The sequence below is a fragment of the Ascaphus truei genome, chromosome 1, assembly GCF_040206685.1.
Source record: "Ascaphus truei isolate aAscTru1 chromosome 1, aAscTru1.hap1, whole genome shotgun sequence".
Lineage (NCBI taxonomy): Eukaryota > Metazoa > Chordata > Amphibia > Anura > Ascaphidae > Ascaphus > Ascaphus truei.
The window spans coordinates 455,913,112-456,057,290 of NC_134483.1; the positions used below are offsets into that span (position 1 = coordinate 455,913,112).

Here is a 144,179-nt window from a genome sequence, read left to right on the forward strand (position 1 = left end):
GTGCAGAAGCCTTTTTACCATATAAAACCATTTAAAATTATTTTTACCATTTGATGGCAGATATACCGAGGACAGCCCCCTCTAGGGGTCTAGCGTGCGTGTCGCGCCATCACCTAGTTCCCCTCCAGCAGAGAATAGAGCCGCACCGGCCTAGCTCCCGCACTCCCTGCTATGGTTTACTCACAAGCTGCTCCCTCTGCGGAGATCCACCGGATGGTGCACCACTGCCAATAAGGAGTTCCCCCCACCACGCCCTGGGATATCAAGGGGGGTGGGGGGGGAGGGGGGAGGGAGAGGAAGCAGCAATGGCCTAATGTCTGGGCTCTCAACCTTATCCCAGCAGATCCTCGATCGCTTGGTAAATCAGTGTACGTGCTGCTCCCCTCGCTTCTACGTGGCCTCGCTTCCACCCCCCTCTCCACCCAAAATGCAGGACAGCTGCCGCCGTAGCCCACCTCCCTCCCGGGAAAAGGCTCCAGCCTGGGGCTAGTAGCAGAGCTCTGCACCCGGGACAGACACTGTAAAAACACGTTGAGGGGCGCGGCATGATCTCCACCTCCTCGCTGCCTGCCTGTATCCCCTACCCGCCACTTCATCTAGGGCTCAATGCTTTCTTAACGTGGCAGTAATTTGTTAACGCATCATAAGTGCTGTTTCCAGCCGTAACAAGCCCTTGCATTAACTATGATAGGTGTCGTTAGAGGGAACACCTCTATCCACAGAGCTCTGTTATAGTAACACAGGGAATTAACAATTTTATATATCCCCTCAAACAATATTTGGAGAGATACCTATTCACAAAAAAATGGGCACCCCTGAGATACCTGGGAAATATGCTAATAGTATATGCTAATGACTTGAGCAGAAAAATGACAAAAAAGACAGCACAGACCGCTCATAGTGAAATAAATTTTAGTTAAATAAAAATATTAATAACGGGTAAGTAATATGCGTACATCAGATAAGATGATTATTGACATATCATGTAACGAGACCTGGGTTACCGAACACCGATATACAGCTGGTCAGTAGCGAAGTCGCTGTCCAAGTACCCCCCGATGGTCTTCAAAGGCTTAGATCTCCTACAGGTAGGTGGCCCCACTCACGATGGCACTATCAATATTCCCAGGAATCAGCGTCTCATCAGATGGATCCTCCCGGAGTGTGGTTACACCACAGGTAAATGTCTCAGATGTTTGGTATTGAAAATGTCTCAAAATGTATGGTATTGAGAAGTCTCCCCTCACTGCTCGTTTCGGAGATCAAACACAGTCCATATGCAGTAATCCGCAAAGGGGGTGAAATATCAGCACTTAGAAAGACCAAAGTCAGAATACCAACACAGATCTCATAGCACTGCGATAACAAGCAATTCGAAATTCAGAGCACACACCGGTGGACTACTGCAATGAATTGTTACGACACTGTATAGACGCCGTTTGCTAGCGGTTCGGAACAGTGAAGTACAGTATACCAAGCCAAAAAGCAGAAGATCCACACAGTGCTAGAGCTGCAAATATAGAGGGATCAAAGGATGACAAATCGCAAGTATTTAAAATTGAAACATCCTACGCGTTTCGTAGCATAAAAGTCACTTCATCAGGGTTAATTAAAATAAACCTTCAGGGGCAATAAATACCTTCTGGTCTCTGGGGATTGGTAAGACATCAAAGGTGTATCAGGCCAATCCGAGTCGAACAGAGGAGAATACCACAGCCGAAAGCCTAAGGCTAAGGCCCCGCTGCCTCAGTCAGCACGCTCGAACTGCAGACAGGCGGCGCGCTGAGAGGCAATTGACCGCTACCTGCGATCTGTAGGGAGCGGGAGCTGGAGCGGAAGGGGACGTGGGTTGAGTGGAGGGTCCGTCCGTTCCCCCCCCCTCCTCCCTCCCCGAAAGGGGTGCAGGAACCCGGAGATACGAAACCCACGACACACACAGAGCTTCCCTCCCGCAGCTCCTTCCTTTCTCCCCTACACTAACACACACACACATGGGGAAATCGGAGCGGGGGGGGGGGGAAATCAGAGCGGGGGGGGGGGGATTGGAGCAGATATTATCATGACAGACCCCTATGAGCTTTATAGATTCAGCAGGTTTTGCACCACCAAAATTACAATGTGGCAACAAATGCTTCCGCATTTGATGCTAATTTTCTACACAATCAGCTGCAGAGTGAGATGTATGCAAATGTTTGGTTTAATTATCTGACAGTCCTGGAACCTGAATAAATCAACTCACACACACTTTTCCCCACAGCTCCTTCCCTGCTCCCCTCCCAAGCCGCCTCCCTTCCGTAGCTCCTTCCCTCCTTGGCTGACTGCCGCACCACGTGACGCGTCCGCGCTTCTGATCACCAGAAGCTTGCAGCATCGGCCGGCTGACGCGTCACAGCACGCAGTCAGCCACGTCAGAAGGAGCCAGCGGGTACCTCCAGACTGGAGGAAAGGGGCTGGTGTCCAGCTGCCGTGCGGCCGCACGCGCCACCGGACGCAGCGGGACCAAAGCCTTATGAACCATTTAATAAGATAATCAAACGTTAAATGCATAAAACAAAATCAAGCAACACAAGTAACATAGATAAAATGCAAAACTGTTGCAACTGTTAAGTTGTTTTATCCAAGATCACACCGCACTCCTGCCGCTACTCCAGTATCGAATGGCAAAATTCAGCGGCAGTATCAGCCGGTCAATACAACTCATTTAGAAGGCTTAAAGTTTATCTACTGCAATATGTATATATGACAAACTCTCTAGTGGGCGCATTCAGGGCCGCCAACAGAAATCGTAGGGCCCGGGACAAACATTTTAAGCAGGCCCCCCCCCCCGTGTCGGGGGTATTGCCCGCCGCTGCCTCCCCATCTCACACCTCACGAGCCCCCTCTCTTTCCCTCCCTCCCATGTATTTCTCTCGCTTCCGTCTCACCCCCTCTCACTCTCCCCCCTCGCATGTATTTCTCTCCCCTGCGTTTCACTCTTCTCCCTCACTCACCCGCTCTATCCTCTCCCTCCATCAATTACCCCATGCTCACTCATTCCCTCCACTCCCACAAGATATATACCAAAAACTTCCCACCCCCAAAAACATTAAAAAAAAATTCCCCCAAGTCCCCTGTCAAGGATTGGACTTCGGCTGAAGTGGATCCCAGTGGCAGGAACATCAGGGAGCGTAGAAGGGGTCACAAGCAGAGGTCGGCAACGAGGAGACTGGAACAGGATGATAGCAATGGCTAGCACAGCAGTAAACACAGGAACCTTGCAGGAACTAAGAACCACTATAAACAGGCAAAGAGGAACAGGAAAGGGAGGTTTATATAGGCAGGCTGGGAGGTGGAGCACAGGTGCAGAGGTGTCAGGTATCAGAGTCTGGAATGTTCCTTAGTTTAGCAGCAGCAATCCCGGTGGACAAGTATAGGTACTGCAGGCTAGAACAAGACATTGAGAGTGGTAGCAGTCCCGGTGGCCAAGCATGGGTACAGCAGGCTAGAGAATATGACATTACTCCCCCCTCCCAAGAGCGTACTCCGGACGATCCTTGCTAGGCTTGTCTGGATATTTCCGGTGGAAAGCTTTGACTAGTCGCGGAGCATGTACAAAATCTTTGGTTCCCAAGACCTCTCCTCTGGGCCATAGCCCCCCCAGTGAACCAGGTACTGTAGTTTCCCTCGGTGTAACCTGGAATCCAAAATTTTCTCCACAATGAATTCCTTTTCGTTATCCACAAGGACGGGTTCAGGGGGAGGAAGTCTCCGTCCAGGAAACGTATTCTCATGGAAAGGTTTCAGCAGAGAAAAATGAAACACTGTGTATTTTGATGGTCTCAGAAAGCTCTAATCTGAAGGACACTGGATTTATTAGTGCTGAGATGCGAAATGGCCCGATGTATATTTGGCCCAATTTAATGGTTGGAACCTTTAAACGTAGATTTCTTGTAGAAAGCCAGACTTTATCCCCGACTTGAAATTCTGGGGAGGGTCTGTGGTGTTGGTCTGCTGCTCTTTTGTACTTTACTTGAGTCTCACGAAGTGTCTCTTTGAGGGTCTCCTGGATGTCTCGAAGAATCTCCAGTTTCTCTGTAACTGCCGGAATGGGGCCCGAAGATGCAAAACGAGGAATAAAGGTTGGATGAAATCCATAATTTGAGAAAAAAGGACTCTTCTGAGTCGATGAATGATGTGAGTTGTTGTATGAAAACTCAGCTAATGGTAGGAAATCAATCCAGTCATCCTGGAGATGACAAACAAAACATCGTAAGTATTGTTCCAAAGTGTGATTGGTTCTTTCTGTCTGACCATTGGATTCTGGATGATAGCCAGACGATAAATTTAAATGAATTCCTAGAGAGGAACAGAAGGTCCTCCAAATTTTTTAAGTGAATTGTACCCCTCTATCGGATATGATCTCATCAGGAGCACCGTGAAGCCGAAACACCTCTTTCACAATCAATTTGGCTGTCTGGTCTGTAGAAGGAAGATTCTGTGCTGCAATGAAGTGAGCCATCTTTGTAAGTCGATCCACTACTACCAGGATCGTATTATGTCCACTTGATCGGGGCAGGTCAACAATAAAATCCATTGATATGGACCCCCAAGGACGAGTTGGAACTTGAAGAGGCTGCAGCAAACCCACAGGTGATGCTCGAGGGGTATTGGTCCTAGCACAAGTCTCACAGGAGAGGACATAGTCTTTAACATCTTGTGCTAATTTAGGCCACCAAAAAGAGTGAGACAACAGTTCCTGTGTCTTGTGGACACCTGGGTGACCAGCGGGTCGGGAGTCGTGCATTAATTGGAGCACCTCTAATCTTACCTCCTTAGGGACGAACAGACGATCCTTACAGTTCCAGAGACCATCACATAGAAATAGTTCTGCTTCCGGAGGAGGGTTTTTAAGAAAAGAGTCATTTGAGTAGGCTCCCTTTATTCGTGTGAGGAGATCAGCGGAGAATGTGACGCCCAGAAAATTTCTTTTTGGAAGAATAGTTTCTTCTTGCTCTTTGTCTGAACTAGGATTAGGCAATGACCGTGATAAGGCGTCGGCTTTCCCATTCTTGGAGCCAGGGCGGTATGAGATGTGGAACTGAAATCTTGCAAAGAAGAGAGCCCACCTGGCTTGTCGCGCAGACAGTCTCTTTGCGGATCGAATGAATTCTAAGTTCCTGTGATCCGTAAAGACCGTAATTGGGTGATTGGCCCCCTCCAGTAGATGTCTCCACTCAGAGAATGCAGCTTTTAAAGCCAAGAGTTCTTTGTTTCCGATGTCATAATTTCGTTCAGCTGTTGACATTTGGTATGAATAAAAGGCACATGGATGAAGGGTCCAATCTTTTGTGACAGAATGGCACCAACAGCGGAGTCGGATGCATCCACTTCCAAGATTAATGGTAATTCTGGATTTGGATGGATGAGGATAGGGGCAGATGTGAAGAGTGACTTCAATTGTTCGAATGCCGCATCCGTTTTAGGAGACCATTTGAAGGGGAATTCTTTCCGTGTGAGTCGGGTGATTGGGGCAATAATGCCAGAGATATTTTTAATAAAACGTCTATAGAAATTGGCAAAGCCCACAAATCTCTGAATGTCCTTTTCATTTCGAGGGATTGGCCATTCCACTACGGCTTGAATCTTGCCTGGGTCCATACTCAAACCCTCGGAAGAGATGATGTAACCGAGAAATTGCATGCTGGTATTTTCGAATTCGCATTTTTCTAACTTGATGTACAATTTGTATTTACGGAGACGCTCAAGGACAATTCGGACATGTCTGGTGATCCATGATGTTATCTGAGAAGACTCGGATGTCATCCAGGTATGCCACTATGAATTGGTCCAATAACTCTCGGAGGACATCATTGATTAAATGCTGGAAGGTAGCAGGGGCATTACAGAGTCCAAAAGGCATCACCAGATATTCATAGTGCCCATAACGGGTTCGGAAGGCTGTTTTCCATTCGTCACCGGGTCGAATGCGGACCAAATTATACGCTCCTCTGAGATCTAATTAGGTAAAGATTTTGGCTGACCGAATTCTTTCCAATAGTTCAGGAATCAGAGGTAATGGGTACCTGTTCTTCACCGTAATCTTATTTAGTTCCCGATAGTCAATGCAGGGGCGTAGAGAACCGTCTTTCTTTCCCACGAAGAAGAGTGCAGCGCCTGCTGGAGAAGTAGAGGGTCGGATAAAACCCTTTGACAGGTTCTCCTGTAGGTAGTCATTCAGGACCTTCAATTCCGGTTCTGAGAGGGAATAGATTCTTCCAAACGGAATGGCAGCACCCGGTAATAATTCAATGGGACAGTCATAAGAGCGATGTGGGGGAAGTGTATCCGCATTCTTCTTGTCACACACATCTAAAAACTCAGATTATGGAGCCGGCAGAAGATTTTCTTGAGACGAGGAAATCTTATGTATTCCTACACTCTCTGGTATAGGAGTTTTAGGTAGACAGGCTAGCTGACAGTGCTCCGAGGGAAACGTGAGGGTCTTTGTCTCCCAGTCAATTAGTGGGTTATGGATCATGAGCCATGGAATTCCCAGAATCACTGGAAACAAAGGTGATGGAATGAGACCAAATGAAATCTTCTCCTGGTGATTGGGCTCCATGATTAGTGTTAAGTTACTTGTTTCATGGGTAACAGGTCCAGAGCTCAAGGGAGAACCGTCAATGACTTCCACCCTTTCTGGCGATTCCTTGGCTACAAATGATACCGAATTGTTCTTGGCAAATTCTATGTCCATAAAATTCCCTGCCGCCACTGAGTCGACCATTACTGTGGTTGAAAAATGATGTGTTCCTTCCTCAATTATAATAGGAACCAGGAGGTGAGGGTGTAGCGAAGGAGGGTTATCTTTCCTCTGAGAAGCAGAGAGAACAGTTTTTGAAATAGCGTGCAGCTGATTTCTCCTAGGGCTCTGGAAAGAAGACCGCCTGGACTTGTTTGGGCAATCAGCAAGATAGTGCCCATCGTTTCCGCAATATAAACAGAGATCTTCTGTTCGGCGTCTATTCCTTTCCCCGGTTGAGATGGGTCCCCGCAGTGTATTTACTTGCATCGGCTCCTCCTCAGTCTCCCTGGAACGTCTTGGGGTACTGACCTCTCTAAACCCGGGGTTGCTTGGCATGATCCCCTATCTCTCCAATCGTCTTTCCGTAAGCCTGCGATCAATTTGAATGCATAAACGGACAAAGTCCTGAAATCTCTCTGGGGACTCCACCCGGGCTAGTTCGTCTTTAACTTGCTCCGAGAGACCCTGCCGAAAATGATATTTCTGCGCGGCTTCATTCCACTCAGTATCGTTAACCCATCTGCTGAATTCAGCGGTGTACTCAGCTGCCGAGCGTCTTCCTTGATGAAGATTGTTCAGAGTTGCCTCAGTGGTTGCACTACGATTTGGGTCATCAAAAATAAGACTCATGGCTTCGATGAACTCCTCCAAGTCCCTTAGTAGTGGGCTATCCTGTTCTAACATAGGGGAGACCCAAGCAAGGGCCTCATCCTTGAGCAGGGTTATGATCAGTCCAACCTTGGCTTCGTTGGTATTATAGATGGTAGGCTGAAGCTTGAACACATGTCTGCATTGATTAAGGAAATCCCGAAATTGTTTTTTTCCTCCAAATTTTTCCAGAAGGGTTACACGGGGCGTGGTTTGCACAGTCACAGTCTTATGAACAGATGCGGTGATTAAGGCTGCACATAGTTCATGGTTTTCAGCTTCTGCGGTGGCAGCTCGTTCCTCTGAGCGGAGGGCACATCCTTCTGCGCGGACGACACATTCTTCCCAGCGGGCATCACGTTCTACCCGGAGGGTCTCCTGTTCTTCCACGTGACCAAGACATTTGATAAGGTGTCCTTGTTGTTCTTGGAAACCAACCATGATACGTTGTAAGTCCTGGAGTGTCCGAGCCTGGGCCAGGTCTGTTCCGGCGGAATGCATGGTAGGGCCTGTTTATTCTGTCAAGGATTGGACTTCGGCTGAAGTGGATCCCAGTGGCAGGAACAGCAGGGAGCGTAGAAGGGGTCACAAGCAGAGGTCGGCAAGGAGGAGACTGGAACAGGATGATAGCAATAGGTAGCACAGCAGTAAACACAGGAACCTTGCAGAAGCTAAGAACCAGTATAAACAGGCAAGGGAGGAACAGGAAAGGGAGGTTTATATAGGCAGGCTGAGAGGTAGAGCACAGGTGCAGAGGTGTCAGGTATCAGGGTCTGGAATGTTCCTTAGTTTAGCAGCAGCAATCCCGGTGGACAAGTATAGATACTGCAGGCTAGAACAAGACATTGAGAGTGGTAGCAGTCCCGGTGGCCAAGCATGGGTACAGCAAGCTAGAGAATATGACACCCCCCCAATACATATAAAAATTCCCCCAATACTTATAAAAATTCCCCTAATACATATAAAAATTCCCCCAAGCCCCCAATACATATATATCTTACTGGGAATATACTTGAAAACGAGAGGTAACTCTCAATGTATTACTTCCTGGTAAAATATTTTATAAATAAATAAATTATATATATATATATATATATATATATATATATATATATATATAATCAAAAAATAAATAAATGATACCGTTCTGTGGCTAACGAAATGCTTTTATTTGTGCGAGCTTTCGAGATACACTGATCTCTTCTTCCGGCGATGTTACAATGAATGAAGCAAGCAAAAGGTATACTTAAAAACAGTGTCTCTTGGAATGTTATCTGTGCTTGTCCTTCCCCCGGTGTGGATGTGTTTTATGGCTAGAGGTGTCAAAAGTTTCCTGAAAGCAAGTGATGTAAGAGTGTGTGTGTGTATCTGTGTGAATATAAATGAATGGAGAGCCCACAGTATATACAGTGCTTTACAAAAGGTGTGTGTGGAGTGGGAGTGGATATAAATGGTGTGGGTAGGTGTGGAAATGTGAGAGATTGTAGCACAACTAAAAGTGTGTGTGGATACTATGTGGTCCCTATTGGTATATAGGGATGGAAAAACAAGGAGTATTAGTATGTGTAAAAGACAGCTGTGTGTGCATACATATAGCACAGCATGTACAGACATGGCCTTTCGCGCTCATGGGAAGAGAGTTCACTTGTGTCAGTAATGACTCATAAAATTTCGATCTCTGTTTAGGCCACCGCTAAGTGTCCCGAACAGTTGCATAAATTTGTATTCATGCAACCGTCTCTCTTTCGGTGTTTTAAGATTACCTTTGAGTATGGCAACCCTCAAATCGTTCATCTTATGGCCAGAGTCAGAGAAATGTTCGCCGACAGGACTGTCTCTTGTTCCGCGTGTGATGCTGTGGCGATGCAGGTTCATTCTCTTGTTTAGCCCCTGCCCTGTCTCACTTATGTAGTAGCAGCCCCCTGGGCATTTCATGCACATGATGAGGTACACGACATTTCTGGAGGAACAGGTGAACCTTCCTCTGATTTTGTATTCCCGATTCCTGTGTGGTATTTGTATTGTGTTCGCTGTGTAGAGCATTGCGCAGGTTTTGCACCTTGCTTCCTGGCATGGTTTCGTCCCGCATTCAGTTGTACTGCTGAATACTTTACTCCTCACCATAATATTCTTGAGATTATGGGGTTGTCTGTATGATAATAAGGGTGCTTCAGGGAAGACCTGTTGCAGTCTTGTATCTTCCTGGAGGATGGGTTGTAGTTTCCTGGCGATCTTGCGTAGGGCTCCTAGGTGTGGGTTATATGTGACCATCAAAGGTACCCTGTCGCTTGTCTCCTTCTGTTTGTATTCAAGGAGATCACTTCTTGGTATTCTGGTGGCTTTGTGAATTTGCTGGTCTACAATTCTGTGGTTGTACCCACGGTTTATAAAATCTGATCTCAAGGCTTTAATCCGCTGGTCTCTGTCTGCTGTGTCGGAGCATATCCGGTTGTATTGTATGGCTTGACTGTAGATGGTTGCATGTTTGGTGTGTGTCGGGTGGAAGCTGTTGTCCCTCAAATAGCTGGCTCTGTCTGTAGGTTTGCGGTATACAGAAGTCTGTAGTTGGGTGTTCTTTATAGTAATGGTGGTGTCTAGGAAATGTACTTCATCCGGGGAATGGGTGAGTTTGAGGTTGATGGTCGGGTGGAACGTATTGAAGTTGTCATAGAACTGTAGGAGGTCCTGTTCGCCAGAGGTCCAAATCAGGAGGATGTCATCGATGTAGCGAAGGTATGTAAGGGGTTTCAAGTGACAGGTGGAAAGAAAGTCACTTTCCAGTTTTGCACAGAACAGATTTGCATACTGTGGCGCCATCCGAGTACCCATAGCGGTCCCGGTTGTCTGGAGGTATGTGTCATTTCCCAATGTGAAGTAGTTATGGGTCAGAATAAATTCCAAGCATTTAGTCACTGTCTCTGTGTGTGGCTCCTGCGGTCCCAGAAAGTATTTGCAGGCTGAAATCCCATCCTCGTGGGGGATGTTTGTATAAAGTGACTCTACATCCATAGTTGCTAGTAGTGTTCCTGTTGGGAGGGGGGCAATGGCATTCAGTTTGTTTAGCAGGTTGGTGGTATCCTGGATATAGCTGGGTGTGTTCCTGACAAGTGGTTTTAGAATGCCCTCCACCCAGCCAGAAATATTCTCGGTAAGTGTGCCAGATCCAGAGATAATAGGGCGCCCAGGGTTACCCTCTTTGTGAATTTTAGGGAGCATGTAGAATGTGCCAGGTTTTGGGTTAGCTGGTATCAGGTCCAGAATTTGTTCTCTTGTGCGGATTGGGAGTGTTTTAATGATCCTGTTGAGTTCTCTCATGTATTTTTATTAGTTGGATCCTCCTGCAGTTGGGTGTAATACATTGAATCAGAGAGTTGCCTGTGTGCTTCCCGCAGGTAGTCTGTGGTGTTCATTATGACCACTGCTCCTCCCTTGTCCGCAGGTTTGATTGTTATGTTGTGGTTGGCCTATAGCGTTTCTATGGCTCTCCTCTCCATCAGTGTCAGATTATATGTTTGTTTCCTTACTTTGTCCAGGATGGTGGTTTTGGCGCTGTGTCTGAAGCTTTCAATGTACCGGTCCATTGTGGGGTTGCGCCCAGTTTGTGGGATTCAGTTGGATTTTTGCTTCTCCCTGCTGATGTGCAGAGGCTCTCCTTCTGCAGTGTTGGCATAATCTTGTATATATATATATATATATATATATATATATATATATATATATATATATATACACACACACACATACATACCAGTACACACATACACATATATATATACATACACACACACACACACATACATACCAGTACACACATACACATATACACACACACACACACACACACACACACACACACACACACACACACACACACACACACACACACACACACACACACACACACACACACACACACACACACACACACACACACACACATCACATCACAAAAATAAACAATCCTCCCCAATACATATAAAAATTCCCCCAAGCCCCCCAATACATATACAAATTTCCCCAAGCCTCCCAATACATATAAAAATTCCCCCAAGCCCCCCAATACATATAAAAATTCCCCCAAGCCCCCCAATACATATAAAAATTCCCCCAATACATATAAAACTTCCCCCAAGCCCCAAATACATATAAAAATTCCCCCAAGTCCCCCAATACATATAACAATACCCATAAACCCCCCAATACATATAAAAAAAGACTCCCACCCCCCAATACATATTAAAAAAAGACTTACCTTGTGTATGATCAGGCCGGGTCCAGTGGATGCCGGTAGGTGTGCGGGGGAAGGTGGATGCTGGTAGGGGTGGTGGGGGGGGGAAGGTGGAGGCTGGTAGGGGTGGTGGGGGGGGGAAGGTGGATGCTGGTAGGGGTGGGGGGGAGAAGGTGGATGCTGGTAGGGGTGGTGGGGGGAAGATGGATGCTGGTAGGGGTGGGGGGGGAAGGTGGATGCTGATAGGGGTGTTGGGGGGAAGGTGGATGCTGGTAGGGGTGATGGGGGGGGGAAGGTGGATGCCGGTAGGGAAAGGGGAGCGAGGAGCTGGCTAGATGAAGCTGGTGAGGGCCGCATGCGCTAGGCCCAAAACGCTGCACGTAGGAGTGGAGACAGAGAGTGAGGGCGGGCGCGGAGGATGGTCTGCCGGTCTGGATGATGCCGGTAGGTGTGGAGGCCCGAGGGGAAGTGGAAGGTGGATGCCAGTGGGGTAGGGGGGGGGTGGATGCCAGTGGTGGTGAGGCCCTGGCTGGAGAGGGTGCGTGGAGGACAGTGCTTATGCTGGTAGGGGGGAAGGGAAGGTGAGGTAGATGCCGGTAGGGGTGAGGGGAAGGTGGATGCCGATTGGCGGTGGGGGAGGGTGTGGATGCAGGTGGGGAGGGGGTGGATGCAAGTGGGGGGGGAGGTGTATGCCGGTAGGGAAAGGGGAGCGAGGAGCTGGCTGGATGAGGCTGGGGAGGGTCGCGTGCGCTAGGCCCAAAACGTTGCGCGTAGGAGTGGAGATAGAGTGAGGGCTGGCGCGAAGGATGGTCTGCTGGTCTGGATGATGCCGGTAGGTGTGGCAGCCTGGGGGGAAGTGGAAGGTGAATGCCGGTGGGGGTGAGACCCTGGCTGGGGAGGGTGTGCAAGGACAGTGCTTATGCCGGTAGGGGTGAGGGGAAGGTGGATGCCGGTAGGGGTGAGGGGAAGGTGGATGCCGGTAGGGGTGAGGGAAAGGTGGATGCCGGTAAGGGGGCCCGTAGGCGGTCTGAACGGGACTACACACACTACACAGACAGACAAAAATAAATCACAGACACACACATACTGTACAGAGACACACACACTCACAGTACAGATAAGTGAGAATGTTCTTAACGTTTATGTTGTATGTGAATAAGCAGCTGCACAGCTGGGAACATTCAAACTCACTTCTCCTGCCTGTGCAGTTGCTTATATTAACTTGTAAGTCCGTCCCACTCCCCGCCCGTGAGGAGGGCCCTGATTGGATCCCCTTTCCTCATTTTTATTTACACTTTTTTTTTCTGACACACGGTGGGCCCGGCGGCGGCCGGGCCCCCCTGACTCAACGGGCCCAGGACGCCCGTACCCTCTGTCCCTCCCTCTTGGCGGCCCTGGGTGCATTAATAGATACTACACTGATTGAACAATACAGCTACTAGAACTCAGCGCTACAGTGTCAATGTAATGTTGAATTGGAGCACTGCATCTCCCAGCTTCAGTTTTAAAGGCTCATACTGAGAATTAGTCTACATACCATTGCATCATTGTACCCTTGGAGACTACATATCTCTCCACTTTGTTGTGACTGTGTAGTGACCTTGACCATTATAAGCAACATCTTCAATTCTTAAATCAGCCCATAGTGTGACTGCATGGAGCACCCAAATTGGGAGTACAGGAAAAAAGGCATTAGTATTAAATTGTGAAGTGAAATGTGTGTAAAGCACTAGTTATAGCATATATAGATGAACAGTGCTAAAGAACATTCAAAGTGCACATGAAATAACAAATCAAAGTCCATGAACCATAATTAAGTCCATGAGCTCCCTTGGGAAATCAGACAGTGGACTAAGCTGGAAAAACGACTCTTATGGCGCTTGACTAATATGGATAATGTCACAAAAATAAGTGTGTGAGTTCAAACCCAACGAAAAAAATAATAGCATTGTAACCCAATGCTATGAGACCCTTAGTTATTATTGAACATAGATATGAACCATTTCTATGTGGCTAATATGGTACTTTTCTATTGATGTGACCCTACAAGGAAATCCTATAAGGATCTGTTTGTTACATAATTACTTAAGCTTATTCGAATCGAAATGCTATAAATATAAAAAGGTAATATACATGGAGATGTACTTCAATCAATCGCCAAAATGAATGATTATTTTTTCTTGGTGATTTACACATTATAACTAAAATCCCCTAGACGTTATATATCTTTTAGATATACATTAACCCATAACATGTATGCAATCTGCTAATGCTATCTATACAAGTTTGGGTTTCTATTAATTAATAACTTTATGTTCGATTTTAATCTGATTAACAGCTGTGCATGTTTATATCCCCCTTCTGTCTTCTTGGAAATTGGGCTCTTTTTCGTCATTTGTTTTATTATAGATTTCCATCTGAAATGTATTTTTGCTATATGTCTACTCAGTATATATGTAATTGTTTTGTGGTTAATAGACATCTATTTAGTGCAATACAATGTACCGGTATATCAATTAAGTGCACTATTTAAACCTCCTTATCACCACCTTTTTACTATGACTAATCAGTGGACTACCTCTGAACAATTAATGGACTAATTACGGAGGAATTATTTTCAATGTATTTTATAGGGTTAAATTCGAAATGTATAAATATCTATCAGGCTCAAGCAACTCACAATTCCAACACCCCTGAGGAAGCGCCACTTAGTCGTTTAACACGACATGTTGCAGTCAAATTAATTTGCTAATTCAATATATATATATATATTAATATATGTAGCCCAGTTTCCCCCACTCCTGAGATCTGGGGGTAGGCGGTAATTATGCTACTGGTGCTGCCCTTTATCTGTTGGCTCACAGGAGCCTAAGCCTCCGCCGCTGGGAGCCTGGGGTGAATTACTCTTACCATATGGTGCAGCGCCTCCACCTGTGAGGGATCCCAGCAGAGTGGAAGCAGCCCCTCACAGGACACATAGCTTTGTAAAAATAGAAAGGCCTTTACTGAACATAGATATAACAGATAACCCTAAATACTAAACTCTATGACTAGAGATAGGGCCTTCACCCCACACTCGCAGGGCCTTCACCCCACACCATGTACCCAAAGTCCCAACAGTCCCACAACCCTTAGGCGTGATCAGCGCCGTACTAGATGAGGATATAGTTGGTGCACTTGGTGTATAATGGTACCTGCCGGGTGTGTCCACACCCGCGCGCGCTGACGTGAAGATAAGTGGATCCTCTGATCCTGCGACGATTCCGCCTCCGCGTGGGATGATGTCCGGAAAGATGATCCCACTGTGGAAACCGTCTCTGCAACTGGACAGGGTCTGGTCCCAGACCACAACCTTCAGGGCCCCGTAGCGTTCTGGCTGTGTCCCATAACTAACAAACAACTAAAGGGCCAGGGTCCCTATCTAAGGGCCTGTTCCTGTAGCAACCACACTAGAATGTGAGTAGGGCCTAGCTGTGGTCTAGGGGAGATCTCTGGCCTAGTGCAAAGGCTACATGCCTCCCTGCACATATACACCTCCCCTGTGTCCCAGCTTCTACTGACTTCTTGACTCAGTGCACAACAATTTATCTCTCTGCTCAGGGGAAGCTGACTCTTGCACTGGCTCCATGGCATCACCTGGGCTCCAGCCCCTGGAGCTGCTGGGAGTTGTAGTCCCTTGGGAGCCTTTCATTGGGGCCGCGTGCGCTATGTCTACCGCGCATGCGCGATGCTGTAATGGCCGCCACTAGCACTATCTGTGGCTGTACAATCTGTAATGGCCGCCGGGACTCCACACACTGACTGCGCATGTGCGAACCTCGCGCCAACCCCAACATGGCCACCGAACACCTTCTGCGTACGCGCGACACTCCGCACATGCGCAAACACTTTAAACATGGCGACGCCCTGCAAAGGGTGTCGCCGGCCAGCCCGTCGCCACCCGCAAGCACCCCTACCATAACGGAGGTAAAGGAGGGGGAAAGTGGGACTAGGGGAGCCAGAGGGGACCTGGCTACATATACATATGTAAGAGGGAAAGGAGTGGAGCATGTTACTGTATTTAAGGACCCTTTAAAACCATCTGCATTTTATAGCTAGTAAACCTCAACTTCTCCTTTGATAAATGGGGAGTTTTCATTAAATTGCTAAAGAAACACAAAGAAAAAAGGCAGAGGACAAATCACAGCACATTATAAGCCTCAGCAATTTATTTACTGAAATTAACAAACCAATGGTGTACTCTCAAGGTGATTTATACATATATTTATTACAGATTGTTGTGTTTAATGAGCAAGAAATGTATACTTTTCTTTTAGGGATCAAGTGGTAGTGCCCTAATTAGCAGCCCATTACTTTGATAGCTCTCGTGATTTGGCCATAATGTGAATATATTTTTACCGTCATATTAATTTCTATTTCTGATTTACATTTTGTGAAACACTTGGGGAAAATGTTAAGATTCTGTGACATTTTTGAAGGGTTTGTAGGGTCATCCAACACTTTCTTAAAAAAAACAATGTTTCTGTTCACACCACACAATGGGAGGCACCCAGGCAGAAACCTGTGTACCTACAGATGTATGAGCAGTTATTGCTCCCGCTGGCTCGTTGCAGCAGGATATACACAACACGCTGGTGGGAGCAGCCATCGTTGTTAAGGCATTAACCGTGCGTGAAAAAAGGGCGTGGCTTACACACGACTGCACCTGCCGACGCCCCCAGCAGGTGCAATAATGCCAGCTACATCTGTACAATAGTCGATGCAATGTACAAGGCACACATAACATAGTAACTTAATTGTAATACTTCCAGTGTTTGTGTTTAAATATGTGTAATAGTCCAAATGTTTGAAATACATTCAGTGTGCAAAATATGCAGGTAATAGATGTAAATATAGGGGTGAGGCACAAAGGATTTGTTTTTGTATAGGTAAATCATTATGAATTGCATGATTTTCACAGTACTCAATCATGAAAAAGGCTTAGCATTATGGAAAGTTGGGAGTACAAAGTTGCTTTTTTTTTTGTTCATGTTATGTTGCAATAGTAGCACATGGCATATTAAGAGTTATATGCAAGGAGCCATGTAAATCCGGAAGCTACGCCGGGGCCAAACATATTCTTCTAAATATGGTAAACTGACATGGTAATAATTTGAGATCTACTTCAGCACAGCATAGTTACCAAATGGAAAGCAGATCAAAGAGCAGCTTCCTTGAACATTTTAGAAATCCATGATAAATACAAGGTGTCTAGTCTTCATTAATGATGCTCTGTTGTGCTGATTTCCTCCAAGGCCAGAAGATTTCCCTATTCCTTATATAACCAACTTCCAGCATGGAACACCGTGTTTTTATTCAGGGATATGGAATGCCTCTACCTACTTGGGTTGTTAAATGTGTATGCTCATTAGAAAAAAAACCCATGGTAGAATGAAAAAGTGAGAAAGGAGCGGTGAGCTGACTTGATCTGATTCTGATCAATTTCAAAATCCCACACACACACGTGAGAATATTGAATGGTGAAAAAAAAACCATCTCAAAGTAGAAAAGTGACATGAAAGAATAGTTATCTACAATCTCTATTTTAATACTCCCATCTTTGTTTTTGAGATGCATTGGTGTAGTGCACTTGAGCTGTGGGATTTTTAAGAGAATTAAGGATATTGTGTTGAAAGTGAGATTCTGGATCATCATAACCATCAGCTGATTGAAGTGAAGTGAATGGGTTTACTGTGGACAGTGTAGCTAGTGCAGGGGTGGCCAACTCCAGTCATCAAGGACCACCAACAGGTCAAGTTTTTGGGATATCTATGCTTCTGTGCAGGTGGCTAAGTCATAGAGCCACTGATTAAGCCACCTGTGCTGAAGCAGGGTTATCCTCAAAAAACTGACCCTTGAGGACTGCAGTTGGCTACCCCTAAGCTAGTGCTTTGTGAATAAACCCACTGTATGTTGTATTATAGTATGTTAACTTTGATTTTCAGTCCATACACATTTTATTTTTAGTCTTCCAACATATTTAGAGTTCATTGCACGTCTGGCAAATGAAAAGGTAAAGCGCGATAGGTCATTTCAGCTGGACTGAGAATTTAATGTAAAAGCATATGAGCTGGTTGTACCCAGCAAAACAACACCAATAGTTAACGTATTTTTTGTTCTTCATCAAACTTGTATCCATCTTTCAAGAGTCATCATAAAGAGGATTGTTGTAGTTTCCCAAGGACCCATAATCTTGATCTTCTTGTAGTCTTCCATAAGATGCATGCCTACAGAACAGAATATTTAAGAAAAGAAAGTGAGAAACTTTGTTTATTACCACTACACTAGCCTCCCCCAGGACGTAACCGAGAAAATATATATAATGTATATATCTATACTCATAATGTATCTTTAACATTATCGTTAATACGTAATCATATAACATTGACTGTAACAAACAAACTGAAAGCTGCCTGATATCCCCAGTTCCCTTCCCCATGTGACACCAATTCCATGTGTTTTGTATTTTTCATTTTGATGCTGTGAATCTGGAGTTTGTTTTAATTTTTTTAGTTTTTTTTAAGGAAAAGAAAAAAGAAGGGGAAAGGCGGTGTCTACATTATTCTTCCCTTTTTATTTACTTCTTCCCTATAAGCCATTTCCATTTGAAAAATGTTAAATAATCCGTGATATAGGGTGAGAAACACATACAAACCCCCCCCACTAAAACGATGATCTTCGTACATGTAATTATATTATTATAGATCACATGATGTTTAATGATACCATGAATAAAAACACATTCAAATGTTTATTATCGTAGCGTCAATGCCAGGATTCACTGACGTTCACTTTCTACTGGCGAGAAAGGTAGGAAGATGGCAGAGATATTAACAGACGTATAGGACAGTTACCATAAAAAAAAAGAATCACAGCAGACAGACACAAGGTGCAGTCACACAGGGAGTATGCAGTGTTATAATACAGATATTTTACTTTATTTATGCTAGAGGACTTTTGCATTACCGGATTCTCTGGCCCTTATTTACTGTCGGTTAATATGTCATTTAAGGCTGCCGAGTCCTTATTGAAAAGACAGCATAATAAATCTCTCCATCCCGTCCTCCATTTTACTGTACTGCAGACACTCCTTCAATTGGTATGAGGAACAGAAGGAATATGTCCCTCATGTGAATTTCTCAAAGTTGGCAGCCCTGGTTCATAGCGCTGGCTCATAACTCTCTCATAGAGTTATTTAATCCTTTTTTTCTTTTGATGATGAACCCATTTCCATGTACTCTGGACTGTTGCTCACGTTGGAGATGTAATTACAAATGCAATATGTCGCTGCAGCATTTCCACATCAGATAGCCATCTACTTAGAAGCCAAAGAGATTCTCTGATGCCAGCCTAAATATTGACTGCACTGTGACTAGAATAGGCAGTCAGGAAGAGGTTTTGCTGGCTGTTCATAGTGTGCAGCTGTTTACCAGTGGCTGTATTTTTGGAGGTCAGAACCTACCATTTATTTAGTGCTGCTCGTGAGAAGGGGCAGGAGGAGGATAGAACATGTACACACAACTGATCTAGTAAGAATATTGTGAAGGCACTAAGTGCAGTGCTGCTTCTTGTGGATAAAGCAGACTATACCTGCTGCCATTTAACTGCAGCATTGTCATTGGCAGTAAGCAAATTGTGTAATGTTTACAGTTACGTTACGGGGAGTTACGTACTTGGCACATCATTTTAATGGGATGATAACAGTTTGCATCACATCAGTGCCCCTGTCCTTTCATTTATATATCTGCCATATCTGAGGTGAGGTTAAGATGATTAGAGAGCATCTTTCATTCCACGCAGGAGCAAATTGATGTGAGAGAACATTCTTGCACTGTGTAAACAAGCAAATATCAACTGCTTACTGCCTATGGGATCTATGATTCAAGGCAAGGCTGGTACAATTCTGGTGCAATAAAATGCATCAGATATATCAGAGAAGACATGTCATTTTATTTTTAATGGGATTTTTCCTTTCAACACATCTGTTCCCTAAGAGCCAGGGGGACAGATCATAATTGTCTCATAATTGTACAAGATTTGTCTGCATAACCAGAATGTGTTAAATAACTTTTATGCAAGAAATGAATACAAATATACAGTGTTTGTGTGTGTATATATTATTAATATATATTTTCCCTGCTTAAGACTGAGAGCTGTCTCCTGATTTTGTGGAACTAACGTGGTATCGTTAGCATATATAAATACCGGTATATATATCTATATATATAGATATATAATCACCACTATTATTAAGGTTATGGTGGGTAAATTTCCCAGAATCCCTTGCTGCAGTGGAAGCGCTGTATGCTGGGCGACAATGGGGAAAGACAGGGTTGCAGACCTGTCTGAGACATGCAAATGAACATACAGTAATATTTACAGTTGCTATATATATATATATATATATATATATATATATATATATATATATAAATCAGTTTGATATATCAAAATATCCCATGTTTATACAGTACTGATCATTTATATTTTTAAAGCGAGACGTAGATTTATTTGTAATACTGTACATAGCTTCAAAAATGGATGCATTCCTCTATTGTTAACATGTTTATTTGAACATTTATATCTAAGCACAAACACGAGAACAAATTCTTAAGACCAGCTTCGGTTATCTGTCAGGTTTCCAAACACATCTAATTATAGTGTGCATTCCTGTCACCAGTGACGACTAAAATAGTCGTAAGTGTAAGAGGATTAGTCTGTCCCTGTGTGATCTAATGTGAACCAACTATCAACTCCCAATTTAGCCCAGTCTTTACTAATGACCACGGCTCCCAGAGAAATGCAGGTGGCACTACTGTGCTCTAACATTGAGCCTGCACACTGTGGATGTGATTATTGTCTGTTGCTATGCCGCTCCCAAAAAAGAAGAGCTGAAATATAATTTTTTTAGAGTCTTCTCACTAAATGGCTTAAAAATATGTGGCAATAAGAGGGTACTTTATCTTAGATGTAATTCCATATTTAGTAAGACTTTTTTTTTTTAAAATCATGTAATACTGTACCTATTGTAAAACATGCATAGTTAGTGTTAACAGAAACTGTATTGCAATGAACATTCATGTAGGATTCACTAGGCAGTTATATAACAAACATACAGCATACAACCCGGCACTAAAGGATAACTTCTGGCTATAAACATGTACCCATATTTTAAAAAGTTGTCTACTGTGGCACACAGTCCGGTGTCTTAGACATTGACAAGAATAAAGAAACATAAAGAGAATGAGGTCTAATGTTTTTTGTGGATGGAGGTTAGACTGAGACACCGTTTTGCTTTAGGTACCCTAAGATGTCACTAAACCACAGCTACAGTGGAGGTAGCTAGTGTGGTGCTGAGGAATAAGGCAGAGAGCCTGTTGCTGTGCAATCTTTCCAGTACACAGCACAGAACCTATCCATGAAGTCTGAAAAAATCACTGCACACTTACCTGAATTTCCAGAAGGCCGCCCCTCCAAACACCACCAAGACAATTACAATGACAACTATTGTAATTACAGCAATGCTTCCTGCACAGGGGGACAGAAAGAAATGTTATCAAATCTAAATATTTAACCCAGACTTCGACTGAACCACTGATTGAGTCACCTGTGCTGAAGCAGGGATAGCCTTAAAACCTGACCTAGTTGTGGCCCTTGGGGACTGGTGTTACCATCCCTAAATGTGCAATTCCATATTGTTTATAAACTTTCACACATAGTTTGATAATGGGGAGAGCATTGATTCTCTGAAGTTTTTTAAATGATTCATTACACTGCAAAAATGTTGCATGGCCCAAAGCTGTTAATTGCATGTCCCTGATCTCTTCCTGCTTACCCGAACTGTGTTCCCCATGAACCAGGGGACAGATTAACTAAAAATGGCAGAGCAAAACAAAGCATGTCATACCAAGAATGGCACAAAGGCCATTTGAATGTCACCTCATGGGCCATTCTCAGATCTTCATAAAGGCACTAAAAAGGGAGGAAAGCAGGTGTATCTTTCATCTCTGACACTGCTATCCACTGGCTGTCCTACTTTCCAATAGCCCTTTAAATTTCAATGCAAAATGAACCCGAAAGTCGTGTACCTTTTTTTCCCTTTTAATTAGCAACGTTGAAAAAGTTAAACACTTAAAGCAGCAATCTCACCAAATGTAGGTATTTTTTTCTGCAGTATTTAAACCAGGGGGTCATTGGAGCTTAACCAGCTCGGGTAACTCCACGGTTCACAAGATACGTACAGTTTTGGGGTGCCGATTTCTTATTTTTTTTAAATATGGTGTTTGCAATCATCCAATAGGACGTCATATGCTGTGGCTTCTTACTGGCTTGAACTTTGGCAGTTATTTTGCTTCCCCGGAAAGGGAGGAGAATACAGGCACCAAGAACTGTAAGGATCTTGGAAACCTGGGGGTCCCCAAAACACGGTTTAGCCCCGGTCCAAATTCTCCGGGGGAAAAAACCTCACAAAAAAAGCAACACACACACACAGAAAAAAAAATTAAAAATGATATTGCTGCTTTAAAATATTATTTGATAAAGAAAATCAATATTGGTCTCAATATTTTCTCCTTTAAAACAATATGTTAAAAAAAACTTCACCATTGAGATACATTAGAAAAGTTGACCAATATGAGAGTTGTTCATACTGTATTTTTTTTTTTATTACTTAAGTTTTTATTGATAATTTTTCAAAGATAAGGGGAGGGGATACATAAAAGAAATAGGGGGGGGGGAGTACATTGATACATATAGTCTGGTAATATCACATTTTGGGGAGGGATTAGGAGGGGAGGGAAGGGGACAGCATTTCTACAGATATAATATAGTTAACATCAATCTATGAAATCATCTTGTTTTTCCTACACTATAGAATATTGCAGCTTTGTTCTGCAGTCTGTACTTTTATTGAAAGCCTTGCATTACATATATTTGTCAACATTTGTTAAGATCATAAATGGTCAATATATCTTTGGTCATATCAGGTTATTTTCCATTTACAGGTTTGTATGACTTTCGTCTTTTTATTTTATATAAAGCTAAACTATTAAACTTTGGTCAAAACATTGTTTCAATGTAACATTTCTTTATCTGCAACGCATTTCTTTCCTAGAACTTGGACAACAAATAAAAGGTAAGTTCAATGTATAGTTAGTAATTAACAACTCCTGCCACTAGGGTTACCAGGTGTCCGGTTTTGAACTGGACAGCCCAGTATTTTGCCCCTGCTTCCGGTATAAAAGGAGAGGTAATACTGTACTGAACATGTATGTGTCCGGTATTACCTCTCTCCGAACGTAAGGTGGCTGCGGGGGGCAGGCAGCCTGCCAGAGCAGTTGCCGCCGGCCCCGGCTCTCCCTCAGCTACAGGCTTCTCCCGCACTGTCTGTCGCACGCTGAGGTGTCTGATGCTGACATGCGCCAGGTCTCTCTGACATCAGTGCCGGAAGTCAGCTGAGCTCAGCTTCCGGTGCGCGCCGACGTGAGAGGGATGCCTGGCGCGCGTTAGCATCAGACACCTCGTCATGGGACAGACAGTGAGGGAGAAGCCTGCAGCTGGGGGAGAGCCGAGGGCGGCAGCAACTGCTCTGACCGGCTGCCAGCCCCCCCGCTGCCACCACCCCTCCGCAGCCACTGTCCCCCCCCCCGCAGCCAACAGCCCCGACCTGAGACCATCCCCAAGGTAAGCCTGAATTTTATATGTATTGGGGGGGTGGTTGTATATTTTTATATGTAATGGGGGTGGGTGTATATTTTTATATGTGTTGGGTAGGTGGGTGTATATTTTTATATGTATTGGGGGGCTGGGTGTATATTTGTATATGTTTTGGGGATGTGGGTGTATATTTGTATATGTATTGGGGATGTGGGTGTATATTTGTATATGTATTGGGGAGGTGGTGTATATTTATATATGTATTGGGGGTGGATGTATATTTTTATATGTATTGGGGGTGGATGTATATTTTTAAATGTATTGGGGGTGGGTGTATATTTTTTATATGTATTGGGGGAGGTGTATTTTTTTATATGTATGGGGGTGTATTTTTTTTATATGTGTTGGGGGTTATATTTTTTTTTATATGTGTTGGGGCGTTGTATTTTTTTATGTGTGTTGGGGGGTAGTCGCATCTTTCCCTATTGTGTCCTTTATTTTTGGAGAAGCCACCTGGCAACCCTACCTGCCACGCCACCGTCGACTGTCTCTCATTTCCTCCATCCCCCCCAGTACCTAGTCTTTATGTGTGTAGCGGGGTCCCCCCTGGCTACTATTCTACCCAATGGGCTGGCAGTAAACCCTGGTATTATCAGGTTGCCAGTAGTTGGTATGGGGTTTTCCCCTTCACCCTTGATACTGCACATGAGTGACAGCAGGGGATGGTTCATCCTATTGTAGCTGGGACAACGGGGTGCCCGCCCTTTGGCTGTACTTAAGGGCAGGACCCCCCTCTGAGGAAGGCAGGTTACACATTTGGGAGCCTGAGATTAGGACCTACCCATGTGCTCTTCCCTGCGGGGGAGAGTGAGTGTGGACCATACCTCTGCCTCCGCTAGAGAGGTGGGGAAGGGCTAGGACGGCTGCGGGTGCCCTTGGCTTATAGTGATGGTCCAAGAAACATCTTCAGTGAGAGCTGAGCTGACTGTCTGTATCCGGCAGAAGACTGTTGAGTAACTGTTACTGCAGAAGTGTAGTAATAAACCCTTTCCTGTTTTGCAATATACAGTTGTGTGAAAAAGAAAGTACACCCTCTTTGAATTCCATGGTTTTACATATCGGGACATAATAACAATCATCTGTTCCTTAGCAGGTCTTAAAATTAGGTAAATACAACCTCAGATGAACTACAACAAATGACATATTACACCGTGTCATGATTTATTTAACAAAAAATAAAACCAAGATGGAGAAGCTATGTGTGAAAAACTAAGTACACCCTTACTGCTTCCATAGGAATTAAGATACTAAGTAGCAGACAGGTGCTGCTAATCAAATGCCCTTGATTAATTGATCATCAGCAAGTGTGACCACCTCTATAAAAGCCAAAGTTTTAGCAGTTTGCTGGTATGGAGCATTCAGGTGTGTGTTAACACAATGCCAATGAGGAAATACATCAGCAATGATCTTAGAGAAGCAATTGTTGCTGCCCATCAATCTGGGAAGGGTTATAAGGTCATTTCCAAACAATTTAAAGTCCATCATTCTACAGTGAGAAAGATTATTCAAATGTGGAAAACATTCAAGAGAGTTGCCAATCTTCCCAGGAGTGTACGTCACAGCAAATTAACCCCAAGATCAGACCGTGCAATGCTCAGAGAAATTGCAAAAAAAAACAAGAGTTACATCTCAGACTCTACAGGCTTCACTTAGCATGTTAAATGTTAAAGTTCATGACAGTACAATTAGAAAAAGACTGAACAAGTATGGTTTGTTTGGAAGGGTTGCCAGGAGAAAGCCTCCTCTCTCTATAAAGAACATGGCAGCACGGCTCAGGTTTGCAAAGTTGCATCTGAACAAACCACAAGACTTCTGGAAAATGTCCTTTGGACAGACGAGACCAAAGTGGAGATGTTTGACCATAATGCACAGCGCCACGTTTGGCGATAACCAAACACAGCATATCAGCACAAACACCTCATACCAACTGTCAAACACGGTGGTGGAGATGTGATGATTTGGGCTTGTTTTGCAGCCACAAGACCTGGGAACCTTGCAGTGATTGAGTCAAACATGAACTCCTCTGTATACCTAAGTATTCTAGAGTCAAATGTGAGGCCATCTGTCCGACAGCTAAAGCTTGACCGAAACTGGATCATGCAACAGGACAATGATCCCAAGCACACCAGCAAATCTACAACTGAATGGCTGGTAGAGAAAAGAATCAAGGTGTTGCAATGGCTCAGTCAAAGTCCAGACCTCAACCCGATTGAAATGCTGTGGCTGGACCTTAAGAGAGCTGTGCATAAACAAATGCCCACAAACCTCAATGAACTGAAGCAACGTTGTAAAGAAGAGTGGGCCAAAATTCCTCCACAACGATGTGAGAGACTGATAAAGTCATACAGAAAACAATTACTTCAAGTTATTGCTGCTAAAGGTGGTTCTACAAGCTATTGAATCATAAGTGTACTTAGTTTTTCACACATGTTTTCTCCATTTTGGCTTTATTTTTGTTAAATAAATCATGACACGGTGTAATATGTCATTTGTTGTAGTTCATCTGAGGTTGTATTTACCTAATTTTAAGACCTGCTAAGGAACAGATGATTGTTATTATGTCCCGATATGTAAAACCATGGAATTCAAAGAGGGTGTACTTTCTTTTTCATACAACTGTATATTGCAAAACAGGAAAGGGTTGTTATTATGTCCTGATATGTAAAACCATAGAATTCAAAGAGGCTGTACTTTCTTTTTCACACAACTGTATATATACTGTACGTACATACAGTATATACAGGCATACCCCGGTTTAAGGACACTCACTTTAAGTACACTCAAGTCGCCTCATCAGTGATAGCTACGAGGAACAGTCATGAGTCACAGTGTGTCGGAGGGGCAGTGGTGTCACGGCCCTACGGAAGTTAAAGGGTGAAATATCTCAAATTGTTTTTCAACACATTTATATTTTTCCTTCTGACTACACACTTAAGGACATGTTTTCAACAGCACCATACCCCTGTGTCCGTACGCTTGCTTCGCGAGTACGGACATTTATTCTGCCTTACAGACCGCCGTAGTAGTGACACGCCGATTCCCCTCACCCAATAGGCAAACGGCAGCTCGCACATGCACCTGTCAGCACGTCCTGAACAGCAATACTGGCTCCCTACCTGTAGCGAAACATCGATAAGTGGAAAAAAGGTAGTGCTTTACTTTAAGTACATTTTCGCTTTATATACCTGCTCTGGACCTATTGCGTACTGTCCTGGAACTAGATTCCATATTCTCTGTCTCCCTTTACAGCTGATGGGATTCATTTCTCCCTAGTTTAGCTGCCTGTTATTTTCCCTGTCCCAGCAGCTAGCTGCATGTGAAAAGGCAACATTATTGTTACATGTTGTTTACACAGCCTGTGTTGGTTGCCTGCATCTCCTACTCTCCTAACTGAGAGTGGGCTATTCCTACCCCCCCTGTCCTTGCTGACAGTTAGTATCGTCTCACTTCCCTTCTAGTGTGACCCTTGCCCCTCACTTCCTTTTCACCCTGGACTCTGAGTGAGTAACTGCCTACTATTTACCCCAGCAAGGCCTTTTTGTTTTACACTGCCTCATCCTTGATACACTGCACTTCAGACAGAGAAGCACTCTCTACCTACACTACATCTACAAGTACCTTTCTTCCTTTGATTTTCCCTCAATAAAATTAAGAAAGACAAAGGACTTGTTTGTGCTTTGGAAGTGGGAAGGCATGAGTTAAGCTTACTGGAACTATTCATACATCATTCGTGACCCTGGTTTCAGGAAAGTAAAACAAAGACCATGTGTTGGGGAATCACACACACAGGAGCTGCTACTCAAAGACTTTATGCTAATACAGAATAGTCTCTGCACCCCAAGACAAGCAAGCAGCTTTACACTGCCAGACAGGGCAGCAGACTTTATACAGAAAACTGCACACAGCCTGCAGCCTTACAGACAAGCAAGCAGCTTTACACTGCCAGACAGGGCAGCAGACTTTATACAGCAAACTGTACACAGCCTGCAGCCTTACAGACAAGCAAGCAGCTTTACACTGCCAAACAGGGCAGCAGACTTTATACAGCAAACTGCACACAGCCTGCATCCTTACAAACAAGCAAGCAGATTTACACTGCTCACAGAGCCTGCAACTTCACACAAGGCAGCAGCGCTGCAGTCACACAGTGCATCTTACACAGAACTTTGATCGCCTTTTTCTATTTGAGTTCACCCTCTGCACAGTGAGGAGCTACCATCTCACCTACCCCCTGCGCACGTCCCCACGGCTAGCGCCATCAAGGGCCACGCTACCGGACACCCGCCAGGACACGGGTCAGAGCCACCGGACACCTGGAAGTACAGCCGCCCCTACGCTGAACGCTGCCGGACACCGCTCGGCATCATCTGAGACAGTCGCCCATCGCTGACGCAGGTAACAGACCGCACGCCACACGCACTGGCTCAAGGCCTACACACACCTACAGCATGGCAGAAGTCAGATCCTCCGACATCACGCAGGAGAGCGATCACTCAGACACAGAGACCGCTGCGCAACTGCAAAGGGCACAGGCAGACGCAAGGCCTAAACGGACAGTCACACTGACACAAAAGGCCCGCGAAAAGTACGAAACTGACATTGAAGCGCACCGCGCTAAATTAGAGTTGGCCTGGGAAACAACCACACATGGGATACGCAATGTCGCCGGCGCTGGCAATTATGTACAACAGCTCAAGCAGGCAATAACTCAATTAAAGATAGATCACGCACGCTACCAAGAGCTGTCAGAGGCATACGTCACTTACTTGACCAGGGCGAACTCCGGCGAAAGCCTGCGCGAAAGGGACTTACAGCATAATATTGACTTGACACGTGACAGCCGCGTGCGAACCTCTATCACGGAAGCCGAGAGTAAGAGAAAAGCCCTTTTGCTGGAAACTGCATCACAGCGCTCCAGCACATCCAGGCATTCATCAAGGTCAGCAAAATCAGTGCAATCCAACGCGTCCAGCGCAAGCGCTACCAAGGCGCGAGCCACCGCAGAGGCCGCACGTGCCAGGGCCGAATATGGTCGGAAAGAGGCAGCCGTAAAGGCAGAAAGAGCGCGCATAGAAGAGGAGGAGCAGAACGCCACCAATGCAACCGCTGCACGTAGAAAGGCCAAATTGGACGATGCTCTAGAAGCTCTAAGCAAAGAAGAGGACGCCGCTGCCGCCATAGCCCAAGCCGAAGTCTTAGAAGCAGCTGCGAGACAGGACGGCGAGGAGCAACCCCACAGACGGATAGCCTGAGAGGATCCAATCCAACGCACTGAAGACTACATAAGGAGCCTCTTCAGTGTAACTGTAAACACCAGCGCACCATCTCAACACGACGGGAGCGACTTCACAGACACCGAAGACTTGCTAGGTCCATGTGGAGAAGACGCTGTTCCTTTAAGGGTACACACTACCTGTGACCGCCACAGCCGCAACAGTAATCCATACACCAGCGCGCACACGGATGCACTACAACAGGCTCGCAATCCAGGTACACCCACACGGGAGAACACAGCCCCTCACACTGACCAGCAGTCATCACGCGTCCACGCCAAGGAAGAGGCGACCGCACGGACTCTCCCAGCGACTACCTCAGAACGTGACCAACATGCCGATGCCTCAGGCCTGACAGACATGGCCAAGTACATGATCCGGCGTGACCTGGTGCAAACAGGACTTACCAACTTTGACGACCGCCCCGAGAACTACCGTATGTGGAAGTTCGCGTTCAAGGACGCAATCAAGAGCCTGGGCGTCTCAGCTAGGGAAGAACTCAGGCTGCTAGCCAAATGGCTGGGAAAGGAATCCATGGAACACGCGAAGAGACTCGGGGCGGCAAATGCGAACCATCCCCAAGTAGGTCTTGACCTAGTATGGGAAAGGCTAGAAGAGTGCTACGGTAGCCCCGAAGCAACCGAAGATGCGCTCTTCAAAAGAGTCGACAGCTTTCCCAAGATCACAGCTAAAGACTACTCGAAGTTACTAGAACTCGGGGACCTGCTACACGAGCTGCAGTCTGTGAGAACAGACCATTCCTTGACAGGTCTCAACGTCCTAGACTCGGCTCGCGGAGTGAGACCCATCTTGGAGAAGCTACCTTACAACCTCCAAGAAAGATGGATTTCACAAGGCTCCAAATACAAAAGTTGCCTTCCCCCCATTCTCATTCTTCTTGAGCTTCATCCGCGAAGCGGCAATGACAAGGAACGATCCCAGTTGCATCTTGAGTACACAGACCACACACAGTGCAAGCATCCTGAGGAATGAGAGACCAGTGGCGAGATATGGTAACACTCAAACACCCATCTCGATCCACAGGACGGACGTGTCCCCCACGACCCAAACTACTCCCGATCAGTCGGTCGCCAGAGACGAGGAACCAAGGGACCCAAACAGCAAATGTCCCATACACAAGAAGCTACACCCACTTAACAGGTGCTTTGGGTTCAGGATGAAGTCCCTAGAGGAACGTAAGAAGTTACTCAGAGAATTCGGAGTTTGCTTCAGGTGCTGCAATTCAACGACTCACCTAGCCAGAGACTGTAAAGAAGACATCAAATGTGTAGTGTGCAAAAGTGACAAGCACGTAACATCGCTACATCCAGAGGCGCTGACACTCCACCAACTCAACAACCCATCCTCCCTAGCGGAGCATGGCGGGGAGGAAGGAGAAGGAGAGCCAACATCTGTCACGTCTCAGTGCACCAAGGTTTGCGGAAGAGGAAGTGACAAAATGTCCTGTTCCAAAATATCTTGTCCAGGGTAGGAAGGGAGCGACGATATCAGGGATACACCGAAAAAATAAAAAACATATAATAGTGCAATATATCAAGACCGCTTGGATAGCAGGAAAGCTTGGCTCTTTAGAAATGCCTACTTACAGCAGGTCAGATAACAAACAGCATTTTCTACACCACTGGTAGAGATGGGTCTTAATCTTCTAAACCAGGACAGGTTTTCAGCAGGGAGTATACTCAGATCCGCTCTCAGACAGGAGATAGTGTATGATGAATGTCATGCAAAACAAAGGCAGACCATTGTACAGATCGATATAAGATATGTATTGGAAAAAACAATAAAAACATAGGAATCGTACTCACAATAAGTACATTAGACATGTACACATAACGTTTTCTTTGAGGCAAGGAGGTGCCGGACCCGTGTGGTACAACTCAGCTGAAGAGCTGAAGAGCTGAAGAGCAGCTGAGTTGTACCACACGGGTCCGGCACCTCCTTGCCTCAAAGAAAACGTTATGTGTACATGTCTAATGTACTTATTGTGAGTACGATTCCTATGTTTTTATTGTTTTTTCCAATACATATTTTATATCGATCTGTACCATGGTCTGCCTTTGTTTTGCATGACATTCATCATACACTATCTCCTGTCTGAGAGCGGATCTGAGTATACTCCCTGCTGAAAACCTGTCCTGGTTTAGAAGATTAAGACCCATCTCTACCAGTGGTGTAGAAAATGCTGTTTGTTATCTGACCTGCTGTAAGTAGGCATTTCTAAAGAGCCAAGCTTTCCTGCTATCCAAGCGGTCTTGATATATTGCACTATTATATGTTTTTTATTTTTTCGGTGTATCCCTGATATCGTCGCTCCCTTCCTACCCTGGACAAGCTATCTCGTAAAGGAATCTATACATATTCCTGGAAGGTTGAGAAATTTATTAGAGATCACCTTTTTCACTTATTTAAAGTATACTGCACTTTATTCACTTATTTGGTGTGTTAGCGCCGTTCACAAATCACATTAAGTTAACCTGTTCCAAAATATGCCTTGTCGCAGTGCACCCCCAGGGACAACCTGAGAAGGCTATTCGGATGTATGCAATCCTCGACGATCAAAGTAGCAGATCATTGGCGAAGACGGAATTCTTCAACTTCTTCAACTCACAAGATAATGCCTTACCCTACACCCTCAGAACCTGTGCAGGGTCAACTGAGACAACAGGGAGAAGAGCAAGCGGTTACGTCATACGTTCAGTGGATAACAGAGTGAAGATAGCTCTCCCCACACTCATCGAGTGCAACCACATGGCCGCAAACAGGGACGAGATTCCCACACCAGACGTGGCACGCCATCACCCGCACCTCAGAGGAATAGCCAACTACATCCCGCTGGTAGAACAAGGCGCTAAGATCTTGCTGCTGCTCGGTAGGGACATCTTGAGGGTACATAAAGTCCGTAAACAGTGTAACGGACCCCAAAACGCACCATACGCCCAAAGACTTGACCTAGGATGGGTGGTAGTGGGCAACGTGTGCACTGACGAAGGGCACGGACAAGACTATGTTGACGCCCGCAGAACGGTGATAACAGAATGTGGACACACATCCCTCTCTGAACCAAGTCTTGGCCATCTCCAAGTGACAGGAGGGCCAAGTGAAGAGACAAGGTCAAACCCCTGAGATCAACAAAAACATCCTCACATCAGGGGGATGTGACAATGGCCTAGGATGCTTAGTGGTTCAGACAACCAAGGGTGATGAGTCGACTCCACCGAAGGAAGAAGGTGACTGACAAAGGGATCGTCCAAAAGACAATAAACAATCGGACGGTCCTCCCGCGAGCAATGGCACGGCTAAGACGTACAGTTGTTCCTTTCCGCAGAATACCAAGTGGCAAAGCAGCCAGCTGCCATGGCTGGCATAGCCGCAAAAGATTGCGCCCTGCAGGTAAAGCCACAGTGGCAAAAAGACTATCCTCTCACACGTCAAAAAAGGGACAGTCGCAGAGAAATTTCACAAAGGGATTTACAAGGACAAAAGAGACTGTTCTTCGTCATGTCCAGGGAGAAAACAACCTCCTGACGGCAGTTAACAAAGAGACACAAAGGAGTATCGTCAAAATACGTGGAGACGTTCTCGTGCAAGAGAAACGTTCCAATGACCTAGGGTGTACAGCGTTCCAGACAACAAGGGACGGTAACAAACAAGTACCATCGATGGAAGATGGAGAATTCCAGAAGTTAATGGATAAGGAGCTCTTCAAGGACAGATCGGGCAGTTAGGTGACCCCGCTACCATCCCACTCACCAAGAAGACGCCTCCTAAACAACAAAGAACATGCCATCTCTAGGCTCACTTCGCTCCGCTGCGACCTACAAAGGAAACCGGAGACCAAACATAACTTTGTGGCCTTCATCCAGAAGACATTCCTTAGCGGCCACGCAAAGCCTACACCTCCACTAAAGGAAGGTGAAGAATGCTGGTACCTCCAATCATCTGGGGTCTAACACCCTCAGGAACCCGATCAAATCCGGGTAGTGTTCAGCTCCAGCGCTCAGCACCAGGGAGTCTCCCTGAATGACGCCCTCTTCACTGGACCAGACCTGACAACCAGTCTTCCAGAAGTGTTGATCCGCTTCCGCAAGGAGCCAAAAGCCATCTCCTTCTGCCAAACGCCAGGTGATAGAGTGACAGGCTACCATGACTGGCATACCCACAAGGGGATGCGCTCTGTAGGTGAAACTACAGAGACAAAAGGACTGTTTTTCCATAAGTTTGAAAAGAAACAGGACCAGAGACTTTTGCAAAAGACATTGTGGTGCACCCAGCTAACCTGGACCGGTGCACCCGCTTGGCATCCTTTGCCGAAGAACCTTGGCCAAAGGACTTTAAGCTGGTAGTACCGGCCGGTATCCCATCGTTATGTGGACATGAACTTTGCATTGTTATGTTGTTGTATTGCACATATGTTCCACATATTCCAGGAATATAGTGGTATCTCCAGATACCAGACGGGGAGTGTCCTGGAACTAGATTCCATATTCTCTGTCTCCCTTTACAGTTTATGGGATTAATTTCTCCCTAGTTCAGCTGCCTGTTATTTTCCCTGTCCCAGCAGCTAGCTGCATGTGAAAAGGCAACATTATTGTTACATGTTGTTTACACAGCCTGTGTTGATTGCCTGCATCTCCTATTCTCCTAGCTGAGAGTGGGCTATTCCTACCCCCCCTGTCCTTGCTGACAGTTAGTATCGTCTCACTTCCCTTCTAGTGTGACCCTTGCTCCTCACTTCCTTTTCACCCTGGACTCTGAGTGAGTAACTGCCTACTATTTACCCCAGCAAGGCCTTTTTGTTTTACACTGCCTCATCCTTGATACACTGCACTTCAGACAGAGAAGCACTCTCTACCTACACTACATCTACAAGTACCTTTCTTCCTGTGATTTTCCCTCAATAAAATTAAGAAAGACAAAGGACTTGTTTGTGCTTTGGAAGAGGGAAGGCATGAGTTAAGCGTACTGGAACTATTCATACATCATTCGTGACCCTGGTTTCAGGAAACGTACGTTAATGTGGGGTATGCTGTATATGCATACCATATACATTTTAAATTATGGTGGGTGAAAAAGGCAACATGAAACCTCCACCGAATAGCATATAGCACATAAAAAGATCACTTGTGAGCACATTCACATGTCTTAGACAGGTCTGCAACCCTGCCTTTCACTGTTATCTCCTAGCATACAGTGCTCCCACTGCAATAAGGAATCCCTTGCTGCAGTGGAAGCACTGTATGCTGGGTGATAATGGTGAAAGGGTGATAATGGTGATATATATAAATAAATATATATATATATATATATATATATATATATATATATATATATATATATATATATATATACACATATACACACATACTTCCTCACTGTTACCATACTATACTTGAAGAAGAGACTTGTGAGGTTTTGAAAGCTCCATACATTATACTTTCATCCAAGAAATCTACAACCAATCTACACTTCTCCAGGACTAATATGGCAATAGGCAATATGGCCAGAAATGTGAGCTGTTTATTGCTAGAAATTAGATAGACATTCACACATAATAAAATGCTACTGCTATTATAAAGTTGCAATGAAAACAGGCCAAATATATTTTCTTAAAAAAACAACACCATAGTTGGCATTTTAAGTAATTCTTCCAATAAAGTACATCCCTTCCTTATTGGTCATAGTTTGATTTCCAGTGGGCTCATTTTTTTTATAGAAAACTGAAAAAAAAATAAACAAAATGTTGTTAAATGAATTCTGTTTGTCGCACATTAAATGTCAGCTCACTTTGCTCTTCTTCCTAAATAACTTCATACCCACTGTCGGTTTGTTCACTCATCTGAGAAGAAACCAAGCTGTTTATCACACTGGTCATAAAATGCTTTGAAGAAACCTTTGCATTTTTCCACATCTCCCAAACATTGTACAGTAGCTGCAGTCAAACTTTGGTAACCTAGAGTTGTACACTTATCAATAATACAAGCCCTGGTATTCGCAAGTCCAACTGACTTCAATGTCAACGGCCAAGCTTCCTCTCAAGATTACAAAGCCCCGCCAACCACTCCCCAGAATGTTTCCCAACTGAGTCACATCAGCACTCTCCCTGTTATTTAATCAATGAGTAACTGGTATGATAAGAGGAAGGAAGTAGTTGCACTCATATTGCACCATGCCTTGCATATAGTGAAACAAGTACAAGACTATATATGTTTGTTAGCACTGTTTATATGGAAGGTGCAACCCTTTGGCCTTCCAAGTATCACTAAAGGTTGATAAAAATAATGAACAGAATAATAAGAATAACAAAAATTATTACTAATAGCTTAACTTTATTCATAACATTTGCTGGGTGTATGCAATATAGCATTAACTAAATAATTAAGAATATTAATAAGTCCTAGAGAGTCCATGACTTAACCCTGTTTATTTCACAAATATGTTGGCGGAGATTAGCTCTCTGTAGGCGATCTGGCCGGAAGAAGCATGGAAGAGGAAGACTCTTCCATTCGCCACATCAGTGATAGCTACGAGGAACAGTCACGTGGTCACAGTGTGTCGGAGGGGCTGTGGTGTCACGGCCCTATGGAAGTTAAAGGATTCAATATCTCAAATTGTTTTTCAACACATTTATATTTTTCCTTCTGACTACAGTAATATTGCAAAAGCAGACTGATTTGTTCCCATTACCATGGTTTTTCATTTACTTTTGAGTCAACGTGTGCCCAAAAGAATGACATTTATTTTTATATATTAAGTCACACTTTATTGATACTATTTTTTGTTACTATTATTATAATTATTACCTAAACTTTTAGTATTACATCCCTCAGTGCGACTGTTTGGTGTCCTTATTTTTATATGGCTAGAACCTATGCATTTTTAGGCAAATGTTTGTTTTTATTTCATTGTATTTTTTATGTTTGTTTTTTAGGTTGCCTATTCATTGTCAGTGTGTCAATCCATGACCATATTGTGGGCATGGTTTACCACTGTGACAATCAATGGGTAGAGGGGATGGGGGTAGTTGCCCCGGGAGGGTGGTTAGGCCTCCTGGGTGGGTGGCTGAAAAAGGGGCTTAATCCCATAATTACTATAGCGGTTACTAACCGCTAAGTTGATTCAGGGGTTAATGGCCAGTAGTTTGTTTTTTTTATTATTATGTTGCTGCCCACGGAGGACGAGGAGGATGAGGATGGCCATAACCCTGGCAGGGGTAAGTAGAACTTTAATTTACTTTATGCTGGCTGGTTAATGTTTTATTTTTTATGGGCAAATGCACTTTTATCCAAATCTGGATAATTGGAATTTTGGCCATTAATGTACTGTATGTGTTGGGGGGTGGGGGGGGGGGTGTTGGAGGTAGAGCGGGTGGGTAATAGGGTTGTTGTAATTTAATGTTTTATTGGGGGTAGAGGGGGTGGGTGAAAGGGGTACTTGGCCAAGGGTGGGTGGTTAGGCCTTCCGGGCAGGTTGTGGGAGGTGTTAACCCCTTCATTACCATTGTGGCTACCAGGAGGAGCAGAGAGTGAGAGAAAAAGAAGTAATGCACAGAGAGGAACTTTTTGGAAAGGGACAGAGCATTCCAAAGGGCACAGGAGAAAGGAGAGAGGTTGACAGGGGATGGGTATGAGGTTAAAGGGGTTCACACCAGAAGGAGTAGAAGTTGTATGTGGGAGGTGAGGACGAAAGCATACAGAAATAAGGCAGGACCAGGATTGGGAGAGATATCCCCAGAGGTATGTAGGAGAAGCGTGGAAAGAAAGAGAACGTGTGAGGATGATTTGTAATGGTGTGTTTTAGTGCAGGAGGTATAGCTGTGTAGTGTCAGAGAGCGCAGGTAGGAAAGGAGTTCATGTGAACTGAGAAGTGGCGAAGGAAGAAGAGATGGAGATATATGAATAGAGTTAGAGGCTGGTAGAAACAAACATGTATTTTGAAAAGACGTGAGGTCAGAGCAAATATAAATAGTAGCTGCGGCATGGCAGCAATAGTTTAGAGCTGAGATGTGCCGTCTTGGATAGATAATATCCTCCTTTCTAGCGCAGTTCGAATTCAGGATCCAGGGCCAATAGGTGTTCTGTTGTCCACTTGTTCCACTCCTGTTGAACACCCTGTTAAACTCCCCACTGCTTGTCACATTAAAAAGGGCCACTTTAAAGATGGACTTCTTTACATGTAGGCTGCTCCCCAGCAGATGGCTGCTCCCCCAGTCTGTCTCTAGCTATATATAGTAAGTCTAACAAGTCACCTGAGTGAATTAAGTTCTACCCAGAAAGCTCAATTAGCACGTGAGGCACATAAAAACAAATGTTATTTTTGATCAGACAGTTCTCCTACCCAGGCACAGCAAAGGGTTAGTTGGAGACAGGGTTTAAAGATGTTTTTACCCAGGTGTTAGCAGTTGAAATTACTAAAGATATGGTAAATGCTAATGATATGAAAATGGAGGTGTTTCCTTTAACAACACCTACTGTATCCCCAGAGTGTTTGGGGAGGTAAATAAGCAACTTGGGACTATAGTAAAATAAGACCTCTCTCTCCCTCTCCATCTATCTGAATCTACATCTCTCTCTCTTCATCTCTCTCGTGCTCTCGTTTCAGGGTCTGGATGGGAGAAACGTCACATTTAGGTATGAGATACTTAAGGCGAGTCATGTTATTTCAAGCTAACGTGAGGCACTGCTAACTTAACATGGTGTTAAGACTGTTAATCAAACGGACGTTGTTCTTGCATCTAATTAACCTTGTGGATAGGCATTGACCTCAGGGAAAATAACATCTGATAATGATTTTGATAACGTCCCATTATTAGCACTGAGCTAACGGAGCTTTGTGGATCTGGGCTCAAGTGTTATGTTATATATTAAACAATTGGCAGTGCGTATCTTTTTCGGTCACTTAAATATGGCATACATAATCAGTGTTTTGGTGATTTACAGCTATCTAATCTACATGATTCCACCAGAGGGAGAGTGTAGCCAGACTGGTTTCCTTGGCTACTAAGCCTGCCCTCCCTGGCAGTAAGTCCTGGTAAGAGCAGGCCTGCCAGGAGTTATCATGGGTTTTTCCCACTCGCAGTAGCTACTTGAGTGACAGGGGAGGCTGTGGGACTAGGCCTGTGTGTGTCCAATCACTGAATTCATACCTGGTACCTACTTCCCTTGTACTTAAGGAGCTGCACTGCTAAATTTAGTCAGTGCCTCTACCTCATTGAGAGAGGCTGGTCTACCCTAACAACTGTGCAGGGCTCTGCCAAGTGTGTACTCCCCGCCCTAGGGGAGTGGATGGGTGACTATACACTTTACTTCACCAGGGAATAAGGGAAGAGCATGGACTGCTTCGGGTGCCCTTGGCTTGGAGTGGAGGTCCAGGGTACATACTGAGGGTGAAGCCCCAAGAAGTGAGCTGTGTATGCTGTAACATCTGCCAGTGCACTAAATAAAGTGATCCTATTGAAATATATCCTCTTGCCTGAGACTGCACACCAAAGATCTGTATCTCACAATTTCCACTGCAGTGAGCTCAATTACAAATACCACAGCGGGTACATTACATTGCAAATATGAACTGTGTTTATTTAATCCGACTGCATCGCCCTCTCTCTTATTTTACAATGTGCTTTTGAGGTTTATTATTACCGTAAAATACGTTGCCCCTGTGTTTGGCAAGATAGGAGAAAGGAAGAGGCACACAAATTGTAGTGGAATCAAATGATTTCAAATGTATTGATGCATCAGAGCTAACAATAGTAACGTTTCAGGACAAGCAGTCCCTTCCTCAGACCAAACGTGACGCCGTCAGTCACTGTGGGCAGACATCTTAAGGCGGTGTTTGGTCTGAGGAAGGGACTGCTTGTCCTGAAACGTTACTATTGTTAGCTCTGATGCATCATTACATTTGAAATCATTTGATTCCACTACAATTTGTGTGCCTCTTCCTTTCTCCTATCTTGCTATTACTTTGGATCCAGCTTTGGGATGCCAGGATCAACGGAAGGTGAGCACCAAATGTAAACTCCTTAAAAAAAAATTCTTTAAAACAGTGGTGTGCCACCTATAATCTCCTTTGTATTGCCCCTGTGTTTGGAACAGGAATCAGCATATTTATCAGCAGGGATATAATGCCATGTACGGAGTCGTTTTGTTCCTCATGGACAGTTAACAAATCAATTGAAAATTTACAGTAAATGTTTACATGCATTCTGAATAAATGTGCTCCCTTTTTCCATCAAATGTTGATGAATATCCAAATATTTGAGGAGAATCTGTGGCAGAATCAAACTATTTATCTAACTAACACAAACACCAACCCACAATATATATATATATATATATATATATATATATATATATATATATATATATATATATATGAACAACAAGAAAAGAAAGCGCCCGATCCTAGTGCAGCATGAAAAAATACAATTTAATAAAAATGAATAGAACCAACAAATGCAAACTCACAAACAAATGAAAAATAAAAGCATGTAATGAGTATACTCATTCGCCAACCGCCCACGATATGCCTCTGTTTGCGCGCCAATCTCTCCGTCTGTGTAGTCCCAGCTCTTCCGGACCGACATCCAACAGGGGATACAGGAATGAGACCGCCACAGTGTGACCCGGAAGTCCTCCACACTATCAGTGTATTCCGGATATGAGGTCTGTTGCTCGTGACCCCACAACACAAGGGCTGACCAGAAAAGTCTCTCTAATGTCCCACAAGTGGTCCGTGGTGAATGGGCAGTATAGAACGAGTATAAAAATATACCAGCAGTGTAGCAGCAGCTCGAAAACGCTCTTCCCTACGCGTTTCTTCACTCTACGGTGATTTTTTTTATAGTGAGTCAATCAGCCATTTTATTGATCTATTAGCCTTTGCTAATTCCTTATTGTGCATACAAACACAGTATATCCATTTTGTGTATTTTAGTGTGAGTATACACCTAAGGAGCGCAGTCTTTTTCTTTTTGTGTATATATATATATATATATATATATATATATATATGTGTGTGTGTGTTTCCCCCACCCTCTGGGAGATTTCACTACTACATGGTGTGGTGTGCATACCTGCTGGCTTACAATAGATCTAAATCTCCTGCAGTCTTGTGGAGGAAAACAGGACAGGCTTCTGGGGTAGGATCTGATTCTCTCGGTGTCAGGGCCTCCATCTTTTGCAGGCTCCAAGGATGTGGAGAAGATCTATTGTAAGCCAGCAGGTATGCACACCACACCATGTAGTAGTGAAATCTCCCAGAGGGTGGGGGAAACACCTATATATATATAGGGACAGAAGGGATACAAACCAAAGACCATTGCCAAAACTATTACATCTGCAATAAAAGCCCCACGAGAACACCTGCTACAATACAGACAGAAATAACCTACCACACGCATACCACTAGTGACCACATACAACCCTACCCTAGAGGGTATACGAAAAATAATCAAAGATCTGCAACCCATGCTGACAGAGGATGCGACATTAAAATAAATCTTTCCCAAACCTCCCATTCTTGCATTCCGGCAACCACCAAACTTCAAACAGAAATTAGTCAGCAGAAAACTTCACAACGATTTTAAAGACATGGATAATGGCAACAAACGCTGCAAACTCTGCAAACATATTTGCCACGATCCCACAGCCAGTCACAACCATAGAACATTCAATGTTAAAGGATCATACAGCTGCACATCCAGGAATATAGTGTATATGATTCAGTGCAACAAATGTGACCAAGGTTGCTACATTGGGGAAACCAGCCAAAAACTACAAGGAAGAATGAATATGCACAGACACTCTATACTCCATCACGAAGAAGGAAATACTGCTCACCTGTGGGACATCACTTCTCACAACCAGATCATTCCATAAATGATCTAAAAATCAAAATCCTCAATGGAATGTTTAAAAGCACACAAGAACGGAAAACATTTGAAAACTCTTTGACACCAAAACCAAAGGACTTAATGCGGACATGGGTTTTCTCACACCCTATCAAAATTGCTTGTAATTATCCTGCTTGCCTCTATTCTTATCCACACTTTCTCTTCCCCCCCCCCCCCAGTATCCCTCCCCCTCCCCACCTTTTCTTTGACACTGTCCCCTGGCTTCAAACACTTAACACCCTACCTTATCTACAGTAAATATCTGTTGTTGTTTTTTTTCCCCCTCTCTCCACACTGTTTTAGCCATTGAACCCTTTGTATATCAGTATTGCTTGACCTGAAGGAGAGGAAAACTCTCGAATGCTTGTCCCATGACATAAATTGTTAGTCCAATAAAAAAGGTATCACCGAATACTGAAGAACTCATTTATTCTGCAATATATATATATTGTGCGTTGGTGTTTGTGTTAGTTAGATAAATAGTTTGATTCTGCCACAGATTCTCCTCAAATATTTGGATATTCATCCACATTTGATGGAAAAAGGGAGCACATTTATTCAGAATGCATGTAAACATTTACTGTAAATTTGCAATTGATTTGTTAACTGTCCGTGAGGAACAAAACGACTCCGTACATGGCATTATATCCCTGCTGATAAATATGCTGATTCCTGTTCCAAACACAGGGGCAACTTATTTTACGGTAATAATAAACCTCAAAAGCACATTGTAAAATAAGAGAGAGGGAGATGCAGTCAGGGATTAAATAAACACAGTTCATATTTGCAATGTAATGTACCCGCTGTGGTATTTGTAATTGAGCTCACTGCAGTGGAAATTGTGAGATACAGATCTTTGGTGTGTGGTGTCAAATAGTCTGACATTAAACTTTAGCATTTTATGGTCTACAACAGAGTACAGTTTGCTTAGCATTCATTGTGTGTGCAGCTCTGCCTTGAAATCAATATACTACAAAAATGTCAGGTAATGATACCATGATGAACAACCATTTATCTCTAAATATCTCAGCCCATTAAATTCAACAAAGGTTGAATCAGGCGGACTTATGTCTTTTTTCCCAACATCTACTATGTTACTATTTACATCTGTATAGAGTTCAAAAGAAAAGGTATTTTCGTTTGTTTGCATCAGCGTCAAACGTAAGAAATGTGTAAATCATGTATCGTGTACTTTAGTGCGGATTTTGTCCGTGGCTAATGATGTTTAGAGTTACAGGAAATCAAGCCATTTGCACCTTTTTGTTATAATGTCCTGTCAATGTACTGTATGCAGTGCTGTTCATATCATTTTTATTGCAGGAACCATAAATTCCTGCCCCAAAGTGATTATAATTGAAATTTAGTGCCTGAGGCACAGGGTGACAAAATGACTATAACCCCAAAAATTACCCAAGGTCACAAGAAGATCTGAAACAATGAAGTTAACCTTGTTCAGCAAATAAAAATACCACTTGTGAGCACATTCACGTGTCTCAGGCAGGTCTGCAACCCTGCCCTTCCCCTATCTCTTAGCATACAATGCTTCCCCGCAGCTAGGGATTCTGGGAAATTACATGAAAATAACCACACAGTGTCACCTTTTCCTTCATGTCCATTTTAACATGGACCCCTATAAACCTATGCCTGCCGCATTACACAGCGTTTCAGCACAGCCTGAGCTAAAGAATTGCATAGCCAGTAACCCTTGTTCAGCACCCCCAGTGACATTACACTTATGTTTTTTCTCCATGGAAATGATAAAACATGTTTGGGGGAATGTATAAAGCAGGGGTGTGCAAACTGGGGGGCGCTAGATTTTTGGGATGAGTGGGGGCACGGCAGTTATAGAGGTCCCGCGCTCTCCTCCCAGGTATTTAAATTAAATGCCGGGGCACCGCGCGAGGCCTCTATAACACACTTACCTTCCCTTCCAGCGACGCATCATCATGGTAACCCGGCGTCAAATGAAGCCACTGGGTCACGTGACGTCACATTACCATGGCGACGTGACATCACATGACCCTGTGCGCCGTATAGTACAATGGCTATTTCTCACATATACAGCCCAATGACTACTAGAAAACTATGAGACGTGACTTCTGGGAGCCCACTCACATCAACGACTGGGTCACGTGGGCCCGGCTTGGGTGTCACGGGTCATATACAGTATCTGTTCAAGACCTTTGACCTTTAACCCTTTGCTGCGAGCGCTCTGGCAGGGGTAGCGCTTATCTATTATTTAATGGTTAAATAAAGAAGCTGCGACCTTCCACCTCCAGACCTTGTCTTGTCGTTATTTGTGTGTTACTTATGTGGGGTTCTGGGTACTCGGGGTAGAGGGGAGCTCCCTGGTTGTCTCCCAGGTCAAGATCTCATGATAAGATATGTACCTGTCAGCTGTTCTTTTAACCTCTCCGCTATGTCTCAAGCTGGTTCAGTTACGTCAAACAAAATTGTCTTCATTGCCTTCATACTTTGAAAAGTTCATTTCAAAGTAAAAATGCCCACCCCAGCCTCAAGCACACTAACAAAAAAAACAAGATCATCACACAGATTTCTGTACGGTTATTTCAGAACTGTAAAGAATGTGAGATTTGCATTAAGGTTCAGCAACTGTAATTATTTGCACGTGCCAATGCTGCTTCTTGATTCATTGTCCATTGCTTTTTATTTATTTGTAAAAGGAGGTTCGTTGCAACCATCAAATGGTCATTTGAACAAAGGTTTCTGTTTGGGTGATCAACATGTGTTTTGCAATGAATGCATACGGTAGTTCTGCAGGTTTTCTACAGTTCGTAAAACACAACGAAATTTGCGAATTTGTTTGGCAACATTTTTGCGTAAAAATGGCAGACCTCTTTAACTTTTTGCCAAGCATTAAAAGCCAATGTGCAGTGTTAGGCGAACATTATACTCCTTACTTTTGCGCGTGCGATGGACCGCATAGGTTCGCGCACGCCTGCAGCCCTAGCGATCTATGAACATGGCTGCAGGAGATTGGGGAGGCGATGGGGAAACTGGTTCGCCCTCATTGGCTGAACCGCTCGCGTGACACTGACGTCACAAGGCCGCGCTTGAAAATACAAAATGTTTTGTCTCTTCAAAACGCGGTCGCGCCATCGCACACTAAGGGCAGCAGCATAGGGATTAAGACATTTGTGTTTGGCGCAAGCGCCATCGCGCACTATATAATCGCGACCTTACATGGCCCTTTGTACACTGTATTTTTGCAAAATCCCTGCAACATTTGTGACATTTTGTGCAATACAAACTTTCTCTAACATTTCAGAAAAGCCAAGAAAAGTGTTGCAAAGCTACTTTGAAGACATTGGCACATGCCTACTCCTGTGTGCATTTATCTCTCACAAAAGAACGAATTTATCTTTAGCACTTGAACTACCTAAACTAGATACTGACCTGCCAGTTACTAGCTACTTCCCTCATCTTCTGTAAGCTTCCACACTGGATACATTGATGCCCAAAGCAGCTGATATATATTGATGCCAAGCAACTGCCTGAGGGAACTGCTTAAAAATACAAAAGCTATATTTTTAGTTTAGAGGACTCCCACATGCAGATCTGAATGTCAAAGTATGAAATGTTTCTCACACTGCACAATGTGGCTTTCCAAACAAAAGCATCTTTTTCCCATGGCAGCCTCTGCACTGCAGAATAAGGGCATGTTTCCAAGCTCTGTGTTTTATCTGTGCTACAGGCTTACTTTTCACAATTGCATCTGTATGTCTGTATGTCACGCATGCCAATACACATATAAAAGCATTACCGCCATTTCAATTTGTAGAGGAAAAATAATGCAAAACAAAATAGACTTGTATCCTGCGACAGTATAATCAAAGGTGTAAAATGTGAGCTTAGCAAGAGTAGCAGGGCAATAATATCTGCAAGGTTGGTTACTTTAATACTACAGTGGTTAAATTAAAATGCATTCCATACCATACAGCCTAGGTAGTATTAACATTGGCAACTATCCTAACTTTATGTAACAGTACTGAAAGATGACAGCTCTTACAAATTAAGCATGACCTTGCAGGAAGGGAAACAATGATAACATTCTCTAGGTGCAGTAAATATGTGTCAGTGTTGTGTAGGTAATAAATTCGACCCTATCAGCTATGTATATTTATTGCTAGGAACTCAAATTAATACGCAGGACATATAACAGGTTATATATAGACTGTTAATTAAATTGACATATATTGATGTGTGCACATTGGCATGTACATGAAAGAAAAACATCTACAAATGTAACTACATTTGATGATTTTAGTCGTATAATACAATTGCTATTTCTCACATATACAGTCCAATGGCCACTATAAAACAGTTTTTACTGAAATAGAAACAGGATTTATGTTGTCATTAGCCTGAGGTCATTAGGGAGAGGAGCGGCTCAGGGAGTAAAGACACTGACTGGCTCTGAGTTTGACCCCAGGGAACTTTGGGCAAGTCACTTTATCTCACTGTGCCTCAGGCACCAAAAACATAGATTGTAAGCTCCACGGGACAGGGACTGTGTCTGCAAAATGTCTCTGTAAAGCGGTGCATAAAACCAGCAGCACTATACAAGAACAAATTATTCTTATTATTAAGATTAAGATGAAAATGGTATAGCATGATATGGGAAAGCTACTATATGTAGTTGATATCTGCTGTACGAGTGAGATGGAATAGGCTCCTTATTGAATCAAAATATATTAATGCATGGATACTCTAAACTGTCTTGTATATTCAAGAAAGCATACTGAATACTTTCTTTCATGTTTACATTTACCCATCTGCTGGATTTTCATTTACTTTTTAACAACAACATGTACTTGCAGTATTTCTCTTTGTGGGAAAAATGGAAATTACTTTATAAGAAATTGCATGTTACAGTACAGGAAGGATTTTTCTGCACAGTGAAGTGACTGTATACCATCAACACAGTGTATTCATCTGTATATTTCCTTTACTGTAGCTTATTCTATACAGTATGGTTGAATTCCATTCAACAAAGAAAAGGATGAAATAAATATTCAACTTCATTTAATCCACTTGTCATACCACATAACTCACCTGGACTCAAAGATTTCCGTAGTTCTATGTTGTCTGTACTAGAGATATCACCCGTGGAAGATACTTTTGTGGAAAGTGATGGTTGACTTTTGCTTAAATCTGTCGCAATGGCTGGGGCAGTAGTTGATATAGGTTCCACTCCAGCAGATGTCTTCTCAGACAATGTTGTTTCCCGTGTGCTAAAGGATGAAGCAACATTCTCTGTACTGACAGAGGCTTTTATAGCTGTTGTTGTAGGTCCCCCAGTGGATGATGAATTTGTGTCAGTGTCATTTGCCTTTGTTGTATTGGGTGACACAGATGGATTTGTACTCACTGTTGTCTCTGTTTTGGGTGATACAGATGGATTTGTACTCACTGTTGACTCCATGTTGGGTGATACAGATGGATTTGTACTCACCGTTGTCTCTGTTTTGGGTGATACAGATGGATTTGCACTCACTGTTGACTCCATGTTGGGTGATACAGATGGATTTGTACTCACTGTTGACACCATGTTGGGTGATACAGATGGATTTGTACTCACTGTTGAGTCTGTGTTGGATGATGCAGATGGAATTGTACTCACTGAGTTTGCACTAGATGGTGCAGTAGACAAAGGAAGGTCTGTACTCATTGAGTTTGTAGAAGTGACTGAAACTTCAGTTGTTGTTGTTGTTGTCAGCAAGGTTGTAGAATCACTAGCTGAGGATGCTGATAACTCTATGATAGCAGGAGAGATAGTAGAAATGGTTGATAAAGCTTTGGTACTTTTGGTTGCTGACTCAGCAGACACCTCATTTGTAATGGTATTACCACCAGTAGACGCTACTATTGTAGTTTTTGTAGTGGAAACTGTGACAGTGGTTGGTGCTGCAAAGCTTTCAGCTGCTGTTTCTGAAGGAGACGTAGATGAGGCAATGGGAGTTGATTCTGCGAGGACTGCACATAGCCCTGATAAGTAAAGGAACAGTCAATAAGGAACATAAATGTAAACATATACATAAAAGAACAATGCAGGCAACATGAATTCTCGTACAATTGCAATCCATTTTAGCAGCTGGTCAAAAAGAGGCAGATTGATTTCCCTTTAATCACAAGTAGCTGGCACTTAGGCCCATAGTTACATAATAGAAGAGGTTCAAAAAACACATGCCTATCAACTCTTGTTAAGTTTAATCAGCTAAGATACTCTTCCTATATGTATAGCTATACTGTGGTGGGCAAACCAAAAAAAAACAAAAAACAAAGTAGAAAAATAAATTCCTTCCTAACTTCACTAATGGCAAACAAACTCCTCCCTGGATCAACATTGTTACTATGTTTGTTAACGTATTTGCCATACCCTGCATCCCTTTACTTTCTAAAAGGATGTCTATCCTTTTTTTTAAAGATATCTACTCCATCTGCCATCACAGTATCCATGAATAGTACATTTAACATTTTGACTGCTTTTACTGTAAAAAAAAAAAACTTTTTGTGTGCTGCTGGAAAATCTAATTTCCTCTAAACTCAAACGTTGACCCTGTGTCATTTGTACTGTCATTGGGATGAAAAGATTTCTTGAAAGTTCCTTGTATTGACCCTCAATATATTCATAAATAGTAATCATATGCCCCATAGATTACTCTTTTCTAATGTAAATAATCCTAATTTGGATAACTTTTCCTCATAAAACCGACCTATTCCCTTGATTAATTCAGTGGCTCTCCTCTGCAGTTTCAGAGTGTCTTTTTTTTTGAAGAAGAGGTGCCCAAAACTGTACTCCAAGGTGTGGTCTTACTAAGGATGTATACATTGGCAAAATGGCAAAATAATGCTGCCTGCCCTTTCCTTCTACAAATGTAGTACGCGTTATGAAAGCACGCTACCTAATGTTTGCAATCTGTAATGCAAATTTTAATGCAAAATGTATCATGGCTCCATTTGTTTACGAAAAAGTGTGCATTAAAAGGGGTGTGGCCCTCCCTCCCTGGCTTCCTAGGGAGGTTACCTTGGTGTGGTGTGTTTGTGGCTACTCCGTATGGGTTACCTTGGCTCATTTTACTGGAATTCAGGCGGCTGGGTGATGAGGTAGCAAGGTTGTACAAAAACTGTTATTTATTCGTGTCCCCAAACACAGAGACTATTCATCCGTATATTGACACGTTGCACTGTATTTTACATCAGACACACATGTATTCTGATTTTCAATCAGTGCCCTTGCTTAACATTTGAATGAAAGTACATATCTTGTTCCTTTACTGTGATAATACCAGGGCCCCCTCCTAATAGTTGTGCAACCTCTTTCCTAATTATTTAGGTAATACAGTGTACTAGGCCCATTGGGGATCCTAGCATGTCCTGTATACATAACCCAATACCTTTATCTGTTATGGTTACTGCCACTTCCACTTCAGCCTGAGAGGAATGTATATGCAGATCCGCAGTTAGAGCCGTCGGCCAGTATCCAGGACTCCTCGTTACCGAGACCCCTCTGGCTCATGCCATTTCATACTTAGCACTTATCTTGGACTCCCTTAGTCTTCTCTAGGGATCCTAATAAGGTTACTGTCCATGTTTACAACATAATAAAGTTCTGTATGGGGGGCCTGGTCTATTCTAGTACCTTAAGAACACGTGTCTACACTCCCTGAGGCTCCTCTCCTCATGTCCTCCTGGAACCTAATCTTCCAGAACCGTCTCTCCTCCTTAAATACTCCTGTGTGACGTCTGAATCGCCATATAAATCCAGGGTGGGCCTAGCCTACACTAACACTGCTAGCAACCCTTTAGAAAGGGGGTTACACAGGCTTTAAAATGAAAACTAACACAATATTTTTTTTACTGGTACATTAACGAAATGTGCTACAGTATGAATAATGAAACAAGATAGCTGGGGCGCTCCCTAAAGCAGTTAACACGTATTGCAATATCAGAAAAACCTTAAACAACACAAAAAATAATATAAATGGACCACAAATGACTATATCACGCAAGATAAAAAGAAACAAATATACTGGCCCTTTAAATTGTACTGCCGCTCGACCAACAGAGGATCATCCCAGGATCCTCAAGAGGCAATAGAGAAGATGTGATTGTGGACAGCACATGTACTCCCAGAAGAAATCCAGACAGGGGATTGTACCCAGAAGAAATAAAAATGTATGCACAAAAAAGCACAGTATGAACAAACTATTCAGTGCACATAAATGTGTGTAAATGGGAATGGGTAAGAGGATCTCTTAATACTAGGCAATAATCACACGGCCGTGTGTGTGAGTAAAATCACATCAACAGTTTCTTTAGGCTTCTACGATTGATCTCCTATTCAGTCAGCCCTCGTGACCCCACACTACAAGGGGGGATGGCAGGCATCTCTCCCATATTTCAAATAACGGGAATGTGCAGATCCACAAGTTAGATAAATGAACAGTTTATTGATAATAAAACAAATAGCATAGACTCACACATAAGAAATCACTATGCCGCTCCACACGCCGCCTTGAGTCCTCCGTTCGCGGTTTCTTTCCTTCAGGCGTGTCCGACGTCAGGATCGCTCGCAGGGGACTCTTCTTGGCTATGGAAGCCGACAGTGACCAAAAACGTACACCGGCACCCCCTTGTAGCGTGGGGTCACGAGGGCTGACTGAATAGGAGATCAATCGTAGAAGCCTAAAGAAACTGTTGATGTGATTTTACTCACACACACGGCCATGTGATTATTGCCTAGTATTAAGAGATCCTCTTACCCATTCCCATTTACACACATTTATGTGCACTGAATAGTTTGTTCATACTGTGCTTTTTTGTGCATTCATTATTATTTCTTCTGGGTACAATCCCGTCTGGATTTCTTCTGGGAGTACATGTGCTGTCCACAATCACATCTTCTCTACAGTATGAATAATGGCTGCTACATGTCTACCACTTTGTATGTATGATTATATCCAGTTAGCTTTTACAGGAAAAGGTTCCATTTATGACCACTCAATGCTGATTCTTTAAAGTCCTACTCATGTGTGAGGATTCTTGGGGTGTGCATGCTCATCTATGTACCCCGCGGGGAGGTTATAAACAACCGGGTTGTCCAGTTATACCCTTTCACAGACACATGTCCACGTGAGCAGGTGTTAATGTGACGAGGTCTGTAGTCCAACTTCTGCACCTATCTGTCAGCACCAAAATATTACACAGCTAAACCCAGGACAAGTCAGAGCTCCAATTATATTGTTTGTAAGACAGGGTGTTATTGAGGTTATTTTAATAAAAACTGTAAGTAAGTGTACAGTAGTTTCTACTGCTATTTGCTTTGTGCGATGTTACAGAGGGGGGTGGGGGAGAAGAATCTAGATAATCAAATAGTAAGGGGTGGAATGTAGAATTAGGAAGTTTCAGTAATTAAACTGTGATAATGTGTTTAATGAAAACTATTTAAAATGGCCTCTCACCCTTTCTTTAGTATTCTTGTAATATTCTCTACTATGTTTTATTGAAATGAGGACAATATAAATATACAATGCTGAGTATATGTTTAGAACCATATAACAAGAAAAAATACTTGAATATGAATGTAAACAATGACACCATATATTCTGTGTTTCCGTTACACTGGAACAATAACAAGAAGGACAATGTCTCCAAATATAGAAGCTACAACTGGTGTTTTCTGTATTCTTCATGCAAATAGATTTTGTGCAAGGCAGACTGATCATTTTCCTGTCAAATGTATATGATTCCTGAAATTAAATGTTTTCCCTGTGTATACAGGCTTAAAAAAAAAACCTGCATTCACTTCCTCTGACATTCAGGGAATGTGATTTGCTTTCTAACACTCCGAGGGGATTAACTCTCCTAAATAGGAAGCAATGTAATATAGCACTGCCATGTAATGCAGTAACAATGTACTGTATTGGACTAAAAGAAGACTGTGGGGGTCATTTGATGTTGTCCAAAACAATTTTGGGCCAATAATGTGCGAATTAACCCCTATAAGTTTGTGATTCTAAGATCACTGTTGACACTCCTTATGGCAATAAAAACTATACTGAATAAAAAGTAATTTAGGAGAGTAAAACAACATAAAAACTACAGTAAATATAACAAAATGTAAAACTACCTTTGACACCTGTAAAGGAAATGAAAAAAATATATATATTTTTCACAATAAAGCACCTCATAAAGTACTGGTTTTGTGTGTATATGAGTAGTTAGCGGTGTGAAGTGGTCCTTATTCAATATAATGTTAAAGCAGCAATTCTACTGGAGCTCATTAGTGGTTTCATTGCGTCTGCGGACCTTCCAAACTCACCAGATAAAAAATACATATATGTACCAGTTTTCTGACATAAAATATGGATAAACATGGCGCTAGACTACAAAACATCGCGCTTGTGACGGTGAAGGGGCAACCAGGCTCACTAATAAAGGTCAAGCCCTCGTGGTTGCCTAGAGTGTCAGCTCTTGGACCTGGCTGTCGTGTATGACTGCTACGTATTTTATGAAAATATGCGACAATAACAGAGATTGCTAGGCTATGAGTTTCAGGGTGGGTTTGATGGAGAAAGTCTTTAAAGATTGTGGCTATGTAGCGGGGTTCCCGAGTTCCATGATACCCCAAAGATGTACCCGGAAATCAGGTAAGATTCTCAGCTACATTGAGGCACAATGCGCCGGTCAAACGCCTACCCTGAAAAGTTCTTGCAGCTCACCGCCAGGAGTCCCTGCTTCAGCACAGACCAGAGAGATAAAAAGGGGCATAGGGATTTGTGTATCCCGGGTATAGTCAGGGATCCCTGGTTTAGTCCCCCACAGTCTATGCTCAAACCCACGGACCCGGTATAGGGGTTCGGGGTATCTCCAACTATGTATAAAGTTGCGAGCTTCGGTACAATTGAAGCAACCCTGAAAATTAACCTAAGCATTATTTGAAGCAACTTTTATTAAAACTTCTTATAGGAAGGTCTAGGAGCTCTGAAAATGAATCTGCGCATCTTTTCAGTAGATCCTAGGGGATGCGAGACTTTGAAGAATTTTGTATGATTTTTATGAACATGGTGTATAACAGTGTGTATGTATATGCTCTGTATATGAACTGGGGAATTTCCAAAACCGTGGTTCCGAGAGACCAGATGACCACCAAGCTTGGTGCCACTGTGTCTGGTCGGGTCCTGAGTCTCAGGATGATGAAAGTCTCAGAGATGCCAAGGTGTTAGGGCGGGCGGAGTACCGGAGTTACACTCAAGTACCCACGTCCCGACATGAATAAGGGTTATCCAGCAACTATTTGCCCAGACTCTGAGGAGCCTGGCACAACAGGGGGCTCAATATGCTAAGTGGCAGAGGTGGCAGGTTGGCACATGCCCCTTAGCAGAATTGAAATCAGTGCTTGCCCAGCTTCAGACTACCGGCAATTCTGTGATAGGCTGGTAGGAAAATTCCCATGCGCTGATTGGCTGTAGCGTTTTATGAATGGGACTCAAAATCCTATAAGTAACCTAGCAGCCAATCAGGTCGAGAGATTCTAAGCGCCAAGACAGTAGCGTCATATTTGAATTGACCAAAAGATACTCTGAGAGAAATAGACGCGAGCCGGCTTCAGAAATTTTCGAAGTCCCACTTTTCGCGGCCAAGTTTTCAGAATAGAACATAGCGGTCGCGGCTGGAACTACAAACCCAAATGAGTGCCAGGACGCGTGGTACTGTACTATCTCCCGGTGAAGGGATTTTGGCATCTCCGGAGCAGATACAGCACTGGCGTCTGGTAACGCATGCCGAGTTGAATTCCAGGACTTTTCGGGTACATTTCGGTCAACCAAAGACTTTGTTTTAAGGACTATCTGAGTTAGAAAGGGTTATTTTTTAGCCCAGATCCCCCAGTAATTGTGTTTCCCTCTGTATAATTGTAATTCACTGTGTGTATGTCTGTTTCAATGGAATACATGACAATTTGTTTTACTCCTTGGTTTTGCTCAATGAATGATCCCGGTTTAAAGGTGTAATTGCCTGGTCTCCCGTGACAGCGCTAGACTACAAACATGGCCACCGAGATCACCAATAAAAATGAAAATGTAATTTATGGGGGAATCTTACAAGGGCATTGCAGCTTTTCTATTAATCCCAGTGGCCATATTGTTTCACCAATTTGCCTGGTGGAACCATGGTCCACCCATCATTGACTCTGAACCGGAATGTTCCCGGACGTCAGAGGACCACTGATCAGCTCAGGAGAGATAATATAAAAATCAGCTTTACAAACTGAATAGGAAACATGTGCTCTGAATGTTGAGGTCAGTCTTTGCTGCTATACTGTGTGCTGGATTTGGAAAGTGCTTGTGCTCCATGGCGGACATTTTTAAACTGGGAATTATTTATCTTATGAAATCTTTTAAATTACTTTAAGGGGTCTATTCATGAAAGTGCAAGCAAATCTGTGTAAAATCACACAAAATTCCCAGCAATTTGAAATGATTTCAAAATGGAAGCTCTTGCAATATTTAGTAACATTCACCTATGCAAAAAGATTGTTGGCAAATGCATGTACTTTATGCCCTCAAATAAAATGCATGCCCCTGCTTATATACCACAACCCTAGTACACTTACTCAACTCGCGGTGAGATGTAGTGAAAAGATGAATATGCCAATATGGTAACTGATATATATATATATGCAAAAATATGCAACTAAAATATACATATATGATACTAATTTAAATATATCTCATCACAATTTGAATAATTCAACTAATGTCAGGGGCATTTGTGGGGTACATAAGGGGACATCTGCACAGGCGAAAATAGTTAAATGAATATAACACATGGGGGTATATTCTCTAAACTGTGAGATCGCTAGTCTGTGCGGTCTGACTCAGAAGCAGAGCGGACTTCAAAGGGACTTCCATGTCAGATGGCACGGATCGGCAATCTTGCAGCGTAGAGAATATACCTCAATGCGTTTCTGTGCCAGTTTCCACGGATATGGCATTCTCGCACATTAATGACTTGGCCCTTAAAAGTTAAAAAGTTCCATATCTTGATTGACACATGATTTTATATGGAAATTACATTATATTTTCTTTTGCAATGTACGCAGTTAATTAATTATGGGTAAAATAAGCAATATGAACTCAGCAAAGCACATTATACTGGATATATTCAACTGAAGCTCAAAATAAATGACACCGTATTGAGCATACCGTAGGCAGAGATCTAATGAAATGTAATTCTATTGTAGGAAAATGGCCACATTTAATAGAAAAATACATTTAATCTAAGGTTGGGCACTTTCACTCTGGTTTTGGTAGAAATATTTTTTTGTTGAGGTTTTGGACATGGTTTTAGTACAAAAATGTTTTTGTGTTTTGCTTCTGGTTTTGCCAAAACTTGTCTTGTTTGGTTTGGAATTTCTGCCAAATTATGCAAAAAAACTGCTGTTTATATGCTGCACTTAAAATTAATTTAAAATATATGGCGAGAAACAGCCCAAGATTTTACTCTACTGTAGAGATGGAAACTTGGCCTGGTTCTGGTTCTGAATAATTTTTGGATTTTGGTTCTAAAAATCTTGGGGGTTTTGGTTCTGTGCTTGGATTTGTGATGTAAGGTTCTGGTAGGATCTGTTTTCACACACCCATTGCATACAGTATGTGTAAACTCTTCCTTTCTGTCCATGTAAATTGTTGCTCAATTAATACTCACAAAATTAGACTAACATTTAAAAAAAAAATATGCATACAAAAAAATATAACAGATTCATTGTCTATAACTAAGCATCAACACATTCCCCTTGTAAGAAGCTTCATATGTTAATTGAACGCTATTTGGCAGAATTAATTTCCCATATTTAATGCCAGAGGAACCTGCACCACGGTTCAGTGTTAAGAAGACCAATTCTTCAAACAGTTTACTATTTGTGTTTATTAAGATCATGAGCACGTTATTTTTTTATTTGGTACGGTAGTTTTTATAGTGAACAATACGTAATGTGCATACAAGTCTGTGAAGCATTTCTCTATAAAATGTCAGAGATTAGACTACAAATCGTGCCAATTTAAGGAAGTGGTCAAAACTATCTATAGTTCACACAACGCTCCTAGCATAATTAATTCTAGCGCTTACAAATGTGTAACCTATATATCATGTGAACAGAGTCATGGCATGCTGGTGAGATGCAAGTGATCAGCTATCATGTATGTATGTATGTCTTTATTTATACAGGCATACCCTGCATTAACGTACGCATGTATGTAAAGCGAAAATGTTCTTAAAGTGAAGCACTACCTTTTTTCCACTTATCGATGCATGTACTGTACAGCAATCGTCATATACGTGCATAACTGATGTAAATAACGCATTTGTAACAGGCTCTATAGTCTCCCCGCTTGCGCAAAGCTTCGGTACAGGTAGGGAGCCGGTATTGCTGTTCAGGATATGCTGACAGGCAGGCGCATGTGCGAGCTGCCATTTACCTATTGGGCGATATGTCCTTACTCGCGAGTGTCCTTAGACCGTGGTATGCCTGTATAGCATCATTAATGTACATAGCGCTTCACAGCAGTAATACATGTGACAATCATATAAATAACAAATAATATAAATAACACATAAAGGTGAGAAGTGCTTCAGACATAAAAGTAACATTTAGGAAAATTAGTCCCTGCACCAAAGAGCTTAAAATCTAATTGGTAGATTGGAAGAACGTACAGAGACAGTAGGAGTGTGTCTGCAATTGGCCAAGGTTAATGTATGAGGTGTAAATTATCAACCATGGAGCTACCCATATGCTTCCTTAAGCAGGTGTGTTTTAAGATGGGTAAAGAGGTGCTAGTCAGATATTGAGGGGAAGGGCATTCCAGAGGTTTGGGACAGCCAGTGAGAAGGGTTTAAGGCGGGAGAAGGCTTCAGATACAAAAGGGGCTTGAGCAGAACACAAGAGTCGGGATGGTGTATAGCGAGAAATTAGGGGATCATGAGAAATCATGTCCAGTTTCTGAAGATACTATCTTTCTCAGTCTGCCTGTACATTGCTTTGTCGGCTTCCTATATACTGGTATAGTTGCAGATGAAGAAATGTACTGTTAGTGATATAAAAGCAGTACAGTAATGCTTTGTATGTTTAAAGATATAGGAGGGCCGTGTATTCACATTTCCTGCATGCAAAATTAGTATGAATCTGAGACCTACAGTATCATCACTTTTGTAATGTTACAATTTCGCAGCTTCATCTTGATCAGTTTTTTGCCCATACAATAGCCCCTAATAATCCTTCATCCATAAATCCCATAGTCTTACATATATGCACTGTATTTGAAATAACATGAAAGTACTCATCATCGTAACACCATCTTTACCATTTCTCTGATACATACAGTACCTAAAGCAGCAATACACATTTCATTTTTTTTATGATGGGTCTTCAGAGGGTCTCTGAAGCTGAGCTGTGTAAATTTCAGCTCCAGGGACCTCCTGCTTCCAGAGATACTTACCTCTAAGTGCTGCCGGTATCCTGTGCAGTTTAAATGTCCTGGTCACACTGGCCAATAGGAAGTCACAACGGACGACATCACAGCTTCCTATTGGCCCACGTGACGCGGGAAATTTAAACGCCGCCATTATATTAGGTACAGAATTTCTCTGGCTGCAGAGATACCGGCACCGCTACGGAGTTAAGTATCTCTGGAAGCAGGGGGTCCACAGAGCTAAAATTAGCACAGTTCAGCTCCGGTGACCCCTGCTTCAATCCTGTAATAAAATAATAATAATATGTTGAATTGTTCAAAGATAAACAAATGGCAAGGACTGCACACATTTAAAATAAGGCCATGTATAATCTTCTTTTACAACCTTGAAACTGAAATATAGAAGAAATGTGGAAGTATTATATATGTTTGGTTATCTTGGAATAAAGTATAATTTATTAAATATGTTTGAAAGACTGTGGCCATCTCACTTGGTTTAAACGCTAATTCCCCCCTCCCTCCCCCAGCTGATGTGCTGATGATTATGGCCCTCACCTCACAGTATTGCACTGCCGAAACGTCGGAACATATGGCACAATAAATATCTTTGATTAAGTCCGTGTGCCTGCATCCTATTTGCTCACTGGCTACTTTTGGGACCCCTGGATTTCCCTAGACACAGGGCACCGGCAGCTAAGTACCCCCCTCTTAGCTTATTTTTTTGAGTGCATGCATTATCACTCTTCATTAAACACACTGAGATTTTCAGTTAGGGTGTTTGCAACCATACGAACAGAAAAGAGAAAGCATGAGTCATTCAGCTCATAAGCCATGATAAAGATTAAAGCATCAGCCCACGTTACCCTATTTCATATATCAATATATTAGACCTGGGGTTTCCCCGCGAGCTAGATCCTGGTACTCTGAGCTCTGGCGACCGTCCTGGAACAGAATATGTGTCTGGGGGACATAAAATGGGCACCGGAGTCAGCCTCATTCCAGGAGATCAGGAAATGAATTGCAGATTTCTATTGGTGACCCTGTGGTCATCTTTTCTTTGCCTGGTGCACACACGATTGAAAGTCAGGGAAATCACTTAACTGGTAATGGGGTGCAGGCAGAAGGACAGGGATCACCTTCCAGTCCCGAAAATATAAAGAACAAAACATCTGCAGCACTCACCATCAAGATACAAAAAGGAAATTTATTCCCAATTTGTCCCTTGCTCTCTCATCCCCCTCCCTCACTTACGTGTCTGAGGTGGACGGGAAGAAGAAGCTGTTGGCTGGAGAAGACGATCACTTGGGCAGCAGGAGGCGTTTGATGGCTAAAGGCATGCGGCGGCAGCAGCAGGGAAGTATTCAGATTCATGTGAGCAGCAAGAGAAAAGCCGGGTAGTAGCGCCCCCTGCGGTCCGACCTGGAAGTCTTCAGTGACTTTACTGAAGACTTCTGGGTCGGACCGCAGCCGGCTTTTCTCCATAGTAGGAAATCAAAGTGAACAGGAAAGGGGTGGGGAAAGTGTTGCTAAGCAACAAGCAACAACAAGGGAGTGGCTATGTACATGGTAAGAGTAATACAGGTATAGGCAGAAGACTGAGCATAGGCAGATGTACTGTAGCATATAGAAATGGACAAATGCATAACATCCTAAGCATACAATGTTAAAGGTGGGAGACCTGTACAATAAGATCAATGACTTCTCAAAATAAAGATAGATAAACAAAATAGTTACTCTGTTAATATATGTGTGGACAGAAAATGGCCGCTCACAACATCAAAACAGAAACAACATATACAGTATATCTGTGGATGTAGCCGGGCTCCCCTCTCTCGCACGTGTTGTGGTATTATGGGAGGGTTGCAGCAGGGCAGGGAACGCTCCGGTATATCGGAGGTTCCGCGACTTCAGGGCGCCGCCATATTGATTACTGGCGCAGGCGCAGCAGGAGGTGGAGTTGGCTAGGGAGCAGAGGTTGCGCATGCGCGGACATAGCTGCCAAAGCCCGCGAAGGAGGAATAGTTCCTATAGGGTGGAGCGTAGGGGACTACGAGTCCCAGCAGTCACCGCAAGACCATGTGACGCCAGGGACCCCATGGGGTGGCTGGAATATCGGGAGGAAGAGAGATAGGGTCGGACGGGCGCGCACGTTGTTCAGAGCTAGCGGGAGGAGGAAGGAGACGGAGCTCCATGTGTAGGGAGGCACCCAGCCCCTACCTAGGCCTTATACCCCGGCCCAGTTAGGCCCTGAGTCCCCGTAGAGTGGAGCGGAGATAGTGATTGGCCCCAGACAGGTTCCAGTTTCCCTTACTGTGCCAGTTCAGAGACAAAGTAAAGAGACAGTACACATCTAGGTGAAAAAATAGGTGCAAAATTAGCGCTCATGCAAAACAAATGATACACAAATGGGCTCAGGCTCAGACCCCACTACCGTCGCTGCAGTCGTCTGGGCGGGATCGCCCCGGACGGCTATTGCTGGATCCAGTTGCATCTGATCCTTTGTGAAGATCCTTGGCAGGCCCGGGTACTGGAGTGCCCGGCAGGTAACCATCACCAAGTGCACCAACGATATCATATTCCATTCACAAGGGACCTAGTGGCTGCGCAGTTACACACATATATCTCACTTGAGTGTGGGGACATATTGTGTGGGGTTATTGGACATGGGGTGGGATCACCCGGTGTAGGGGGGAAGCGTCCTGCGAGACGCGGTAGTAGTGTCTCCTCTAGGGAGGGGCACCTGTTGATATTGCCACTGCTAATTGAGTAAAGTCATTCGGTTGTTTTATATGCTGTGTGTGTGTGGAGTGATATACAATTGTCCTGCGAGGAACCACTCCCCCTCTGGTGGGAGCCATAGCCGGTGGAGGCGCTGCACCAAGTATGAGGTATTACCTATTATTACGTTTGCCCCAGGCTCTCCGTGGCGGAGGCTCAGGCCCTGCGAGCCTACAGGTTATACAGCATATGGTAGTGGTCTGTGTTCACTAGGAAACAGGGCTACATGTATTATACAGTATATGTATGCATGTGTATTAATATATGCTGGACCCAACCTTGTTGCTATGGGGATCCATGCCTCACACAGGGCTATTTAAGGAGGAGAGACTAGGTTCCCGGAGGTTCAGAGTACCGGAGCCTCTGGGAATGTAGATAATGTTCATAAAGTAATAGCATAGACCGGCCCGCCCACCCCCCGTTTTGTTATGTTGTAGATAGGGGCAGTACACCTTAAGTTAGGAGCCCCTAAAGACAGGATGGAGGCTTGAACAGTTCAATGAAAGGAATACGGCACACCATTGAGGTCCCCAAGAGATCAAGAGAGAGGGCTCCCAGGTGCTTGCTGATCAGCTCTAACCACGGGTCAGTGCTAAAGTTCCTCATCAGGTATTGGGGCAAGTAATAGGAGACCCGTCAGGATTTCTTGTAGGGGCCCCCGAAAGACAAAAGGGGGACTGGGTTCCACACCTACTTAAAGAAACTAAGTCAGGGTACCTCCATATGAGTGTTAAGAGTGGGCACTGATGGAAGAAACGTATTCATGTATGTCTTTGTATGAAATACTGCATAAAGTGTAAAAAAATGTGAATGAGAGGTCCCTGTGCTTGGGGACACGAATAAATGAAAGTTGTACTATAACATTTCCGGCTCCCATTATATTACAACCTTACAACCTTATCGCCCAGCCGCCTGAATACCAGCACCCTGAGTCAAGGTAAACCACGCAGAGTAGCCATATATAGACCACACCGATGTGACCTCCCTAGGATGCCAGGCAGGGAGGGTTACATATATATATGTGCGTGTGTGTAATTTGTATGTATGTATGTATATATAAATATATATATAAATAAATATATAATATATATATATATATATATATAATATATATATATATATATATATATAATATATATATGTATGTTCCTGGAGGGAACTGCTTCTTTAAAAGATAAAGTAGAACTTTACTCTGAGATGGTGGTAAACTTTAAATGTGCTTTTTTGCAAAGATGCACTACAAAATAACTTTCCTTTTATGATCCATTGAAAAATAAAAACATGAATTGCATTGTGATTTAATTAAAACCTAGATTTTAATTACATTTTAATGAGCTGTGGTGTTTAATGCAGCACTGAGAATTAGGATGTGCATTGGTATTGTGTTATTGCCTTTTAATCAATTGGACCTACTCAGCAGTACCCTTGTTAATATTATAAGGGTTACGAGTATAATTTAGGTAGGACCGTCTTATCAAGTGTGTATCCCTGACTGCATTCACATCTCTTTGCTGTGTATTTCTGGTGGTAGTAAATTAGGCTGGAAGGTTTTACAGGTAATACAAAAAGGCTTTATTGAAATAGTTGCACACACTAAAACCAACAGGCGAGACGAAGCGCTGTTATAGCGTGAAACGCGTAGAGGAGGAGGTTGTGGTGTAGGCTGTTGGTTTTAGTGTGTGCAACTATTTCAATAAAGCCTTTTTGTATTATCCTCGGAGTTGAAGTGAAGCTTGACTGATTGCTGTGGCGCCGGATACATCCCTGTATACCTGCATATTTCCTCTTCCGGACGCACGCTTCGGGAACTGGAACCAAGGAGAGTTGAGATCCAGGACGGAAGAGCTGACAGGGGTAAGCATTGTGCCCCTGAGCCCCGACTTTAATTGTGGTCCCTGTATACTCTCCGATTGCTGTTCCCTTCTGTCATTACGATTACACCTTTTGGTGTCAATATATCCAGCGTCACGCCTGAGCGCACGACAGCATCAGACCTCTGGAAGGTTTTACAGTACATCACTAGTTCGCAGAAATGATCCCTACCATCAATTTATATGTATGAATTAATATTGATCTGAGGCTTTATATCTACACAGAATCTGAATGTGCTGATCAGGAGGGCACAAGCAACGTGTTGCAATGCAGTTAATCACAGAAGAGACTAAGGGGCTATTTACGTAGAGGTTGTTATGCAATCGTACCTTTAGTTGTTGGCACAAATGTATTTGGTTAATCTAATGCATTGGAGAATGACGAGCCACTACCACCATCTCCGAGGTGGCAGCCAAAAAACCCTGCCGTTAATTATGTACTGATTTATGTTATTGTTTTTGGTAGTGCTGCAGTAATACTGTGGCCATGCCCCCAAACACGCCCCTTTTCCTGATGTAAATGTTACTATGAGTATTACACGATGCGCGGAACACAAACGCGGATGTCAGTGCAGTAAATCAGCTTCACAAACGCCGATTGGCGGATGCACAAGTTACTCGAAGATTTGTAATCTGTTTTCAATAATTTGGTCCTTTTTTTCCTTTTCATACGTACTGTAGCACCTTATCAATGTTCTCTTTAATCCAAAGTATCACATACAAATTTGGGTGTGTGATCCACAAATGTTTTCCATATATTTCTAATGAGATATTTGGAATAAACATGTTTAAATGTATCACTAGAAACAAATATTTATTTCTCACATTAAGTCAACTGTCTGAATGTTCAATAATATTTAGTAATTGATGTAAATTCATTCAGTCACATTATGAAAATAATAAAAGCGTTAGGATTTTTTTAGGGGAGAAACATATATTCTATATGAATTCATGTTGTACCAATGGAAACAGTCTGCATAGACTCAATCTCCTTTAATTAACACGACGAATGAGGATTCATTTTCAGGTAACAAATAACCAAAATCATGCAAACAGACCAATAATTATTACTAGATACAGTAATGCCCCTATCCTAGTTGGTTCCTTAATTAGTTGGGTCATGTAATTGTCCATACCCATACATATGTTTCCTTTAGTTGTACTGATAATCTCATGACTCTAGTCAGTATTTCAGTAATTAAAACATGACCTAGTTTTGTTGACTTTTTCATGTGCAAACATAGTTTGGCTTTTTCAGTCTCACAAATAGTCTGGTGATTACCTTGTCTCACACTGTCACACAGTGTCTCACACTGTCACATACTGTCACTCTGTCACACTGACACCCTGTCACTGTCATGGTCTCACACTGACACACTGTCACTCACTGTCACACACTGTCAAACACTGTCACTCACACTCTCACTATGTCTCGCACACTCTCATACACACCCGCACGCAGGGTGGGCCTCCACACGGAAGGGGGGGCCTCCGCACAGAAGGGGGGGCCTCCGCACAGAAGGGGCGTCCGCCGCACAGAAGGGGGGGGGCGCTGCACAGAAGGGGGAACCACCGCCCGGAAGGCAGGGGCCTCCGCATGGCAGCGTGGGCCTTCACACTGTAGGGGGGACCGCCGCCCGGCAGGGGGGGCCAAGACACAGTAGAGGGGGCCTGCGCATGGCAGCGCGGGCCGCCGCACGGCAGGGGGGGCCGAGACACAGAATGGAGACATGGCAGGGAAGGGAATGGAAACATGGGAGGAGAGGCAGGGAAGGGAATGGAGACATGGCAGGGAAGGGAATGGAAACATGGGAGGAGAGGCAGGGAAGGGAATGGAGACATGGCAGGGAAGGGAATGGAAACATGGGAGGAGAGGCAGGGAAGGGAATGGAGACATGGCAGGGAAGGGAATGGAAACATGGGAGGAGAGGCAGGGAATGGAATGGAGACATGGCAGGGAAGGGAATGGAAACATGGGAGGAGAGGCAGGGAAGGGAATGGAGACATGGCAGGGAAGGGAATGGAAACATGGGAGGAGAGGCAGGGAAGGGAATGGAGACATGGCAGGGAAGGGAATGGAAACATGGGAGGAGAGGCAGGGAAGGGAATGGAGACATGGCAGGGAAGGGAATGGAAACATGGGAGGAGAGGCAGGGAAGGGAATGGAGACATGGCAGGGAAGGGAATGGAAACATGGGAGGAGAGGCAGGGAAGGGAATGGAGACATGGCAGGGAAGGGAATGGAAACATGGGAGGAGAGGCAGGGAAGGGAATGGAGACATGGCAGGGAAGGGAATGGAGACATGGCAGGGAAGGGAATGGAGACATGGGAGGAGAGGCAGGGAAGAGAATGGAGGCATGGGGCTTACTTTCTTGCTCCATGCAGCAGGATCCAAAGGGAGGGGCCACCGTCACAGCGCGGGCTCACATAGAGCTTGGCTGCCTGCCCAAAAAATCCTGGCAGCAGGCCAGCAAGTCGTGTCATCCAATCAGGAAGGTGGATTTTTTTTTTTTTTTTGGTTTGTTTGGTGCGAGCAGGGAAATTAATTAAAAACCTCGTGGCTGCTTGGCAAGTCGCCAGCCGCCAATATCCTGTCGTTGTTTCATTCTTTGGCTATTATGCCAAAAGGATAAAACTCTACTAGACCTATATCACCATAAGGAAGAAAGGGAGGACTTGAATTTATTGATAAGAAAGATGATGTTGATCCCCGCATTACGTCCATTGGGTTTCAGTGTGCTCAGAGAGTAAATCCAAAAGGACTCTCGTTGTGCTAGTTTTTGTTATTTCTATCTCCCCGTCTCTGGTCTATTGGGATATATTCTGGTCCTCTGGCTCGCTGACCTTTGGGATCTTGGTTATGTGACTGAAAAAAATGTTGTGAAATGCTGCGTAACATAAACACTTTTTTCATGTTTCTAATATGCCTGTCGAAGGGGCCAGGGTCCTTGAAACGTTGCTCTATTGTGCACATATACCGGGGAAAGGAAATGTTAGCAGACACACACTGTGTGTGCTGCTTTTTTGATACATTTAAGAAGAAGCTTGGGGAGACCAAAAGGAAAAGTTAAGTCCTTCATTATTATTATTTTAGAGTGCTGATCCAATTTGGTTTTTGTATAGTTGTATGCAGCTTGCGGTGTGGATGCAGGATCAAAGCACCTCTAGCTGAATTGTGTTAGACAGGGTGAGTTCTAGTTCATTCTATTTTGTTATGTTTCTAATATGCTCCTGCAGTCTGGTTTTAAACAACCCTTTTGTCCGGCCAACATACTGGAGGCCACGAGGGCACTCTAGTAAGTAGACTACAAATATAGTCATACAGTTAATAAATGATTTCATATTCCTTACCTTTATTTTTTGTTGCATAGAATGGTTTGCTTTTCTCGCTATACTGACACACTAAGGGACTCATGAAAATTATGCTCTTTGTTTCAATTGTGCTACAAAATTGCCTTACTATGTTGACCGTTAAAAGTCTTATCCTATAAGATTGCTGAAAACTGCCATTGACTTGAATTATAGTTTTCATCCAATAGTGGCAGGATCGGACACATTGCACCTTATTAAATAAGTCCCTAAGACTGGTAATGCAACACTTTTGAAAACTTTAACTGTGATTCATATTTATTTGCAATCTTTAAATTAATCAGGGCTTCCACATTAGTGGAAGAAAAACTGCTTATATTTATCATGAGGAGGAATAGCCCTTCCAGTCCTGTTTCTTTCAATGCTCTTGCTTCAATGTAACATTCAGGACCGGCTTGGGAAATTGCGGGGCCTGTGCAAACGGTGAGTGTGGGGCCTCTTATGCTACCCGGAGCTCTATCTGTGGGGGAGCTGACATGGAAGTTGAGTTTCACCGGAAGTCAGGCCTGGCACTGTGATCACCGCCTGAGTGGGATCCTTCCGTTACTGCCACTACTCTGCAGGTGGGGTCCCGGGGAGAGCATAGGGTCTCTGCTAGCTGCATCAAGCCGGCCCTGCTAACATTACAAGTTTGACATACTCCTGTACATACACGCTACTTCTTCATGCACAGTATTTTTGTATTTGCCATCCATTTCTTCTCCTTCTCTGGGACTAATATCACCTCTAGGCTGGGGCAAGAGTGGAGCAGGAACACACAGGAACGCAGTTCCAGCACGTATTTTAGTTCTGCAGCCACTCTGCCTCCTTTCCCAGACGCTACCTGGGGAACGTGGAGAGAAGCAGGTTAAAACTGGAGCATGAGGGGGAGAGCAGGAGAGGAGGGAAACATTTGGGGGAGAAGCAGGTAAGGTGGGGAGCATGTGGGGGAGCAACTGGTGAGGAGGGGAGCATGTGGGGGAGAAGCTGGTGAGGATGAAATTATGTGGGGGAGAAGCAGACGAGGAGAGAAGCATGTGGGGAGAAGCAGACGAGGAGAGGAGCATGTGGGGAGAATCTAGTGAGGATGAGAACGTGTGTGGGAGAAGCAGGGGAAGAGGGGAACATGTGGAGAGAAGCAGATGAGGAGAGGTGTATGTGGGGAAGAAGCGGGTGAGGAGGGGAGCATGTGGGGGAGAAGCTGTAAAGGAGGGTGGGGCATGTGAGGAGGAGAGGATAAGGGGGAAAAGCAGGAGAGAAGGAATGGATGTGGTGAGAATCAGTTGAGGAGAGGAGCCCTTGGGGAAAAGCAGACGAGGAGGGGAGGATAACGGGGGAGAAGCAGGAGAGGAGGGAAGCATGTGAGAAGAAGCAGATGAGGAGGTGAGTATGAGGGGGAGAAGCATGTGACGAGAATCTGATGAGGAGAACATGTGGGGAGAAGCAGGTGTGGAAGAGAGCGTGTGGGTGAGAAGCTGGTGTGGAAGGGAGCATATGAGGGAGAAGCAGGTGAGGAGGGGATCATGTACTAAGAAGCTGGTAAGGAGGGCAATCCTTATCAGCAACTAAAGGGTTAACCAAAGACTGGTTAGGACAACATCTGACTCCGCACCCTGTGATATCAAGTGGTATCAACATTCATTTTGCATTCCACAGCCTGACAGATCAGACTCAACACCAGCTTGCAAATATCTATTTAGCCGTTTTATATATTTTTAACTGGGTATTACACGGCTATTACTAGATTAGATTTTGTTAAGTTCACAATATAAGAGCACACACCCGGCTCTGTTCACTTTTAATTCTTTTTAAGTTTGCATTTTGTTTCTTCCCTTGTTATTTAGACCCTACTGTTTATTTTATTTATACAGGTGTAACCCCTGTGTGATGAGCTCACACACTCACACTGCCCCCAGGCAGGCTCCTCTCCAATGTGTTCTGGACATGTGACTGTGATGGACATGAGAGCAGCCAATCATAACGATTGTGGAAGAGGAGGGACTATGAGGGAGAGGAGACTTTAAAAAGGGGGGCAGCCATGTTGAGTCAGATCTACGCAGACCTGAGTGCTAGAAGTTGCTGTCGAGGTCTGCAGGAGCAGAAAGCCACAGTTCCAGACATGGACAACAGATCAAGCGCCGCCGGAGGGGACCCTCAGCGGCTACAAAAGCACAGTGGTACCAAAGCCCGTTTATAAGAAGAGGTCTGCAACAGGTTCAGTACACTACGAGCTCATACAGTGTGCCGGCACCATCATAAGCCATCAAAACCAGGATTGGGTGGCACCACTGACACTGACTCACACCCACGCAGCGTTATTGGGGATTGTGTAGTAACCTATATACTGTGTGTAGTGATCCTCATCTGAGGATCACAAGGTACCAGAGGCAGTAAGATAGAAGTAAACAGGTTGTATCACCCGTTCTGTGTCTGTATCCTTCCTGCCGTCCTAGTAAGTTATTAACAGAGACTCAGGGCCTGGCCTCAGCTGTAGCTACAGTATAAGTCTGAGAGATAAAAGTAGAGGGGTTACACATAATAAAAGTAAATTTGTACCTATGTTCTGGGGTATATTTAGACTTTGAATACAGCAACACAGGAATCTCTCTCTCTCTCTCTCTCTCTCTCTCTCTCTCTCTCTCTCTCTCTCTCTCTCTCTCCTTTTTGTGCATCTACATTAAGTTCCTTACTAGCACCACCCCTAGGTTATAAATTGATTTCTACATTAATTATCAACACATTTTCAGTAGAGCAGGATTTCTAAACCGCCTAGGTTTTCTTTGTGTGTCTTTCTATATGTAGCTCCGGATTTATCATGGTGGGAAGCAGAAAGTCCCAAACTGTTTAACCAATAAATATATCTACTATATCTACCTCGCTTTCTTGCCTATCTACTGTACATGCATATATTACTAGTAAAGATTTTGTAGCATAAGTCTAAGAAACTTACAGACTTGGTACAGCGTTGCAGAGTTATTTTGATCCTGCAACAATTTTTTTTTATTACAAGTTAGAACCAATAAATATTTGGAAATAGTAAAATATATTGTCTTCTACAAATTATATTCTTAGTGTAATCTCTTGATTTTGTGCAGCATATATCATTTTGGGGGGGGAAAGCATGCATCAGTGCATCATTTCAGGCAATTAAACAATCTGGTATGCAATTAAATAAATTGTAAGACTGAAAAGGATGTCACATGCAGATAAAATACTATAGTGTATCAGAAACACACAAAGCAAGGCCTAGTGATGATACAGTAGGTGAAGTCAGGTAAATATACCACTTATAAGTAAAAGTTTTTGCATAACTAAACTAACTACACATTTTCAGGAAAGTTTCAGTCTCTACTGAGTTTTAAATGTTACATCTAAATATTATTAAATGTTTTGTCTCATTTCAATACAACAAGCGGAACTAAAATGTATCTTGTAAAAAAACACATGTACTGTAGCAGCTCCACAGATCTTCAGACATAATTATGATTGGCCACGATTATACCAGCCCTGACTGGGCGGCCGCACGATCTCGTGGCGTCATCACAGCTATGCTGTCTGAGCGGCATGTGAACTGCAGGCAGGAGGCAGCCGGAGGAGACAGGGAGGCGTGGCGGAGGCGTGGTCGGTTCGTCCTCATTGGCAGTACCGCTCACGTGATGCGGCCGTCGCCTGCTGGAAACAGACTCCCAGATCTGTTCTCCTGTCTGCTGCCCTGCAGTTTGTGTCTGCGCGCGCGTGCGTGCGGTACGTAAACATATATTGCATTGTTGTCATTTGTTTTTGAACCGCGCGGCGGCGGCACGCGGCCTGCAGTTTCTGGTATAAGCACGGCCTTACACGGCACTGTGTAGCAGTCTTGTGAAAGGGTAGTCGTCAGTTTGATGCAGACACTATCACTCCAGCTACGAGGGCTTAATGAAGACTGCTTGATAAATAGACTTCTAAAAGTGGTATTGAAAGAAGTTCTACGACCAATAAGCTTAATAAGCCTAAAAACGGGTGCACTGTTATCTCAACATTTACTTTATCAAGCAAAAGGCCAAGTGAGCAGAACCGTGACATTCCAATTGGAAGAAATAAATATTGCTCATATTGGGTCAGTGAAAGGTTATTGTTTTCGGCACCGGGGCAAGTGGCGGGCACATGACCGTGGCGACCACGGTGTCTGAGGCTCAACCCTGTGGGGTGTCTGATCTGAAAGCATGGACCACCCCCTGCAGCGTTACTGCGGCAGACACTGTCTTTAGAGCCGCAGGTTTTTGCTTCTTTTGGCCGCGGTTCCTGAGGTTGGGGTTTCTCAGAGCTTGTTGGGAATCTGTGTATTTTGCTAATTGTGTGCAGCTGGTCTCAGTTGCTTATGGGAAGGTAGTGGCCCCTCCCCCGGTAGGGTAGTGGCCCCTCCCCCCCCAAGGTTTAAGCTTGCCCCACCCCACTTTCCAAGTTACAGGTCAGTTTCATTTTGCCAGGTTACGACAGATCCAATGTGATCATTCTTCCTGTAATTATACAGGTAAATAAGAATTTTAACCCAGGTGAGTGCTAGGACCTGCTTCGGTCATGCCTTATAAGTGGCAGCAGGCTTAAGACGCTTTGGCCAAAGGGTTAAACTAAATGACCCTTTTTACAAGAGATATATAGGTATTGCACTGAGTATTTTTGTCACAATGGAAGTAGCTTTGGGCATTTTTGTTCTTTGTTGTATACATTTATCCACGCCCACTAGCACTCCGTTTGACACTTATATGCATACAGTACTGTATATATATTATGTGGTAATGGTTGGGGTTTCTCAGAGCTTGTTGGGAATCTGTGTATTTTGCCGCGGTTCCTGAAATAGAAAGTCTTGCTACATCTGTACTTCTTCCTGTTCATTTTATTACTCTCCGGGTGTTGATAAACAGAGATGAAATAGGTTGCCATAGCCTCAAAATAATCACTCTTATTATTCTCACCGAGCACTACAAGTGAACTATGCGTTGAACATAGAGGAAAAGGAAACAATGCACCCATTCAGTAGGGTGAGCAATGAGGTAATGTAGAGTTAATGATATGCGTTAATGGTATGTCCGCACTTTTTACTATATTGAATAAGGGGAATTGTCCTGAAAATGGTCCAAAAGCACAGAAAAACAATGTGATTTGCCAGAAGTTGAAATCAAACCGACAAGTGTGTGTACTCAAACATCAAAACCTTAACTACTATACCACGCCTCTCTTTACATATTTAAAGAGAAAAAATACTCCCTTTAAATACAGTATGTATTCCTTTTAAGTCTCGCTACACAAAGTGATTTTGCGTAAAGATCTTCAATGAGAAGCAGCCTTCTAAACTACAAAGCAGAACGGAATAATGTCATGACAATCCTGCTATAATGTTCTTCAGCCTCATAACACAAAGAAGCGATTGATGTTACTGCTGTCTTACTAGACCAATTACTGTGTGTATATTTGGTCATAGCTCCAAAATTGGGTTTTTACTTTTATACGTGGGGCTTGTTAACAGAAGTCACTTACAGTATGAGTATTAATTACTATTTTACCTTCAGTTTTAGCTATAATCTGGACAACACAGGAAAAGATGTCTGCGCTAAACTATGAATAAAATAGTGATGACATTATTATAGTAATGTGATAGTATTTGAAAGATATTTTTTAAGGGAGAAAGGCTAAAACGAGGAAATTATTGCAGGGTCTTATTTGAGAGCAAAAAATACTAATAGATTTCAACTTTTAAGAAAAAAACAAAAATACAAATTAGTCAAAGATCAGCATTTTCTTCAAAAAGATCGATGTCCATTTTTTTATGACAAGTTTTAACCAATTATGGAAACATTGGAGAATTTTTACTTGCATTCCCATTTTACAACCTTCGATTTCTTTATATCAAAAAATAATAATAATAATTAAAAAAAAGCTAAAAACCTAAAAAAAAAAAAAAAATATAGCACCTACAGTAGTAATCTTAAATCTGTTATATCTACAACCAGTGAAAATTTTAAATGGCATTCTAAGATACCCTTTGGTAATTTTAGATGTGGAAAAGGAACATGCAATATGTGTCCATTTAGTAGGAACAACCTCAAAGAAGTTATTTCTAGAAGTAATGTTAGAGGTCATTTTATAAAAAGTTTCATAAATTGCAATACTTCTTATGTTGTTTACTTATTTACATGCCCATATGGGCTACAGTATGTTGGGAGGACCACAAGAACCTTGAAAAACAAATTCATGGAACACAAGAGAAATATTAGTAAGAAACTTTTAACACATGAAGCCTCGAAATTGTTTTTGAAAAATCGTCATAAAGATCCCACTGAAATGACAATTACTGGTTTAGAGCATGTCTCTATTAATATTTTAGGAAGTGAGTATTTTTCCACTTTGTGTAAATTAGAATCACAATGGATTTTTAATATGTGTTTGAATGAAAGTCTGATATTAATACACTTATATAGCTGTTGGTATTATTTAAAACAATATATCAATTCATATTGATTATTCATCCAGACATACATACTTGTAATCCATTTGTTCATATTGTTTTCACTATTTTATCTTGTTATTTGTTTATTATATTTATTTATCTGTCTTCTATTTTTTAAGTCAATTATATTTTTGTTAATATATACATATTATTACATTTTTCTTCATCTTCATTTGTATCTAATTATAAATTGGTCATCTGTATTTTAAGACTGAAGGCTATTTATACCATCTACATTCTATTATTGAATATTTTAGTATTCATTGTGAATACACTGTAGATGTATCCATGCACTTAAATTCTACGTATATATTATCAATTTGTTTTCAGTTTTTCATTGTTTAAGTTATTATTAGATATCTGTCTCAAATACCCATTATGTATCTCTTTGTTTCTTTATATTGCATATAAATTGCCATGTTTGCCTTAATCGCCAACACCCACCCAGGGTCACCATGGCAACAAAGCCCTATACAAACCATGTCGTAGATTGATGTGCATTCACCCTGATGAAGTTGCTTAGCAAGAAAACACCTTGGAGGTGAACAACTTGACGTTGTGTTGTAACGTCAGAAGTGAGTTTGTCACGTGAGGAGGGGCAGAAGCCGGGGGTGGATATGAGGTCGGAGCGAGCGAACGCGCAGACTGAAGGAGAGCTCCCAAAATACCCCGTTTATTTATTTATTTATAAAATATTTTACCAGTAAGTAATACTTTGAGAGTTACCTCACGTTTTCAAGTTTTCAAGTATGTCCCGTTGTGACTACAGAACCGACAGATAAGCTGTTTATGTTTGCACACATTGCATATGCTTTTAATTGCACTTATCATTAAATCTGGATCACTATGGAAGCATGCGCTTCTCTTTTCTTTTGTTTGTTAGCTATAATCTGGTTTGCAGCATTTAAATGTAGAGTTTCTTACAAGTTGCACAATTCCTCATACAAGTGTGCACTTCAAGAAACCTATGAGGTTTCAAAAGCTTTTTACACTAAAATGTCATCTATGAAGAACTCTAATGTTGGTTCTCTAATGTAATTACAACCCACATCAATTGTGCTCATATATCTTTACATACAGATAACGGCAAACACCCAACATAATGGCCCATTATTACTAAGCAGTGCTATTCCATAAAATACCTTCTGTTGTCAAAAGACACCCTACGGCCCATTCATTTAAACAGTTCATCTTATGGCCCACATATAGGTTCCTGTAGGAGCTCAAATGCTTGGTTCCTTATAATCAGTATATATATGGAGGTTACCATACGGGGGAAATATGAATAGTAATAATGTAATTCACAAATTCCAATGTCATATATATAGACACATCAACCCCTAGATTGATCTGGTGAGGGAGTCTTCATTTCTCCTCTCCTAGGGAATTTCAAGGATAAAATATGCTCACTATTATTCCCCTGCAGGTCCTCAGGTGTGCAACCGCATCCGTGATCCAAAGGTATCGAAAAAGTGTTGTGCAGGGTGCACAGCGGTAAGAATCAGGTCAAGTGGCAATAAAAACTTATTTATTCAGGCTGCATTCAAAAACGGTAGAGAGTACAGCTCTCCTCTCTTGGAGAGCTGTACTCTCTACTGTTTTTTAATGCAGCCTGAATAAATAAGTTTTTATTGCCATTTGACCTGATTCGTGCCGCTGTGCACCCTACACAACACTTTTTGGACATCTTATGGCCCACTCTGTTAAATGGTTCAACGGTGACATCTGTGCCCGAAGGTGTCTTATGGAATAGCACCGATTAGTAAAAGTACTGTTGGCTAATATGCTTCCATAACTGTCACATGTTTCTCTACAAGTTGTACAATATGTCTATACTCAAATAACAATATTGACCAATTTATCACGCCTTCAAGGAAACCTATCCAACATTCTCTTTATATCCTCATCCTTTTTCTTCTTGCCTAAACGATAACATCTATCATTCCGATAAAAGTAAAACAGCATCACAGGTACTAGTTTCCCCGGCCTATGGTCTAATACGCTGTGAAGCCATCTTCCCCACGGAAAAGAGTTCCACTGTATTCCCTCCTCCAGCCCAGGGAGCTTCATTATACATTGATTGGGGGCCACAGGGAAGCAGCGTTTAAAACCAAACAACCCCTTTCCCCCATTGTACAACATCTTCCCTTCCTTTTAGATTGTAAGCTACTGGAAGCAGTGTCCGTCTTACTTACGGTACCTCTATATATATTTTTTCAACTTAATTTTTATTGAGTTTTTCTAAAGTAAAATGGGGGAGGGGGGAAGAAGTACAAAAAATAAAGATGGAAGAGGGAGGGGAAAGGGAGCAGGACATCGATACAACCTGTGTACATGTGGATATAATGTATTTATTGACATTCTTAACAAAATCACCCATCCCTGGGTGCAACCTCGGAGAACAACCCTGAAGAGGGGAATGAGAGGAAGACTGTATGTATGTCCATGTTCAGCGTGGGGCCCTCTGCATGGTTAAGCCAGGGCAGCAAGACCTTCAGGAATTTTAGACATGCGTCATTAAAGATAGCTTCTCATTTTTTCCATCTGGCAAATGAACCATACCCTGTGTTTAATATTAGATATTTATTGCAATCTAAAGCTTTTTTTCGGCTCAGGTTAGCTTTTATAGGGGCCTATTCGGAAGAAACACCCATGGGTCCATTGGGATATCAGTCGCAAAATGCCATTGCTTCCAGAACCTGACCTTATTACACAAGTCATGCACCTTGGGGCAGGATCCCCACATGTAGGAAGGAGGCATTTTCTCCGCAGTCCTTAGGACACAGTGGGGAGTAACCTAGGCAAAATGTTGATATTGCCAAAGGAGAGGAATACCACTATATCATGACTTTATGTACGTTCTCCTTGATAGTAATACAAATTGAGCTACTGCATTAAAGATATAGGATGAGCCATCTCTCTCTCAAGCACTTCATTCAGGTCCTCTTCCCATAGTGCTGTGAACTTTAGTGTGTTATGGGGATCGGTCTCTTGGAGAGCAAAGCCGAGGTATAGTCGGGATGCCTGGCTCTTTTGAACTTCCGCCTCTAGGCTGTGTTCCTCAAACTCTGTCATTAGGGTAAGTGGCCTAATGTGGTTGTAAAACACCTTAATCTGCAGATAATGAAATAGTTAATATGGTGGTGGATTTTTTTCTGCCGTAAAATAGTTAAATGGTCTTATTTTTAAATGTTCTGTACTCTAACATCATTCAGTCTAGTTATTTTGCCTCTGGACCATTGAGAAAGAGACTATCTAGATAGACCTGATTAGAAGTCGGGATTCCTCTGTAGTGGGGTCATGATGGATTTTATTTTAAGTCAATTTATATTAAAATTGTAGCTTCTCACAAAGTTTGAGGGAGTAGGAGATGGTGGATATCGGGTTTTGAATAGCTGTTCTGCCCTGACGAGGGAGCCATAGGAGCATGTCTAGTCTTATTGGGTGGACCAGAGAAGCCTTAAGCACGACCCATATCCTTCAATTCCGGCCAGGATGCCAAAGCACCAGCTGGCACATTTGTGCCGCTTTAAAATATGATATTAAGCAAGGTAGGACCAGGCCTCCTGCCCTTTAGGGGTGAGTCAGGGTGCTTTTGTTAATTCTACTGTATGTCATTTGTTGTTCCAGATGTATGTATATCTTTATTTATATAGCGCCATCCAGGCACATAGCGCTTCACAGCAGTAATACACGTGACATAATAATACAACATAGATGAATTTTAGGATTAGAGATTGCAGTTTGAGGATATCCTTTTGTATAATGGGGATAGGCAGGGTCTGGAACAAGTACCATATTCTCGGAAGCAAATTCAGCTGTAAAGATTGTAGTCTCCCAATTCAGGAAACATTAAACCTTACAACAAAAGACTAATCCAACGTGACAAAATACATAGTTAAATTCTTCAATGTTAGTATTCTCATGAGCAAGGATAATTTGGTTTAACCCTTTGGCCAAAGCATTATAAGCTGCTGCCACGTCATGGCATGACCAGTAAGCAGGTCCTAACACTACCTGTGAAAAATCTTATTTACCTCTGCAGCGGAGGGAGATTGGTTTTAATAGACCTGTCCTGCACAGGTACAAGAAAAAACCTGCTACTTTTAAAAAACAAAAACAAAAAAAACATTAAACCATAATATCCAGGTTCTAAATCAGCATGTAGAGTTTGCAGAAGTCTGGGATAATTGGCTTGGTATAAAATGTATAGTCTTTGGGAAGGAAAATTCATTGATATTTTATTGCTTTAGGATGCCAGCGAAAGTCAACATTTTAGTTCAAGCAGTTTGTGTTTCGTGTTTAAGATCTAAATTAATTGCTTCCGACTTGCTGTTATGTATATTAAATCCCAATATCTTATTGAAGGGGGATAGTTTGCTAAATAAGTTTGGGAGAGAGATAAGGAGGTCTGGATAGCGTAAGGATAACGTCGTCGGCGATTAAAGGCCAATTTATATTTCTGAGACACGACCTGGATTCCCCAATCTTTCCCTTGTCCCGTATGTGGAACTCTAGCGGCTCCATACACACAGCAAATAGAGGAGAGAGTGGGCATCCCTGTCATGTGCGGCTTTTTATTGGGAATTTTGCAGATGGGAAGCCCTGGCAGATTAGTCGTAGGAATCGTGTAGAGGGAGAGGACTGGGTTCAGGAAGGCGACTTAAAATCCGAACGCTGAATACTTTTTGCATGAAAGACCAATCAATCTGCTCAAAGGCCTTGTCTGCATCCAAACTGAGCAGCATAGCAGGTATATTATTTTTGGGGCCAGGACCGCTAGGTCGATCATTTATCTTACATTATTAACCTTTAAGCTACCAGATTTCCAACAGCACCCGGGTGTCACAGGACTTGTCGGATCGCGACTATTTAATCACTTCGGTAGAGATCACCTGGTTGTAACTGCTCCCCCAGGGACGTGAATGATCTGATCACGATCTCCCCCTGGAAAACCAGCTTTAAGTACATGTCGTAACCGTTACGTAGTCAGGGTCCTGGTGCGCCGGCCCTCATGGCGTACCCGGCCCATCATAAGGGCAACGGGAGGGTTAATGCTGTAATTTTATTAGAATTATTATTATTGTTTTTCATGCCACATTGTACTGTGCTGTAGAATGTCAGCGCTTTGCAAAAAAATAATAATAGTACTAATAATAATTATAGAGTAGGCTACAGTACCTGTTAAAATACAGAATGCAAGGATCACACTACACTAGATACTCTGAGAATTTCTCTAGTTCACTGTATTGCATGGAAGCAACAGACAACACCAGAATGGGGATGTATAAGTATGATAGCTCTGCTCGGAAAATTGCTGTAGGCAATTAGGGAAACACAAAAATAGGAAGCAGGTCGGGTTAAGCCCGAACTACAGTAAGGGGGGGAAAAAGCATACAGACGGCTCTTCTTTGGGGGACTAATACATGATGTGAAACAGGACAAGATCTAAAGAAAGAAAAAAATTCACAGACAAAGCGTCAGCCTTGCAAAGTTCCAAACTCTTTTCTAATAAGATGAAGTATGCCGTGAGATTGACCAGCCGTTCATACTGGGGTTTTATTATGCTACTGTATGCTTTCATGCTCCTTTTGTATAAAGAAGCAGAGCCGTGTTTAAGAAATGATAGTTGGGCTATTTTGCTGGGGTTTTTTTTTAACAGACCATTTATAGACATTTATTAAAAAATATAAATTCTTAGTTCACGTCTGTACAGGTGAAACAGCCAACAAGAGTCCCTGCCAGAATAGTCAATATATACATAGAAAAAGGCTGTACCAGAGATCAGACCTCTAATCACAGAACTAAAAGAAATAGCAACGTTTCACCTAACGTATAAGGTCATTTTCAACCATATTTTTTTTCCCTGCTGAGTAAATCATAACACAAACACTTTCTGAAGTCATAATGAGAGTTGGCTTTTGTTATGTGTCAAAAATAATAAATCAACTCCCTGTAGACTCCTGCGCGTTTCTGAGCTAAAGTATTGCAAAGCTAACTCTGTGTCATCGTGAATCTGTAGCCTCTCGTTTCCATACAAATGTAGGACTGATGTGAACCAGAATGCACTAAGATCTGAGCTAGAAAACATGGAGTGGATCAGATGACGACACTGTGACGACTATGGGGCCTATCCACTAAAACTTTGATCAAATCAGTGCATTGGTGAGCGACTTTGCATTGTTTTAACGCACTATAAAACGTGTGTGTCAAAACGGTATCCACTAAGAAACGAACACTTTTTTTTAACCTGCGGTCAAAAAATGCAGCATCGTACTACTTGTTTTTTTTTTCTTCTAAGTGTGGACGCGCAATGTTGTCAGTCTCCTACTTGGAGCTGTTTTAATGCAGTATTTGTAGTATCCTGGTTCAGTGTGTACAGACCTTGACACTTTGCTATTTGAGTCTAGTGTCTTTAGTCAATGAGCTCTGCTGTTATCTCTCCTACCTAGTGTTTTGTGTCTCTACAGCATATGTACTGTGAATTCACTACACTGTTTCTTATTGCTGCTGTGAGTGTCAGTATTTACACTCACAGTACATGCACCTCTAATACTCATAAGTAATTCACTGAGGTGTCTAATAATATATCATTACACTAGGAGGACTGGATATTCATTCATTACTATCTATTTGCCCTCGCTGACTCTCATACATTCATCATCTGGTCTCTTAGCTGTCCCAGAAGGGGTTACACCCTGACTTATAGCATCATATGCCTTCTATATCCCACCATCATTAACTGGTTAACTGGGATAGTATAATCATACCTATTTGATGACATAGATGCTCGATATTGTTGATTTAATTCATTTTTAATTCACGTTACACAATTCTTTGGTAATATATGTTTTAAGTAAGAATTATTAAAAGTTATTTTTTACACTTAGTGGTGTGCAGTTTAGTGAATTCTTTTAGGGGCACAATCACTTTGCGTTCCCTTGTTTCTTTCTGATTCACTATAAAACGTGTGTGTCAAAACGGTATCCACTAAGAAAGGAACACTTTTTTTTTAACGTGCGGTCAAAAAATGCAGCATTGTACTACTTGTTTTTTTTTTCTTCTAAGTGTTATCGCACTGAAAGTATTTGTTTAAAACACAACCTGGAAGAGTTGCACGGAGAGAGCTGTATCTCTGTGCACGGCTCTTACAGGCGATCGTGCAGTTTAAATATTCATTTTAATAATAGTGTACGGGAGCAGGGGGTCTCCTGACATGACCCGCATGGATTTTAGCCTCGGGAACCCCTGCTTCCCGAGTTACAGGCCCCAGTATGTGGTGCCGGTATACCCACCATTTTAAATCCTCCGCGTCACGGCCCACGTGTCCAGGGGATTTAAATACTGCAGGAGATACCGGCACCCAATACCGGTATATTATTCAAATGAAATAAAAAAACAAAAAACTTTGCGCATGTAACTAAGGAAGCAGGGTGTCCCAGAGGCTGAAATGAATGTGGTTCAGCTCAGGAGACCCTTTTCTCCCATATACTATTATTAAAAATCACATTAAAGCAGCTTCATTACTTTAGCGGCTATCCGCTAAGGCAAGGAAATTGTTAAGGCACAGTAGCTGGTTTATTGGGGGTGGGTTCATGGGGGTACTTGGCCCAGGGTGGGTGGTTAGGCATACCGGGAAGGTTGCGGGAGAAGTTAACCCCTTCATTACCATAGTGGTGGTAAAAAATATGGAAGCTGACACATGGTACTACAACCAATCAGATTGGGGGTGTACCATGTGATGCCTCACATGGTATATCTCCCAATCCGATTGGTAGGATTACCATGTGATGACAGCAATTTTTTTGGGTGACATCATCTTAAAGGGAGGGAAGCATATCCTTCCTGATTGGCTGGCTTTCCTCCCTTTTGATGACGTCACATCCTTTAAAAAAAAAAAAAAGCCTGTCACATGGTACACCAGCCAATCGGATTGGGGGTGTACCATTTGACACTCAAATGAGATGTAACAGGCCTTATAGAAGGCCTGTCCCATCTCATTGATGCCAAGAAGCCGACGGGACAACATCCACCCTATTGGATTACAAGTAAAGAAGACAGAAGGAAAGAAAAGAAAGAAGAAAAGAATGAAGAATGAAGAAAATAATGAAGAACTTCTCTTCAATCAAGATATGATCACGGACTTCGCATCGGCTGTTTGAGGAGCATTGCGTTGTGGGTCAAGAGTTGGTGCTCGCGTAAGACGGGGTTGAAGACATCAAAGGTAAGAAACGCATTGATTGTATTTTATTTCTTTATGGAATTTTTTGGGGATCACCATTGACTGCCAGTCAGTGCAGAAGTGCTAAGCAATCCACAATGTGCAGACTGTTAAACAATTTATTCAAAGGTAGTAGCTGATAAAAACGCACTCACAATGTACAGTACATAAAATCAGTAAGCTTATCTGTGTGGGGAGCGGGTAGTTCAAAAGCTCCATGCTGCCGGCTGACAGGACTTCCGCTCAGTGGTGACGTCACTAGTCGCAATTCTGGTCTTGCTACAAAACCTCAGCAGGAACAAAATTCCTCTGGTCTTTTTTCCTATGCATTTCGCAACTATAGTTTGTTGTTTATTCTTGGGAGCTTTTGAAACTCCCCACACAGATAAGCTTACTGATTTTATGTACATTGTGAGTGCGTTTTTATCAGCTACTACCTTTGAATAAATTGTATAACAGGCTGCACATTGTGGGTTGCTTTGCGCTTCTGTTATATAGATTTTTCCTGTTACTATTTGGGAAATGAGGACTCCCCCTTTACCCTTCAGGAGCTGCAGCAATATATTCACTAGGACTATAGACATTGTTTGACTCATTAATCCTTATCACCATGGGGACCCCAGGATTTAATACATGACTTTATATTCTCTGTATCAGGGATATTCAAACTTTTACATTTGCTTTGGGACCCACAGTCTCCTTACATTAAGTACGCCTGCATCCCTCAATCCCTTTACATATATGCATGTCTCCTGATCCCATTTATTTTTAGTTATATGGATCATTCATCTTTATACTCGTCTTATTCTTTATTTCTGGATTTTTGTGCGTTTACCTGTACTTTCTATATTATCTACTGTAATACTCAAGTGAGGGATAAGAGTACCTAAAATGGCCTATAATTAATTAAGGTAAAATGGTGGGAAGGATTACAATGGAAAGAATGTCAAAAGAAACTAAGCGGGACTATAGAAATAAAAGACAAAATATACAATGTAAGCTTCAAAATATATTACTTTTAAAACTACTTGGAAATGTATTTTTTAAATGATGCCATATTGATACAGTATATTCACATTCAGTGAGGAGCTAAAGGTCTGTTTATTGTCCAAGATAAAATGTCTGGTCCTCCCAGCAGCCTATGTAAAAGCTAAACAAGGCTGATTCCCAAGTCAGCTATAAATAAACAATTATTTGAAACTTCTGTGAATGTATAATGCATATGTGCTCCACTCAATTAGGGAATATTTTGTCCTGACCTTTAAAGACCTCACAAACATTTAAAGAATGCAGTAAATCTAGAATACTGACTACCAGGAACGTTCATCATTTCCATGATTGACTCTTCGTGTTTGTGTAACCGAGTTTCTTCACCACTAGTGAAAATGTATTTATCTTATTACTAAATCGTCTACTCGTTTGACAAGCGATCAGCTCTTTTTTCTGTTGTATTTCTTTCGTGATGCCAATCATTTAAAAATCTAGAGATATACCGGTACTTCCCACCTTCCTCTGGGAAAAAGAGCAGTTAAGGAAAAACCATACGATATGTATGTTTTTGCACACGTTTGTGTGTTGCAGCGGGAGATGCGGATTGGTTGATACAAAGGACAGAGATTAGTAAATAATTTTGGTACAGTGTTACTGTTGCGGTTCTGAATGCATCAGTGTTAAAGTGTTGTTTGATATGTACATTAATCACAGTGACAGACACTGCAATGAAAATTTTTATACTTTTAGGGTAAATTAAGTTAATTAAATGGGAAGTTCATAGGAGGTTGGGAGGATAAATGGTAAGTGAAATGTACTTTATATAAATCATTTGTCATGCATATGAAACAATATAATCATGCCTATTCAATCTCCCAGGTGCACCGTAATATAAAAATAGCACACATTTATCACAAGCAATTGAGCTTTTTTTTTTTACCAAGACAAATCTAGTGTGATGTATGTGATAAAAACCCTTAAAGCTGCAGTCCAAGCACTATCCTCCATGTGTGTGTGTGTGTGTGTTTTTTTAAAGAAATCAGCTGTGTACTATGAGAAAATACTTGTAGCATTTTTTTAAAAACTATTTTAAAGACATTTTTAATGTATTCTAATGTAGCAAGCATGTTTGTTTCTATAGAAACCATTTACAAAGTCACACCCCTTCCTCTTCTGAGACGGGCTCTGGCTCTTAAGCTCTGCCCTCTCTCTAGCAGTGCACCAATTGTATCTAGTAACTGCCTGGTCACATGATCATCCACACAGAACTTTGCATCCTGGGTAATCTTGTGCAGCCGTAACAGTGAATTAAATAACCCCCGATTCAGTAATCGATTACAGAAGAACGGATCGATCAGCAACTTAGCTAATCAATTTAAATTGGCTATTATTTAGCTATTAACTATGAAATTAGCTTAGCTAATTGAATTTTTTTTTTTTTCAACAAAAAAAGTTTTTATTGGGACAAGGTACAGTTCACATATTATCTGACAACCCATTATCTTGTATGAGTGCCCTCGTGCCCAACATTTTGTTTTTCAATATACAAATATTGACGTACAATGGGGGAAAAGAAAAGCAAGAAGAAGAAAGGTAACTGACATACAAGACCTACAAGACAAACCCAGGGGAAGAGGAGGGGGGGGGGGGGTCGAGAACGGCCAGGTAAGGCATGTCTCCAAACTGTGTTCTTGATCCACCGGCAATGTGTTTGTTCTGTGGGAGTCGACTGCTAGTCTTTTCACAATCATCGTAAGTCTGCCCTATCGGTGCTCTAATCTGTCACTGTCCATGCCGCTGCCCCGGAGGAGAGTGCATTTCTTAATATCACAGCAGAATGTTGCTGGCATTCACCCCAGGGATGTCAGATTGATCTAGCCAAGGGGCCCATATTTTTAGGAAATTTGTGCCGGTGTCATTGACCAGACTCGTCAATTGTTCCATCCGGCAAACGTACCAGATTCTGTTCCGAATTTTCATCATCGTGGGTAAGTCTGGTTGCTTCCACAACGCTGCAAGTTCGCACCTCATGGCTGTTGCAAAATGTGCAATCAGTTTTTGTGCCGGTCTGCCTAGCCCCCGCCTGCGCCTGCCCAGCAGGAACAGCCAAGGGTCCAGGGGGACCGGACGCCCAAGAATTCTCTCTAGCCAATTTTGGATTTCCTCCCATAAAGGTGCCACTTTGGTGCAACCCCACAGCATGTGCAGCAAGTCTGCTTGTTCCCCACACTGTTTGGGACACAGTGGGGGGTAACCTTTCACAAACTTTGCTAATCGTGTTGGGGTGAGATACCACCTCATGAGGACTTTATATGCGTTCTCCTTCAGGGTTGTGCAGATCGAGCTTTTAGCCGCTGCCAGCACTATAGAGTCCCAGTCGTCATCTTCTAAAGTCTCCCCTAAGTCAGTTTCCCACGCACATCTGTAATTCAGTTTGGTATCGTCTGTGTTCCCAGGGCAGACTACCGCTCTATAGATCCTAGAAGTAAGTCCCGAGGTATCCGTTCCTCTTGAACACAGCTGCTCGAAAGTGGTACGCCTCGGGCGTTTAGGGATTTTATTGTAGAAGGCTCTAATCTGGAGGTATCTAAAGAATTCGGAATTTGGTATCCCGGTTTCAGATTTAATTTGGTCGAATGATTTTAATAGTGGGCTACCTTTCAGATGTAGAAGCCTCGTGAGGCCCTTTTTTTCCAGGCCCCCAGGTTTCCACCCGACATGCCCAGAGCGAAATCAGGGTTCCCTACAAACGGGGTCATATATGTGTGCTGAGTGGTAAGAGCACATCTGAGTCTGGTGTCCCTCCAAACTGCCAACGAGCTCCTCATCGTCGCAAGCGGTATCCCTAAGGATTTTTGTACCCGTTTCGGAAGCCAAATTAAGTCCTGTAACTCTACAGGGGAGCTACATTCTCGTTCCAGTTCCACCCACCTCCGGAGAACCGTCGGCATGTGCCACTGTACGATTTGAGTCAATTGTGCTGCTCGGAAGTAGGCCATCAAGCAAGGTACCCCAAGTCCTCCTCGTAGTGTTGGGCGGATTAATATACTAGCTTTGATACGTGGCTTTTTATTACCCCAGACGAATTTCACCATAGAGGACTGCAAGCGGAGGATGTCAGCCCTGACCACCTGCACCGGAAGGGTCTGAAATAGGTACAAGATTCTGGGGAGGAGGTTCATTTTGAGGCATTGGATCCTGCCGATCCAGGAAATTGCATAGCCTGACCAGAGTCTGAGATCCTGCATTAGGGTCCTTATCAGTCTGGGGTAATTAGCTTTATATAGGGCGCTATATTCTTTGGTAATATTTACCCCTAGGTATTTAATAGAGGAGGCTTGCCATTTAAAGTTAAAATTTAGGTTTATCAGTTTTGCTGTAGCCTTTGGCAGGTTTAAATTTAGAGCTTCTGACTTAGTTTGGTTAATTTTGAACCCCGAGATCTTATTAAATTTATATAGCAGGCTGAAGACGTTTGGCAGGGAGGTAAGGGGCTTTGTTAACATTAAGATAATGTCGTCTGCATACAGGGCCACCTTGTGTGACTGGTCTTGAATTTGGATACCTGTTATATCTGGGTTATTACGGATATGTGCCGCCAAGGGCTCGATGCATAAAGCGAATAATAGTGGAGACAGGGGGCAGCCCTGTCTGGTGCCACTCCGTATCGGGAATTCCTCCGAGGGGAAGCCCTGGTGCCGGATCCTCGCCCTTGGTTCATGATACAGAGCTAGAATGGCGCCCAACATTCTCCCTCCTACACCGAACTCCCCAAGCGTCTCTGTGAGGTAGGGCCAATCAATTCGGTCAAAGGCTTTTTCGGCATCTAAGCTAAGTGCCATAGACGGGCTGTTCTGTTTTTGGGCCAAATCAATTAAATCTATGATCCGTCTAGTATTATCTGCCGCTTGCCTCCCGCAGATGAACCATACTTGATCTGGGTGGACCAGCTTGGGCATCACCGTGTTTAGGTGGTTTGCCAGTAGTTTAGAAAAATTTTTAGTGTTGGAATTGATCAACGAGATCGGGCGGTAACTCTTACAATCGGCTGGGTCCTTCCCTGGTTTGGGGATCACTGATATAGACGCTTGGAGCATTTGGCCAGGGATAGGGGCACCGTCTAAGAATGAGTTATATAGCCTAGTCAGGTGAGGTACTAGCAATTTCCGGAATTTTTTGTAATATAAGTTAGAGAAACCATCGGGGCCTGGGGCCTTCGATGACTTCAGTGATTTGATTACCTCAGATATTTCCTCACCTGAGAAATCTACCTGTAGCGCGTCCCTTTCCATTCTGCTCAGTTTGGGCAGATTCGCCTCTTTCAAGAACGTCTTCAGCTGCCTATGAGTGGTCTCACAATGGGAGACCTTCGCCCCATCATATAGGGTCTCATAGTATGTTTTAAACTCTTCAACAATTTGTTTAGGGTCAGAAGTGAGGCCACCTTTATTAGTTCGAATTGACTGTATATGGAAATTACTACTCATGTTACGGAGTTTACGGGCAAGCGGGGTATCTGGCTTGTTGGCACGTTCATAAAATTTCCGTTTGGACCATGTCAACTCCTTCTCAGCTCGGGAGGCCATCAGCAAATTTAGTTGCGTTTTGGTATCTAGTCATGCCTTAAGGGTCTGTGCTTGTTTATTTTGTTTGTGTAGAGCGGAGAGGGTTTCAGATCTGATTGTAAAGTGTGAATCCTTTTTTCCCTTTCTTTCTTCCGTCTACTTGCGATCTCTATGAGTTCTCCTCTAAGTGTCGCCTTATGGGCCTCCCGTAGGGTAGACTGAGATGCCACGCTACCCATGTTCTCGTCAAAATAGGCCCTGATCTTTCCCCCTATTGATTGTGCCACCTCGGGGATTTTAATTAAGTACTCATTGAGTTTCCATGTCGCTCCGGGCCTGTCAAGTACAAAATCAGTGCACCGCAGCTCTACTGGTGCATGATCGGACCATGAAATATCATGGATTCCCGTGTGGGCGATCTGCGAAACCATTCTGTTGGTCACAAAGAGGTAGTCTATCCTGCTGTATCGGTCATGTGGGTGGGAGTAAAATGTGTATTCTCTTTCCCCTGGGTGTTGCTCGCGCCAGATATCAACCAGGCTATTGGCCCGGAGGCCCCTGATCAGACAGCTCTACCCTGTGGATTTTTTTGTCCGCCCATAGTGCATCTGTCTGTGTGTGGGTCGAGAGTGTGATTAAAGTCCCCTCCTAAGATTATAGCACCCTGTGCTATTTTCTGTAGGGTCGTGAAAACCGATCAAAGAAAGAGTCTGCGCGGTCGCTGGGGGCATAAACGTTTGCTACGGTAAGTGGTTGGCCACGGATGGTCCCAACCACTATTATGAACCGACCGTTAGCATCCTTCTTTGTGATGTTTATATCCATTGATAGGCGGTTGTGCAACAGAATTGCAACTCCTCTCTTTTTCTTATTTGCTGCGGCTGACACCCAGGTCTGATATCGACTGTCTATAAATTTAGGGGAATGGCGCCGGGAAAAGTGTGTTTCTTGTAAAAGGATAATGTCCGGGTTCAGTCGTTTGTAGTCAGTCATGGCCAGTCGTCGTTTCTGGGGGCTGTTAAACCCCTTCACATTGTGAGATATGATTGTGAGGTCCCTACCCATTGGTGCTTTTTGTGCGAGTCTCAGCGGTGGTGGTCTGGATGCTGATCCCATGTTGTCTAGTCGTCTGGAGACGTCGAGAGCTTAACGTGCGATCTCGTGTGTCTTTGGCCTGGGAACGGGGGAAACAATAAGGAGCAGACATAGGGGGAGTACACGAAACAATGAGATAACGACATAAAAAACATTTGGTGACCCTATGAGAGTGAACCTCTCTGGGTACCATAACTGCCCCTTCTGGGGGTCCGGTCCTGGGCGCCCCGCCTCCTCCGATGGGGGTGGGTTCCTGACCCAAATGTACCGGCCCAGTGGGGTCTTGTGCGGGTCTCCCTGGGGCTGGGTCCCAGGATCCCGCTTGGAGTCCCATGTCGACGGTGGGCGTAGCGCTACCCGCCTCCGCCTTTGAACAGGTAACTTTTTAGTAACATAATAAACAACAACAACAAAAACGTTTTCTCCCTTAACCTGCGCCATCACCCTGGCTGGGGAAACATTAGGCTTCTTGTCTATTCGCCCTCTACGCTTATAACTACTTCTTCATAGTTCAGCTGTTCGTGCCTAGTCTATGTGTATACGAGCCCGGACTTTACAGTGTCTCAGTATCTAATTGGGTAGTGTAGCCTATATATGTGTATATATAGATATGTTATTTTTTGTTATTATTATTATTATTATTTTTTTTTTTTGGGGGGGGGGTGGGGAGGGGAGTGGGGGGGAGGGAAGAAGGGGGGGGGGAGGGGTGGGAAGGCTGCTGACATGCTTGAGTGCAGGATCTGGTCCTGAGAGTACCCCCTGGTGGGTGTCGGACAAGGGTGTCCCCACCATTACCTGTGTTTGGGCTCTCTTTAACTCAACCTTGTTCTGTAGATCTAATCCGCTTGCCTAAGTGTATTAGGGAGCTGGGTGCTCATGCCTCTTACATTGACTTAATGCGCGGGGGGGGGGCGAGTTGCCGACAGGTTTGAGCGCAGGGGAGGGGGGGGGATCTTGTGGCCTAAGTGCCGCGGCGGGCCGGACGCTCATATCCCTCACGTTATCTTAATGCGCGCATATGGAGGGGGATGTGTGGGAGGGCTGCTGACAAGTATGGGTGTCAGACCCGGTCCTGAAAGTGCCCCCTGGGGGGTGTCTGGTAGGGGTGTCCCCGCTACTACCTGTCCGTGGGAGCTCCTTTTCTCGGCCGGGAGGAGGGAGGGGGGGGGGGAAAGATCCGACTATTGCAGACAGTGACTTGTCCGTCTCCTCCCGTTCATAGATCCCACTATTGGGGCAAGGAGTACCTCGTCCGGCTCCGGCGGAAGCCAGCATCCTGAGGCTGTGGCAGCGTTTGGGACTTCCGGAGCCCGGCATGTTATGCCCCATCCAAGATGGCCGTCCCTCTACTTCCGGTGACGTCCTTCCGGTCGCCATCATTTAGTCGCCGGACATCGGGAGAAGCGGATGTCTTCTTGCGATCTCTTCCCGCCGTAACGACTTCTGCATCCGGTAGGTGTTGGGGATCCCTCCACGCGGTCTGGCGTCGCCATCTTCTGGGTCCTGCGTGTCACGGGGGTTTCCGGGTATCTGTTTTTCCTCACGGCCACCGGAACAGCAGGTAAGTTTAGGCCGCTTCAGCACCACTTCTGTTGTTTGTTTTGGTGTGATTTTACAGGAGTCTCCGGTCTTTGCTGAGAAGCCTGCTGCACCTTTTATAACAGTTTTAGGGTAGGTCCGGCGAGAGTTTGGGAGAAACTTAGGCTCAACTGCGGCCAACTAAACTGTTAAGGTGCTTATTTACACCTTGTCTTCCATCGCCCGGTTCTTATGTTTTTTTTGGGCTGGGGGCTTTTTGCCATTCTGCGGGCGGACTCTGATCTCTTCTGTTGTTTGGTGCAGGACCGTCCTCCACTCCGAGTTTACGGAGGAATTCTGAGGCTTCCTCTGGCTCTTTCATAGAGATGGCCTTCCCATTTCGCAGGACCAGCAGTCCAAATGGGAAGGTCCATCTGTATCTTATTGCCCTGTCCCGCAGTAGTTTTGTGACTGGTTGGAGTTTCTTTCGGCGGGCCAGGGTAATAGGAGAAAGGTCCTGGAACAGTTGGAGGGAGGTTCCCTCAAAGCTGATTGGAGTGCTGCTTCCCGGGTGCTGTAGAAGTGCATCCGTGCTATTATGTCTCTCGGTTGGTCGGAGGCCGCCGGCCTGCTCCGGAGGGCCCGGTGACAGCGGTCCATTGCCAGCTCCGCCGCGGGCACCCCTGGCAATAAAACCGACAACCAGCGGGTGATATACTCTTTAATGTCCGCCATGTCCTCAGAGATGCCTCTGATGCGGAGAGTCTTCTTGCCTCTCCGCCAACTCTGCTATTTGGGCCTGCAGGTGATTTGCCCTCTTCTCTGCCTTTTTCGCCGCGGTGTTGGAGGCCGCCATATTATCCTCCAATGCTCCTGTGCGTTCCCCCAGGCCCTGAACTTCTTTTCTGAGCTCCTGGATTTCTGCGCGGAAGAGCGACTTCATGTTGTTGTAGAGCCGGTCGAAGTCGCATCTTCGCACCGGGAGTTGGCTCGCTGTGTCCTCCATCTCCTCCTCTCGTTCGGATTCGGATCCCGCTGCAGAGCCCGGCGCCATGTCTGCCTCGGCCCCCCGCGTTGCGGCCCGGCTCACATATTTGCGCATATCGCCGGTTGATTTCTTTTTCGTGGATTGCGGGGCCATCCTGGGTTATTCCCCGGTTGTTGGGTGATATTTTCTTGGGCAAAAGTTTATTTTAAAAGCTGTGTTTTTGTTGCTTCGTGCGGCGGGTGCGGGAGCTCTCAGCTTAAGCTGCTACTCTCCTCACCATCGCGCATGCGCCTCGAAAAAATTTTTTAAAGGCAGCATGAACTGCATTTTTAAAGCAGGAATACTACATTCCCTCTTTTTTTTCTTATTTTTATATGTAAAGCATGTGGCAATCTAGAATTCTACATTCTTACCTAAACTGGCAATAAGTTGGTGCACCTCTTATAAATCTGTAAAAATCCTGATTGTGTGCCTAACATAACGGCCGCCTTTCAGTTTCAATCAATACTTCAGTCAGTGTAACTCAGCAGATACAATGTATCCTTATATTACTAAGGTAACTCTCCCAAACAGTAAAGTGGTACAAATATCTTGCACTGCTGAAGAGTTGGGCTAAAACCTGCAATAGAAATCAAAGGATACTTTAAAACTCACTAAAAGTGGCATTAAGAGTTCAATATAAATAAATAAATAAAAAGTCACTTATCTAATACTACAGAAATAATTATTATTAAGAAAAAAATAATAATACGATTTCACATGTTTTGCTGCTTTAATACTGTATGTTCAGAAGCCTTCTCGTGTTTCCCAATGCCAGGGTATTTTGTAGCCTCATTCAAATAAGTTGTTACATTTAAAAAAAGGAAAAGCAGCTTCACAGCATAGTAAGTAGGGGCCAATATGTTTAAATGGTGAACAATCAAATAGAGTAGGGGTCCCCAACCATTTTGTGCCCAAGGGCACACTTGAGCATTCAGGAGAGTGCCAGGAACCAACCATTGCACAGACATACACACACACACACACACACACACAATACACTTACATTGGGGAGAGGCCTCCAGTGCCATGTCAGTCCCGCTTGCGGATTCTGGCACGGACCGGCATGCAACAGCTGCCTGCGGCACTGTGGTCACGGGTACCCACAAAATGCACTGCATTGGGGATCCCTGACATTGACAGCCTTGCCCTAACTCACGGCCCGCATGCCATCCACAAGGTGTCGCAATGGGGCCCATGCCTGATCCGTGGACAGACATCGTCAGGCAGGCAAACACTGTGCTGGAACGCAGAGTGTGAGCAGGTGAGTCCGACGGCCCCCACACCCGATCCCTCCAATCGCCACCCCACCCCAGAGCAGGGGAAAGAAGGGAGAGAGAGAGAAAGGTGTGCTGGGGAGAGGGGGAGAGAGGTGTGCTGGGAGAGAGGAAAGAGGTGTGCTGGGGGGAGAGAGGTACTAATAAGAGGGAGAGACAGGTGGGATGGGGAGAGGGGGAGAGAGGTGTGCTGGGAGAGAGGAAAGAGGTGTGCTGGGGGGAGAGAGAGGTACTAATAAGAGGGAGAGACAGGTGGGATGGGGAGAGGGATAGAGAGGTGCTGGGAAGAGGGAGAGAGGTGCTCGGGAGAGAGAGTTGCTCGGGAGAGAGAGGAGCGAGAGAGAAAGAGGTGCTAGGGGGAGAGAGAGGGGATAGGAAGAGAGAGAGAAGTTGGAGAGAGAGAGAAAAAGGAGTGATGGGGAGAGGAAGACAGGTGCTGAGGAGAGAGGGAGGGGATGTGTGATGGGGCAGAGAGGGGGGGGGAGGGACGCCAGTGACATTTACATATTTTAAATATATATCTTATTTGCAGAGATCCTTTCACGTATGATAACATTGAATTGGCTTCTTGAAATAAATTTACTCATATAGTTGCATGTGAAAAAAGGAAAATAGGCAGTATGATACAGTACTTTTTATTGTACCAAGAATAGTTTACAGTGTACAAAAGTCCGACCCTCACAGTATTATTCTTCCTACACAGTATGAGAGAGAACCCTGTGAAGTTTAAAAGAAATACCATAAATCATTTTTGCTCGAATAAAAGGTATCATACTACCTATTTTTCCTTTTTTACATATAAAATAAGAAGGCAATATGGTCCCGATTTTTTTTTTTAAGTATGTATTTGCATGTTATGTCACGCTAAAGTAAGTTATCCTTATTTATGATAGCCACTACACAACGCCAACTTTCCATTACCTGCAATATGCAAACATGTCAACAGCGCATGTAAAACAAACTATATTCATATTAAACAAACCAAAGAGCCAGGATTTTAGCTGACAGTCTATAAAATGTGCCTTTCCACCAAGCAATTAATGTGGTGTGTTTAGACAACAAAGTGATTTAGGTTGATCTTTTCACATAATGAGCCATTGGCTTGTTTTGCAACTTCCCATCACAGCATGAATTCTGTACTCATTAGTTTTTTTTTTATATAATGCATCAGAGAATGTAGGAATGACTGTGTTTCGTTTGATTAGGGAAGCTTTTAAGAAACCTGCTCTTGAAAATACTGCAGGCGGAACATCTGCCTATCCTAGTAATATACAGCAAAGGTCATAGCAGGTGTAAGGTTAAGGCAGGTGTGCGCCAACTGATGAGAACAAGGGACGCAAGATTTTGGGGGAAGGGGGGGGGGACGGCACATGGAGGCCCCGCTCTCTTCCCCCACAAAAATTTAAGTAAATGCCGGGGACAGCGCGAGGCCTTTGTACTCTATCCTACCTTGGCTCAGAAGATGCGTTGTTGTGGCGACGCGGTGTCTGTGGTCACGTGACATGACCCCTAGCATCATTTGAGGCTCTAGGAAGGCAACAGGCGAGCGCGAGCACGGGACGAGCGGTGGCAGGGGGCGCAGCGCCAAAACTTTGCACACCCTGGGTTAAGGCCAGATTCATATATTTCTCTGTTAAGTGACTTAACATCACGTTAAAGCCTTGCCGCATATCTTCAAAAGCCAATACTCTAATGTTAAGTCATGTTTTCTTCCACTAAAAGAGCAATGCTTCAATTATAACGCTCGTTAATAAAGAGGCATTTGCCCGAACACCGCATATCCACTAAAGTCAATTAAGGTTAATGCAGGGACTTAACGTAACGTTAGTTGATATCTATACTTGGCGTTACTCAAAGACCCTGAAATAGGGCTTTTGAGGGAGAGAGAGTTTTTATTCCTCTAAGTACCATTGATGTATAGACCTTCTAAAACACTCCCCTATACAATATGTGGAAAGATAATGATGAAGACACCTAAAATACCTGGGAAATATGCTCATTTGAAGGTACTTTGCATATTCAAATAACATATTGCCAAAGTATCTCAGGTGTGTTCACAGGTATCTCGCCACATGTTGTATAGAGAAGTGTTTTAGGAGATCTATAAGTCAATGGTAAATTGCAAAATGAAGAAAGAAATGGCTTGATGGCTAAAGCAAATCAGTAAGCGATCAGCCTCACACGGATGAGACCCAAAAGGTCAAAACAGCTGTCTGGCGCTTCTCGGCCTTTTGGCTATGATCAAGTATAGGGTCTGTCCTGTGAAGGACGTACTCACGGGTATGCATCCTAGTCCTGGTAATGATCCTCTGGCCATGGCCGAGAAGGCAGATACAAAGAAGCATTTTTATTTTGATGCACCCTAGGTCTAGTCAACCTGGTGGGGTCCATTTAGCTGCACCTTCAAGTTGGGTTGGTTGAGGCAAAGCAGCCTCCACTAGAGCACTTGGCACCTGTACAGAAAATTTGCACGACTCCAATGTTTTCTGCACTGGCACCTCCCTTGGCCTTCTGGCTCAATATTTTTGTACCTGCCTGGCCTTTTGGCCGGGATGCACACTCCTGCACATTTTTTGTGTTGTTCGTTTGGAGCACTCTGCACTGCATTGCACAGCGCACTGAAGCACTCGCACCATGAATTTCTTTTGATGTTGGGTTAACAGTCACCTACCTTTCCGCGGAGAGAGAAAGACTGAGTGCTGGTCGTGGTCGCCCCTCCTTCAGGAAAAGACTGTGTTGGGTTAGTAAGCCTTTGGGCTGAACACCCTAAAGACTTGGACACCCCTGTCTGGCCTTCTGGCCGAGAAGGGAACAGGAAGGAAGTTGGAATCTTCGGATGAAGACGTCAAGTGTAATGTCGGGATTCTTCATGGCCTTCTGGCTGAAGAGAAACTGATAAAGTCATGGACTGGCCTGATCTGCGGAAAAGTCAGTCACTAGTGGAGTGCACCTGGTACCCTTTGTGGACCACAAACACGTTCTTTCTGGGTGAACACTTTCAGCGCCGGGCTTCCAAAAAAAGCAAAAAACCTGCTAATTATTCTTCAACAACCCTCATCTCTTGCTTATGATAATTTCACCAGGTTATACTGTACAATTTTTCTTTCCCCTATACAGTATTTTAGTAGTGGAGTTGCAGTTCTCAAGCAGATTGTGTGGGAACTCAAGTACATGCTATGCTTCAGATGTCAGATAGTTAATGGAGTCATTACTCAGACATACTGTACAATAAATTGCTGCTTTAAGTAGGGGTCCTTTAGTAGAAAGTACAAACATAACGATTGGTGCCAAAAATATATATTTTTAAACTAATACCAGAGCTTGTTGGAATTTGTAGAATTTCAAAACATGCTTCCACAAAATTATTTTGGTGGAAATTAAACTTTTAAATGATTATTTTGTTGGGATGGTTTCAGGAATGTGAGTTTCTGCCATTCAGAAAGGCATAATTGTTTCTAATGGAGAGTGTGCAGTTTTAAAAGGTTAATGGGCAGGCATGTGAGTTCATCTTAAACGTAGTTAATGTTATACCTAAAAACCTCACGTGCAAACTACATCTGAACAACATCATGAAGAATGTTGATTCATTTATTTGTAGAATTACAAATGTTTAAAAGCTGCTACGAATTTACAATATAGAGTAATATAATGTCTATACAAATAAATGATTACGTGTGAGGGACCCATTAATAGGAGTCAATAAACTATGGTCATTATCTGGACTTTCCCTTTTATATATATTTATATATACACACACACACACACACACACACACACACACACACACACACACACACACACACACACATATATATATATATATAAAAAGGTAGCGCCAATAAATTAACAAAGGTCTATGTGGTTGACAAATAATGATACAGATTACCCTAAATATTAACACATTAATAATATAATATTACATACTAGAATAAACAATTACATAAAAAATAAATGACATATCAAATTAAAGTCCAATGTCCAAACCCTAGGGTGAGTCCTGACAGGTAACAACAGGACAATGTACAGGATCCAGGGGTCCATGGCAGCTCACACATGGAAAAACCAATTCCACAGCAAAATCTATGAGAAAAACAAAACAGAGAGCGCACGCCCCATAGTGTAACACTGTAACATTTAATGTAGGGAAATATGGATGGGGGGGATTAAAAACACTCACAATGTGCAAGTTAAAATATAGCAGTATGTGATTTATAATCACCACCAAGGCAGGTACAATCCGCAACAGGTAGAGAGTCCGAGATCAGCTTGAATCAAGTTCCCAAACAGCGCTTTTCCTCCGGTGCCACTTGAAATCCTCCAAATCGGTAAGGTAGCATAGTAAGCCTCACTATAGCTCCATGTGCTCCCCGGCCGTAAAGGATGCACACAACGTGATGACGTAATGTAGTAAGGTACGTCCCTGACGCGTTTCGTCGCAACAAATGCAACTTGCACATTGTGAGTGTTTTTAATCCCCCCCATCCATTCTTCCCTACATTAAATGTTACAGTGTTACACTATGGGGCGTGCGCTCTCTGTTTTGTTTTTCTCATATATATATATATATACACACACACACATTTTGGTAAAAAGCTCTTTGAGCTAATTATTAGTTGATAGATAATAAATAGTGCACTAATGCACATTGGGCATGCCAATGTAATTAGACTAAGCACCTTTAAAAAAAAAAAAAAATCAATGTAATTTTTAAAACTTTCAACCTAGCACCAGAATACAAGATAAATCAGAGATAACCTCCGACCCCCAAAAAATAAATGATGTTTTCAAGGGATACTTTGTCGAATTATGCAAAGTAGGGAACATCGATACAGTAGCAAGTGAAAAAAATCTTTAAAAAACTACAAATGCCTCAAATTAAGCAAGATGATATGGACTGCGTAAACTCTCCAATTACACAGAAAGAGATAAACAACAAGATTCAAAATCTTAAAATCTATAAGGCCCCGGTCCTAATGGTATGTCAGTGGAATATTACAAAATTCTAAAGGAGGTCATAGCTGAACCCCTACAGCAAGCATATCATAATGCACAAACAAGGAAAATATCCCCTGAAATCTGAATCTTACAGGCCAATTTCGTTGATAAATCAGGACACCAAAATGTTCACCAAAATGATGGTTGACAGATGGTTGACAGATTAGCAAATATTCTGACCTCCTGATGCATCGTGACCAATCTGGGTTTGTCAAGGGTAGGTCGGCAGTAAAAAATATTACAAATGTACTAGCTGCAATGGATTGGGTTCGGATACATACAGTAAGGTTAGGAACAAAGCTTTGGTTGCTGTCAATGCTGAATAAGCTGTCGACAATACAGAGCTCAACCCCTTTATAGCACGATCCATTACAACACGGACCTGCTTTTAACACGGTCTGCGCGTGGCTCCCCAACTCTCTCTTACCTTTTCTTTCCCCGGCCGCCGGTACCACCATGCAGGCTGAGGACACGACTCAGCTCCTCAAGCGGCGCCGCGCGAATGACATCAGGTGTGTGTGTGTGTCTGTGTGTGTCTGTCTCCATTACCAATAAAGCTTTGAATAGCTGTTTAAAAAAAAGCAAACCTCTATTCAATGCTTTATTGGTAATGGAGACACGCACACACACACAGTCACCCACTGGGGATATGGCCCTATAATTTGCTGCTTCTAATGTTTTTTTGTTAAGACATGACGTATTAAGGCAAGAATTTGAATCCATGAGGATGGCTCTTCAAGTTCTTTCCCAAACAAAGTCTAAGACATGCTCAATTTAATAACCAAAACAAATATTCCTTTTAGATAACCATTAGATATCTGGGCAAAAGCAAGCCAAATGTGATCTCAGTTATAGCAATAGATGATAAATAAATCTCAGAGATGGCGCTTCCAATATCCAGGTAAATGGTAGCAATATGGCTAAAGTGTCCAGGACCTTAAATATGCAAACCGCACTGAATGCAAAAGTGAAATGGTATATGGCTCACAATAAAAGCCTAACATAAGGACCCAAGTAGGAAAAAACTCACTCAGTGTGGATATAGGAGAGAGTTCATAAATAAAAGAACTCACCCTACACACACATTAGAGAGTGGTAGTCCATCAGTCCATAGGCTGGAGCCCTGCAAATACCTCTATGATCACAATAAACATGAGAGAATCAGTTCGTTGAAGTAAGCATGAATAACTCACGATGCTGCGGTCTGTAATGGTCCCGAAACCGGCGTGCATCCGTCCGGTAGATAAACGAAGCAACAGAAAAAGTGATGGAGAACTGCTGAAAAATAGGGCTGGAGGCTGGTTAGGAAAATAAAAATGCTTTATTAAAGATGCATCATAGCAACAGCTACAAAAAAAGGTCCTCTGACACGTTTCACGCCTAAGTGGCGCTTTATCAAAGAGTAACCTGTGTTCCAACCATAGTCCCTTTAAATAGCAGCTCCAATGAAGAAGTGAATTCGCGCCTAAACCAGCCAATCAAGTCAGCTGGTGTAGAGTCCCCACAGCAAGCTACGGAAGCCTCATAGGGAAAAAACACCTCTGCCTTGGAAGCAGCAAAGCCCGGAAATACATAGATGTAGTGAATGAAAAACACAAAACAGCTCAATCATATTCCAAATGACACCTGTGCTAAAAGAACATAGATGACAAGAAAACACAAAATAAACAATAATGAACAACGGAAACCTGTGAGTTAAAAACTGAGAATATATAAACAATGAAAAATAAATATATATAAAAAAAACATATATATTATGTGTGACTAATGAGTAAAAAAATTAAATAAAGCAGAACACATAATAACCCTCAGAGTGACTAAAAACTAAACCCTAAACAAACACCAATTCATATATATATAATCATAAAAGTGCATATATATATATGTATATATGTATCCATAAACACACAACTAAAATAAAAAGAAACGTAAAAAATATATCTAAAAATGAAACATACTATAATAGAGTGAATTCCAAAAGAAATAAATATTATTAAAAAAAAGAAGAACTAAGGAAGTGTATAAATATATACATATATATATATATATATATATATATATATATATATATATATATATATGAAGACATAAAACATCACCTCTATAAACATCAATATGAATATATTATATATCAAATGACCCAATAGTCAATAAGTAAATGTGAAAGCATGAACATAAAAAAACGAAAGATTATGAACTAATCATAATGTATTTAAATGATCTCAAAGATTGATGTGAATAGATTATGCATTAAATGACCCAATGTTCAATAAATGAATATAAAGGCATAAACATTAATAAAACAAAAAACAATAAGCTAGTAATGAGATAATAATATTAAACACAAATATTAAAGTAATACATAATTAAGGAAAATAAAGAAATATAAAGTGAGAAAGAAATGTACATAATAATAATAATAATCAATGATCTCAAATAATAATAATAAATAGAAAAATATATATAAACTTATTAAATAGCCAACATCAACCAAAATTGAAAATATCTAAATATATTGATTACCTAAATAAATAATATAATGCCCCATGATTAAACTATCTCCAAAGGAGAAGAATATGAAATATATATTTTACAAAAAATGAATTCATTCCCAATCTTGATTGATGCCAGACGGTTGCAAAGAATCCATACTGAAAATCCAGAACATCTCTCGTCTGTTGAGCATGTTCAATCTATCACCCCCCCCCCCCCCCCAAATAGGTGGGGGAACATGCTCAACAGCAGAAAAAGAGAAGTTCTGGATACCACCCTGTGGGTAATGAGCAAAATGTCTTGACACTGGGTGTGTGGTGGTGCATTTTTTAATAGCTCTGACATGCTCCATTATCCTTAACTTTAATGGTCTGATAGTGCGACCAATGTAGTGCCTGCCACAGCCGCAATTGAGTATATATATAATATAACTAGAAATGCAATTGATAAATGTAACAATCTTAATATTCTTTTTAGGTTTTATAGATTTGATAGTAACAATTGGTATGGCATATTGGCAGACAACACAATGGCCGCACTTAAAGAAACCTCTAGGTATATTGGAGATATGCTGCTGACGATGTGAATGAAACAGACTGGGTGATAAAAAGCCCGCCAATGACTTGGCTTTCTTGAAGACGAATTTCGGTCCATCATCTACAATAGTTTTAAGGTCCATGTCTAACTTTAAAGTGTCCCAATGTTTGTAAATGATATGTCTAATTGAATCTGCTTGTTTACACTGTTGAGTAATAAAATAGGGCCCACTTCGGTTCCTGTTCTTACAAGATGGGAGACCTCTCCCCCATATCTTTTATTAGAATCATCATTCTTGGGGAGAAAATCTACTTGATCAAATGATCTAACCACCTTGGGAGCCTCCATGATGTGTGATCGGTCATAACCCCTCATTTGGAACCTATGAACCAAGTCCATAGCCTGTGTCTCAAAAGCCTCCTCGGTGGAACAGAGTCTTTATAGTCTCAAAAACTGTCCCTTCAAATTGCCCCTTTTAAGGGGTCTAGCATGATTACTATTAGCCATTAGGAATGCATTACGAGAGTTGGGTTTCCTGTAAATGTCCGTTTGAATTGTCTTATTGATATCTATGTACAACATTATGTCCAAATAACAGATGTGTTGAATATCAAAATCATAAGAAAACGTAAGATTATAATTATTGATGTTCAAAGTGTTGAAAAAGGTTTCAAAAGAAAGAAAATCACCATCCCAAATCAAAAGCAAATCGTCGATATACTGTCTATAGAATTTAATGTGTTTCCTAAAAATATTTTGATTACTATAAATAAAGATAGATTACCATAGTCCCATAAACAGATTAGCGTAAAATGGTGCAAATGAAGTACCCATAGCCGTGCCTTTAAGTTGTAAATAAAATTGTGAATCAAAAGTGAAGTAGTTATGTGTGAGTAAAAAAGTAATAGCCTCAACCAAAAATATACAAAGTGTCGTAGGTAAATTGGATAGATGGAGAAAATGTTGTACAGAAGCAATACCTTGTTCGTGTTGAATAATACTATACAAGGACATGACATCCATACTAACCCAACAAAAGGAGGTCTCCCATTTGATATTTTGCAAATCTGATAGTAATTGGTTGGTGTCTTTGAGAAATGAGGGCAGTGATTGAACCAAGGGTTGTAGAAAACCATCAATATAACGAGAGACGCCATCTCCCAAAGATCCAATACTAGCCACTATGGGCCTGCCTGGAGGGCAGGGCAGTGACTTATGGATCTTTGGGAGATGGTGAAAAATGGGAAAAATGGGATGTGGACATAGCAGGAAATCAAACTCTTTGATATTGAGGACACATAATGTTCTACCCATATCTAAAAGTGTTCTCAATTCTTCCAAAAAAACCCGAGTGGGATCTTTGCCAAGTTTCTTATATGAGTCCGGATCTCCCAGTTGTCTGAGCGCTTCTTGTTTACAACTGGCAGAGGATTGCACAACCACCGCACCCCCTTTATCGGCATTTTTTATAACAATGGTATGATCCATCTGGAGGTTAAATAGTTCTGTTTTTTCCTCCTCTGTAAGATTGCCATGGGGAGCTTGGTTGAATGTGCAACTATCTGCCAGCTTTTTGAGATCCTGTTCCACTAGTCTTTCGAAGGTGGTAATGTAAGGACCCTTAGATGTATAAGGAATAAATGTTGATTTCTTTCTAAAATCAGTATGCTGATGGACAAAAAAGTTAGACAAGGACTCATCATTGCATTGTAAATCATCATATTGTTCGGACAATAACCCCTCCATATCAGATATAGCACAATGTTCCCTAAAAGAAGATAGGGAATGGTGTCGATCAATATACCTAGAGGTTTCTTTAAGTGCGGCCATTGTGTTGTCTGCCAATATGTCATACCAATTGTTAGTATCAAATCTATAAAACCTAAAAAGAATATTAAGATTGTTACATTTATCAATTGCATTTCTAGTTATATTATATATAAACTCAATTGCGGCTGTGGCAGGCACTACATTGGTCGCACTATCAGACCATTAAAGTTAAGGATAATGGAGCATGTCAGAGCTATTAAAAAATGTACCACCACACACCCAGTGTCAAGACATTTTGCTCATTGCCCACAGGGTGGTATCCAGAACTTCTCTTTTTCTGCTGTTGAGCATGTTCCCCCACCTATTCGGGGGGGGGGGGGTGGGGGTGATAGATTGAACATGCTCAACAGACGAGAGATGTTCTGGATTTTCAGTATGGATTCTTTGCAACCGTCTGGCATCAATCAAGATTGGGAATGAATTCATTTTTTGTAAAATATATATTTCATATTCTTCTCCTTTGGAGATAGTTTCATTATGGGGCTTTATATTATTTATTTATGTAATCAATATATTTAGATATTTTCAATTTTGGTTGATGTTGGTTATTTAATAAGTTTATATATATATTTTTCTATTTATTATTATTATTTGAGATCATTGATTATTATTATGTACATTTCTTTCTCACTTTATATTTCTTTATTTTCCTTAATTATGTATTACTTTAATATTTGTGTTTAATATTATTATCTCATTACTAGCTTATTGTTTTTTGTTTTATTAATGTTTATGCCTTTATATTCATTTATTGAACATTGGGTCATTTAATGCATAATCTATTCACATCGATCTTTGAGATCATTTAAATACATTATGATTAGTTCATAATCTTTCGTTTTTTATGTTCATGCTTTCACATTTACTTATTGACTATTGGGTCATTTGATATATAATATATTCATATTGATGTTTATAGAGGTGATGTTTTATGTCCATATATATACTGTATGTATATATTTATACACTTCCTTACTTCTTCTTTTTTTAATAATATTTATTTCTTTTGGAGTTCACTCTATTATAGTATGTTTCATTTTTAGATATATTTTTTACATTTCTTTTTATTTTAGTTGTGTGTTTATGGATACATATATACATATATAAATATGCACTTTTATAATTATATATACAAATTGGTGTTTGTTTAGGGTTTAGTTTTTAGTCACTCTGAGGGTTATGTGTTCTGCTTTATTTACTTTTTTTACTCATTAGTCACACATAATATATATGTTTTTTTATATATATTTCTTTTTCATTGTTTATATATTCTGTTTTTAACTCACAGGTTTCCGTTGTTCATTATTGTTTATTTTGTGTTTTCTTGTCATCTATGTTCTTTTAGCATAGGTGTCATTTGGAATATGATTGAGCTGTTTTGTTTTTTTTCATTCACTACATCTATGTCTTTCCGGGTTTTGCTGCTTCCAAGGCAGAGTTGTTTTTTCCCTATGAGGCTTCCGTAGCTTGCTACGGGGACTCTACACCAGCTGACTTGATTGGCTGGTTTAGGCGCGAATTCACCTCTTCATTGGAGCTGCTATTTAAAGGGACTATGGTTGGAACACAGGTTACTCTTTGATAAAGCGCCACTTAGGCATGAAACGCGTCAGAGGACCTTTTTTTGTAGCTGTTGCTATGATGCATCTTTAATAAAGCATTTTTATTTTTCTAACCAGCCTCCAGCCCTATTTTTCAGCAGTTCTCCATCACTTTTTCTGTTGCTTCAGTGTTCTCAGTTATGTTTTCATAAAGCAACAGAGAATCTGTCATCTTGAGGACATATGTATCAGCAACTATGGCCTTGCTCCTAAAATGCTGTGCATCAATGTGGCTTTGTGAGCTCCAGAGAGCAACATGTAAAGTGGTTAAAGGAGGAGTGAAGGGAGAGTCAGCATTGTTTAGCCAAGTTTAGGTAGCGTTGAGTTCTGCTCCTGAGGGACCTGTGTCACGAGTAAGAAACAAGAAGTTTTGTGTGTGTGTGTGCTGGATATATATCAGGGCACTATGGCTCATTACATGCAAGCTTCCATGGACATCTTGGTAGCATCCACGGCATGCAATCTGAGCTATGTGAAGATCCAGAGATGTGATGTGCAACAGAGCACAGTCCAACGACAGCCAAACTTGACAAAAATGAAAAAAAATCCAAGGCAATCTCCAAATAAGCAGATCAAATTATTGGAGGCTCAGCAACAATAGGACTAAATGAACGCACCTACGCGTTTCATGCCAGAGCACTTTATCAAAGGGGCAGAGTCAATCCCCTTTGGTGCTTCCTATTTGCTACAATACACGGCATCCAATGGGAAGCACCGTAGGGGATTGACTCCGCCCCCCTGCCTTTAAAGATCATTCAGCAGCTGCTACACATTGCTGGCAGCTGCTCAAGAAAGACTGACAACTCTGCTCTTGTAACGTATGGCGTTCGTGTGTTTTTTCATTATATGAGGCAAAGCTTACCTGTTGTATTAGACTGACTATACCCATTAACTGTTTACTTGGAGTATACCTTCTGCATAGAGGGTAATTGTTTACAACGAAGCCTTATTTTGATCTCCCTTCTAGGTTATTCATACTATCTGGTTTAATTGGGGTGTTCCCTGTTACAATGATTGCTATGCTCGTTAGAATCTATTAGATTCTTTCAGTGCAGTTTCCCTATTTTTACGGATGGACCTTTGTGGTTTAGGTCAAAGGGAAGTACCACGTGTCCCTCTTGAGAGGTGCCATGGGAACGGGCCTGAGGAAGGGGCATTCAGCCCCCAAATATTGCCCTCCTTTTTTCCACCACATCAACTCCCTATATTGCCCTTTTTTGGCTATTGTTTTCCCTTTGTTTTTTAACCCCACCCCCCTTTTGTTTTGTGTTCCCTTTGTCCCATTCACCTACCTCACCCATGTGCCAGTTAGACTTACATGTATTGGTATAATATTTGTCCTAGATATGTGTATTCATGCTGTATCTGTCTATGTATATAAATTCTCATATTGATTAATTTTCAATACAATTCCACTTTTTTTGATACAACTTAGTGTTGCAATATTATTCCCTATTTTTATTGAGTGCTGGGAACACCTACCTTTTTCCTAATACAAGATCAATGAACATATTCATGGGTGACAAATTATTTCACGCGCAATTGAAACGCAAACATTTACCAAGAAAAATAAATAAATTAATAACTATAACAAGCGGAGCCGTGAGAAATTAGACATGTCGGTTGCAATATATTGTACGTGATATACTCTGTTCTCTGTTGTGCATGAAAAGCAATTGTAAACAAGTTGTATGTACCTCTAATAAAGATATTTGTGGGGGGAAAAATTTCCACACAGTTTTAAGTGCAAAATAGCAAGATCAAAACAGAACATGGCTGAAGATGCTTAGGAACTGGGTATCAACATGGGACATGACTTCAGGATAGTGGGGACACAAGCCGTAACATACTGTACGCACAAGTTCCCATATCCAACATTTCTAAGGCAGAAACTGCATTTGGAAAAATGGTTCTGCGTTGAGTTTTCCATTTCCCTTACGTTTTTATTTGAATATTGTTGAGACATTTTCTTCAACATGGGACAAACCAGGACAATATTTACCATTCTACTGAATGGGCCACATGGTGTGCACCAGAATTAACCGCTTCAGTGCCATTGGGTCGTGCCACCTCCGTGGCCACGGACCTGCTGGCCCTTCCAGATCACGTCACCGCTCAATGAGCGATCGCGTAATCAGTTTTGAGTTACGGATATATATGACGCTCCCCCATCCCCTTCAGTGTGGTATGCCATCAGCGCTCCCGTACAGCCCCTAAAAAAATAGCAAAGGGCAATGACGGTGTACGTCATAAGGGACCCTCGGCTGGCACTTTCTTGATGTACACCGTACATCAATAGGGCACTGAAGAGGGTAACAGAGAAACCAGCCTCATTTAAAACAATGTTTGTTTATTTTTTTCATTTGATAAATCAGTCAGTTTGTTCATCCCAGTGCTGCCCTAGTAGTGCTGCCATCAGACTTTGATGTACTGTAACATCCTCATAATGCTTAACATTTTGGACATGCAACATATTTCGGTGCTCATTTAATTTGTGAAACTTTGCAACAACAAAAAAAATGAAGTAACACGAACCTGTCTGATTTTTTTTCACTGAGGAAAGGAGGTTCACACTGATCAGGTCAATTACCCATAACAAAAACACAATGTGATATTTTGCAAGACATAATAAAGTGAACTCCCATCTTATCAGATTTTATCGCTGTATTTACAAGGGAATATTAATAGTTAAGTGGCAGCTGTTGCTGGGATTAGAAAAAAAAATTCAAAGGGAAAGCTTGAAATCAGTTCTACATATAATTTAATTACATAGCATCTATGTGTGATACCATATACCCATGACTAATTATATATATATATATGACATTAGAAAAGTGTATACAATTTCTATACATAAGCAAAAAGAGACAATGGTTGCAATGTACTGAATGTGCATGTTCTTTTGAAAATGGAAATTGAAAAGCTCAAAACAGGTTTAGTTTGACTCATGGAAATTTTATGTTAACCATTATGCTCTAACAATACTGAAGAATCATGCTAGAAGTGACAAACAAGTCATGCGAATTCCTGGTTTCCCCTCACATTTTATTTATTTTTTAATGCAGTAGTGGCGGACAGTTAATAGAATAGTGTGCCTATCCTTTTTGTAGGACACAGGTTGCACACATGCTCTGTGTTGACATTAACATTTTATATCAATGTTTTGGCACTCTTTTGTCAGGCTTTTCACACTACATATAAGAGAAAGTCCTGTAATAATAACTTGACCATGTTACAAATTTATACAAAAGGGGCAGAATTGATGGTGTTTTTTTACTTTCTAGTTATTATTTATGTAGGGTGTAGTGAACAGATTGAAGAACACTATATTCTAAATGTACATAATAGTTGTTCATTTGGAACTGGCTGAAAACACTGTACATAAACTATCACTATTATTTTGTCCGAATAAAGTCCAGTATGGTATGGTGCTCAGATTCAGTATAGGCTCCAAATAAATAAGGCTATACATCAAATAATGTCCAGAATGTCCTCAATAGTGAATGGTAGGTATATAAAGGAGGAATAACAAAATGCCTAGTGGAGTCCAGAAATGGCTCCCAAACAATACAGTGCAATAAACATCTTCCAAAACTTATAAGCTGAAAACTTTAAACTTGGGACAACGATAAGTCCATACAAACAGACAACTCACTTATAGCAGGGTGTCCGTTAAAGTAGTTGAAGCAGAGTACAGAGCACTTACCGCGACAGCACAAAAGGACAAGCTTAAAAATATACATTTATTAAATCACATAGACCAGGAGGTAAAAAAAAACCCTGCACCGACGCGTTTCAACCGTTCAAGCCTTCATAAAGCACGGTTGCGCGAAATGCGTAGGTGCGTTTTGTTACATCTTGAACCATGTGATTTAATAAATGTATATTTTTATTGGAATCACCTCTTGAGCTCATCCTTTTTTGCTGTTGCGGTAAGTGGTCCGTACTCTACTTGAACTCGTCTTTATTATTTTGTGAAAAGATTCACTGGGATCCATTACTCCTGCTCGAAGCTTTTAAATCCAATCTGCTTAACAGCAAAAAAAATAAATGTGCCTGTTTCTGAACATCAAGCACTTTGAGCATATATCACTGCAAACAATTTATGTAAGAAATTCTGACAGAATTAATTGCATCAAAGCTTTTATACAAACTGATAGCAGGAGACTAATGGCAGAGCCTTGAGAAATAGAAGTCTGTTGGGTGATGTGTCAACTCACCGAAAAGTTTGTTTTTATCAACTGAACCACTTATGATTGCAGCAATACCAAATAGAAAGAACAGTTTCTTGCAGATTGTTAGCCACGTGGGCTTTGCTGACACTATTAAAAAGTGTAGGGCAGGGTTCTTCAACATGTGACCAGTGGGCCAAGTCCATCGCCCAAAGGACCTTTCAGTGGCTATCGGACTGTATGACCCTGATCATTACATTGCAGATGCTCTATCAGCTGAGTGCAATTTTTTCTGATGAAACTCACTGTAAAGCGGAGGTGATAAAAATATGTAGGACCAATGCTACAGTTTGACGTATGCAACTTTTTAAGTCCTTTTAAATATGTATATAAAAATACATTAAAGTACACGTCTAGCCCCTAATCATGGATATTTTCTTTCCTAATCAGAGAATTAGTTGAAGCACACTGATGTAGAGTGATGAAAAACTCATGTTAAAATTTGCATCAAGTCTTCCCTAAGTCCTCCCATTATCAATGTGTGAATTGCAAGTTGACGCACACGTGGCTAACAAAATGTAAAGGAACTTGACAAATTCATACTTAAGAGATGCACGATGAAAATGACACTAGGTCAATTTTACTCCAATATTGCCTCAATATGTAGACCACTATATAACAAGCGAAAGTAGAACAATAGTGAGAAACTGATCAAGTTTTATATATTTAATGCAAGTTTACTAGACATGGTAGTTAATACGGATGCACAAAATGCAAGTGCTGCAGAAAAGGGATCCTTTGAATGAAGCTGAACTATTGTCAAACATTGGTAAGACAGCTTCACAGCATATTAAATAGGGACCCTACCATCAACGCAATTAACGCAAAGCTGATGTTTTTGAACCATGATACTTTGGCCTCTATTTAATATGCTGTAAAGCTGTCTTCCCAGTTCTGGAGAAGAAATCAGCACCATTCCAATGTCAACAATCTTCTTCAACAGGCGGAAGCAACTTCACAGCATACTAAATCTCCAACATGCCCTCTAGATGTGACCTGTCAGAATATATCCCCACACCTTCACAGCAAAACATCACAGTCATGCCATATTCCAGATTTCACACAGGAGGGCTCAATGCTACTGTTTGCCTGCATTATTTCCAGCAAATTATATGGATCATGTTCTATTTTGGAACTGTGTAATTAATAGAGTCAGCCTGTGAATTAAAAATAATTTTATCTGCATGATCCTTATTTATACAGAGGATGTCATTTTATGTTTTACAAAAAAAATGTACCAAAATCTATGGGGCCCAGTCATGGGAGCTGTAAAAGAACACCCACTAACAAGTTAATTGAGAGCCATAACTCTTGTCCCATGTAAATTCCCATGACTGCCACTTATGTTTGTGGGATGTGCAGTGGTTCTTCAACATTTTTTCCATTGTCACCTGCTACATGAATGCTGTACAACTCACATTTACAGTAGCTGTTTCACCAAGTTCAAAAATGAAATAACTACATAGCAGTTTTCATCTATAAAAACAGGAAAGGGGCCGTTCCAGAAGTAGAAAAAATGACCTGTGCTTCAGTATAACAGAGCTCTCACCTTGACAAAGACTGCTTATACGCAGTCGAAACGTTGGACTTTATGCTGGATTAAATATTTCTTTATTTGCAAAGACTGAGTGCCTGGACCTTCTCTCCTACTTCAGTATAAATGCCCATCAAATAATGGTGGTCTTATAAGAGACAAACAAGAACTAGAGCACTAGGTCTATGTCACGTACGGCACCCCTGTGAGCATGTGACCTGTACACGGGACAAGGGTTAATACTCACGCTCGCAAGCGCTGGCAGTTTTCACCTCCGCAGAGGTCCCTCAAATGGACAGTATCTCCTCTACAGGAGAAGGGTTAATACACAACTCACAAGCTGCCCCACTCTTCACCTTCGCAAAGGTCCGTCAAATGAGTTAACATCTCCCCAAAATCCGTCCCAATACTGGTATATCACTATCACGAACAGCACACAAGTGGGCACATGACTTAAATATGCAACAAGGGTTAATACACACGGCTACTCTAGCCAACTCGCCTTTCTCCTCTGCAAAGGTACATTAGTGATATTGAGCGCTATTATCTACTGAGGTCTTTTTTCTTTTTGGTGTATTACTCCTCTGCAAAGGTACCTCCGATGAGTTAATATTAACCGATTACTCAATTGCAATCATATCTATACACTTCCACCACCTAAGATGGAAAATGAATATTTGCCAGGGCCCCAGGTCCCTGTTTATTATAGAAAACTATGCACAAAAACGTAAATACTCGCCCCAGAGCGTGCAACAGTTCATTCAGAGCCCAAAGCATTACTTATTAAAACATTTTTATATATATATATATATATATATATATATATATAAATATATATATATAAATACAGTGCTTAGGTTACAGAAAAAGGATTACAAGAAACATACAATTACTATAATTACAGAACAGCATCTCAAATAAAAAGGATACACATAGACAGAAAATCCCATAAATTATCAAATGCAATAGATATTCCCCATAGATGCCACTGGTTCAGGGACAGGAGATATCACGTGTTTAGTCCAAACACGCCTCTGTTGAAATCTAATTTTCATAATCTTTTCCGAGACTTTAATACATTCTTTCCTTATGGAACCAGTGTAAGCCCAGCCCGTCGTAAATCGGTTGTTAGATTAACAATTTTATGACACAGTGAAAAAAAAACTCTTCTACCAAACAGACTTTAAGCTTTGAAATACCTTGAGCCAGAGTCCTGTTTACGTTAGTGTTGGGAGAACCCTAATTTACATACTGTACATCTCTAGATTCTAACAGTCTTACAACAAGGCCTGACCAAGGGGCAAGCAGCCCATAAAATATTTTTTTAAATCAAACTGTATCAACATAAACCCCTGAAGCACCAGATGGATTAAAATACATAATATCTAATGACATTTTCATGACAGTCTAAAACAAAATAAGCTTGAATAGAAAACAAAATTAAAAAAAAACTTACAAAATACAGTAGATACTGGGAGATACCCTGCAAAGAAGAGTAGAAACCACTAACAAAGAATTTCTACCTTAGAGCATTCTTGAGGGTATATAATTGAAACTGGGCCCACCCATAATATACTGTATATAGAGCTCACATCCAATCACATGATCAAATTACACCAATACAGAAACTCTTCCCATTGAAGTAAAAGGGATATTTTGTACACAAATGTCCCGGTCAGCCACTTTGGCAGTAAAGCCTGTATCTGGGTGGACAGGCAGGGAGGCTGCTTTTCGCACACCTTAGAAAGCAGCATTTAACAAGTGACAGATTTCAAACAAAATGGTAAATATTTTTTGAAACAATACTTTATATATAAAATATATTGGGATATGTTTATATTTTGTATGTATACTTTTCCATATTATTTTTTGAAGCATCGGATATTTTTATATATATGTCCGGAGTGCTTACATATAATTTCTCCATTTATACCGACTGCATATACAAAATTCATCTTTAAAAAAAAAAAAAAAAAAAATTATTAAATGTAAATACCATATTGGCCTGAATATAATGCTATGTTTATTTTCTTAAAAATGTCCTTTCAAAAACTGTACCCGCGTTAAAGTATATGCGCAGCCTAACACCTTTTATTTTTCGTGTAGGGGTCGTATTATGTGCGAGGTCGCACTATGTTCGGGCCAATAAGGTAATTTTGGAATGCTACAAGCTCTGAGCAGCAACAATAACCAAGCAACTAGTACTCTGGCATATTCATTGATGCATATGTATATGCCTTGGTAGCATGCCAGTCCTATGGTACATGATAAGATTCCTCATTTAAAAAATACTATGAGCCTCATTGAGTGGGACATTTCAGGCGAAATGGCGCTATCACACTTTCTAGAATAAAGCCCTATAAGTGAGAAAGGACTGGGCAAAGGAGATATAGGACCCTGGGACTTGGGAGTTAGAGCCTACCATAGGATGCTGCAGATGCCTGCCATAAATATCATAGAACATAAAGTGATATAAAACATAGCTGAAAATACCCGGTGTTGCTCGGGAATTCTAAGAAAGCAAAAAATACTGAGATTTTTAAATAGATAACTTCATTTTTAAGTTTCTTAATGAAAAAAATAATGTATGTCTTTTTATTGTAATGCTGTTGGGTAAACTATATTTTTGGGTTTTTCATCACGTGCAAAAGCACACACATATTTTCCAGTTCCCACTCTGGAGCATCCAACATAAAGTTGACCATGTGCAAAACGTGGATTTTCTAAATTCAGTCCAGCTACAGTACTTACAATCCTAGCAAATTTGGTTCAAATCAGTGCAGTTGTGAAAGGTTCAGTCCGCCATCTTGATTCAACATGGCGGCCAATTGTATATAAACATAGACAAAAACCTGATCCATGATCTCAGGAACCATCATGCAAAATGTGGTTACAATCTCTTAAGAGGTATTCAAATGCATAGCGAACAGACAGACTAACAACTTTCCAAAATATATAGTAGATATAAAAGTGGCTTGTTACTACATATGAAAAGCCATTCACTGATTAAATGAATGTGTCTACATACTGTACATTTTCCCCAGCTTTGTTCTTACAGCTTTGTGTTTGTCATGCAATTATCAAAACCCTTAGCTTTGGAGTCAACAAACAATAACTAGTGTGTCAAGTCTACTGTACATCATGCACACTTTATGACCATGTTCAGTAGTGTTTTGCAAGCTGTTTGCCTACTCAGTTTCATTTCAGTGTGGTGAACAGGCTCAAAGAGCTTCAGATAAAACCTTGGGCGCTCTGACCTTGTTCTGTCATCTTGGTACAGCCAGCCCAAGGGCGAATGTAAGTGTTAGTTTACGCTTCATGAAATAATGTGTAATACTGTATTATTGGACTTCATAGCACCAACCCTACCTAATTAATCCCCTTTTCTGTTACAGTATGAGAACCTGGGGGTCCTCCAGAGATGCACGCGGTAGCGCTATTTTTAACTCCAAAGTCGCCCCCTCCCCCCCCCCGGCCGAACCCAGGTTCCTGAGATACTTACATGTAAACGTACCAGTGTTACTTCCAGGTTTTTAAATGGGATTTAAATAGCCATCCAATAGGAAGCTGCAACCAATGATGTTGTGGTTTTCTATTGACCCATAGGAGCCGCAAGAACAAGGAGTTCTATACACTGTTCAACGTTTCTATTTGCCCTTAACATCTTTATCTTGATAAAAGCACACATGTACATACATGAATTGTAGCTAGAGTTGCAAGGCGGCCTCTTCAAAAATACTGGACACAGTGGTGAAAGGTGCGATGCGCTCGACACATGCTCCATGCAGTTTCCTCCTCTTTTTGACCCCATCTCCAGGCTCTTGACACCTCCTGGTTGGCTGCATTACCCCGCAGCAGCCAAACAGGATGGCGGAAGCTGTCCAACCCCCTAGCAATAGCTCTGCTCTCTCCATACTCAGGGAAATCCTGCGGGCCCCCAAGCAGGTCAGGTCACTGTGTTCAGAGAGGCAATACTGGACACACACATGTCTAGTATTACCTCTCATTTTTTACTGGACAGTGTCGAAATACAGGACAGCCCGTTTCAATACTGGACACCTGACAACCCCAATTATAGCGGTTAAAGTGCGATGATACTAGACTACAAGGTGTGGATTACCACAATTCGTGCCAGTGACAATTTTAAAGCGCTACAGTACCTGAATCTTAATACATATCTCATGTCTTACATATATAATCTTCATGTATGTTAACACTTAGCAATAAAACAAATTCACATATTAAGTACATTTTTGCACACATCATCAAATAGAATATTAATTATTACAGCTCCTGGTGGGCTTTATCATCAAAACTTAAAAGGCAATTTTTATTAAGTGCTTCTACTAAAACAAGGCCAGAAGAAACCTGAGGCTCATTCAAGTGAAAGGCTCAGACGGTGTCTTATGGTGCCGGTTGGAGTCTTGCTGTATAGCACCGCTTAATAATACAGCCCTAAATATCTGTATTTTTTTTTTTTACATTCCAAATCTGAGGTTGAGTTTAGGTATTTGAAGGGAGAATGTATCAATGCAAAATGTGCCTTTGCGCAAAGCTTCATTTTGAAGATCTTTTGTCCATCATATACAGTATAGGAAGTCCCTTAGTCAACATTCTTGCACATGACGCAGATTGTTAAGAAGAGAGGTTGATGCCACGTAAGGCCCAGTGGATATTTTTTGGGAGGGCACAAAGGGAAACAAAATGAAGCAACACAGGAGTTTGATATTTCACATTATAATACTGTATGTGTGACTGGTAACTCCTCCTATTCACACTCCACAAATCCCAAACTAGTGCACGCAGCAAAAATTGGAGCAATTATTTTAATTCACTGGAGCAAAAATGTACAACGTGAAACATGCTCCTTGTCTACGTTTTGCTCCAAAATTGTTTTCCAACATCTTATCCACAGTGTCCTCCATTCTTCATGTCAAACGCATGCAGCAATATTACATTCAATAATTCTTTACAAAAAAGGCTAATCAACTAAAAAAAAAAAACAGCTGCTACCCGACATGTAAGAGTTTTCCAACTACTAATCCATTGTCTCATCTGTTTCCATGCTGACATTATTTTCACATATTCATTGAAATGTCATTGCTTGATAACATTTAACGGGTTTCAAACATCTTCCATAAACAATGAGCAAGTTGTCAGTGAAACAGCCTAATGAACAAGTAGCAGACAGTACATTGTAAATATCACCCACAACTAAAGCATCAAATCCATCCAGATTCCCTTGACAGCTCTCCCCAAAAATGCATACTCTGCACACGAGACAATGCTGACATTTCCACACGCTGGAAAGGGATTCTCCTGTTGCTTGTTTGTCATTTACTTGTGTGGGTTTGAGGCTAAAATAGTGGGCAATTCACAAAATTGGCCTAACGTCACCGGGAAGGATCTCTGGTGTGAGGTTTTCTTAATTAATGTTTTGTCTTGGCAGAACTTTTTTTTAATGCTGAAGAGTTTCAATATCCTTATGGGCACTATTTACTAAGTGGTGCAAAGTCGTAAGGCACCGTTTAGCCTATTCACTTGAAGGCTTTATAGCTGAGCACCATACATACACACACACACACGCGCGCGTGCACACACACAGACACGCGCGCGTGCACACACACACACATATATATAAACATACATATATATATATATATATATATATATATATATATATATACATATACTGTATATACAAATAAAACAGGTATGTAGGTATGTGTGTGTATGTGTATATATATATATATATATATATATATACAGTGTTCAACAAACCTATACATTTGCTCGCCCCGGGCGAGTGGATTTAACCCCCGGGCGAGTAAATATTGGCCCAAGCAGCACACGTTTGGTACTAGGTGGCGAGTAGATTTTTTTGTGTGGCGAGTAGATTTTTTGGTGATTTGTCAACCACTGTGTGTGTGTGTGTGTGTGTGTGTGTGTGTGTGTGTGTGTGTGTGTGTGTGTGTGTGTGTGTGTGTATATGTATATATATATTAGTATGTTCATTTTGTAGATTGTCGGAGTTGGTATTAATGGAATCTGTTAGGTAGTTAAAATGTGATTAATGATTCCTATGTATTATTCTGACCAACTGACAAAGGGGGTCCAATATTTGCCCGTTTAACACATTTGTGGAATTAGGGGCCTTGAACACATTTGTTTCTAAAGGCAGCTTTTATAAGGATATATTTGCATACGAGCACTAGTATGTATTTTGTTTTTTAACCCTTTTATTATTCCTTACTCATATTTCTGAACAAAAAGTGACGTATTATATTGCTTTGAGAGGATACTGAGCTCACCTAAAAAAAGGGACTTTTTCTTCTTCTTCTTCGGTATCCTACTAATTTCTTCTATCTTTCTGTGCGAATTTCTCTGTCCACTCGAGCATTGAAGCAATGAAACTGTGCCCTGTACAGTGTGCTCAAGAGAAAACTGTTAGGCTGCCTCATTTAATGTTCCTCTTCTCAACTACCTGGTTATGCAAAAGCGGTTGGATCTTACTGGAAACCTAATGTTTGCAGGATCAACTGTGATTAAAAAATAATCAACACAAACTCCTGAGCTTGTTTGTGTTTCCAGTATACAGCACGTATGATGAGCTTGTACCCCACCTGCTATCTCCTCCTTGCTGGTTCAGATTACACACAAGGCCACCAAAACACCTGCTGACATGATTCACAGCAGCAGCCAGACATCACCCGCTGGAAACCCTGACATATTTATGAGCTAAAGACAGTAATGATTTTTGCGTATGTGACCCTTGCTGATCTGAGAATTGCCCAAGTGGTAGTTTATCATGTGGCATTAGCCTAAAGACGGTAAGTGGGCAGTCCATCCTAGAAACTAAGGACAGTGGCATGTTTAATAGGTTATATGTAGCAAAAACGTGAGACACTGTGAGTGCGCATTTGCATGTCATTACCCAGAATTCCTGGCTGCAGTGGAAGCATTGCATGCTAAGAGATAATGGGGAAATAAGGGTTGCAGACCTGTCTGAGACATGTCAATGTGTTGACAAGTGGTATTTTTATTTGATGTAGAAAAGTGACACTTTATTTTAAAAGAATGTCCAATTTAAAATATTATTGTTTCAACTTTTTAGCATTTCCATTTGAAATACATGCTCTTTAGGGTTTACCCAATCTTTATCTCATACCTGTATTTTAAGACGGCTTATCAATCCTCAAATCTACAGGTAAGTTGCTGCTTTTATTTTTGTCATTCATTTAAACAAAAACATTATGCCACATCAAAGTGATAAATGGACTCAAAGAAAAGGAGAAAAGAAATTCACAGGATACAAATAAGTAAAATAATAGGGCTGGCTATTCAACCTGAGGGAGCCAATCACATTTAATAAATAGGTTATTTTTATTTATTATTTTAATTATTATTATTTTATTCGCCAGGGACCGACTCTTTAAAATAAAAACAAAAATGTTTTTATATATATATATACTGTATATATATATATATACTGTATATATATATATATATATATATTTTTTTTTTTTTTAAGTGCAATTTTGTGCGTTGGTCATAGCTCCAGATATCATGTTATTAAAAAGACTTTTAAGCATCTATTAAAAAATAGAAGTGGCCCTATTAATTCCCTCCCAGTGATGTCAGTGTGACGCGCTGTTACCTTGCTCTTGCGGATTGGCTTACCACAAACGTAGTTGCCTGCGGCCATTCCAAGAAACCCCTGGGTGTGCTAATTTTTCTAAATATATATCATGAAAGTGGCCTTAAGTGCAGTTCCCAGTTATGAATAACTGTAAGAGAAAAAAAATAGATGCACTGCAGCAGCAATACCTCCATTTTGTTCTCTATATTCCTAAAGCAACAATCCATGTCGCTTGACTCATTTATTTTATGTTAATATTTTACTAGAAGTAAAATAATATATATTTCTTCCCCCACTCTCCTGGTTCCCAAGGTTTCAACCTCTTTATTCTCTGCTTAACCGGCTGGGTTTACCCGAAACAGAGGCCTGCGGACACAGGAGGACATCTTGAGAAACACTCCAAAACGGTGAGTATCCACACAAGAGCGATCTGCTCTCTGCTACTGTAACTGCGATTTGGACATTTACAGCTAGTAATCTGTTTTTGACCTTTGATTAAGGGTCTTTTTTAAAATGTAATTCTCGTCCCACAAGAGAAGTACCAGAAGAAGGCCCTTTCTGGCTTGGAAACGTTTGCCCCCCTGTTTATCTCTGTATGAGACAGAAGAAATTGTGTGATAGCAATATTTTTCTGACTCCCCGTGCCAGTTTTTTTTTTTAATAAGTACGTTTTATGCTACTACTTTATTGATTATTTCCTCCTGTGCTCTAAATATCAACATACTGTATGTGTACAAGAGCTCACACTATATTGATCACAGGCGGCTGACCACATTTCTGCCATACACAATATTTATTTTTTTCTGGTTAGGGATTCTTGTAATAGAGATTGATGTGGCCTGTGAAGCTCCGAACAGCTTTTTCTCTAGCTCTTCTGTTTTGTGAGCTTTCCCTTCGACTGATGGGAACTCTTATGTGGCTTTTATTGCTTGTTTTGATCAAATGTTCACAAAACAATGTCAGTCTTATGTGGAGTTTTCTGATCTACACACATTTATAAATACACTTGTCATTATTATATATTACTTTGCATGTGTGGGAGTGCGGGGAAACCTCTCTTTTGACTACTATTCTAGGATTTATAGGAAAAGTCCATTAACCCCGTCACTGTGCACCTAATCACTTCATGTGTCACATCTATACTATATACCAGTAATAGTGATGTCCGACCCTTGGTTCCCTGAAATAGTGTTGCAACACCACATACTGTACCTCGATGATATTGTTCATTTATATTATTCTTCGGAGTGAGGCTGAGCCGGTGGGAACCCTCTTTCATGCCGTTCAATAATTCTTGTCCAGGGTGCTTAAAAGCTACATAACTCAGGAAAAATAACATATTTCAGCTCCAGGGATTTTGTCTTTACAGGAAAATGTAGTTGTGACCATAAGTCATGTTTCCCAAAAATGGAGAAAATAAAGGTTGCAGTACAGTCACAGTGCTAAGCGTCTCTCAGCTGTAAAACCGCCGTCGCTTTGTACAGTTGCGTCACCAGCAGTTTTTAGCGTTGAAAAAGGTCCAAAAATGTATTTCCAGTCCTAATGTGCAGTCAAGATTTTATTTGGAAATCTACTTTATTTCTATGTCCCTATTGTGTGACCCGACTTGTACAGGTGCTGGTCACCCTTTGTGTAAAGTGCTGCACACATGGTCAGCATATATAAATGGAATAATAATAACATTGGTGCCAATTTTATGTAAACACCTAACCCTTTTTGATTTTGGTGGTCTTTTATATATACTATTTATGACACTTACCAATTGTAAGCTATATTTGTTTGCATACATGGCATTCTCTCTCTCATACAGTATACACACACAAACACCTACATATCTGTTTTATTTGTATATACAGTATGTGTGTGTGTATATATATATATATATATATATATATATATATACACACACACACACACACACACACACACACACACACACACGCACACACATATATACATATATAAACATATATACACACACATATATATATATATATATATGTGTGTGTGTATATATATATATATATACATACATATATCATTAACCTTCCACAACTAACATTTGAACAGCTGCATGCTCTCTGTCATATACCCTTCCCTGACAGATGTGCCCTCAACATATTGCAGATCAGACAGTGTCTTAGTTATATACTCCTCTGGCAGCAAAGTGTTTTACGAAGTTATGCACATTACCAAGACTGTTTCTAACAACATCAATGGCTACAGATCTGAGATACCCCAGCGATCCCCATCCACCTGTTCCCTTCACTCCCCGTGACCAGCAACACGTTATCTTACACAGGGAAACTTGAAAGGACAAAAGAAAACAAGTTACCTGCTGAGAAAAGCAAACATGCAATCGCCGTTCTGCAGATCATGTCAGTCCCAGGACTCTCCGTCCAGTGATGTCTGGGACCCATTTCTTTTTTTTGTTGGACCAAAAAAAAAAAAAAAAAAAGGACGAGGAAACGGATGTCTTTTTATCCAGATCGTATCAAAAGCTAAAACAAATAACCAGGGTCCTGAGGCACAAAATGTGTCCCTGAGTAATGCATCAGGAGCAGGTTCAGAGCATGTGAGCAGCAAGTAGCAGGGGAGATAAAGGTGACACTGGCAGGTTGTTCTGTAGAAGAATCTTATCTGCTGCCCATGCTTCCTCCTCTGAATCCTATCATTCTATTGCCGTGTTAGGGAGGGACCCGCCTGCACCTTCCCAGGCCCGCCTCTCTTGCAGCTTACAATCACCCAGGCACATTGATACTACAGTATAGTGTATATGACAATGCTACAAACCCAGGGCGACCTCTCCTGGACAATATGCTGAGCATCTTGCCAATGCTCATTATCCAGCCACAGTCTGTCACCAGAGATGGTTCCTAGATAAAACTACCACTGTCTTAGGGCTAAAGCTTTGAAACAACCACTCAGTGAGAAACTCTTAAAGTGGTTCTACCTCTTGGTGTTATTTAAAAAAAAAAAAATGTTTTACTAGGTATGAAGCAGGGTGTCTCTGGCGCTGAACCTCGTTCATTTCTGGAGACCTGTCTCTCTAGATTCTTACAACTGCAGGGGCTGCCTAGAGCAGCTCCGGCTGTGGCCCACAAAATATCTGCTTGTAGGTCCCATTTCTCCGCGGGCTGTTAGTAAGCCGCCACGTTATCCCTTGCAGCGTAATATTGACCCGCATGCAGCGGAACCTTGAAACAACAGTGAGATACTGGCACCACCTTCAGATACAAGTATCTCGATGAGAAGGGCGTCCCCGTAGCTGAAATGAATACAGTTCAGCTCAGGACTGGAGACCACCTGCTTACTACCAAGGGAAAATTATTACTATTATTAAAAAAAAAAAAAAAAAAAAAAAAAAAAGGCAAAGCTCCTTTAGTCAAAAAAGCGCGGAGCTCTATATTCTCCTTGTCAGAGAAGCTTTTATCTTTATTCAAATGAAAAGGGCTGAAAAGATGGAAACAGCTTCACAGCATGTCGACCAAGAGCCAGAAACCTCAGTGAAGCCTTTTTACTCATTGAATTTATAATGATGTCAATAATTGTCAGTCATTTTGATCCTTGGACACTCACAGTTTTGAAATAATTAATTGTGCAACCCTTTAGACTTCAAATACTTCTTACAGTGACACAAGCCATCATACTTTTTTTCTTCTTCTAAAGCAGCAATCCTGTCTGCTTGTTTTTTTTTTATAAGATGGGTACTTAGAGGTCCCCAGAGCTGAACCGCACCAGTTTCAGCTCCAGGGACCACTAAGATACTTACCAGTAAAGGTACGGTGTTTCAGTGCCTTTCAGAGGAAATACATGGCAGTTTAAATTGCACAAGTCTAACACAAGCCAATAGGAAACTGCAACATCATTCATTGATTACTTCCTATTAGATGCTAATTTAAAAACAGGAAACTAAGAAGTAATATTGGTACCTTTACTGGTATCAAGAAAAACAATAGATTTTTGTAGCTAAAAATAACACTGTTTAGCTCTGGATACTCCCTGGGTCCCATCCTGGAACAAAAAGGTTGACGAAATGGCAGGATTATGAGTCACTTTCACAATACCTGTAGATATATTATTTTTAAATAATGTTAAATGAATTCTATATTATAAGTAATCACAAGGTTGTAGATGCTACAACAAGCAGTGGTTAAAGTGACTTAAAAATAGTGACACTGAGCCTGGCAACAAAAAAAACCCTGAATGTATTAAACATTTGGGGGGAAAAAAGCTACTTGCACCGAAATGTAGAATAACATGCAATATTTATACTTCGAATATAGCAAAGAAGAGGTTTCCTAAAATAAATGTATTTTTATTTCAATAAAAAGTGGAACAGTAAGTGTGTAACAAAGAGTTGTGGTTCTGTGGGCATGTAAATAAAAAAAAAAGAAATTCTTGAAGGCTGTACCTTGTTCCTCACCCCCCTCATAACACACAGACTACTGACAGCGCACCAAGAGATCCCAAATACACTGGGAATATTTAAGCACATTTCTCTCATGTTTAAGGTGTAATCTAAGCGAAGTATTCCAACATTCATGTCAGCACTGCCAGTTTTAGGCAGGGTGTTTAGTAAACTTCTTTTTGACTGGGACATATGTGCAGATTCACTGAAGTCTGATGCCTAGTGGTATCGCACCTCATTCCGGTGTTAACTGGCACTCAAGTCACTAGTAGTTCCCGGCAGATCGGCGTGCAATACCCCACATTGTATCTCAGGGAATCCTGGTGATTGGAACATCCTATTAGTAAGAGAACCAGAGTTCGACATCTTCAAGGGAAACGCAGATTAGATTTGTAATATTAATTTGTCTGAATGGGATAACTTCCCGGGTCCAAGGACTAACTCAAATGTGATGATATGTTGTAGAAGAAAAGAAATGACATTGATCCTGTTTGTGAGAGTCAGACTCTGAGTATATGAGGCCACTGATGCTAAAATGAGTAAGCATAAAAGGTTTTAGATGCTCACATTATGCACTTTCAGTTTCCATTCATGATGTTTGAACTACCAAGATACGTTGGAAATACCATAAACGAAACTAGGAAGAATGTCCTACTTATTGGTTTTAGTTGACATTTCAACAATGGAACCAGCATTAGATTGCATAACACTGCCCTGATGTTCAAGTTATGTAGTTTGAACTTTAGGTGAGTGTCCCAGCTAACAGTTTTAAGGCTGCAGTCAACACTGATCGCTGGTTTTTTTGTTGCATATTTCATTTATAGATATGTAGCACCCTTGGGGGTATCCTATGTTATTTTGTTAGGTTAATGGTTCCTAAAGTGGTTAACTATAGTGTAACAGTCTCCTATTCCCTTAGTTCAGCGGTTGGCAACATGCGGCTCTTTCTGCACCTACATGCGGCTCTCCTCAGTCCGCAGGTTGCTGCTCCCCAGCTGCTGCCTCTCTCCCTCACTGTCCTGCCGGTGGATGTGCGGGGGCCCGGCTGGCGCTGGTCGGACCACTTGTTGCCGCCGGGCATCTCCCCAGCTGCGGGCATGCCTTCTACATTGTCCTACGCCGGGCCTCTCTCATGCTGGTTTGCTCACCGTCACAGAGAGGCCCGGTGTTGGACAGTGTAGGAGGCAGGCCTGCAGCTGGGGAGATGCCCGGCGGCAACAAGAGGCCCGAACTATGCCAGCCGGGCCCCCACGCAGCCACCGGCAGGACAGTGAGGGAGAGAGGCAGCAGTGTGGGAGGGAGGCGGGCCCAATGTGTGTATATTTTGGGGGGAAGGGGTAGTGTATGTGTATTTGGGGGGTAGTGTGTGTGTATTTGGGGGGTAATGTATGTGTATTTGGGGGGTAGTGTATGTGTATGTGGGGGGTAATATATGTGTATTTGAGGGGAGTAGTGCATGTTATTTTGGGGGATAGTGTATGTGTATTTGAGGGGAGTCCATGCTATTTTGGAGGTTAGTGTATGTGTATTTGGGGGGAGTAGTGCATGTTATTTTGGGGGGTAGTGTATGTTTATTTGGGGGGGGTAGTAGTGCATGTAGTGGGGGGTAGTGTATGTGTATCTGGGGGGGGGGGGGGGGTAATAGTGTATGTGTATTTGGGACGTAGTGTATGTGTATTTGGGGGGTAGTGTATGTGTATCTGTGGGGGGTAATAGTGTATGTGTATTTGGGACGTAGTGTATGTGTATTTGGGGGGTAGTGTATGTGTATTTGGGGTGGGTAGTAGTATATGTGTATTTGGGGGGTAGTGTATGTGTATTTGGAGGGATAGTGCATGTATATTTGGGGGGTAGTATATGTGTATTTGGGGGGTCATGTATGTGTATTTGGGGGGTTGTGTATGTGTATTTTTGGGGGTAGTAGTATATGTGTATTTGGGGGGAGGTAGTGTATGTGTATTTGGGGGGTAGTGTATGTGTATTTGGAGGGGTAGTGCATGTATATTTGGGGAGGTAGTGTATGTGTATTTGGGGGGTAGTGTATGTGTATTTGGGGGGTAGTGTATGTGTATTTGGAGGGGTAGTCCGGTAGTGCATATATATTTGGAGGGTAGTGTATGTGTATTTGGGGGGAGGTAGTGTATGTGTATTTGGAGGGGTAGTGCATGTATATTTGGGGAGGTAGTGTATGTGTATTTGGGGGGTAGTGTATGTGTATTTGGAGGGGTAGTGTATGTGTATTTGGAGGGGTAGTGCATATATATTTGGAGGGGTAGTGTATGTGTATTTGGGGAGTAGTGTACAGGCATACCCCGCTTTAAGGACACTCACTTTAAGTACACTCGCGAGTAAGTACATTTCGCTCAATAGGCAAACAGCAGCTCACGCATGCGCCTGTCATCACATCCTGAACAGCAATACTGGCTCCCTACCTGTACCGAAGCTGTGCCCATGCGGGGAGGCTATGGAGCCTGTTACACATACGTTATTTACATCAGTTATGCACGTATATGACAATTGCAGTACAGTATATGCATCAAAAGTGGGAAAAAGGGAGTGCTTCACTTTAAGTACATTTTCACTTTACATACATGCTCCGGTCCCATTGCGTTCGTTAATGCGGGGTATGCCTGTATGTGTATTTGGAGGGGTAGTCCGGTAGTGCATGTATATTTGGGGGGTAGTGTATGTGTATTTGGGGGGAGGTAGTGTATGTGTATTTTGGAGGGGTAGTGCATGTATATTTGGGAGGGTAGTGTATGTGTATTTGGGGGGTAGTGTATGTGTATTTGGAGGGGTAGTGCATGTATATTTGGGGGATAGTGTATGTGTATTTGGGGGGTAGTGTATGTGTATTTGGAGGGGTAGTGTGTATGCATGTATGTAAATGACAAACTGTTTTGCACAGAAAAACAATGAAAAAAACGAAATAAAGGGATTTATTATTGTGAGATGCATTTTATTCCCCCACATATTTTTACCTTTCCCTAATTATGATAAAAGTAAGTTTGTTGTATGTTAATGCTTATACAGTATATACCTATTAGTGTTTGTGGGGGTGTAATATTCATGCATGTGTTGTGTTGCGGCTCTCTGAATATTTTGGACAAAGACATTTTTTATAAAATGGATTCCTTGAAAGGCTGCAGAACTCTGCTTTAGCTGGAGTTTCTGGGCCAGTGATTTCCAACCTTTTTTGTTTGGAGGAACCATTGAAGTATTTTGAAAAATCTCGGGGAACCCCTATCTGGCTCATACATAATAGGTTCGACAGGGGTCAGTCACAACATTTCCCACCTCACGAGCCACCTCTATTTCCCACCCTTTACCCATGTATTTCTCTCCCCTGCGTCTCACTCTTACTCCCTCTTTTCCTCACTCACTCCCCCCCCTCCCGCCTCGCATGTATTTATCCCTTGCGTCTCACTCTTACTCCCTTTTTTCCTCACTCACTCCCTTCCGCCCCCTCCCTTCTGTCACTCGCCCCTACCTTCCGTCAATAACCCCACTCTCACTCAATCCACCGTACAAAGTACATACCAAAAAACCCCACCCCCAGGGGGGGGGGGAGGGTCTGTGGTCCGTAGGAGGAACCCCTGAGACTTCCACGGAACCCTGGTTGAGAATCATTGTTCTGGGCTGAGCCACCCCTACTTTCTAGAAGGTGCCTTGTATGTCACTAGATAAAGATACTTTTGAGAAAGTTAACCCTTCCCCTAGTTGTCATAGTGATCAGTGACAACACTAATGAGGTATATAAGAAGGGAGGTAAGATTCCAGTTCAAATCTTAGTGGACCCAGAGTGAGGGGGATCTCATCAAGTAAGTCACGTCAGTCACGTCAGTCACGTCAGTCAGTAACTACATGTGTTCAGTGTTAGGATCACTTTGTTGTTTTCTAACAATGTTAGAGTATGTATATGGCTCTGGCAGTATTCCACCCACAAGAGGGAATGGACAGGTACTGTTACAAAGGTTCTGCTAGTAAGGGCCTGGGAGTATCTTACAATTACTAGGGGATAAGAAATTTCTTTGTTCTGTCAAAGGTGATAGGGTGTAGGCATCCATTCCAGAGTGTCCTTGCCTAGTGATTCCTGCGAGGTAGGAACAGCCATCATTCACGTAACGGAGTGTAACTTGACGGTGACCGCACTACAAAGTGCAAGATAGGTACCTCCTTGGGGAAATGCTGCCTGAGCACTCCCCGGAAGAAGCATTGATATAGGTTCTCCCAGGTGCCACTCATTCCCATCGCTTCACCGGGTCCAGCAGAGCCGACAGGGTTTTGATGGACATAATCAGAAGAGAAGATGGGTATGACTATATATACACACACCAGAACGGTTGATGCATGTGGCTGAAAGTGAATGGTATACTGCACCGACACACTTTATTCGAGCAAATACCCAGTATGTACCTGGCAGATACCTGGAATGCGCCGCTCCTCACCTCTGACAAGCCCCGTTGCGTTTGCCTTCCCAGCCTGGGTTCATGCCTGGCTGACGGGCGGCTGATCTGTTAAATGATAATGATTAGGATTTAATAGGCTGCAATGCTTCGCGTGCCTACCAGATGGCATAAATTCATGAATTGTAATGCAGTATATATATATATATATTGTGCAGTATTGCAGCCAGCGGGAATAAAATGCTTCAATCCCTGCCTGGAAAATACCTCAATGCACTCGGGCAGAAAACAGTCACAAACCTCCATACACCCGGGTATACCCGAATTCGTGGGACTAGCCGAGCTCGAATAAAGTGTGTCGCCAGTGTAGATTGGTTCGAGAGGTCATAATCACTTATATGGCTACATTTTTTAGTGGGGTGCCTGACAAAGCAGGGTAGCATATAGAACGATTGATTAGTGTATGCCATGTGGGGCGAAATGTGTATATGGACAGTGTGGAGTATGTTAGTGAAGGGGTTAGAGGTGTTAGATACTGTATACTTTTAAAGACCTCATCTTCATCTTTGTTCAGGAGATATGAGCAGTTGACATACTAAGGGGCTCATTCACTAAACAGTGATAAATGGTTTAATGCACGTTAAATGCCCTTACAGCTCCATAGTGCCGTTTTGCTATTCACTAAGCAGTGATAACAGTGCAGTATCGCGCTCCAATGGCTTTTTAACGAGCTTTAACACTGAGCAAAAAAAGTTATACGAGAAGCAAAAAAAAACCCCAAATCACTTTTTTTTGCCAGCAATTGTTATTCACCAAGCAGTGATAAGCTTATCGAATGTTAACATTTTGCAATATTTTGGCGCCAGCTAAAGGCTGGGGCTAAAGATATTGCAAGATGCATACAAGCATTTTATTTTTATTGCAAAGGATTGATATCGGAGGCCGGCGGGAACCCCCCGGAGACCCACGGCCCCCGGTGGAACCCCTGGGCACCTGTGCCCCCCACCCCAGAGATCCGGAGGTCCCCGCGGGTCTCCGCCGGCCTCCGGTATCAATCCTGTGCAATAAAAATAAAATTGCAGCCAGTTTCATTACCTTAGCACTTAAGGTCCTATTCACTAAACAGTAAGTCTGGCTACGTGTGTAATGTCACGATGGTCGTTTTATTAACAGGCGTCATCCCATTATCTTTGAAGATTTTCGTTAAACTGAAGAAAAATAATGTCCATTACCTAATTCGGTAACGATCATTATTAGTGCAAAAATTACTGCCTTCTCTGGATTTGCCCCTTAGATGGGTCCTATTATCCAAATTTTAATAATATTTTTCAAATATTTATAAAAAATTGAGGTTCAATGTTAGTGATTTTGGATCTCATTCCTTTAGCATTGGAGCGGTTACTGAAGCCACGGGAGTAGCATTGGACGAGGGAGTTATTAAAAGCATTGGAATTTAGTATGTTATAGGTATTATATGAGAGTAGACTGGTTATTTTGTTTAAATTTATACTTATGTTATTTTTCAGGTACAGTTAAGAAACTTACTTGGTTCATTGTTATGAATTGGGCGAGTAAGAGAGTGATAATTCGGCCTCATGGAAAAAAACGTGGAATTTCCTGTCACCAAAACATCAATGGAATGGTTTAGTCACAGGGGCTTAAAGCGGATTGAAGTGTGGCTTTGGTTATTACAGTACAATTAAGAAACAGGTTAGGGGTCTAAAGGTTATTGTTATACATGCAGGAGGTAATGATTTAGGGGAATTTCAAACATTGGAATTAATACAAAAGGGATCTAGCTCAGGTTCAAATGTTGTTTCTTCATTCCTTGATTGTTTGGTCAGAAGTAGTTCCAAGATTGACGTGGTTGGCTTTCAGAACTATAAAGCCCCTTGTGGGTTGCAGAAGAAAATGAAATAGTACAGTGTCATGGTGTATTAAATCATGGCGTATCAAATGGACTTGGGTGGCGGGTTTTGTTTAATTATTACAGATGTATTCAATGTTTTGCACTATGGTCACAGTTATGGTTGTTGTTTACCTTCTGGCTGTATTGTTTGTTTAATAAATATATTTCTGTGGCCTTACCACCGTATTCCAGTAGTTGTGTCATTTATTTAGTGTTAGGAAATGTTTGCATGTGTCCTGCGCTGGAGATTTTAGTATCTTGCCCTCTGAGCGTGTCCTGCCCTTAAAAAACAGCATCTTAGATTACTATAGTAACACATCATACACTGGGCTCTTGGGAGATCTCCATTTCAGACACTTAAGGTCCTATTCACTAAACAGTGATTAAAATCAGTGCATTGCCAATTGACTTTGCATTGTTTTATCGCGCTCTAAACCATGTGGGTCAAAACGGGATTCGCTAAGAAAAAACAGCATTTTTTTAAAAAGTTCGGTAAAAGAATGCAAGATCAAACTACTTGTTTTTTTTTTCCTAAGTGTTATCGCGCTATAAATCCTATCGATCGGCAACAGATTGTTAAAACTGCAGCCTGGAAGAGCTGCATCTCCATGCACGGCTCTTACAGGCGATCGTGCAGTTAAAATATTAATTTTAATACAAGTGTGTGGGAGCAGGGGGTCTCCTGAGCTGAACCACATTGATTTCCTCCTCGGGGACCCCCTACTTCCTGAGATACAGGCCCCGGTAAGGGGTGCCGATAACCCCGCCATTTTTAAATCCTCTGCATCACGTGACCGGGGGATTTAAATACTGCAGGAGATACTGGCACCCCATAACTGGGCCTGTATCTCGGGAAGAAGGGGGTCCCAGAGGCTGAAATGAATGCGGTTCAGCTCAGGAGACCCCCTGCTCCCGCACAAATGTAGTATTTTTTTTTTAATGTCATTAGCCGCTAAGGCAATGAAGGGGTTAAGGCACAGTAGCTGGTTTATTGGGGGCATAGGGGGTGAGTGGAGGGGTATTTGGCCCAGGGAGGGTGGTTGGCTAGGCCTACCGGGAAGGTAGCAGGAGAAGTTAACCCTTCAATACCATGGTGGTGGTAACCGCTATGGTAATTAAGGGGTTGACCCCTCCCGCTACCCACCCGGTAGTCCTAACCACCCACCCTGGGCCAAGTACCCCCTTCACTCACCCACTCTGCCCCCAATAAACATTAAAATAACTACTACCTACCAATAAACAAAAAACCCAACCCACCCAACCCCGACTCTGTATCGATTGTGGCACCAAAAACAGAAAGGATTAATGCTGCGTGGGTCCATGCTTCTGAATGAGCAAACGGAGAGGAGGTATGGGGTTCCTAATACCGGATCTCCTTTGCTCCGTGTGCTGTCTTAACGCTCCTTCAGTCTGGGCCGCCTATGGGGGGACAGCTGGGAATGCCATCCTGGGCCCTGTGTAAGGAGCACACGGAGGCTCCAGTCACCGGCCGTGACGCACGCTATGCATGCTTCCTTGCCCACTCTGGGGAGCGCACGCAGACCCCGCCTCCGGCCTCATCGCGCACCGCACCTACTGAAGCATGCACACCCTACAACGCCGCACACCCTACATTGAACACATGTTCAGCCTTAGGGTCCCGTGCATCGGCCATGTTGCTCCAGCAGGCCAATCAACAGCCCCAGACCCCCATTGTACCACCCTCCCAGGTCCCTTACCCCAAGGTGTGTGTTTATATTTGGAGAGGGGGATTATTGTGTGTATATGTGTATTTGGGGATGGGGGCTTAGTGTGTGTGTATTTAGGGACGGGACTTATTGTGTTTGTGTATTTTGGGAGGGGGACTGATTGTGTGTGTGTGTATTTGGGGAAGGGGGCTTATTGTGTGTGTGTGTGTGTGTATTTGAAGAGGGGGCTTATTGTGTGTGTGTGTGTGTGTGTGTGTGTGTGTGTGTGTGTGTGTGTGTGTGTGTGTGTGTGTGTGTGTGTGTGTGTGTGTGTGTGTGTGTGTGTGTGTTTGTGTGTGCATATTGGGGAAGGGGTTTTTTGAGTGTGGAATGGGGGGGGGATGACAGGATGAGAGGGGGCAGTTTGAGAGATAGGGGTGTAAGAGGGATGGGGTGAGAGACAAGGGGGGAAGGAAAGGGTGACGGGGGAGTGTGAGAGGAGGTGAGAAAGCAAGGAGGTGTGTGAGAAGGGGAGAGTGTAAGGGAAAACAGGGGGGGGGATTCTCGCAAGGCTGCCGACATGTGGGTGGGGGGTCTCAGTGGAAACTTTAGTCCTGAGTATGCTGTCTGCGGCCCTGCCTGAGTTGCCAGCACTCACTCTCCCTGCTCCAGCACTGTCCAACCCCCTCATGATGAAGATGACAGAATATGGGTATCAATATCATGAGCGGGAACACTGAAGCAGGAAGTGTGTGTGCCGGCTGCAGGTAGGTCAAGGCAGCTTGTGGAACAGAGGAGCAGGTAAGTGGGTTGTAACATACAATAACAAACTCCAGGTCATGTATGATATATGAAATCCTGTGCACTAACAGCATAAATGTTTGGTTGGTCTGTTCATACCAAATGTTCAATCCATTAATTTGCAGTTTCAGGAGTTCTACCTGAGACTTCTTCAGAACTGTTCATACTGCTCATGACTAGGGGTGGGCGAACTGTAAAAATCTGTTCCACTCTGTGAAATATGTCAACGGATGTTTGCAACTTCAATACGTGTGGATTATTTTAAATCCCCTATGTGGCTTTACATTAACTCCCCACCCCCGGTGGGATCAACGTAAATCCATTCCACAGATTGTGTTGATTAGCAGGAGTTCTAGTGAGACGGACCTCTCATTTGCCACGAGCGGATATGGAGCTGCTCCTCCGCACTGTCAGTGAGCTGCACCTGCACAGGAGGCGAAGAGCACCCTGGATGCTCACAGCAGGGGGGACAAGAGCAAAAGCCCCATGATAACTTCTAAAGAGGAACGTGTGACACGGATGCTGCTCCAGTAAAAGTACCTACAGAAGCAATGGCGCTGGAGATGAATGATGATGTATCAGCGGTTCTTTCCCCAGCAGAGCTAAATGGTTCGGCTCATACAGTACATCTCCCAGAGTCGTTTTTGAGAATGTTATGGCCAGCAACCCATGCACAGTTGAGGGTTTGCCATGATGTGGATGTCACGCTCGAGTGCGGTGATGATGGAAATCACTGACCTGCATGTATGGTGGACCTTGGATCTACCATTGCTTTGTCCGGTCTAAATGGTGTGGTGATGAAGAACTTGCGTAAATTGTAAGGAGTGTTCAATATAAAATAACACCCCTCCTCCTCTTCTTCAACTACAGTATCTTTCCTAAAAATGGAGAATCACTGAATGGAGATAGATGCATCAAGGGTTTTAGGATTTAGCCATGTTTCAGTGAGAATGATGACTTTGGGTTTATGCAAAAGGCACCTTGCCCTTAGTTCATCCAGTTTGGGCAGCAGGCTACAGATATTTATACGGACAATAGAGAGCCCTGTTTTTAATTTGAAAGGTGCATTATCAGAGGCATGGGACTGAGGTGAAAAGGGAGGGCCTGGGTTGAGTTCAATATCCCCTGCTAAAGAGAGAGTAACAATAGAAATATACATTTGAATAATTGTTTGCAGGCTGCAAAGTTGCAATGTTTGCTATTAGACGGCGTGGTGCTAGGTATGCTGGTTTTCAGAGCTCTCTGCCAACATTCAGTAGATAATGCAAAGCTTTTGAGTAGTCCAGGGTGTATGATTGATTACATTGGCTGTGGACCAGGAGGGGGAAGGTTGCAGTGGACAGAGAGAGTAAAATTGACATGAGGCCACAATAAGGAACAGAATTGGAGTAAGTAGCAGGTTCATTTTCCAAAAGGTAGTTAACAAAAAAAACTTACTTTGTACAGTTGAAATACAGGGCTGGAAGACTGCCAGTAAAATAGCCTAGTTGACATCAAATTGTTGAATCAGGAATACTAGGATCAATCTGCTTTCAATCTCCAGCCAAACTGCTGTACAACTCTCCATTATAATTGTTCGTTTTGAAATGTGACCACTTTAAAGGTGCTTCTACGGTTACCACTATCTTCCCCTATAATAGTTGCTATCTTATGCTCCTAAACAGTCACATGACGCCCCTAATAAAACTGCCTAATTCATTTAGAAAGTGGACAATTGGCAGACAATTTAAGATGCAGTGAGCACAATTTTTTCTTTTAATATAGGATGCCAAAATAGCTTGTTTTGGGAATAAGATAAGGATGTGGAGGATGGTATGGTGGTTCGTGAATCATCAATAACAAGAGGGTAGGAACACGTAAGTAACTGCGAGCTACCCAAGGAGATAATTAATCCCACATTGTGGGGTGCCTGCCAGTAACCAGACAGCCGTGGCAATTCCAGCTCCAATAGCTTTTATTCAAACCAGGTACTAATTTAGACCCTATGACTCGTGTCAGGCCGTGTCCAGGGATTAACCAAAAGTCCCATAGCAGCGTTTCCAGGGATTGAAATCTTCATACACACATAAGAATCCATTAATAATAATATTAATAATTTTTATGTTAATTTTGATGATACCAAAAAAAAATAAGTACAGTATGCCCTGTACTCCCACCCGTGCGTTCCTGAGAGATGTTACAGTAACTGTGGTTAAAAAATATTAAGACATACATTAACAACACAACAAGCCAAGCACTGCACCATTGCCAAATTGCCAATCTAGATGCTATGGAATTGGTGACTGGTTGTACTGCATGGCTACTTGCCAGGTATAAATTTGCCAATTCTGAGAGAAATGTTAGGACGGGCGCAACGCTGCATGCATAGCACGGCACTTTGCTTGCTGCTTGTAATGATGCTTATCTCTAAACAGGAAGCGGCCCGCAAGGCTGAGGTAAGATATCAAATCACTGACCGGAAGCAAGAGATAGAGTCTTGAATTGTGAATAGAGAGATCACAGGCTGTGGTCGAGGCAGGCGGCAATAGAGCACGGTCAGGGTCACGGGCAGTGGTCGAGGCAGGCGGCAGAGATGCAATGTCAGGTCACAGGCTGGGTACAAATGAACAGGTACACAGGATTCTTATTGGAACAAACAGAAACCATGCTCTGGCAACTTCCTGGAGGAAGTCCTGTCTTTTTATAAGCAGGATGCCAGAACCTAAGATAGCCACAGTAGCTTCAGCAGAGGCAGAAGTGATAAAGGCTGCTAGGGAACAACATGGTTGAAGGAGCTTTAGTGTAGGCGCTGACAGCGCCACAGCCTTGTAGCACCCCCCACCCTCCTCAGGAGAAACCTCTGGGTGATCCAAGGCAGGCTTGAGGGAAAACTTCTTTTGAAAAACCCGGTCCATAGAAGGAGCATGGATGCCCTTGCAATCCTCCTAAGCTCTTTCCTTGGGGCCATACCCCTTCCAATGCACCAAATACCTGATTTTGCCACGAGAGATCTTAAGGAGTCCAAAATCCGTTGAATCACAAATTGCTTCTGAGGACGGATGGATGGACGGTAAGGTGGTACCCATAGGCACAGAAAAATAGAGACTCGAGAGGAGTTGTGTTTTAAGGAGTTTCATGCAAACTCAGCAAAAAGGAGCAGTTCTGCCCAATTATGCTGCTGTTTGGATACAGCAGCAAAGGAACTAGTAGTCATACCTTCAGAGGGCAGAAGCTCAATAAAGTCTATTGCCAAATGGTTCCAAAGGCCAGTCAAGGATTGGCAGTGGTAGGAGTAGACCGCAGAGAAGAACTTTGGGCACCTTGGTTAAAGCACAAGTGGCACAGGCGGGCACAAACTCTCTGATATTGCTGAGACGTGCGTGATAAATATTTGGATGTTTTCTTCACTCCAGGATGGCCAATGAACTTGGATTGGTGCCCACAACATAGAACCTTCTTTGTGGAGGCGTGGAGCTATGTAGAGTCTAGAAGAAGGTACCGGTTCTTGGGCAGGCACTTCCGACTGTGCTAGAAGAATCTTCTTTAACAGGGTAGATGAAACCGAGGAGATGATGCAGGGATGGGGAATGATGGGGCCCTTATAGGTCTCGATGGTCTCTTCAGTAGAGAATAGTCTGGTTAAGGCATCAGCCTTAGTATTCTTTGAACGAAGGAGAAACAGGTGCGCAAATCACATCAGGACATGTAAGTGAGAGTAAAAACACCAAATAGTGCAATATTGTCTACTTCAGCAAATTAGCTTCAATGCTGGAAGTTCTATAAAATTTGCACTCACGTGTTTAACGTGAAATCAGAGCGTTGTGGTTATTCAAAGTTACCAACTTATGTCTCCAGACAGGTACTCCAGATCCACAAAAAGAGGGGAAAAGCAAAATAGTATAGTACTGTTTTTAATGTTAAAAACACAAAGTATTCCACTTAAATAAGTGCCTTTGTTTGAGAGCATTCAGACCACACTGGGTCACAGGGTCAGACAAAATATTCACAGCAAACAGCATCCGCTCCACGGCCGTCACAGCAGGTACTGGGCTGATTAAAGTTGTCCTCCACTCCAGATGTCATCAACAAGGGCTCCTTTAGTGGTCACTGATATCACCCAACACGTGTTTCCACTGTAAAGTCTTCCTCAGGGAATAAACATTAAAAACAGTACTATACTATTTTTCTTTTCCCCTCTTTTTGTATAGAGTAGAGCTCTGGGGTCCCATTTCTATAACCCCTCCTCTATATCAGGAATGCCAGCTAGTCTACCAAATGGAGTACCTGGCAGGAAATCCTTTGTTGTGAGGTGTGAAATGGAACACTTGAAGACTGCTCTGGTTTGAGTAGTCTCCACCCTCATGCAAACAGTGGAGGTGACAAAATCCTTTGAAACATACTCAGGTCCTAGACATTGGGTCGCCTTTCTGGCCATATGCTACCCTGGTATGCAAAGGAATTTCCTCTGAGTTTTACCCATATCTCAGAATACAGTATGTTGGATAAAACATGAACATATTAAAATATCCAGTTCCTTTGGGTCCAGCAGGTCCAAACTTCCCAGTTCTCAATGCCGGAACTGGGACACCCTATGGTCCAATTTGCGACCTGCTACGACCTGGGAAACCGGAGATACACAAATACACTTAAAACCGTTTTACATTTTAATACACAAATCTCCGCTGTAAATTAAATCACGTTTTTTCACTAAATCCCCATTGAAAACAACGGGCTTCGCCGCCATAGACTTTCAATGGCAAACCGCCGCCGTTGGCGGCTATGGGAATCCCCGCCATAGACTTTCAATGGGGCGATGCCGCCGTTGAAGTCAATGGGAGTTTTCCACCGTAGCCGGTCAATGGGGTTTGGCCGTCATTGGAGTCTATGGGAAAAATCCCGAACTTTCAAGGGGGTCCATACTCCGTCGGGTTGATCCCAGAGGGTCAAGGATGGTTCTGCAGCGATGCCGGAGCAGTGGCTACAGATACCCCAAACCCTGACTCTCTGGACCCTCCGGAACCGGAGCTATGGAATACCAAAATTCAGCTTTTGACACTTAGCCATTTTCCTGAGCTGTTTCTGCCGCCGCCATTGGAACCTATGGCGCGGCCCGCTCTTCTCGGTTCGACCCTTATCAGGGGTCCAGGATACGGGGACCCGATTGTGGTCGAGTGGGGGGAGGTCTAGGAACTAGGGACAGAAAGAATTTTATTCCTAGGGGCCCTAGAACTGTTTATTCCCACGCCACTTGTCGTTGAACTTGACTTGTAAGTGATCAAAGCTCTCCTATTGAAATTGTATCCGCTTTGCGGTTAAGCGGTTTGGACGGCAGCCAACTCGTTCGTGGAAAGCTCTCTCGAGGATTTCTCCATTGAAGTCAATGAGCCCATTGACTTTCAATGGGAAACCGCCGCTCTCCCTCTCGGACGCCATCTGCTGGTCTTCTCAGGAACAGGACTCAACAGCAAGATTCGCCATTGAAAGACATGGAGTCCCAATGGCGGCCTATGGGAGCCTGCAAAATGGTGCCTGAAAAGGCGGGAAAATTACACAAAGGGCTATAATCACTATACAACTATTAACCCTTGTGCTCCCGGATGGATCCCAGTGTGTGTGTGCTGCAGGCACGGATTAACCAGATGTTACAATAAAACAGGGGAAACAGGGGAATACACATTTACAGGTTATAACAGGGGTTGAATCACAGTTCTGGGTCTCAGCCCAGTTAACCCCTGGTCTCCCTGGTGAGGTCAGGGGATGGCCAAATGGGGTGTAACCCCTTTAATCCCGGGCCACCCCCTTTCTCCCTCTACACAGGGTATTTAATCACAAGTGTACAGAGTATACATAGATAAAAAAGGGAACCAGTTCATGTGTTCTTCTCCCCTCTGGTTACCGCGACTCTGCACACCGTTCTAGCCAGCGTCCGATGTCACTTCCGGTTCCTGGGTGTTGCGCAGTATCTGGTCCCCTGTCACCCTACGCATTTCAAAGGAGGATTCCTTCTTCCTCAGGGGTTCTGTGTCGGTAGCATGGGTCCAGAAATCAATAGCATATTGCCTCATGTTGCGTGTACCTTGACGGATCCGAAGCAGTGATGTGGCGATGGAGGATACCCATCTTGAGGCGTCATAGACCATCCGAAAGGCCTGGATGATGGCGGTGAAGTCATTTACCAGAGGGACATAACTCTTCCATAACGGAGATACCCACACCAAAGCCTCCTCAGAGACCAGAGAAATTACCTTTGCCTGCTGAGAAGAGAACATGGACGGCTGGAGCTCGACCTGAATGTAGTGCGGTTTTCAGAATCCCTTGCAGGCAGCAAGATCTCCTCCATAAAAGAGGGACAGGTATACTGGGTTCCCGAAGGGCTGGAGAAGCAGCAATGCCGGAGTTGCAGGGATTGGTGCAATCTATAGGGAATCCAGTCTGGAAGCAATGGTGTTCAGAGAAGAGGAGATTAGAGCCAGTTCCTGTGTTTGGTCTGAAAGGTATTTGTCGTGGTTCAATAGGAGATTCCTTTGGGCAAAAACAGCCTTCCCTACCTCAGTGGGATTCATGTCTGGCCAGAGAATAATGCATCGATGCTCGTCTCTAAATAGGAAGCGATCCGCTCTGGTAGGATATCACAGACCGGAACCGAGAGATAGAGTCCTGAATTGAGAATAGAGGGGTCACAGGCTGGGGTTGAGGCAGACGGCAATGGAGCAAGGTTGGGGTTACAGGCAGTGGTCGAGACAAGAGACAGAGGTGCAAGGTCATGCCAAGGCTGGGTACAAATGAACAGGAATGCAGGAGTCTCACTGTAACAAACAGAAACCATACTCTGCTAACTTTTTGGAGGAAGATCTGCCTTTTTATAGGCAGGGTACCCAAGATGGCCACAGTAACTTCCGTATGGGCGGAAGTGATGAAGGCTGCCAGGTAACAACATGGTCGCTGAAGCTTCAGGGTGATTGCCGCAGCCTCATACAGCTGTATTGTGTTATTCGGCCCCACCCCCACTAGATGGTCCAAACTATTTGAATAATTTATATGAAATTTTAGTCTATGGTTTTGTAAATAACATAATGATGATGCATTATATCATCGTGGTAGTGTACTGGTAGTGAAGGCAGTACAGTAGAGGCAACGTTTATTCTAACATTTGCTGTAAACTAGCCGGGTTACATTCTGGGTATGTGCTGGGTATGTGCTGGGTATGTTCTGGGCTAGTTTGAGGCACGTTTAAGGCATTTCTGCATTGACTAACGACCCATAGGATTAACACAGCAGGGATCCCTGGCAGTCCAATTCAGTTTGAATGGGACTGCGAGGGACCCCCTCTGTTAATCTGATAGGCCATTAATCAATGCAGAAATGCTGGGGCTAGTTTAAGGAAAGTTTAAGGCATGTATTCAGAATGTACCTGGGTGTTTCCTGGGTCTTTTGGGGAATTGCCACTGGTTTTTGTTAGAATAAGAGTTGCCTCTACTGTAGCAGGAGTTCAACGATTCCAAACTAACCGAGCCAGGAGCTATGCAGATGCCAACACCACCTATTTGCACCACCTGGTGGTGGAGGCATGCAAAAGGTTTTTAATTTGTTATCCATTGTCGTATTTTTAAGAAAAAGGTACAATGGATTTAATGTAATTAAAGCTGATATTAATGTAGAGATGTGCACCAATACAAGTTGCACACATTCTGTCAACAATAACTGTGTCCTGCAGAGATTTAGGAATGAAAAGGAAATGGAAAATGTGAAAGGGGTAAAAAGAAGGGATTGATCTGAGTGGATAGAAAATACAACTGCAGTAATGCAGTGGATATCTTGTTACATCCCTGACTATTATTGACAAAAACTGTCAGAATTACTGTGAAACTGCTCTGGAACTGGAAGCTTAAAAGCATATCCTGGGGATGATTTTTTCACAGAAAATAACTGCGCCTTTTAGAGATTTAGGATTGAAAAGGAACCGAAAAATTTGAAAGGTGTAAAAAGAAGGGATTTGTCTGGGGTGGACTCCACTCAAGTAAAATACAAGTAGCTCGAATACTGCCAACAACTTCCATCCAGCAGTGATTAAATTTAGATAAAATTAGACGTTTTTTCCCAATGAAAATGGCAGGCGCTTGTAGGAGATGTGCACAGAGAGTAACACACCAGAGACATTTTTAGGTGAAAATAAACCCAGGCTTTATAAGCCAGAAGTTTTAATCAGAAAACAAAAAACAATAACCAGGCTTGCAGGGGACTGACTAACTTCAGCAGTCTCTGAGAGCTGGAAGGCTAGACCTTTTACCAAGCATGAGAAACAAGTCCATAAGAGAGGTACCTGTAGGCATGGTGCTCTGCACGTCAGTCCAGGGTCTATGGTGGTTCCCTCTGGCGGGTTCGAGGGACCGGTGCTTCCCTGGGATCTCTAGCAGCACAGATTCTTCCTCTGTGCTAGAGATCCCTGTAGTGAGTCTCTGTGGGAATTTATACCCCTAAAGAGTCAGATAGGATGTTTGGGATGTCACACTATGCAACAGGGAATCCACCCTGTTACAGCGCTCAAGATAGACATTCCATATAGTCCCAACATATTGCCAACTACTCTACCACACAGTGTTTCATGAAGTATGATGATCCTCTCACCTGATACTGTAGTAACACAACTCCAACAGTGAGCAAAGGCCAAACACAAAATTAATATGTAAACTAGTACTAATTGCACAAAACACAATTCATTATTTATTTGACATTCAGTGATATATATGGAAACATTTTGAGTTTATGGTTTTGTCAATAAAATAATGATGACAATGATGACGTTATCATGGTAGTGACAGTGGCTGGAAATGAATTATTTAAAAATTATAACAAGCAGACACTGTGCAGATGCAAACCTGCCCATGCCACATACTGGCCTGTACCAACTCTGCTGGTAGTATTTGTGCCAATAGACAACATTTATGCCATACTGGTGGTGGTGGTCTGGAGCACTGATTATGGTGAGTGACACTCACATAGCCATGTACACAGCTATTTTTCCATTGTATTTTTAAAGTGCAGCTATAGTGCTGGTAGAAATGTTATTCATAAACAATCTACTAGCCATCTGCTCTTTCCATGACCATAGCCTCTTGAATGCTCGGTGCAGGGGCCGTATATTTGGGTGGAATCAGAGATTTATTCATCATGATAAAAGTGAGCCTTTCCACGCTGCCATGTTGCAGTTTTGTCCAGCAGTCAGTTAGATGGCGCCAGCTGCACTAAACACTCTAACAACACACTGGCCAGAGGACCACTCAGCCACTCCACTATCACCTTTGCAAGAGCAGGCCATTTGTTTGGTTTTAGCAGCCCAGTTTTCAAGAGGATCAGATTCAGGAGGCAGTAATAAACTATCACCCATATACGCATCCACATGTCCATAGTACTAGTACTATTAGAGGTGTCTGCTGCTAGTGTGAACCATGTCATGCCATAGTGATGGAGTGTTTGCCATGGGGGTTGGCTACAAATTCGGCTGCTGTTACTGCCACCCCCACCCCCACCACCCCTACCACTACCACAAGCCACTTGACTTGAGACCTGAGATGAAGACAGTAGTGATGATGACCACCGTGTTGTTGTTGGTCTCAGAGTGGAATGTATGCTCACTGATAAGGCTGTCCTCTGAGAACCTTCATTGGCCAAATTTCCCTGCCTTTCCTCCTTTTCCAACAGTGCCTGGACACAATCAATTCGATTTTCCTTGCAATGAGTCCCAGTCTCTTCCCCATTGGGCAAAAAGTATTTCATTCTATCTTTGAATCTAGGGTCTAAAAGTGTATTGTGCCTGAATGTGTTCTGCTCTCCATTTTAACGAACAACACAGGGGTCATTCACCAGGCATTCAAGCCATTTATCAACCATTGCCAACATATCATTATCATCATTGCCATCATCCTCATTGTCGCCATTATTATGCTGCACATCTATTAATGTTTTTCCCAGGAGGAATATTAGAGGGATGATCGGACTTCAGCTTCATCACTGCTCACCAAAATGGTAGCTTCCTCTAAGGGACTGGGTAGCCTGCACAGCTCTCACAACATATGCCACTGTCTGTGCAGCAGAAAGATTCAATAAATCTGCCGGCTTCATTTCTCCATGACAAAGTATTTGACCGCCCTCTGCTGCTCATGGAGGCGCTCAAGCATACAGTATATAAGGTTGAATTCCAGGGTTTAGGCATCTACATTTTTAGCTGGTGATGAGGCAGTTTGTTTTGCTCATGCAGCTTAGATGGCATTGCGGTCTGTGTACTGTATGATCAGCTAAAGTGAGCACATTTTTGTAGCGACAACCATAATGCTTTGCACATTCCGACACGGAGATAGGAAATGAGTGACTATTAAATTGAGTAAGTGGGAAAAACAAGGAATGTGTGTCATGTTGCATTGTGTAAGTGCAGCAAATATGTTGGACCCATCATCCCCCACCACAAACCCAACCTCATGTGCCCTGGTACTTAGCCACCACTGTATGACATCCTTGTTTTTTTCTAGTACAACTGACAGTTTTATTAACATTATTAATTTTCTTTTTCCACACAATATCCATCTTTGTTTCAGAATTACTAGCTAGAGATAGTGACATAGCCGGCTGACTTGAACTTTCTCTTTCAGTTCCCTTTTTATACAGTATACAGTATCTTCTTAACTGAAATTTCATTGTCGCCCACTAGATAGACTGGGGTGATATTTGTATTAATTATATCTGTCATCAGTAAATTGAGTGCATTTTGCCTATTGGATTCTGGGCGGGTTTTTTTTGTGTTTTTCTGTTCTAATTTACAAAATAGTCTGTCTGTCTTTAAGAGCTGCATATGAATCGAGAAGTCTGTGTGTGTGTTTAACACTCGTTTTTTCACCTACACTCTTAGTAGATTTATTTTTATACGGGATTCAACACTTAATATAGTCACATTTTTAATTTGTTCACTTTGCCATTGCACTCATTTACCTTGAGCACCTGTTTTATATTATCTTTGTATACTACATTTATTTATGCAATAGTTATACTTATATTCACTTTATATTGCGTTTTATACAGTGTATACACTATTATATTTGTAACATGGTACGTCTATTCTACCTGTCTTTCCCCCTTCTATGTACGTCCCTAATAAGTTCAGGGCATTAACAGTTTAATCAGTGGGCTTTTGTCCCCCCTGCAGGCTCCTCTGTGATGGACAGAGGTGAGGTGGTGACTCATGGCCTGGGTAAGCCTATCAGTATAGGTCTAGACCCTGAGCCCGCCCCCTCTGAACCCTAATCAGAGGAGTCTCCAAATTTAGAATGCGGTCTTGCTCTGGAGAGAAAGGAGAGAGCATGGGCTGTCAGTCTCTCCCATTGCGAGGATGAGCTGTCCCACCCCAGGCGCAGGCCTGGGGAACATCAAGACTCATTGCCCCTATTATCGGGGTAGGCACCCTCTAGAAGTCTGGGACTTCAAAGACTGTACAGCACTGTAGAAAGAGTTGCAGTGGCTGTATACTATGCTGCTAATAAAGAATCCTGGTTCTACTATATCTACTACTGTCTGAGTGTCAGTCATTGGACAGGGGGAAGAAGGATGCCGTGGTGGGGACCGATATACGGAGTACCATGGAACACACTACAGCTGGAGGCGCTGAGTACCGGAGAAGAACTACAGTAATAGAACCCAAAAGCCTGTCCTGGTCTCAACAACATCGCAGACAGCTCAAGATCTCCTGCACCCTACAGGTAGTGCACCACACAAATAGCGTAGACTGTAAAAGCTCCCAGAGAAGGCGGGAAACAGGGCTACATATTTATAATTGCTATATTAGCACACTTCACATTTTTTTGTGATTCATTGACAGTCTCATTAATGTTTTTCCGCTTATACTTGCTTTGATTGTTATTATGACGATGACTTTGAGTACTAGTTGTAGCTGGATCAGCAGCAGTATCAACAGCACCACATGTAACTTGAACAGATTTATCACCACCAGCAACAATGCCACTGCCACCATAACGACCTTCACCAAATTACATACATCTCTTCTCCTCGCCCTCCCCCTCTCACTCCCCCCCCCCCCTCTACGTCTACTCTCCAAATTTTTATTCAAAAGACTATGGGGCCTATTCTAGTAGCTGCGATGTTATCACTGCCAGATCGAATGCTTTGACATGACCCTACCTCACGGTCTGACATTTGTTTTATAACAAATCAGAAACAGTTATCGCAAGCCAGAAACCTTTAGGTATTGTAGGAAAATACCAAACCACTCGGGATAGCAGTGTCTTTATCTGTGTCTTTTTCTATGTTCTGCCGCTGCAATCTGCCTGATGCGGGAGAATTTAAAACATGCCGGAAATACCGGTTACTTGGCCCAATAAATAGTTTTTTTTTGCAGAAATCCGTTGTGCCCTGCTTCTTATCTGATTGCAGAGATACCGACACCCTTACTCAGGAAGTAGGCAGTCCCCGAGGTTGACATTAATGCAGTTTAGCTCCAGAGACCCCCTGCTTCAATACTGCGTTATTAAATAAAATAAAAAACAGTGCGATCGCCTGTGAGAGCTGTGCAGGGAGATGCAGCTCTCTCTGTGCGGCTCTTACAGACTGCAGGCAGATCACAATGGTAGAACTTAGAAAAACACGAAGATAAGGACACTGCTGTGCCGAGAGGTATTGGCATTGTCCTACCTCACGGTTTCTGACTTACGATAACTCTTTCTGAATACCGTGATAACACAAATGTCAGATCGTTCGGTAGGGTCATGCAAAACAGTTTGATTTGGCAGTGATAACATCAAATCTACTAGAATAGGCCTCTAAGTCTCAACGCTGCAGAAAAAGGCTAACACAAAAGCTGTCTTAAACCAAGTAATTTCATACATGGAAAAACAATCATCTGTTACTTCAAATGTTTTCATAGTTTGGGAGTAATACAGTAGGTCTCCTTTTGTCTTTTACCTTGTTATTCTTCTACCCACAAAACGTTTTGAAACATCTTAATACCCATATAAAGTAGCTTGCTGAAAAAAGCAACACCGACTAAAATTTCCACATGGCAGTGTTTCCATGCGTTCGCAAAACTTTTCCACGTGGCAGGTGCTAAAGATTTATTAACTACTGTAACTCAAATGTTCTATCCCCACTTCCCATGGAAGGGGTGGACGAACGCTTCCCTCCTTGTCTGCTCTAGGAACTAGCTGTTGAGATTTGTTTCAACAAGAAAATGAGATAAAGCATCAGTGGTTATATTCAACACTCCCGGCACATGTTTAGCTTGAAACCAAATGTTATAATATAAACAACGCTGTGATGAAGGAAGAAGAGGAAAAACGGAGCACTACGTCCAGTACTGGCAAAGCCAGAAAATAACAACAAGGATGCGTTCCCACAAGGAAAAATAAAGCTAATTTAATGGATCAAAAACAAACAAAAAACACCAACGCATTTCGGACTATAAATAGCCCTTTATCAAAGGTATTTATAGTCCGAAACGCGTTGGTGTGTTTTATGTTTGTTTTAGATCCATTAAATTAGCTTTATTTTTCATTGTGGGAACGCATCCTTGTTGTTAATTTCTGGCTTTGCCAGTACTGGACATAGTGCTCAGCTTTTTCCTCTTCTTCCTTCATCATGTTCATCTGCAGGCGGAGGCACACTTAACCCTTGGATCGCTGGATACATTTGGACTTACTGATTATCGTGGACATTTACCCCATGTGAGTTTATTCCAGTTGACCTATATATTTTTGGACATTATTCATGTTATTTTGTTCCATAGAATTGAATGTTCATTAGTACTGGTCACCGGCAGGTGTCTATTATTATATCCTTACTACCGTGCTACGTGGGATTACAGTTAACCAGTCATACATCTATTGGGACAATCTGTTATATCTACATCTACCAAATGGGTTAATTTTCTGAATAAGAAGTTTATTACTATTTTTAGTATTGCTTTTTCTATTGAGCACCATACAACATTTTTGCAATATAAACAACGCAGCACTAAATGGCTCAATGAGGAGAATTGGCTGTTAACGTATTAATGACACCTAAATTGTCCATTTGTGTACCGGCTCACAGAAAAGACGTCAACCTCGGTGATGACAGCCAGTGGTCAACGTCTTTCATTCCGCAGCTAGGCATAGGATTTGTTTTACTCTGTGCCCAGGACATACTTGAAAACGAGAGGTAACTCTCAATGTATTACTTCCTGGTAAAATATTTTATAAATAAATAAATAAATAATAGGATGGATAGCTAGAATCTGTCTAGACTGTTCATCATACATTACCATGACAACCCCCCCAAATTCCTATAAGCTTCTAACACAATATCCACAAGTTTAAATAAAACCGAACATATCTTAGACTGCTTTTCACCTAAAAGACTAGTAAAAATAAAAAGCTTGCAGACAATTATTGAACGACCTTGGGGGCAAATTGTCCCCTCATCTTGTGCCCACTTTTTAATAATTTTTTAACCCCACCTCTTTATTTGTAGACAATAACAAAAATATTTCAATGCACTCTTTTCTCTAAATCGTTTATTTTCCAAATAACAGAAGATGCATACTTAAGTGGGTAGCCTCACAGCATCTTTGAAACACCATTTGGCAAGCCCACATTTTGTTACGTTTTGATTAACAGCGACATTAACATTTGATTGATCCCATACCATAGCACATAAGGCATATAACTCATATACTGCTAGTATCTTGCCCCCTAAGCATTTCCTGCTCTTTTAAAAATATATATTTTGTTAGTGTTTAAAATCATTACTTCCTTAATCTCTAGCATATGAGATGTACCATTACGGAACAGTGTTACGCCGGTGCTGCCCGCAGACCAGACCCGTCCCCTGAGCTGAAGGGGGAAGTGGTAATACACGCACCCGCAGCAAAGGGAGCATGTCCGGAGTGTGGTATGAAGCGTTGCCAGGCCAGGTGTAGTAAGGTAGACAATACTTGCCGGTACCGGTTGTAGAGATAGAGTGAAGGATGCCTCGCCGAAGTCAGGGAGTGGAGAGTGGAGATAGGTCGTTGTCCAAGCCGTGTTCAAGGGGTTACCAGAGTGAGCGTTGTCCAAGGAGTGCCGAGATCGAGAGCCAGAGGGGGTAGTCGTACAAGCCGCGTCAGAACCTGTGAAAACATTGAGAGAATCCAGAAGTACTTCCATGCAGAGACTATGTCGAGCAAAGACTGAGAGCAGAGAGGAGCTAGATAAAGCAGGAAGGTCCAATTAGGAACGGAGGCGGGAAAGGAAGAGCTACAGGGAGACACTGCAGATTGGTGCAGGCATAACAGGCCAGGTGAGTCTTGTTGGTAACCTGAGTATGCCCGTGCAGTATGCGGGGGCGGAGCCTGAGGTCCGGGGGACGGGAATAAGAGTGTGCAGACTGAGCGTGCTCCGTAACTCGTGTACGCGCGTGAACCGAGCCTGTGGATGGTGCAGGTGTGCGTGCAGGAGGGCGTGGGCGCGCCCGGCGCTGAGCAGAGGAATCGCCGAGGGGAGTGATCCCGCGACGGCGCAGGGGTGAGGAGCCGTGGAGGCCGGTAAAGCAGGTTTGTTTTGTGTGTCCAGGGACTCCCTGCGGGAAGGGGGTGCTCTGTGTGGGGACCGTGGAGAACGCCGATTCCTGACAAACAGCTGCTTTATGGCATCAGAGAATAGAGTGGTTAGTAAGACCTTTGCTATATCCACTGCAAGTAACTCACTCCTATGTGCAGGTAGTGGCAATGCCCTAATAAAAAGGCAAACAATAGCTACTGTTTGCACTTTCAGTTTCCATTCATGAACTTCACATATTTGGACTAGCATAAACAAAACAAAAGAAAAAAGTTCCTTATGTTTGTAATCGTGAGTTTCCTCTTGTCCAATATCAAATGAAATATCCGAAAACCAATGTCTTGACAGTTCAATTATTTATCGTAAAGGTAAAATAACAATACGCTTCAACTACAGGTACAGGCTAAACTAAAACATGCTAATGATAGAGAACGGAGCATTTTTGATTGCTCGATGGTACTGCTGGTTCGTTCCTTCTTTACGTTCTGACGTATCTACTCTAAAAACAGATTCATACATTAAATCCTAGCTATTAATTTTACCTATGCATGGCTTGTTAGCATGAAACAATAATACAATTAAACAATCCTTGGAAAAGTCTGGGCACAAAGCCTATATTCTTACCTTGGCCTTTCACAGACTTCATCTTGTAACACAAATGTACTATAACAAATTCACTTGTTGTAACTTTCCTACAAATCAATTATTTCCCTTAAATGTGTTTTTCTTATGTTATATTTTTTCCCTCAGTTCAGTCTGAATAGAGTCTGGACAAACACAATGGATTCTAACAGACAACATGGATTCCGAATCACTTGGATTCCATTTACACATTTCAAACTCATGTTGGGTCTAGTCTCACTCTTGGGCCCAGATCCAAAAAGCTCTGTTAAGTCAGGGCTAATAGGGTCATGTTATCAAAATCAGTAACGGAAGTCATCTTCCCTGACATTAATGTGTATTCTCAAAGCTTATTGTATGCAAAAACAACGAGCGTTATGGCACAGGTGTGTTACACATGTTAGAGCTGATACACGCGTTAACCTATATTAACGTACATACATGTTAAACCTTACTGCCACACACGTGCAATGTCTAGTATATCGTGCATGTAGTAGCACATGCACGTTAACATGCCTAAATCGCATTGGCGTTACGTCAGAAAACAATTGCAAAGTTTAACAAAAGTATAAATATCTGGTAAGTAACGTCCGTTACTCAGAGCGCATACCGGCATTGAGAGAGACTCAAGTATCATGTTGCTGTCTCAGGATGCAGCCCTGGTCCTTCTGCACAGCCAGCTAAGATAAAG

General features: G+C 42.5%; 1 protein-coding gene across 2 annotated transcripts; it reads right to left on the reverse strand.

The window, feature by feature from the left end:
- Positions 1-15,845: 15,845 nt before the first annotated feature.
- On the reverse strand, positions 15,846-116,818 carry PARM1 (prostate androgen-regulated mucin-like protein 1). Of its 2 annotated transcripts, none has more exons than XM_075565414.1 (4): positions 116,458-116,818; positions 45,672-46,604; positions 21,149-21,227; positions 15,846-17,926 (listed from the first exon to the last, which is right to left on the reverse strand). In XM_075565414.1, the coding sequence occupies exons 1-4, from the start codon at positions 116,540-116,542 to the stop codon at positions 17,842-17,844; spliced, it is 1,182 nt and encodes a 393-aa protein (XP_075421529.1). In that variant the 5' UTR covers positions 116,543-116,818; the 3' UTR covers positions 15,846-17,841. The 2 variants fall into 2 exon arrangements, with proteins under 2 accessions (XP_075421529.1, XP_075421520.1); XM_075565405.1 differs by lacking the exon at positions 116,458-116,818 and adding an exon at positions 115,335-115,477.
- Positions 116,819-144,179: the final 27,361 nt, after the last annotated feature.

Excerpts from the sequence above, each read along its gene's own strand:
- PARM1 (XM_075565405.1), bottom strand. The coding sequence starts at position 115,461 with ATGTTATTTTTCCTGAGTTATGTAGCTTTTAAGCACCCTGGACAAGAA. Across the intron at positions 21,228-45,671 it reads ACGGAAATCTTTGAGTCCAG|GAAGCATTGCTGTAATTACA; the intron begins GTGAGTTATGTG and ends CCCCCTGTGCAG. Across the intron at positions 17,927-21,148 it reads GCGGCCTTCTGGAAATTCAG|GCATGCATCTTATGGAAGAC; the intron begins GTAAGTGTGCAG and ends TCTGTTCTGTAG.